The sequence below is a fragment of the Ochotona curzoniae genome, unplaced genomic scaffold (genome assembly GCF_017591425.1).
Source record: "Ochotona curzoniae isolate NIBS_2020 unplaced genomic scaffold, NIBS_Ocur_1.0 scaffold_1037, whole genome shotgun sequence".
Lineage (NCBI taxonomy): Eukaryota > Metazoa > Chordata > Mammalia > Lagomorpha > Ochotonidae > Ochotona > Ochotona curzoniae.
This window is the reverse complement of record NW_024467083.1, coordinates 29,411,014-29,532,909: the sequence shown is the minus strand read 5'-3', so window position 1 is coordinate 29,532,909 and position 121,896 is coordinate 29,411,014. Positions and strand designations below refer to the sequence as shown.

At 46.5% G+C, this 121,896-nt stretch overlaps 4 protein-coding genes, 1 long non-coding RNA gene and 3 pseudogenes across 23 annotated transcripts in view; 1 reads left to right on the top strand and 7 right to left on the bottom strand.

The window, feature by feature from the left end:
• Nucleotides 1–1,473: 1,473 nt before the first annotated feature.
• Nucleotides 1,474–8,377, bottom strand: ECM1 (extracellular matrix protein 1). 4 transcript variants are annotated; one of them, XM_040998973.1, is made up of 11 exons: nt 8,215–8,377; nt 6,313–6,378; nt 6,132–6,233; nt 5,901–5,981; nt 5,736–5,822; nt 5,400–5,456; nt 4,750–5,072; nt 4,088–4,462; nt 3,369–3,589; nt 3,171–3,258; nt 1,474–2,802 (listed from the first exon to the last, which is right to left on the bottom strand). In XM_040998973.1, exons 1-11 carry the CDS (start codon nt 8,282–8,284, stop codon nt 2,572–2,574), a joined length of 1,701 nt encoding a protein of 566 aa, XP_040854907.1. In that variant the 5' UTR covers nt 8,285–8,377; the 3' UTR covers nt 1,474–2,571. The 4 variants fall into 4 exon arrangements, with proteins under 4 accessions (XP_040854907.1, XP_040854909.1, XP_040854910.1 ...); XM_040998975.1 differs by having other exon boundaries at nt 4,750–5,069; XM_040998976.1 differs by lacking the exon at nt 5,400–5,456 and having other exon boundaries at nt 6,313–6,363; nt 8,200–8,377.
• A 404-nt stretch (nt 8,378–8,781) lies between these two features.
• TARS2 (threonyl-tRNA synthetase 2, mitochondrial) lies at nt 8,782–22,228 on the bottom strand. 3 transcript variants are annotated; one of them, XM_040999099.1, is made up of 18 exons: nt 22,159–22,228; nt 21,781–21,977; nt 21,406–21,529; nt 17,590–17,714; nt 17,072–17,189; nt 16,888–16,952; nt 16,257–16,335; nt 15,307–15,453; nt 15,037–15,135; nt 14,545–14,762; nt 13,927–14,089; nt 13,568–13,705; nt 13,316–13,393; nt 11,408–11,508; nt 11,102–11,203; nt 10,860–10,932; nt 9,875–9,989; nt 8,782–9,170 (listed from the first exon to the last, which is right to left on the bottom strand). In XM_040999099.1, exons 1-18 carry the CDS (start codon nt 22,225–22,227, stop codon nt 9,022–9,024), a joined length of 2,160 nt encoding a protein of 719 aa, XP_040855033.1. In that variant the 5' UTR covers nt 22,228; the 3' UTR covers nt 8,782–9,021. The 3 variants fall into 3 exon arrangements, with proteins under 3 accessions (XP_040855033.1, XP_040855034.1, XP_040855035.1); XM_040999100.1 differs by lacking the exons at nt 15,037–15,135; nt 15,307–15,453; XM_040999101.1 differs by lacking the exons at nt 15,037–15,135; nt 15,307–15,453; nt 16,257–16,335; nt 16,888–16,952.
• LOC121168681 lies at nt 19,227–20,017 on the top strand (annotated as a pseudogene).
• Nucleotides 22,229–27,186: 4,958 nt separating the features above from the next.
• RPRD2 (regulation of nuclear pre-mRNA domain containing 2) lies at nt 27,187–100,983 on the bottom strand. 11 transcript variants are annotated; one of them, XM_040999087.1, is made up of 12 exons: nt 99,852–100,981; nt 65,807–65,936; nt 53,783–53,883; nt 53,277–53,279; nt 52,855–52,983; nt 51,558–51,610; nt 50,877–51,003; nt 45,880–46,055; nt 41,114–41,396; nt 39,546–39,806; nt 37,456–37,656; nt 27,187–33,075 (listed from the first exon to the last, which is right to left on the bottom strand). In XM_040999087.1, the coding sequence occupies exons 1-12, from the start codon at nt 100,054–100,056 to the stop codon at nt 30,305–30,307; spliced, it is 4,440 nt and encodes a 1,479-aa protein (XP_040855021.1). In that variant the 5' UTR covers nt 100,057–100,981; the 3' UTR covers nt 27,187–30,304. The 11 variants fall into 11 exon arrangements, with proteins under 11 accessions (XP_040855021.1, XP_040855026.1, XP_040855030.1 ...); XM_040999092.1 differs by lacking the exon at nt 53,277–53,279 and having other exon boundaries at nt 27,187–31,753; nt 31,894–33,075; nt 52,855–52,932; nt 99,852–100,965; XM_040999096.1 differs by lacking the exon at nt 53,277–53,279 and having other exon boundaries at nt 27,187–31,753; nt 32,656–33,075; nt 52,855–52,932; nt 99,852–100,918.
• On the bottom strand, nt 43,883–44,479 carry LOC121168782 (annotated as a pseudogene).
• Nucleotides 94,835–95,686, bottom strand: LOC121168783. The gene is made up of 2 exons (XR_005885748.1): nt 95,466–95,686; nt 94,835–95,435 (listed from the first exon to the last, which is right to left on the bottom strand). It is a non-coding gene; the product is annotated as an uncharacterized LOC121168783 (long non-coding RNA).
• A 689-nt stretch (nt 100,984–101,672) lies between the features above and the next one.
• LOC121168946 lies at nt 101,673–101,839 on the bottom strand (annotated as a pseudogene).
• Nucleotides 101,840–120,300: 18,461 nt separating this feature from the next.
• Nucleotides 120,301–121,896, bottom strand: part of PRPF3 (pre-mRNA processing factor 3) — a 22,489-nt gene continuing 20,893 nt past the window's right edge. For all 4 annotated transcript variants that reach the window (XM_040998500.1, XM_040998502.1, XM_040998501.1 and 1 more), the window contains one exon: nt 120,301–120,653. In XM_040998500.1, the coding sequence (XP_040854434.1) occupies nt 120,507–120,653 (147 nt within the window). In that variant the 3' untranslated portion in view covers nt 120,301–120,506. The remainder of the gene's footprint in view (nt 120,654–121,896) is intronic.

Here is a 121,896-nt window from a genome sequence, read left to right as displayed (position 1 = left end):
CTGGGAGCTTCTTCTGGGTCTCTCAAGTGGGTGCAGAGTCCCAAGGCTTTGGGCCATTCCCTGCTGTTTTCCCAGGTCATTAACAGGGACCTGGATGGGAAGTGGAGCAGCCAGGACTTGAATCAGTGCCTATATGGGATCCTGGCACTTGAAAGAGGAGGGTTAGCTTATTGAACCATGACGCCAGCCCCAGGAGGAGCTTTTTTCTCACCGTGGTGGAGACTGGAAGGGTCAGCATGGCCACGCAGGGGAAGGACTGCTGAGCCCTCCCAGCAGCCTCACATGATGGTTACCAGCACATTAATCCGTCCTCGTGGCCTAATTATCTGCCTAATGCCACACCCCCAAAAAGCATCACACTGGAGGCCCGGATTTCCACAGAAATGTGTGGGAAGACTTGAGCATTCAGTCCTAAACACTGACTCAGTTGTCCTAACCTCAAAATGGGAAGTCAACCTACACATGCTGTGACTCCAACTTCCTGTATCCTCGTTCGTCAGCTCAGAATCTCCAACTCCTCAGCAACTCCTTCTCCAAGCCCTCCGCCCCTCCAACTCCTCTTTTTCTGTCCACCTCTCTGTGCATCTAACAGTTTCGTAGAAACTCAATGTTCACATTCGTCTTCTTTCACAACTCTTTTTACAAGCCCAAATACTGAGGTTGGCATGACTTCACCTGTTCAAAATTTCCCAGAAAACAAGACTTAAGTCCAAATTTCTGACCTTGTGCCCGGCTGCTCCCTGCACTTTTTTTTTTTTTGGCAGGTACGTCTCCTGGAAGACCTAGCTAGCTGGCTCTCAGAGTTCTTAGAACATTTCCTGCTCTGAGCTTGCCAAGGCTCCTCCTGGACGGGACTGGTTCCGGTCCGTTCCACAGCCGAACACTCAGCCTTCTGCCTCGACTGCACCTGTGCCTTGGAACAACCTGGGCTTGCTCAGATCCTCTCCTTCCCCTCCCTCAGCTGTAAATTCTTTCTTGAGGCTTTCCTCTTCAGAGGGCGGCTCTTAAGTCTTCCTCTGCCACCTCCGAGCTTCAATCATTATCTGATGGTTTATTTACACAACTAATTTCGTACATGTTAACTAGTTCCCATTTTCCTGCCAACAGCTTTCCTGTGCACGCTTCCTGGCCCTCCTCCATCTAACTGTTCAGGAGAATGTTCTCTCAGCCCCGAATGCCTTTATCTGACACTTGCACTGCACGTTTTCCTCTAGGCTGCTTCCTCTGGCGTTCCTTCTCTCCCTCACTGCCCCTACAGCCTGTCCAGGGCTTGCCCACGTCCCTCCCTCCAGCCACTGAGCTTTCTAAACTCGGTCTTGAAGCACCACCCCGAAGTTCCTGCAGTGACGGAGTCTCTGACACCCAAGGCCCGGTCAGGAGCAGGTGGCCCTCCTCAAGCCGTCCCAGCATCAGCAGAGCCACGGCCACCTGAGGAGCTGGACGCGAGCAAGCACCGAGTAGCCCTCCACCTGTGGGTGCTGCCGCAGGGGCGGGACCAAACGCTGCTCTCGCCCACTCATTGGCCTTCGTGCTGACGAGCAGATGGAGTGGACCCATCCTGAAGCTGCTTAGTTAGAAATGGACGTCACAGAAATGTATGAGGGGGTTTGGCTTGAGGGCTGAAGCCCTGCTTGCCTGTGGCTTAGCCTCTCCTCCAGAACAGAGAGGTCCTCCTTCCTGTTTTTCAGCGCCAGCCTGGAGGGCGCTGGAGGGCCCGGGGTTCCTTGGGGCAGCCTCGCAGGGCCTTAGAGTTTCCCGCCCTAGCCCTCCGGCCAGCGCAGCCCACGCATCACAGGCCCTTACGTTCAGAGCCGACTTGGGGGTCCCGCCATGCTGTGCAGATTTACACCCGCTCTCCTCTGCTGGAAAGCGCAGCCCCTGGCGGTGAGGCCACCCAAGAGCCAGGCGCTCCCACGCTGGACGCTCCTGTAGTTAAGTGGTACTTGTGCCAAGTGCTGCTTTTCCCCCCAAACAACTTGGGACAGATCCTGCCGCTGCGCAGGCCTGCCCTGGCGCACCTGTGCTGCCAGCCCTACTTCCTCCCTGACTGGATTCCTGTGGGACTCAAAGCACGCTGGGCACCCTGGCTAGGCTCTACCATAACACTGACCCACCTGCTGGGCCCAGGGGCTGTTTCTCAGACAGGTGTTGCACCCCACCCCCTCCCCCGGGTCTTAGCACACAGACAGGGTTTCAGTACATGAACACTGGTTGAATCAGAGTGTGAGTCCTAAGGGGTCAGGAGTGAAGAGTGTAAGGCTTCAGGCTGGGCTATTTTTGGACTGAAGGACGTGAACTATCTCTTTTCCACTGTGAAGCTCACAAGGCTGTGTCCCTTTGGAAATACATGAATAAATGCAAGATGGCAAGTAACGAACTCAAGCTGTTTAGTGATGGCCCCATCACCAACCCACTGGGCACCTGTTGCCTGACCAGTATGGGGGTCACGGGGTGGCCTCAGGGGCTGGTCACTGACAGGACTCCCAGGGGCTTAGGAGGGTGTGCCCGGGCATGCGGTGTCAGGGCAGGGTGGGGTTCCCTCCGACTGATCCTCCGAGTCTCTGGGGTGACTCACTCTGCCTTGGGCTCGAGGGTGGGGCTGGCAGTTGCTCCCCGAGTTGGGCCCTGCTCCTGCGGGCCCCGGGAGTCCCCCATGTCTCCGGACACGAGAGCCACATTTCTGAGGTAATTGATGTTGAAGCAGTTGGTCTGTTCGTCACCAGGCCTCAAGTCACAGCAGAAGGCAGGATCTCTCCAGGAGTTACGTCGGGGACCGCACAGATCTTCGACATAGGCCAATTTCTGATGGAGGATCGAGGTGGGTGGGGGAGGGAGAGGTCACAGGTTACATGTAGACACTTAGGTGCCTTAAGCCCCCTCTCCTGTCAGCTTCTGTCTGCCTCTTGGTTCCCTCCCTGGGAACTGCCTTGCACACAGCTGGATTCCTTGTGACTGACAGATGGACACATCTGGAGGTGCCAGAGCTGGCAGCTCAGCAAAAGCAAGAGGAACTGCGAGCTGGGGAGTGGGCCAGGTGGGTAATGGACGACTTCTGGACCCACCAACCCTTACTTGTGTGGGCCGGCTCAAGGTGATTAAGAGAAGGGGGTAAGCCTGCAGCCCGGGCCCCTCCCTCCCATGCAGCCTGTGACCGCCCCTCCCCCATGCACCTCCTCCTCGGCACAGCAGGCCTGTTCTGGAAATGGCAGCTCACAGCAGCGGGCAGTCATGTTGTGGATCAGCCCAGGAATCTGTTTGCTACGTCGGAGTGAAAGGGGCCGAGTCAGGGATACTAGGTATCCGTGCTCAGCACGGGGGACCCCTCAGAAGGGAAAGGGAAGAGAATCAGGGGGAAAAGACAGACTCACTGCTTGGTGAGAACACGCTGGTTTCCACAGAGATGGCCCATCAGGTTAGGCGTGACTCGGCTGAGGTCAAGGGTCAAGATGTCGTGGTCGTAGTTGGGGTAGGGAGCCTGACGGGCAAAACACTCATCCCGAGCCGGGCTGGGAGGGTACTGGCAGCAGGGGTGAGGGTGGGTCTTTATAGCCTGCTCCCGGTCACAGTATCCATCAAGGGCATCCTCCCACTGTGGGCCAGAGAGAGGAACATCAGAAGCCTGGACGCTTGGCACCTGCTCTCCTGACATCTGCTTCCCTGATTGCTCCTGGCTAGGAGCGGCAGAGCCAATACGGGGAGGGCAGAGGACCCGTGGGTGAGGGGGCAGCTGTAGATGTGTGGGGTTGGGAAGACAGGGGGGTGGGCAGAGACACAGATGAGGTGCTGAGTCGACCACAGGCGCTGAGCTGGAGCAGCAGGTGGAGAAGGTCGGGAGAAGCCAGAGCTGGACGGATGGAATGGTGAAGAGGTGCATGTGTGGGGTCATGGGTGGACGAAGCCAGAACTGCAGGGTGAAGGCTCAAGATGAACACATTCAGGTGACGGACACGGGGTGGACGCAGAGTCACAGCAGGCCAATGGGTAGACGCGCTCACAGCAGAGGGGTGCACGGATGGACGGGCTGGTAGGAGCAGAGCTTGCAGACGGGCAGGCGGGCTCTCAGGATGGGGCTGGGATGCCCACTTACGGCCTTCCAGGCGCAGCTGTAGTTGTTCCCCTGGCGGCAGCAGCGCTGGAACTCCACTTCCAGCCGGGTCAGAGTGTGCAGCTGCCTTTGGATGGGGTCAGTGCCTGGGAGGTTGCGTGGCACAGAGCGGAAGCGTTTCAAGTGGCAGATGTTCTTGACATTGTCCAGCGTGGGTACCCCGGGAGGGAAAGGAAGTTTGGGGCCCAAAGAGATAGCGGGCCGGTGGCTGGGGCAGGCCCGGAGGTGGTAGTGTGGCTGGGGAGCAGCCTCCTGGAAGCAGCGGAATCGAGCCTCCCGCTGCCGACCACAGCACTGATGGGGTCGGGTCTTGACCGAGAACTCGGCCTCACAGAACCGGGTCATTGCGTCCTCCCACTAGAGTGAGAAGGATGGGTTAACCCAGCAGCCCATGGCCCACATCCCTGCCCCTGTGCCAAACTCCAGGAAGGGACAGCGGTGGCCATCCTCTGCTCTCCTAGTACACAGAGGTGGGGCCAGGGCAAGGGCTGTGATGCTTCTTCCCAGGACTCCAAGCCCTGAAAACACACACACACATACACACACACACACACACACACACACACACACACACACACACACACAATCTGGGGGTGGGGTGAGGGTTAAAAGACACTCCTTTGCATCAAGAGCCCAGCTCTTACCACAAGCTGTGCACATTCTAGACGGTGTGTGTGGCTGCGGCAGCGGCAGCAGCGGGAATATCCGGTTTCCAGCAAATTGAGGGTCTGCCCCTGACGAGTGAGGTGTGAGAAGCCAGTCTGTGGCAGGTTCCAGGGGCCGTAGACCACGTGTTGACGGTTGGGAAGGCAGATCTGGTTCAGATTGTCAGGAGAGGGCCGCCCAGGGGGGAAGCCATCCAGCCGGGAGCCCCAGCTCCCACGGGCTCGGCCCGGTTGGCAGTGCTGGGGTGGCTTCTGGGACAGGGGCTCTGGAAAGCCCTCGCCCAAGAAGGGAGCTGGCTCTTCTAGAATGGGAGATACAGAGTGGGGAGGATTGGTAGGATGTGGGGGGAAAACCGAATTATGGGAGGCTGCAGGGAACTGTGGAAGAGATCATTGGTGACGCAACCCTCGGGATGAGTAATTGAAAGGAAAAGAAGACGGAGGCATGACAGGTATCGCCTTCTCCCCCTGTTTCCTATCTCCCATTCCTCGCTTCCCGCCCCACCCTCACCAGTCCCTAGTCACTGCTCCCTAAACTGCTTCCCAGGATCCAGGCTCACAGCTGCCCCTCCCAGGACTCCTGAGTGCCAAAGTGGAGGGTGAAGACCAACCAAGGTGCTGTTACTCACCCTCTCTCTGCCGGGCAGGGAAGGGTTTCTGCTCCTGTTGGGGAGGAAGTGGTTCCACTGCATAGACAGAGAGAGAGGGGGGCAAAAGTCACATTGGGGCAGACCTCAATGTTGGCCTTGGTAAGGCAGACTCAACAGAGAAGCACGTGGGAGCGCATGCCGCTGCCCTGCCATGGCGTCACGTGACAGTGGAGCAGGTGCTCATTCCTCAGGTGCACAGGCAAGCAGACAGGCTGGCAAGGCAGTGTCTGTGGTTATACAGCCTTCTGTCTGCCTGCAAAGCACCTGCTCCAGGTGGAGGCTGTGAGGCCACGGGGCTGGGTGGGCATGACTTACCTTCCTTCTGCTCAACAGGGAGTTGAGGATGAGGCAGCTCTTCTTGAAAGGGGAAGGATTTATAAACAAGAGGGCGGTCCACGGCACCTGCACAAAGGAGCAAAGCTCAGTCCGTGTCAGTGAGAGCTCCAGGACAGAGGTGGGGGTGGGGTGGGCACTACTCACTTTGCCTTTCAGCAGGGAGCTGGAGGCGAGGCAGTGCTTCCTGTTGGATTGGGGCACCTACCATAACGGAAGATGGCTGTACTGCAGACAGAAGGGGAGAGGTGTGAGCGGCCCAGCCCTGGTGCTGGGAGTGGTGGAGAGGGAGCACATTCTGTGCCCTTGCCTCCAGTGGGGAGGAGAGCGGATGAGGAGGCTGCAGGGAGGTGAACAGAGAACCCAGGCATGGCTCACCTTCACTCCGGCCCTCAAAGGGAAGCTCATGTTGAGAGGTGTCAGGGTGATCCAGGAGAAGACCTCGGGTCAGGGGTGGGGCCGGAGGCGCTGCATAGCCCACTAGAGGGGAGGGAGATGTGATCAGGGCGGGAAGCTCTTCTCTAGCTCCAGACCCCAGGAGGATCCCCCAAACTCTCACCCTCTTGAACATGGGGCTGTGGGCTGTACTGTGGCTTCAGCTCCTTCTGCTCTGACGTACTGGGGTCTAGAGAAACGGAGGGCAAATGAAAATCAGAGGTAGGAAGAGTTTTTGTTTCTTGTTTTGGTGTGTGATGGTTTTTAGACTGACTTCTTTATTTCAAAAGCAGAGAGAGTGACAAAAAAAGAGAGGGTCCATCTCTGGTGATTCATTTCCCAAATGGCCACAGCAGCCAGGTCTGGGCCAGGACAGAAGCCAGGAACTCCATTCTGTACTCCAACATGGGTGGCAGGGGCCCAAGGACTTGGGCCATTCTCTGTTGCTCTCCTAGGCTCATTATTAGGGAGGTAGATCAGAAGTACAGGCCCTTTTTTTAAAAAAAATATTTTATTATTTACTTGAAAGGAAGAATTAGAAACAGAGATCTTTTATGTGTTGATTTACTCCCTAAATGGCCACAATGGCCAGCACTAGACCAAGTCACAGTCAAGAGCCCAGAACCCCGTCTGGGGTTCCCACATGGGATGCCAGGGCCACATGTGGTGGCCCTAAGGTGTTACAATTTGGCACTGGCCCCACAGGAGCAATTTAGAGGGACCCCCTTGTGGCCCTATACAAGGGGTAGGAGGCAAGAAAGGAGGTAAGAAAGAAGAACAAGATACAAATCCCTTTGTACTGCACCTACCTGTGCAAGTACCCCAACAGCTAGACATGAAAGACTGGGGTCTGAGAAAGACTACGCTATGCTGATGGCACCACCTCTACATGGCTCAGTGGTTTGGCTTAGAGGGAATGTGATATTCAGGGTTGGGGCGGGAGGACCTTATTTCCTGTGTCTTTTCCTCAGGATCCTCCCACAGCCACCCTGCTCCCAGGCCTCACTGGCTTCCTGGATCACACCAACCTGGGTTTGGCTGCCCACCTGCTCCACCTCAGCTCCCTCTTTGAGTCCTTCAGCTGGGTGTTGGACAAAGTGGTTGAGATGCCACTTGGGATCCCTGCGTCCCACACCAGAGCCCTGGGCTCCGAGTCCTGGCTGCATTCCTGATTCTAGCTCCTTGCTAAGGGGGACCCAGAAGGCAGCAGGTACTGATGAGTCTCTGCTACCCAGTTGGGAAATCGAGATGGAGTTCCCAGCTCCTGATTTCTGCCTGGCCTAGCTTTGGCTGTTGTGGGTATTTGGGGGAGTGAACCAGCAGGTGGAAAATTCCTCTGTGGCTGTCCTTTCAAATAAGGAAAAATATAAAAAACCAAAACCAAAATACAGTTGTCCCCGATAAGGAGCCCACTCAGAAGTGTGAGTGCCTCCTTCTGGCAGGTCCTCCTGTTTAGGTCTCAATTTAGGACCTGGAGGACTGGAACAGGAATGGGGAAAGAAACCTCCTTTCTGGATCTGTAGTCACAAGACCAGGAACCCGGGAGGCATGACATGTTATGACGCGTTAGGCCCTCACAAAGTTATAGACTAGACCAGCTGCCATGCTCTCAGTAGCTGCCTGCAGAAGTGACTGATTTTGTTGGGTAGCGACTGAACCTGGGGCCTGTCTGTGGAAAGACACCCCTTCTTCTCCTAGGTAAATATGAATCAGGCAAACCAGTCTGGAATTGTCTGGGGCTCCCGGCCTTTCCCTGTCCAATAGGCCCCTACACGGGTAAGCTATTCAGGCAGAAGCCCCTGTCTGAACTCATGCACTCTCTGAGCTGCTCGCTTGCTTGGCCTTCCATGATCCCTTCTGTGCCCCCACTCCTGCTGGAAAGCTCCAGTGCCTCAGGCCATCTCCGGGCTGGCCCAGAAAAAGGAGGCTTAAGTGGGGGAGCTGCCAGTGATGAGCTGTCGGGACCAGGGCCCCTGCCCGCACCAGCTTGGACCGGCTGCCAAGTGCTGACCTCGCCCACACTCACCTCCTTCAGAGGTGGCAGAAGCAACAGCCAAGCAGGCCAAGACCAGGGCTGCTCCAGCCATGGTCCCCATCCTGGGGAGGCACTGGTCCCTGGCACCCAGCACCAGGGTCCTCTCGGGCAGATGTGGATGTGAAGGGCCGGGCTGCTGCGGGAAGCTGCTCCTCTCTGGCTGCTGCTGGGCTTACAGGGCTGGCTCCTTCTCCTCCTTATATGCTGACTGCTATCTCCCGCCCTCTGCAGCTTCCTGCTGTGACTCAGTCTCAGTGGCTCCTCCTCTGGTAGCTGCTCCTCCCCAACACATCCTGAGCCTTCTCAGAGGATTGAGAAGAATTGGGGTGATGGGAAGGGAACATTCTGATGACCCCAAGAGAAACTGATTCAGAGGATCACAGGGCAAGAGATGCTCAGGCCCTTAGCTGGCACCTCGGTTTCTCCATGCCCACACTGCCTGTCTGGAACGAGCATGTCTTTGCCATGGGGCACAGGAAAGCTGTCCCACCTGCCAGCACCCGGCCTGTCTCTTTGAGGCCCCTCTCAGGAGTCAGAGATGAAGACACACACCCAGTGGTTTCCAATTTATTTTTAAAATCTCATTCTCTTCACATTCAAATAATAGCTTTTCCTCTGCTGCGGGGTCCCCAAATCAAGTCTCTGTTTCTGAGAGCACCCATGTGCAGTTCCAAGGACCCCAGGGTGGGTGCACCCTCACGGCAAGACTGCTGGCCCTCACAGGTCTCCACCCAGGCACTCCTGGCTCGGCCAGGCTGCCAGCACTCATAGATCTCTGTCTCCTTGCTGTCCTCAGGCTCAGAAGAGCTCCTCAGCGTTGGGGACCCTGGCGTCCTGCAGCTCCAGCAGCCGCCGCGTGGCGTCCCTCAGATCTCGCTCACCAAGCTGCTGGTTATCTCGTGTCCGGACGCTCACTGTCCTGCTGCTCTGCTCTTTCCGGCCAACCACTGCAGGAAGGGGAAAGTTGGTTTGTGGAGCTCAGGGAAGATGCATACACAGGGGTTACTTCCTTTTACCCAAATCTTTAGGAAGGGTGGGAGTCCATGCCTGATACGGTTCAAAGAGAGGTTATATTTAGCCATGCCTGTGCTCTTGTCAGACCACTCATCCTGGGAAGATAAGGAAATGCTGCCTTTTACCCCTTATCACCTTCTGGGCAGGAGCCCATGGGCCAAAAATACTAGATTCAGTAGGAGAAAAACAAACAGATCAAAAAGCAGACTCAAAAACTCTGTACCCTGGCACATGAACATAGCGGGAGCAGGGCAGTGCCAGCATTTTCTTCTGAAGGTATTTCTCCGCATCCCTTAGGGCTGACTCCAGCCAAGTCTAGAAAAATGAGACTAACTAATGAATGCCTTACTAGTCCTTCCTCTCTGCTGCTCCCTTGGCTAACTAGCTGAGAAGACAGCAAGGGCTAGGGTAGAGTTCATCGAGGACAACTATCCTTGGGGTCAGAGGTGGGGCGGTGTGGTTAGGTGAGGGAACCAGGGTCCAATGAGACAGTTTTCTACAGAGCTAGGAAGCCCCAGATAACCCAACTATGCAGATAACCAAGCTTAGCAGCCTGAAGGGAAAGACTGGGGGGTGAGGGTGGGGGCGGGCAGGGGTGAGAACTCAGGGTTCTGAAGTCCTGGATAGGTTCACTCACCAAACTGGAAATTGTAGTGGGCCAGCTGGGCCCGCCGGACTCTCCGGCTCAGGGTGAGGCTGGGGTCCGCGTCCAGGTCACTAGCCAGTCCTGCAGCCTGCAGGGTCTGTTGTACCTGCAACAGGGGTTTGATGGTACAAAGTGAATTGAACAGAAAGTTAAAGAGCCAGGACCGCTGGACACAGCTTTTACCCTATCCCCATTTGCCCCTTATTCCCAGGTCCCCTCCTCCCCACTGCCAACCCACTTTCTGTCTGCCTTCCTTGGGAGATAAGCCCCGACTCTGTGGATTTTGCCAGCTTCTAGCTAGTCCTACCCAACCAGCTGCTCACTTCTGGGAAGGGCCCTATACTCAATTCCCTTTAGAAAGCAAACATGGGCTGGTGCCACCCCTTGGGATGCCAGCATCTCCTGTCAGAGCACTGGCTAGAGACCGAGCTGCTCTGCGTCCACTCCAGCTCCTTTCAGATGTATCTGGGCAGGCACAGATGATGGCTCAAGTGTCTGGGCCTCTGTCACTCATGAGGGAGAACACGATGGAGGTTTGGGGCTCTGGGCTTTGGCCTGGCTCAGCTCTGGCTGCTGTAGTCATTCAGGGAGTGAACCAGCACATGGGTGGAAGGTCTCTTTCTCTCTTCAATCTCCCTTTCTGTGTCACTTTGCCTTTCAGATAAATACATCTATCTTTTTGAAAAAGGATGGAAAAACAAATCAGCATTCACCCAATCTCACTTCTGTGCTAAGTATTCTGATGGCAGCATGCAACATCAGCTGATTTATTTAATTTTCATATTTTGCAACAAGGCAGACATTTAGTCTCATTTGTTACATGAGGCATGTCCAGCATACTAGACAGTTGCCACTACAGCCCAGTCCTGTGCCCCCATGGTCTGTGTGTCCTTCCCACCGCCCAGTACTGCCTCTTCCTCCCCAGTATCAAGCACCAGACTTCCCGCAGGTTCCCCTTTGTCCCCTGGCATCTCACCTCCCTGGCATATCCCTCCTGCTCAGGCCCCACAGGGATGACTACCACCTGGCATGGAGACAGCCACAGCGGCCTGGTTGGGAGAAAACGGACAAGGGCAAATCATTCATTCTTGCTCTCCCTGATGTGTGACTGCAGCAAGCAAACTGGAGAAGGACACTGAGGTTGGGCTCAGAAGGGAGACAGGATCTAGAAGATCAACTCTGAGGGCCAGGACAGAAACACAGGGCGGGTGTTCTCACCATTTCCCCCCACAGCTCTCTGCCAGCACTCCCAGCAACCTTTCCACAGAACCGAGCACTGCTCGGTGAATGAGGACCGGACGCTCCAGGGTGCCTGCCTGCCTTGGAGGGAGAAAGGGGGACACATGGAACGGCAGATGTCACAGTTATACCCCCAAAGTCATCTTCCAGTTCTCAAAAGGTATGTTCAGTCCTGGCTGGGGAGGAAGTGGCGGATCTGGCTTAGCTTTTCAGGTCACAGGTGAAGGGGCGCTGCTCACCTATTCCATGGGCTATCAGGGAAAGAGGTAGGGCAAGGTTCTGTACCCCTTATACTGGAGGTCAAATCTCAGGGGCAGCTGGAAGTCAAGCTGGATTGTCCCACACTGATGAGGTCGACGCAGGGCATCTTGGAGGTGTACATCGATCTGAAGGAGAAAGATGGGGGTGGGCAGGAGAGAAACCAGAACCATTATTTGTGCACTCCGCCTTTTATCTAGTATGTGTGTTCCAGGTACATGAACCGGCTCCATCACACTGTTCCCTCTGAGGGGTTCCCTTACCTAGTAATAGTGTGTTGCTAGTATGGCTGTCACATCCTGACCTATACTGCCAGCCACACTGCAGCCACCAGCCTCACCCTGTCACCTCCCTAAGTGCCTGCACCCTGGAAACACCCATTGTTCCAATAGCTGTCTCACAGTCTTCCAGCTCTGGCAACTGTTCTTGCTCTTGGCTCTTCAACTCATTAATTCCTCTTTATGTCCAACCCCCCTCACCCCACCCAATTCTCTGCTTCTTTCCTTAGGAGAGGCTGGGAGCACTCTCTGGCTCCCCTGTACCAGTCACTGTTCTTGGGTCACATTCTCATGGTCAGATCCTACCCTGGGAGGTACCTCAGCTTTCCAGCTCCTGGTCCCGCAGCAGAATCAGTGCTGCCCACCTCATCACAAGCCACACAGATGGGAAAACAGAGGTCAAGGGCACTCTGGAAGTGCTCGCTGTCCCTGGCTGCCGCCGGCCATCCTCAGGCTGCTTCCATCACTCACTGCCCACTCAGGGAGGAGCTTCACGCTTCCTCCTGTGCCTCTCAGCAAACAATGAAAATAATACACACCTCCCCCAGACTGCTTTCTCAGAACCTCTCGGAAACTTTTTTTCTCATTAACAATATTGTGCTTGCCTTATGGTATTGATAAAATCAATCAAATGTGTTTGCTCTCTTGGTCAGTATTTTCGTTTATTAATTACCAAGCAGTTAGAATACCCTGTGTTTGGACAGACATGTGCGAACTCGGATGAGCAGCACACATGGTACCTAAGTCCATGGCAGCATGTGCAGCCGCTGAGCACACAGATTTTAGCCACAGGGCTCACATCCCACAGATGGGTTTTGAGTAGTCTTGCTCTTCAGCCTCTTTGCTGACAATTCTCCCCTCCTCCACTCCTGTCTTGGCAACTGATTCTGCCTCCTACCTCAATGCAGGACTCAGAGACAGCTGATAGCATGGGAGGCGAAAACACTTCAACTTGCTGACCCCACACCTACAAAGCACCTTGTGTCTACCACCAGCTCTTCCTCCTTCACCGGTACAATGGCAAAGGTGGCTCCTTCCATCAAACGCTCTGGATCCCACCCCAAGCCTCCTTAACAGCCTTCCGCTGGAGCCAGCACTGTAACAGTAAGTCCACCACCTATGGTGCTGGCCTCCCATATGAGTGCCACTTTGAATCCCAGCTGCTCCCTTTCTGATCCAGCTCCCGGCTAACACATTTAGGAAAGCAGCAGAGGATGGCCCAGGCGCTTGAGCCCCTGTACTCACATGGAAACAAAACAAACAAACAAAAAAAGAACGAAAAAAGGGAGACCCAGAAGAAGCTTCTGGATCCTGGCTTCTAATCAGCCCAGCTCTGGCCATTGCAGCCATACAGGGAGTGAACCAGCAGACAATGACTGACTATTTAGATTGCAGGAAGCCTTTCCTGACCTTCCAAGTAATGTGAATGTCCTGAACTTGCTCCCTCAGTGCCTGTAACGTAGCACTGATCCAAGGCCTGACATGGCTGACCTATCTCCCAAAGCCTTCACTAGAACCCAAGTCCCACAGGAACAGGAAAGTATTGCTCTTCTCTATACCCTATACATTTAAAAACATTTCTTCATATCTATTAGATATTTAATAAGACAAAACAGAAAATGAGTAAACGAAACTGAATCCAGAGGCTCCAGCTCACCTTGGGCCCATAGAAGGCACCGTCTCCGGGGTTGAGCTCCCAGGGTTCCCCAAACTCCTCTAGGGCCTGCTGAAGGAGCTTTAGAGAGAACGGGGCAAGACAGCAGTCAGCTCGGGTGTCACGAGGGGTGCATCCCCCTATCCCCAACAAGGACCCCCTCATCACATGCCTCCCTCTGAGGACCACCATTGAGCCCTCTCCCCTCCATTGCAGCATGGCTTATGCACCTGTGCCTCCTCATTTCCTGCTCACCTGCTCAGCTTGGTCCCAAAGACGAGGCTCCCCCAGGAAGCCAGACGGTCGAGTGGACAGTGCCAGGCGGAAGGAGAAGCCCAGGATGGAATAGACAGAGCGGAGGAAATCTAGACAGCCGCGGATCTCTGCTTCCAGCTGGCAGCAAGAAGTAAGTATGAGTGAGCTGTGTGCCAGCTAGAGATGAGGGGTGATGGCAGTTTGGGGGAAAGAGGGCAAGGAAATAGAGAGGTGTCAGAAGACAGCTGACATGTCAGACATACAGTGGGCAAGTGGAGGTCAGGGATGCTGGGGGTTCACAGGGAGACTGTCAGGTGGTTCAGAGACAAAAGATGCTGTGGTAGGAGGAGGAGAGCCACCTGGTCCAGCGTACAGAAGATGTGAGCGTCATCCTGCTGGAAGCACCGTAGCCGGGTCAGTCCCCCCACAGCACCAGAGGCCTCAGCCCGGTGCAGGGCCCCAAAGTCCGCCAGGCGCAGGGGCAACTCCCTCCAGGATCTGGGCCGGTGGGCGAACATTAGGCTGAGGTTGGAGGGGGGGCAAGGTCAGGGTCAGAGGGAGAACTAGTCACTGCTGACTGCCCCCACCCCTCCTCCATGCCCTCCTTTCCAGCACGATGGGGTCCTCGCTGAATCCTGTCAGTCCCACCCACTGCAGTCTGTACCTTGCCTGGCTCAAAAATGGATTTCTTAATAATAAAAAAGCAGATATAATTTATTGTGCCCCTGTTCAGCGGGAAGTTCTAAGTTGAAGGAGGAATGCTGGGCGGCAGGGCCAAATTCTTGATGCAATGTGTTCAGGAGACAGGCCTATAGAAGTGCCACAACTTACAACTTCCCTGACTCCCATGGCTGAAGAGGGGGGCAGATTCAAGACTCGAAGCTAGCAGAGCAGTACTGCTTCCATGGCCTCACATTTAGAACCTGACTGTAACCCCTAGCCCTAGGAGTATCCAGGACTCCTGGCTCCCAGCTCACCAGTGTGCAGGGCAGTTCATGGGCTTGAGGGCAAGGGTGTCTGTGGGAAGCCTGGCAGGGTGCTCACTCTGGGAGCACGCGGACCCATCTGAATCTGATGGTTGCAAGGTAAACATGTCTTCCTTATAATGCTCCCAGTGCCCTGACTTTTCCCAGAGCTTAGTAGAAAACAGCATGGGCGTTTTCACCTCCGAGAATCCACGGCGTGTGTACTCAGCCTGCAGAGGAAGGTTCGACATGGAAAGTCACGGTTAGCAGGAAGGAGGGCAGGCAGGGTGGCAGCTGTGTGAGCCTCCTGGGCCACCAAGCCAAGCACAGCCACTGCATATTAAACATCACATTCTGTCTCCACACCTTCCTACTGCAGACTATGCAACTGCAGTACTTGGATAAAGGTCACCAGGCAGGGTGGCACACAGCATTTTATGTCTTTTAACTTGAATGCCCAGTTCCCACCTGGTCTTCTTTCCCCTGGATTCAGGTCCTCCTTACCCTGATCAAAGTCACCAGTGCATTATACACCCTTGTCCCTCGTGGCAGGAAGAAGCAGCTCCCAGGGCTGAGTTCGTGGAAGAAGAAGAGCTCCTGTTCCTGTGGTCAGGAATGGCAGTGATCACTTCAAGGGGACCTCGGAGCCCAGAAGGTGCAAACAGTGGAGCTGCCCGGTCTGCTCATTGCATTTGCAGCATCCCCGGCTGTCCCTGCGGGTGTTCCTTCAGGCCTCATGACCCCGTGCCCCCTTGCCTTCCCCTGTCTCCTGACCTTCCCGATGCGCCGGTGGTCCCGCAGCTCAGCTTGCTCCCTCCATGCTTCCCAGGCCCTCAGCAGCTCTGCTGTGGGGAAGGAGATACCCAAGACCCGCTGCAGCATCTCTGGCTTCCCGGAAGACCTCCACATGGAGGACGAATTCTGTGGGGGGACAGAGGGGACCAAGGGACAGATGAGAAAGAGAGAAGGCACCCAACTTCTCCCTCAAGCCTCATGTGATGCTCTCAGCATAAACACCCATAGACAGGCCCTTCACTACTTCTCCCAGCGTCACCACTAGTAGGATGTGTCGCACCCCTCTCTGTCACATTTATGGCCTTTGACTTCATTCCTGCATAAGCCAATCCTCACCTTGCCAACTCCTTTTCTTCCTGTCCTACCACTGCCCTATCAGTACTCCATACTTAGTTCCCTCCCCTTCCGATCAGTGACTGAGTAAGGGAATAAGATCTGGACAAATGTCAGTCTATCCATTCCCTTATCATACCCCCAGACAGCTGCCAGAACAACCAGAATCTACATCATACCCTATCCTTGCCACATAAAAATGCAAACGCCTTTGCTTGTTCCTTCCTGTAACAGTAGGACTAATAAGAAACAGCCTACATTTTATAGCAGTTTCCTTCAAACACTTTCTCCTGTGTCATTTGGTTTTACTGTCCCTTTGATGTAGATTTACTAGTAGGACAGGAAACAGCCTTGCTTTATAGACACCTGCTCATGCCCTCCTGTTCCATCTCCCTTAACAATGATGTCAGACTAGAGAATTTGAAACAGCTGGCAGAGAGTTCAGTACATGCCAGCAAGCTGGGGGTGTCCCAAATTGGGAACTAAGTCTTTTTTCTCCTTCTGGATTCCCTTCTTAGCCATCAGCATGGAGAGGGGGTGCTCACTGCAGTGGAACAGGAGCTCCCGCCCAGCAGGACCACCCTCCCCCCACTGACCGCGAACAGCCTGAGCGCTGAGATCTGCCCGGTGTGCCGGAGGTGCGGGCCCCGGCAGAGATCCACCAACGTGCCGCACCTGGGAAAAGAAGGGCTTGGTTAGTGGTTTCCAGATCCTTGAAGTTTTTTACTTCTCCCGCTCACAGCCTCAGCTGACAGAAGAGGTGAAGAGGAAAAACCTACAGAGGCAGCCAACTCAGAAAGAAGTCAGCTCCAGTTGTTGTGGAGAAGCAGCTGAGACTGCCTCTACTCCTTCCTCTTATCCTTGTCTCGGCTTACCCAGTGCCCTGCCCACGCCCCGCTGCACCATCCCTTAATCTCTGTCTCTCTTTTTTAAGGCTTTTTAATTCATTTCTTTGAAAGGTATAGTGATAAGAGAAGGAGATAGAGCAAAAGAAAACTTGCATCTATCTCCTGGTTCATTCCCTAAATGGTCCTACCAGCTTCCCTGGAATTCCAGTGAGGTCTCCCATGTGCATGCAGGATTCATAAACCCGAGCCATCCTCCACTGCTTTCCCAGGTGCATTAACAGGCAGCCGGATTGGAAGTGGAGCAACAGGGATTCAAACTGGCCAAACTGAAGTTGTCATGACATGGGCCCTTATTTCCTTTAACTACGACAACTCTCACCCATACACTGTTGCTGTTGGACCTGCTACTTTCTCCTCAATCAGCTGCAGCTTGAAGGGGTTATCCTGGAAGGTGACAGAGAGCCAAGCAAAGTCAAATGTTTACTCCCACAAAGATGTCTTGGGAGCAAGGCACCGTTTCCTTCTGCCTCTGAGTCGTCCTGCACGCGGCATCTCCACCTCACCTTGAAGAGCTGACGAAGCTGATCCCGAGAAGCCTCCAGCCTGCGAAAGGGCTGAGCAGTGGCTGCCAGCTTCTGGCAGACCCGCTCCAGACCAGGCAGCTCGGAGCCCTGGACTGTCCTGCAAAAAGCAGAGCTAGTGGGCTTGGTTCCTCTGAGGAAGCATCACCTGGGTGACACCTCCAGGAACAATCTTCAATTACTGGCAAAGCCACAGAAACCAGAGAAGACGCAGAAGGGAAATCCGGGACAGATTTCACGGCTGCAGAACAAGCTCCACATGGGAAGACACAGGTTGGTCTGAGAAGTCTGGGAAGACGCAATTAGGACAACAGTAATGCAGGCAGGTAATACAGACCAGGTAGAGGCTTGAGGTGATAACTCTGAAGCAGAGTTAGGACAGGAGAGGCAGGATGAGTACTGTCCTGGGGGGGGCGGTACCCACATCCCAGCAGGGTACCCCCAGCAGAGGGCATTCCCAGCACCCAAGACTTGTATTCCTCTTTCCTCGCAATACTCACCGCTCCTTCCCCAGGAAGAAATCATGGTAAAAGCCATGTTCGGTACTTGGGCCTCGGCACAGAACAGCACCTAGGAACTGTTCTGCAGCTGCTCCTAGGACATGGGCGCTAGAGTGCCAGAACACCTGGAGTCACAAAACAAAACAAAAGTCATACCCTTTTTATTTTTTTAAAAAGATTTAATTTTATTATTTTTTCATTGGAAAGGCGGATATACAGAGAGGAGAGACAGAGAGGAAGATCTTCCGTCCGATGATTCATTCCCCAAGTGAGCACAACGGCCGATACTATGCCGATCCGAAGCCAGGAGCCTCTTCCGGGTCTCCCACGCGGGTGCAGGTTCCCAAAGCTTTGGGCCGTCCTCGACTGCTTCCCCGGGCCACAGGCAGGGAGCTGGAAGGGAAGTGGGGCTGCCGGGATTAGAACCGGCACCCATGTGGGATCCCGGGCATGCAAGGCGAAGACCTTAACCACTGCGCCACCACGCCGGGCCCAGTCATACCCTTTTTAAAAAGTGTTATCATCATTTTATGATACAGTTCCATAAGCCCTGGGATTTCCCTTAACCCCCTCTCCAAAGCCCCTCCCCACCAAGTTCCCCTATATTATTACAATAGTATAGTTCATAAACAGCCATAAGTGCATTATGGCAGGCATGGACAATGGTTACAGAGTCCAGCATCCTACTGTCAACATATACTTAATCGCTACATTGGGAGTCCATCTTTGATCTGGAAGTAGAGATATATACTGCATTGTATTCTCACATCTGGATATGATAGTCTCCATTACACAGTTACTATACATCCCCTTAAGGGAAGCCAGAAAACAAACTCAACAACAGGAAGAAAAAAGGTAATTTACTATGCCATGAAGTTAAATAACAAGCCACTGAATGGCTAATGTGTCACTGAAGAAATGGAAATCAAGAACCTTCTTGGGGTCCAGTGGCGTGGCCTAGTGGCTAAAGTCCTCGCCTTAAACACACCGGGATCCCATATCGGCACTGGTTCTAATCCTGGCAGCCCCACTTCCCATCCAGCTCCCTGCTTGTGGCCTGGGAAGGCAGTCAAGGACGGCCCAAAGCCTTGAGACCTTGCACCCGCGTGGGAGACCTGGAGGAAGTTCCTGGCTCCTTGCTTTGGATCGGCGCAGCACCAGCCATTGCGCTCACTTGGGGAGTGAACCATCAGATGGAAGATCTTCCTCTCTGTCTCTCCTCCTCTCTGTATATCTGACTTTCCAATTAAAAATACAATACCAAACCAAACAGGATCCTGCAACTCCGCCCAGGTCTCCCAGGTAGGTGGCAGGGAACCAAGTACTTGAGCCATTTCCACTGTTTTCCATTAGTAGGGAGCTGGGTCAGAAGCAGAGCAGCTGGGACTCAAACTCTGGTGTTCTAAGTGGTGGCTTACTCTGCTGTGCCACAGAGCTAAACCTGTAAACTGTCTTCTTCAGAGAGGGGTTCTTTAGGGATCTGTTTAGCTTTTTGGCTTTATTTTTTTTTCTAACCTAGGGACCTACTATGATACAACCACTGCTCTAGGCTTTAGTCTCCTACACACAAATGAAGTCCATTTCCCTGGATCCTCAGGCAAAATCTTTGTTACCTGAACTGATGACAACAAGAGGGACTGGACGTGTGTGGTTGTGGAAGCTGTGTTAAGATTAAATGTGCAGCAAACATGAGAGACGCCATGGCCTGCCTGAGCACCTCCAGCCACCCAGGCTCCGGCACTCGCAGGTGCATTCTTCAGCACGGACCCCTCTGTCCACGTCCATTAGCACCGTCAGCTCAGGGTCACGGAGCAGCACCAGGAGGAGCACCAGCAGCAGCTCCTGGGAAAAAAGACTGTTGGGCTCCTCCTCCTCCTCGGGAGGAGGTTGCTGATGGGATAATCCGAGTGCAGCCCAAACCTGAACTCAAACTAGGTGCGCTTAAACCACTGAGCAAGGAAGATCTGGGCCAGTATGCCTACAAGTGTGAGGACTGTGGCAAGTGTAAGGAGTGCACCTCCCCGAGGCCCCTGCCATCGGACTGGTCTGCGACAAGCAGTGCCTTTGCTCGGCGTAGAACGTCATTGACTATGGGACCTGTGTGTGCTGCGTGAAAGGTCTTTTCTATCACTGTTCTAATGATGATGATGACAACTGTGCTGACAACCCTTGTTCTTGCAGCCAGTCTCACTGCTGTACCCGATGGTCAGCCATGGGTGTCATGTCTCTTTTTCTGCCCTGTTTATGGTGTTACCTTCCAGCCAAGGGTTCCCTTAAGTTGTGCCAGGGATGTTACGACCTGGTGAAAAGGCCTGGATGTCGTTGTAAAAACCCCAACACAGTTTGCTGCAAAGTTCCCACTGTCCCCCGCAAGGACTTTGAAAAGCCAACAGAGCATCATCACGAATCAGGAATATTACAACAGTAACGATTGTCCCTCCCCTCCTTCTCTTTTCAACATACACATGCAACCAACTAAGCAGTGCTAATCTCCGCACAGTTAATAGAGAGTTGGGATATTCTTTGCTGTTTGCAGTGAGAAGTGTGTTTGTCCATGTGCCAGTTTAACTGAATAGTTTGGCAGCACTCAACTCATGGAGTTCCAAGAATGAGATACAGAACTTGGTGACCTATACATTACATAAGCTAAAGCAACACACACTCCTTAGGTAGACTTTTGGGTTTGTGAATAATACTTGGAAAATTTGTAAATTAGAAAATGACCTTTTTCATTGTCTTCTCCAGAGATAATGTGCTGTATCTTTGTATATATAGTAATAGTTGCAACTGTGAAAAACAAGTTGTGCCATACGTGGCACAGTCACAAAATATTATACTAATATGTTGTACATTCGGAAGAATGTGAACCAATCAGTATGTCCTTAGATTGTATTTTGCCTTATAGAAAGCCTCTATTGTAAGACTCTGATTTCCCTTTGGACTTCTTGTATATTGTACAGTTACATTAAAATTCAACCTTTATTTTCTCATTTTTTTCAACATATTGTTTAGTGTAAAGAATATTTATTTGAAGTTTGATTATTTTATTAAAAAAAAGAATTTTAAGAGACATCTTACAAATTTTGCCCCTTTTACGAGGATGTGATTGTTGCTGCAAATGAGGGGTTACAGATGCATATGTTCAATATAAAACAGAATAGAAAATATATTAACGCTTGAAACAAACCAAAAGAAAAAAAAAAAAAACATTAAATGTGCAGGGCCTGGCGGTGTGGCCTAGCAGCTAAAGTCCTCGCCTTGAACCTGCCAGGATCCCATGTGGGCACCAGTTCTAATCCTGGCAGCTCCACTTCCCATCCAGCTCCCTGCCTGTGGCCTGGGAAAGCAGTTGAGGATGGCCCAATGCCTTGGGACCATGCAGCCACGTGGGAGACCCAGAAGAGCTCCAGGCTCCTGGCTCTGGATCAGCGCAGCACCGGCTGTTGCGGTCACTTGGAGAGTGAATCATCAGACGGAAGCTCTTCCTCTCTATATATCCGCCTTTCCAATAAAAAATAAATAAATCTTTTTAAAAAATTAAATGTGCAGTAAGAAGGACATTTGACAGCTGCACTCAAAACCTAAGTAGGCCGAACCAGTACATGACATTTTTGTTTCCAGCATACTCTCTCCCTTAGCATCATCAACTTCCAGCTTAGGAACAGAACCATTACATCATCCACATGGTGTATAGCAGGTCTCCCTCCCCACAGCCAGTGGAGAAATGGAGGCAAGAGAAACAAATTCCGGAACTTCTTGCGTTAAGCATCTCTTAACTCAGTAATCACTCTAGTCCCAATAAAGAAGCGAACTTACGGCTTTCCCCTCTGGGGAATCGAACGTTAGGAATGTGAGGTCAGAATCCGTCTCCAAGGGCCGCTCCAGATCATAAAGTTCTCCATTCACTTGGGCGGCCACTGCGGAGTCGGCCAGCGTGGGACTAGGGCAGTGCAAGGTGGGGATGGAGAAAGACGAGGCAGGGTTAGCATCCTCAGCCAGGGGATAAACGGGGACCAACCGCCCAGGAGGGAGGAGTTAGCGGGACAACAGAAGGCCAGCAGAAGCCAGACCAAGGTTCTGAAAGGGCGCTGCTAACAGGTCACCTTGACAGGGATGAAGCAGAAGCGCAGGCCAGAGACAGCAGGGGGGCGGGAGGACAATCCCCCTTGTAGGGATGGGTGGTACTGGTACCTGATCCGCCAGGCCAGCTGGTAAGGGGTCGTGCTCCAGGCCACAGCATCCACTCTCTGCCCTCCGGGAAGGGATATTTTTATTGTCCGGGATTCCTTCTGCGCCAGGCCTGCTAGCTTCTTCACCTGGGCAGTCCATAGCTCCTCAAACAGGCCGAGCCTCTCTATGAGCCAGGACGGAGGGGTGGGCACAGCTGCCTGGGGGGGAAAGACAACACAGACCGCCCTGAGCCCTGGGACCCCACCCCTGGTCTTTAGGGGGGCCCTAGGCTGAGGGCTCCGCGCTCCCCTGGAGCGCCTGGGGACAGTCAGGGAGCCCTGCCCGGGGGAAGAGCGGGGCGGAGGGAGAGGTGGTGTGACTCTTGAGGGGCTCACGCACTGTGTGTAGACTGCAGGCTCGGAACCCCGGGAGCCGCAGCAGCAGCAGCCACTTCCGACAATGCCCCATGTTTCCTTAGACCGGTCAGATTACCGCCTCTCCCTTGCCGAATTCCTCATTGGCTTCTGAGCCAATCCTCTCTCTTCCTATTGGCTATATCAGCCGCCACTCTAGTCGGACACCACCCCCAGGAACTCCCGCAGAAGTACACCCCCGCGCCGCACGACTAGTGGCCGACTGGTTCCGACGCACCGGAAGACCGAAGCTGTTACACACAATTGGTAATTCCCAAATCCGCGGCGTTTTAGCTAAAACCTCCCCTTAGAAGAGTAACAAACGGTCCCGCGGCTTTTAGAATCCGGGCAGGAAAATTAAAGAGTGGGAGAAAAAGCCTGGAGGTTGTAGTAATTTTTAAACCATTCTCGTACAAGATCTTAAGGCAGGTAGAAAACTGTTGGAAGCACAGATCATGAACCTGGAAAAGACTAAGTGTAAACCCTGGATCCCGCGTTAACTATGTGATTTAAGAGCAAATTAATTTCTCTAGGTCATGCTTCTCCTCTACACAATTACAAGAACAGAACCACTCCCGATTGTTGAGGTTGATTTCATTTGAATAGCATAGTGGGTGGTATATGAGCAAGTAGTTATTGTTAGCAATGGATAGAACATCTTTACAGCTGGAGCAAAGAAGCTACAGACAGTTCTCGTAGTCTTTTCGTAGTCATGGTGCCTAAGAGGGACCTTGGAGGTCCCTTGATCTTATGGGTGATGAATCTCATGTCCCAGGGAAATGATGAAAGGATGCTGGCTCTGGAACTCCGGGTCTCGTCCTCACCTGCCACACACCATGATCGACCACTCCCTCATCCCAGAAAGGACTGCCTAGTTTTTAGCTCTCTTCTAGCTTAATCGCACACAGTAAAAACAGAAACAGCCAAATTTGTCAACTAGCAAAGGAGGATTTTTTTTTTTTGGAGGGGGAGGGGGTAGGCTCTCCTTCAGGCTCTCAGTAATTCCCTTTAGTCCCCTCACCTGGGGGTGGGGATGCTTAAGAGTTGTTTTTCAAGTTTCGGTGGTGATGAGATCAAGAGTTGTGGAGGCAGAGCTGTCAGAGGAAACCTTAATCTAGGTTTCCAGCAAGGCTGAAGGTGCTGTCTGATCTGAGTCACGGGCACCGCTCTGCATTCTGGCTCCAGCGTCTGGCAATATTAACACCCTGAAATACAGAAAGAGACAAGGCTGTGGAAGAGGAAGATTACATGGGTGCGTGTAGCAATGAGAAGGCAGTAATTTTTTTGCCCAATAGCATTTGAAAAGGTGGTGACAGAACTCATGGCTTTGCACCCAAAGTGACAGGGATGTGCTTTACAGCAGGCGCCAAGGTAGCAGGTCAATTCAGTAAATGCTGAATTGTGTACGAATCACTGAACTGATTGAGCCTCCAAAAGATAGCTTCTTTAATGATTTTGCCTTGTCCTCTTTCGTTGGCATAGCACCCAGATGGTGGAATAAACAAGCTATCCCGAGACATCAGGTCCCTACACTCATCTCTCAGACATGGACTGTTTTGTACGTGCACTCCACTGAGCAGGGATGTCTGAGAGATGCCATTCACCAATGTCACCTGGAGCCTGTGTTACAGCTGGGGGAGGAAGGAATGTCAAGAGTGACTCCATCCCACCACTTGTAGCTAGCTAGCGAGCAGGCAAGGACAGACTAGCTAGGGCATATTTGGTAATTAACTGGTTCTTCTAATAGTGACCTGCCTATGCTTCTGCCTGAGGGAATTATTTTAGCCCGTTAATCTGCCTGGGAAACATCCTTAAAATCTTGCTGCTCTTCCTCACCCTTCTACATCTGCCAGAATACCAGTGTACCCCTACTATGTGTCAAGAGCCACGCCTTCACTGTCATTCCCAGATTCCTGTAAAGCAGTAGCTATTCCTGGACTGTCGACACAAACCCTAGAGAAGGCAAAGCCTGACCTGTTGGTATTACGTGGAGCTGGCCCAGGCACAAGGTACACTCCCCAGCGCTGCTCCCGCATCTTTTCCAGGGTGGTCAAGTGCTGCCTCCAGGAGAAAACCAAAAGGAGGTTTCTTGCAACTTCTACCAGCCTGAAGTTAGAGCAGCAGCACCAGGAAGGAAATGCTCTGCTGTCCACAGAGGCAGACGTAAACAGGAATCCTCAGTAAAGCATATTCTAGACCCTTGGTCAAATTTCAGGAAAGCCTAAACTTTACTCCACTTTCATTACAGAAGTCAAAAGCCTTGACTGAGAAGGTATTTTTAAAATAGCTTTAAATTATGTGTAATACTCCCCAATGAAAGGTCAAGTACATATCCCACTTGTCAATAGGATCAGCAACATACCTTGAAGCCTACCTTACTTCTTAGAAGTAGGATTTTCTATTTGTCTGTACCAACAGTAGGAGATACTTCAGGTAATAAGGAATTGAATAAGATAAACTTTAAGGATTTTGTAGCTAAGTGGTTAAAAAGGCATAGTAGCTACTCCTGAAAGAATTGTTTTATCTTAGCAATACAAGTGGGAGACCTAGGATGGAACTGAGCGTTTAACTTGCGTCACCGTGGTAAAAAAAAATCCAGCCAAACCAGCTGAGGGCTGGGGGCACAGGGGACTGTAAGAAGCCTTGGCCTGAGAACAAAGCCTGGGCTCACAAAAAAATCCACAGCGAGCTGCCTTTCCCAAGATGTCTTCTGAGCCTGCAGAAAAGCAAGACACTCCAACCCCTATTTTCAATCATGACTGTGTCAAGACCAGTGAGGAAATAAGAAAATCTCTTCAATACAGGAGCCAGTGCAAGGATTTTATCAATTTAGGTTGAATGCTAAGGTAAAAAAAAGAGCCAAGTACTCTCAAAACCAAAGGTGGTTACAACTATAGAAGGAAGTAGGCGGGTAAGGCTGACTTCTCGATAACCAAGATTTCAAATTAATCCTTTCAAGACATCTGCTGACTTCGGCTAGCCTAAATGTTGTGGGGTGGGTATAAAAGGCTCCTAAGCAGGGGAAGGCAGGGAGGGCAAGCAGATTGAAGCAGATCCTGTGCCTCCTTTTTTTTTTTCCTGTCTGGTCCAACCAAAACACCCCAATAGATAAGCGTTTCAGGCTTTGTTGCTTTTCCATAATGTGGCAAAGGACAGTAATAATCCTCAGAAATAAAAAGATACAACAGGCATAATGAAGTAAGTAAATTCACCGGAACATCTAGCTTGCTATGAACCCAAACAGGTCCAGGGTGGACCAGTTCAGCCAACACCCTCTTGAGTCAAACACAAAACTGTGGCCTCTCTTCATGCTTGTAGCTGCAGGACTCATCAGCCCTTCCATCCACATGGCTCAACTCTTGACCCTCGCCTAGGTGAGAACAAAGAACTCAAAACTGAGTAGGTGGACCCATAAGGTAACTGCAATGACCACTTCCTAAGATGGTATCAGCCTTCCTAACCCTTGTCCTCCAACTTGTAAAGAGGTTTCTCCTTCACGTCCCCCAGAGCCCGGGTATTGTTTGGCACTGTGTTTGCTCCTCTCCAAGTGTCTGTGCTTGACTCCCACTCAAGAGAAGGGGATAGCAGCATGTTAAGAGCTGTAATGGTGTCCCACTCCAAGCCTTGCCTGCGCGGCCATGGCCTTGATGAGTTACTACTCAGCAATTGTCAACAGCAACTGACCAGACTTGTCCAGTTACTCATAAACAAGTATGAGAAACGCCCTAATACCCCAAAACTCACGCTGATGGTGTTTGTGTTACTATGTCTACAGACATGAGGGGCCAACTCATCCCTGCTGTACACAATTGGCTCGGATAAAAGCAGCCAGCTGTGGAGTTATGCCTTCTCAGTATCATGCCCAGGGAGGGCCGCTGGAGGTGCCACAGAGTTATTGCCTCCTTGAATGTGGACAGGAGTCAGGCAGGCCAAGACCAAGAGGGCAACCAGGCTGGTGGTACTCCCAACCCACTGGCTGGGGGCCTGGGCTCCTATTTCTGAAGTATCTAATGACACACAGATTTAGCCTTTTGCAATTAAGGTTGCTATTCACAGCCTCTTCCCTGCCAGTAACCCAGGCCTGGTGCAGATAAGTCACTAGCGTGCTGCACCCCTTAGAGCCAACATTCCACTTACTAAACCTCATTGGGTTCTGACAAAGCATGGGATGGGAGACAAGGACTAAGTGTGGTTTCTGCATGACCGATTGCCAACCTATGCTAAGAAGGGTAGGCGCGGGAACAAGCAGGCCAGTAGGATTCCCTACCACACCTTCTCTCCAATTCTATGCTTTTTAAAATAAATGTTTCCTGGCTCACAATTGTGAAACTTTTTGAAGACACACACAAATGACTATCTATGCAGTACATCCCATTTCATCACCAACCACTCCCTGAATATTTTGATCTCACCCCACCCTGCATCTCTTTCCAAAATTGAATTACAAAGGCTCAAACAGAAACCCACAAGTCCATGAAGATCTCAGAAGCTTAGGTTGCCTTCAGCGACATTAAGTGCTGAAGTCAAAGGGCACAGGTGGACAAAGTCAACATGAGAGGGGAAAGTCAACCACACGACAAAGACAACCATACTTTATTTAAACCGGAAAACAACATATTGGGGATGAGATGAAAGAAGAGGAATGGCTGGAAGCAAGTAAAGTGCAAGTGGTCACGAAGGAGGGACGAGACAAAGGGCCTGTGTCCTGAGTGTGCCCCACATGTGTGCTGGGACACTCAGCATGCCCCCTCTTCCCACATACCCTTCAGACCGAAGGGGGACACCCTCTTCAGAGATGCAGCCGGGGTCTTCCTTCTGCAGGCGGAACGTAGCGGCCGTCACCTTGACAGTCGCACTGGGTCTTCGCTGGAGCAAACTCGGCTTCTTTGAGCCTGGTCCTGTTCCAGAGAGCAGCAGGGTCAGCTTCTGGACAGGTTCCCTCCTCTGTGCACTCACCGGCACAGCCGGGGGCCCTTGGTCAAAGCCCATCTCAAAGAAAAATGTCAAACCTTTACAACTCGGTTATTTTATTAAATGATGTTAATACACATTTCAAAAAGATTTGTTGTTGCCTCTCAAGCATGGCCTTGTCTTGCTTTTCACACTGAACACGTGAGAATATCAATCCAACAGAGCTGATTTAAATCTTAACAGGCACCCCCCTCATTAAAAAAAAAGAAAGAAAGAAATGGGAGGGGGGAGAGAAGCAGTAATTTACAGCAGCTTCAAAACAATGTATCAGCTTCACTTAACTCTGCAGGAAATGGTAACTTGAGGATAGTGAATGTCTTGCAATGAAGAAGTGTAGCATATTCACATTATCAAGACAGGTTTTCTGTACCATATATATCACACACTGTATTCCTGGTACCAGAAAGGACAAAGGTCCTACTTCTCACCTCACCCTCCCTGGGCTCAGACCAAATACTACTGACCCCGGAAGCTTGCGAAGGGAAGAGGGAGGCAGGCGGAAGCGCTCATCTCAGGCACCAGAAGGAGCTCTCAGAAAACCCCCAGGGCCCTTGGTCCTGCCCTGCCTCACTCAGCTGCCATGGTCCTGGCACCGTCGGGCACTGAGGCCCTCCGTGTTCTGCTTTCACATGAATCATGCCTTGCCAACACACACTATGCTATGCTTTCTTTAAAAAATAGCTTGTTTATTATTATTTTTTTTAACTCGGTTTGAAGTACAAAAGCATGGTCACGGGAGTTTTAAATCACAGACACAGAAAGAATAAAACCCCTTTCATATTATGAATACCAGAACTGTCTTTTTTTTGTTTCACTATAGCACATATATACATTGTTGTCTTGAATGCTGTGGAGAGATCTCCTTAAAATGGACAGCTTCACACAGACCCTCACTTCCACCCTGAAACACACTGAACACCTCAGAAAATAAAACCGACCCCCTAGGTCCACCTTTTGCCAAGTGTCCAACAGTCCTCCTTCCACATGCTAGCCATCATGTTGTGAGGGTAATCACCCTGCCCCCACATTCAGGAAGCCTCCTCCTTCACAGCCCCACGTGTTCTGATAAAACCAAGCAGTCAGAGAGCCTTTCTGAGTAAACACTATTTTTAGCTTAAACAGCAGCAGCAGAAATTCACATTCTTTTATCCAGGATGAAAAACAACACACTTCATTTTTGCAAAAATCATAACAAGAAAATTCTATTTCAATTCTGAAAGCCAAATGGAATCTCCAGCCCACCCCCACTCTCACCTTGTGTTTTTTTTCCCCCTAAACAAATGTCTCAGGATTCAACAGGACTATACTTCCTTTGCTCTGCTACACTATGTCCCCTGACCCCCACACAAGGTCATGGTACCAAGCACTTCTGCAGGGAGTTACGGGGCAGAGGCTTAAGAGCACCAAAGAAACACCATACACATGCACTGGGAGACCTGCAGTGTCCTAACCTTGGAACACGCAGTGAGCCCCAAGAGGCACCACGGACAAATCACACAACAGCTCGCAAGCTGTGCTGCACACCTGTTTTAAGCTGCTGTCTGTAAAAGGCAAGTTTGTAGAATCACCTGGCAATTACACTGTCCATCCTCTCCCAACTTTCATATTCTGAGGGATGAACACTGTGCCACTCTTACCCCTCTTCCAGTTAGCTCCACATTAACTTGGGAGGCAGATATGTGAAAACTCCTGTTGTTCCATCAGAAACCTACTGCTTTCCTCCCTTCAGCTGCAGATGCTCTGTGTGAACCATGAAGTAAAACACCAGTACCCACACAGGGGAGTAGAGCAGTGCTGGCTTTTTAACCTCCCTAGAAACAAGCAATGCAAGCACAGTGACTGCATTCTTCCCCAAAACTAGCTGGAGAAACACAAGCCTTGCAGGGAGAAGGCAAGTGTATATCCACTGGTGCAAATGACCAAGGGCAGAGAACTGCTTTCCAGGATGGGGCTGCAGCACCAGCAGAACGGCCTCCAGCTGCCCAACAGCCTCCAGGCCACATCTGATGGGGACAATCTCCTGGGAAACCCCAGCAAGAGGGGTGAACACAGGACCCAGGCAAGGGAAAACTGGAGGCACAGACCAATGCCTTCTTGTCCCTGTTAACTTTGGCGGAACACCTCTAATGATGAACATATCAGGGAGGCAGAATGGTAAAAAAAAAACTATGTCAACTTCTTACATGAAAATCTGTAGGGATGGCTCACAGTCGCACCTTTCAATCAACTGTCAACTGCAGTGACTTCCCATTTTGCTAAAGTAGGAGTGAAAATGCAGGAAGCTAGAGGGTGGGACAGCCCATGTCCAACTACCTCAGAATGTTTTCTATTCTCTCCTTTACAAAGGACAGGCAAGTCACATTACATGCTGTGATTAATGGTTCTTTCCATAACTTGATACGCTGTGGTCATTCCTTGTTTTAACCTTGAAAATGATACCTGGCCTCTCTCTTTTCAAGACTAAGAGAAAAACTTCTATTAGGACAAACAAAGCTGTGTATCAGTACTTTAAAAGTAAGTAGCTGATTCAACAGGAAAAATTAAGATTTTCAGAAGGGTAAATAATTTAACATGCCTTCAAAAACAAAAGAAGAAATGAACTTGACAGGCTTCAGGTCTCCCCTCTTCCTTACTTGCAACTTCTTGGCTGTCAGCAAGGCTTGGACCACCCAGGGCACAGAGCCAAGCTGGCCACAACAGTTACTGAGTGGGACAGAGAGAAGGGGCCAGGAATCCTTCGTAGGCTGCTTGGTGAGTCAAGCCCAAAATAATATCCCAACATTGCACGTGTTGTCATCTGTTCTGATGGAAGTTTTATTTCAAATGTAATAAACTCTTCAGTAGACGGGGTCAAAGAAAGGTCATTTGCCTCCCCACTCCCCAAGTCCCCAGCCAAATAAAGTGGCTTTGTGTTGTGATTTTTTTCCCCTTCTAAATACAAACAACTTGGGGAAGGAAGATATGTGTAGTGGGAAGGAGGACCGGATGGTATAGTGAAATGTAAGCATATATAACTTGTTAATTTAGAAGGGAGGCCCTTTGCCATAATAAAAAAATTAAAACAAAACAAATCAAGGGAGGAAAAACAAAACCAACATTAAACCAAATTCCTACACCCAATGCTCTCTAGACTGTTCAAAATGCCTTTCCCTTGGTTTCCATCAGTACCTGGGAGGGAAGAATGGGCGTTTTGGTGCAAAGAACGGAGGGCCCCTAGCAAAAGGTGGCCGGGGTCTTTTTAAACTGTGGAACGGGTCTCTGCTGAGAAAAGGTTCCCTAGGCCGAAAGTCCGGCCGGGGACTCCGTAAAATCATGCCACTCCGGCCGATGGTGTCTCTGTGTGAGGGACCCAGGGGGGGGCCACTGCTGCCGCTGCTGCTCCCCCCACCTCCTCCTCCATGGGCGGGGCCCAGGTGCTCCAGAGAGTGGGAGGGTAGGCTCAGGCTCTCGCGCACACGACTAAGGCCAGGGCCATTCAGGTCCCGCTGGGTGGGGCCCCCATGGTCCCTGGGTCCTGGGAGTACTCCGAAATGCTCAGCCAGAGCCCCTTGAAGGAGGGCACTATGGTCCTTGGGAAACACTGCCACAGCCCCTGCCACTCCGTGTTCTGCTAGCGGTGGGGCTGGAAAGGGCACAACCCCAGAGTGGTCGACGGGGGGTGGGGGAGGGGGTGGAGAAGAAAAGGGGACACCACTCCCCCCACTGCTAAGTTCCCCAGAAGGAGGAGGAGGGGGCGGGGCAGGAAAAGGAACTCCACTGTGCTCTCCAGGAGGAGGGGGCGGGGCAGCGTGGCCAAGGGCTGCCTCCTTGGCGAAGGGGTTCGAAAGATCCACAGAGGGTAGATGAGTGGGTGCATCTCGAGAGAAGATACCGCCATGATCCTTAGGAGGGGCGGATGGGGCAGATGTTGGCCCCACTGGATCTCTCTGGAAGGGCGTCCCGTGATCCAAGGGGGACGGGGGCAGATGATGCTCAAATGTTGAGTTGAAACTGTTGGAACGAAAGCTGCCGACACTCTCCTGAAATTGAGGTGCCCGTTCCTTGTATGGTACTGCTTTAAAGCCAGCAAGGCCGCCGCTGCCCCCACCCCCGAGGGATGCCAGCTCAGAGGCACTTGAGGGGCCATTGTCAAAAGCGCTGCCTGATGTGCTCAGATCAAACCAACCCACCCTTGAAGCCTCGCGCCCATGTCCTCGGTTTCCTTTCCCAGGAACGCGGATGGACTCTACAGTCTGGATTGGCTCCCCTGACATCCGCCTATTGGAAGCATTGTGGTACCCTAGGGTCTCTATAGGGGCCCCCTTTTCTTCCGTGCTATCAGGCAAGTCTAGGCAGGAGGAGGAGACGCGAGTCTCGATGCGGTAGTGCTCCTCTTGCTGCTGGGGGTCAGTGGCGCTCAAGCTGGGCTGTGCAAGGTTGGAGAGAGCAACACTATCGCTCGGAGTGCCCTTGCTGGGGGTCTGGCCAAAAGGCTTCTCATCTGAGGGCTTGCGCGAGGCATTTTTAAGCATATTCTTAAACTCAATCGTTGACGTGGTAGAAATGGTGGAGGCCAGAACTTTCTCCATGGCTGAGGTGGGGGCGTGGCCTGTGGGAGCAGCAAGGGTGCTCTGTGGAGAGAAAAGGGAGTGATGTGGGACTGCGTGTGGAGAGTCTGGGTACTGCTTCTGTGGCAAACTGAGATGCCCTGCGGTGGACTGAGACAAACTATTGTGGTTGGAGTCAGGGGTGAAAAATGGCTCGCTCTTACTCGGTGACGGTGACCGATCAGACCCGGGTTCATTCCCCCTTATGTTGAAGGCACCGAATAGCCCAGGGGAAGATGACAGTCGGTCACAGTTCTCACTGGAGTCCAGCAGGGCCCTTACAGCTGGAGGGAAGGTGGACTTCACTCCAAAATCTTGGGCCCTGTGGCTGTAGCTGGACAGGATTGGCTGGTACTCGGTGGCATCAGGAAGCTTGCTGGACTTGAGGATAGACTTGGCTGGCTTCTTCTCTAGGTTCATCATGGCAGAGGGGGGAGGCCCCGAATACTCAAAATCGCGGTAATCTTCATCTTCTTGGAAAGAAGTATCTGGATAGAACTTCTCTTGTGAAGAGTCCATGAGGGACGTTGGTCTCTCCATTCCATCAGAAGTCTGCTTATAGGGAGACTCACTGCCCAGGCCAAAGGGTCGGTATGTAGATACAGAATTGGCGAGCTCCCGGGGGTAGCTTTCATCTCTCCCAGCGGGTGGTGACCTGGTACTGCTGGGTGTTGAGGAGCCCGGGCTAATGATCTTAGAAAGCAGGGACATGGTGTCCACACTGCTGGATGTGGGCTTGTCCATCATCTCATCCTGGGTGGGCGTCCCACTCCGTTCATCCCGCACAGGGGTCCCATCGATGTTGTCGATCGATGTACTAGTAGGGCCACGCTGGAAGTCCGAGGGATGGCTCTCTGATGCAGCACTGGACCCCAAACTGCTCAGGATTGGGATGTTTAAGTTTAAGCCACTGAAACCAGGGTTACCTTTTAAGAAGTTGTGGATCTTCATTTCCAGGCTTGGGGAGGTGGATTCTGACTCCAGCTTGGGCTTGGAGACCTCTGAGGATTGGCACATGGCAACTTCAGTAGGTGGGGCGGCAGCGCTGGTACTGTGGGTACCTGTGAACCCCAGGGAGCTGGACGGTAATTTGAAAGTGGGGCTTGGGAGCCCCGGGCTTTGCCCAATTGAGGCCTTGCTGGCTGAAGTGGAGGAAACTTCAGAGGTGGATGAATTAGGAGAATAGCTGAAGCTTTTGGAGATAAACGGCTGAGTACTGGAGGGCAGATTTCTTCCCTTTACGGTTGAGACTGTGGTGCTGGCAGGGGAGGCTGAAGTGCTCTGGGCCATGGCTTCACTGGCTGGAGTTGGGTTCCCAGTAACACTCTGCAGCAGAGATGACAACCCTGGAGAAACAAAGATTAGTGGGGTTAAAGAGAACAATTGCCTGCCACATGGTAAAAACAACACAGGCTAACGGGATGTCCTCATTCATTCTGGTGGGAACCAGAGATTAAAATATCAGCCCAAAGGGAATACAGACCAAACAATCAAGGGCTAAATGTCACAGAAAACACTGGCTGTTTATCAATATAAAGAGAACAAGTTACTGGAATGCATCCAGTGTGGGCCACCAGGCAACCTGACAGAGCACAATAAAAGGCAACAGGAAGGAGGAGATTTCGATGTCAGAATCATTTATAGATTCAACAGGCAAAGCAGGAAAAGAAAGGCAGCAAAATTATTCTCAAAACAATGCTCCCAGCCAGTTTTTCTTAATGCTTGATTTAGGGAAATGTTTCCCTAAATGCAAGTAAGTATTCTGCCTTGCCTTTCCATCTCTACAATTCCTTCTATTCAGCTGTACACTGTTATTCTGAAAAGGCAGCGTGTGCAATCTTCAACAGGGAATAATATTTTACACACAACACACACACACACACACCCCCTTCATCCACTGGTTCCTCCCCAAATGGCCACAACAGCCATCCAGGCTGAAGCTAGGACCCAGTCATTCCATCTTGAGCTTCCATTTTGGAGGCAGAGGCCCCAATACTTGAGCCATCTTCCACTGTCTTGCCAGGACATTGGCAGGAAGCTGGACTGGAAGTGGAACAGCTGGGACTCTACCCAACACTGATATAGGATGCCCTCATTGCAAGTGGCAGCTTAACCCACTGTATCACAACACCAGCCCCATCACACAATTCTCATTTTACAGCTTGGAAAATGTAAGGATTACGAATTAGTCCAACTGACAGTAATGGGATTCAACCTTTTCACTGGTAGGCAGTCTTTTCAGACGCACTGAGGAAAAAAAAATTGTGGAGGCAAGAACTGAATTTCACTAAAATGCTCCTGTAGAAACTGTCTCAGAAGGATAGTTTACAAAGAGAAAACAGAACGCTCTATGAATTCAATCATCTTCTGGAAATATACCCATTTGTGGTCATCAACGAAAACCTTAAATATACACTTGCAGAGTGTTACTTAAATTTGTAGCTTTTAGTCATTGCAAAAACTCATACTATTCCACAATAATGACACAGTGAAGGAAAATAGCATATAGTTCAAGTAATGTGTCTTTACATTCTCAATTTTAACTATAATTGTTTAAAGATTTAACATTCAAAGAATTTCAAAGTCATTCTATCCTTGTAATATTTTAAAACCATCTAATCCTAAATAATCTCACATTCTTTTCCCTGTTACCCAATATCTCAGTTTCTAATTTCCCAACAATGGAAATACTAATTATTATTCTAAAATTTTAAAAAATCTACCTTGTAAAGTTCCCTGAAATTTCTTTTCTTCTAATAAGTTTGAGGTCACTGAAACAGCAAATTCCTCAAGCATCTAATGTGCCATAAACCTATCATTTGATCCCCCTCAATATTATAAGATATACCCTCCAAAAGATCATCTTGCTAAAGCAGATATAATTTGTTGGTAGGTAAAATTACCTTTCACCACTATACAGTACTTTTCTTCAATATCAACAAGTCCTTCTCTATGCTGTGAATGATACAATCAGAAAAATTCCCAATAACAGCACTCTGAGGAAGCATCTATTTAAGTTGCTGGACACATTCCTTTTAAGTGAAAGAGAATTCCACTTTCCATGAGGAAATTAACCTCCCTGTTGTATGTCTACACACATTGTTTTCTGGGGTTCACACTTCTCATTTTGCTGGAACACCTAATTTTGTTTAAATTTTGCACAATGATATAGTCCACATGAACCTGTTGCAGCAATGTGATGAAAAGTTTCTCTTTAAGATACAGCACTGTATATAAGAACTTATACAGGAACATCTAAAAATTGAGTTGGAGAATTTTTTTCTTCAAGATTTATTTGATAGGCGGGGTGATGGAGAGATCTTTTATTCATGTGGTCAGTCTCCAAATGTCCACAGGGGCCAGGGCTGGGCCAGGTAGAAGCCAGGAGACAGAAACTACATCTGGGTCTCCTACAGGGGTGGCAGGGGCCCATCTTCTACTGTTTTCCCATGCACATTATCAGAAAGCTGGACTGGAAATAGAACAAATATGACTTGAAACATTGCTCTGGTATGGGATGCCAGTGCCATATGCAGTAGCCTGCCTAACTGTGCCACAATGGTAGCTTCAAGTTTGAGATTTCTACTATAACTGTAAGTTGGTGACAGGAAGGGATTAAAAGGGAGAGATTATAAACAATTTCAATCTCTCAGATGAATTGTCCCTTTAGTCATTACATTTATCATGACAGCATTATCATCAGTTAAGACAAAATTTTTTTAATCTGAAAGGCAAAGAGAGAAGAGCAAGAGAATATTTCTTGTCTGTTGGTTTACTCCCTGAGTGCCCTCAACAGCTGAAGCTGGGCCAGGTCAAAGCCATAAGCCTGGAACTTGAAGTCTCTCACATGGGTATTATCTGCCACTTCCTCAAGTACGTGTTAGCATGGCACTGGAGTCAGAAGCGGAGCTGGGATTTGAACCCAGGCACTCAAAAATGGAATGCTGATGTCCTCAGTGGCATCTTCACTGTATCAAACATCTGGGACCATCTTTTTTTCTTTTTTAAAAGATTTTATATGAAAGGTGGGGTGACAGAGAGTGAAAGCAACCTTGCATTTGCTGATTCACTCCACAAGTGGCCATAATGGCTGGGGATGATGACAGGAGCCAACTGAAACTGGAGCTCGAACTCTGTCCACTTTTCCCATGTTGGGGGCAGGAGGCCAAGTACTTGGGCCATCTTCTGCTGCTTTCTCAGGCCATTAGCAGGGAGTTGGATTGGAAGTAGAGCAGCTGAGATTTGAACTGGTGCTTCAACATGAGATGCCAGTGTCATGAGCAGCAGCTTACACACTGTGCCACAATGCTCCCACCAGCGCCCATTTTTTATTGTTACTGACAACAGATAGAGCAATATGGACTTATTTACTTTACTATTAGTAGATAGTTTTCCATATACATATTGTAAAACTTATTAATTGGAAAGGAAAAGCATAGCAAGTGAGATTGATTGATTCGATTTGCTGGTTCACTGCTTAAATGCCCACTACAGCCAGGTTTGGGCCAGGCAGAACCCTGAAACTTCACCTAGATCTCTGGCATGGCTGGCAAGAACCCATGTATGTGAGCCACTGCCTGTAGCCTGCCAGGTACATTTTTTGGTAGTAAGTTGGATTGGAAGTAGATGTGGGATTCAGTCTCAGAAACTCCAATAATGGAACACAGGTGTCCCCAGTCACACCTTAATCTGCTTCACAATGTCCATCCCAAAACTTCTGTTTTAAGACAGAGTTTGCTATGTTTGTTTAAACAGGACAGTTTAGGCAGACAGAAAATTAAAAACTGTCTGTACTGCTCTATTTGCACAGAGCAGGGCTTCTTAGCCCCAGCACTAACAACATGGGGGAATGTGTCTTTCTTTGTTGTTGTTACAGGATATGTAGCCACATACTCCTGGCCTCCACCCACCAGATACAGGAGACCACACTTCAGCTGTGACAATCAAAAGCAAGTATCTTCAGTCACTGCCAATGTCTTGAGACCAGACTACTATTACAGAGCAAATCATTACAGGGAAGCTGCTCTTTTGGCATTGTAACTCATTGTGAAATTATACTGAGGAGCTTCAAAAACACTGTGGTGTTATCTCTAGGATACCAGCAGAGACCAGCTGATCTTCATAAAAAACAAAAGGAAGCAATCGCAGGCACAAAACAAAATCTAAGTGGGTGAACAGAGAGGTTCAAATGTGATTAAGATTACAGATGACATATTGAAAACAAAAAATGTGTAGCATGAAATAGAAGCCTCAACAACAACAACAAAAGCAGGACACAGAAAACAAGTGTTAAGAATTTTTTTCTTTCCTTTTTGGCAACAGATTAATCTTTCTTTCTGTGTTTAGATTCAGTTAACATTAAAGCACAGAAAACATATCAATCTGTTCTAAAAGCCTGGACCAATGCAGCCCCAGTGGATGAGCGTCCCTGTGGAGGTGAAACACTGGATTCAGTCTGGGCTCTTTATCAAGCAGGAAGATGTGCAACTTTAAGCAGGTCACTGAGCTTTAGTTTTCTTACCTGAAAAGGAAGAGATTAAACTAGATAATATTTAAAGTCTCTTTCAGCTTCGACATAATTCTATTCATTGCCAGCTCACAGATGATAAACAGAGATGATTAACTGCATCATGCATTGCACAGCTTTGAATTTCTCAGAAACGGAATCCAGGATTAAACCAGAAACATTCACATTATTCAGGTCCCTCTGGCACACGTCAGTTTACCTTGCAGTGTAGGGGCTGACTGTGTCTGGGTTTTGGAAAGAGCAGACAGTATGCTCTCTGGGGTGATCTCCACCTTGGAGAGGATGTTTGCCAGAGGGTTGTGAGGTGTTGTTGTGGCGGGAGCAGGTGTTTTCAGACCACTGGTGAGGTTGCTGGGACTGGTAGGAGTTGCTGGAGAAGGTCTTGATGCAGGACTGACCCCTGGTGGCAAAAAGATGAACTCAAGAAAATGCAATTCAAAATGACCTTCAATTCCTGACTTTGCACTCACTCCAAGAAATTTGATAGGTTTTAACAGGAATTGTTCTGTGGCTCACAAATGATCCATATCATATCATTTACAAAGGAAAAAAAAAATCTGAAAATTATGTTAATATTTGTTCCTACTTGGAAGACTCAGCCCGCAAGTACTAATCTATTTGTGCACATATTTCAGGCCCTGTGGTGCACAGTAAAAGCTGCTGGACGCCTGGAGGATCAGAAGACCCGCAGCCTCCGGGTAACTCACACGACTGGTGACTTCTGATTTTGCGTGGCCTCTAAACTGAGATTACATAAGTAACCTCCTTTTCATTACAAATGCTAGGAAGATTTTTAGCACAGAAAAAAGTATATAAAGAGAAACAAACATTTGATTCTATTGAAAGCTGATAAAAATAGAAGCCATTTTATGAAAAAATGTAAATGACAAGCAAGTGAAAAATTTTAAGCATCTCTTTAATCAAAGTAATGCAAATTAATACAAACATCATCTTAGGGTTGGATTTGACACTGGTTAAATAAGGCAAGGCAGCAGAGGCGGTGAAGAATGACAAAGCAAAGGCGAGCAGCATCTAACAGTGTACTTCCTGGACACCAATGTCCTGAAGATAATGAAAGATTTCAATATGTTGATATTCAAGTCTTTATTCTTTTAGAAATATATATTTTCCACTTGATAAAATGAAAAGATTGGGATTTTCTTCATAATAATTCACAGAAAGACAACGATGAAAATAGATCTGCTATGGATTCTGTTGGATGGGTGGTGACCAGACAAAAAAATTGTATTTCAATATATTTTCAGGTGAAGTACTTTTAAATGAACCTTCTATTACATAAGATTAAATGTTAATTAATCCTTGTAGGAAAGGTTGTAAATTTTTAGAATTCAGTTTATGATAATACTCCTTAACAGTTAAAAATAGAAATATAAACATTTAACAGTATAGGGTCAGGAAACTTATCAAATGCTGGAGAAATGCTGGGCAGCTATTAAAAACACAGGTGCGGGCCTAGCGTGATAGCATAATAGTTAAAGCCCTTGCCTTGCACGCACTGGGATCCCATATGGGCACCAGTTCTAATCCCTACTTCCCATCCAGCTCCCTGCTTGTGGCCTGGGAAAGTAGTCAAAGATGGCCCAAGGCCTTGGGACCCTGCACCCGCATGGGAGACCAGGAAGAGCTCCTGGCCCCCGGCTTGGGATCGGCGCAGTACCGGCCGTCGCGCTCACTTGGGGAGTGAACCCTTGGAGAGAAGATCTTCCTCTCTGTCCTCCTCTCTGTCTATCCACCTTTGCAACAAAAATAAATAAATCTTTTTTTTAAATTGTTATTAACATTGTATTATGTGATACAGTTTTACAGGCACTGGGGATTCCCCCCACCCCTCCCATAAATAAATCTTAAAAAAAAAAAAAAAAAGAACCTCCCCCCCCCCAAAAAAAACCATATAGATGAATACTTGATGATATAAAATGTAGTTGAAGTTTAAATAGCTGGTTTTGAGAAATAGTATATACCAACAATATGCCTCAATTTAAAAATATCTCATTCTATTTTCATTTTATGAAGAATTATTAAAGAAAAATTACTACAACAATCTAATCCTCTAAGCATACACATACGCTCAAAAGCAAATACTAGTTTCCTTTGGGGTAATAAGAGTATAGATGCTTATTCTTTTTGCCTACTTTCTAATTTTTTCATAATTACTATGCTGATTTTTAGAAATTTTTAACTAAAAAAATTAAACACAAAAATCCAGACCACTGGCTCAATTTACCAAGACAGAAATCTGCCACCATCCTTTGTCCTGGGTTTACTTACCCGTGTTTTTCATGACTGATGTCAGGCTGCTAAGGATGGAACTGATCTTCGCCAGATCTACATTGGCCAGGTTTGGCAAAGCCAACCCTGGGGAAGGGGACAGAAGAGAAGTATTCGTAGGCTTTGGAGGTGGTGGGGTTGCTGTCACGGTCACAGGCACTGGGGTACAAGAAGAGGGCTTTGAGAGACTCTCCGTTGTCTTTGTAGGTACACAAGTTGATACAGCTGACTTTTCCATGGGCTTTTCTTTTCTATCTTCCACTGTTTCCAGAAAGAAGAGAGATATTATAACACACCACTTTTCAGATTTTGCTTACAATATGGAACAATATGTACAATATGTACTAATATTTCCTGAGTTGGGGGTGCGGGGTAAGAAGTACTACATTTCAGAGAAACGACGACTCAAGTCACGCTTCTTGTTGTTAAAGTTATACTCCTCATAATTTACAATCACTTCCACACTCTATATCTCCTTTAAAAGAATGTTCTGAATTGTTATATGACTTTTAATGATTCCTTTGCACCTTCTTAGTAATTGTGTATTCAATGTGCACATTTCTGGAGTGGCAGGAAAGGAGAGATGGATGCCATAGAGGAGATGAAGGCATTCAGGAGGAGGGAAGAGGAAACGAGATGACAAAAGACACAAGGTTGTTACTGTGGTAGTGAGATCCCAAAAAATGAGATAAAAAAACATTATTTGGTATAGGTTAGGAATATTTATTGTGGATTAGCTCGTCTTTTCCATTAATTTGGTAACTTTCTGAGAAACCGTATACATTTCATTGTATTTTCTGTTACCTGCCTAAAATTACTCTACTAGGGGTGCAATCAGACACTAATTGGTTGAATTCTTGAAACTTTGTAATATATTCCTTTTTACTACTTTTAAAGAATAGATAGATGGTATATTTATCACATGCAACAACAGTGAGTTCACTTAATAAGAGTAATCATAAAAGGTGGAATAGCCAAGAAACAACTCTCCAATCCAGGCTATTTCTGAGAGTGGCTGTAAGTGTGGCACTCCAGGAGGGAATACGGGCACCTTGACCTCCATGACAAACGTCAACACACGTGCTGCACTTCAGATGCTTGGCATTCCTCTGCAGCTACCAGAGACTACTGTACATTGCAGTGCATATCTTGAGCAACTATTCATTTAAAACTAGGTTGTCTTTTTTCTTTATTTGGTAGGCAGAGAAACAAAGCCAACAACATCCTGGGCCCAGGAACTCAATCAGGAAGCTAGCACTGCTACCTCCCAGGGTCTGCCCTGACAGGAAGCTGTTAGAGTCAGAAGTGCAACAGGGGATTAAAACTCAGGAACTCAGGACTGAGACACAAGTGTCCTAACCATCACTTTAACCACCAGGTTAACACACACACTGATTAATAATTTCTAACCTAAGAGGCATATCAAATCCTGGACCACTATTCTAGAGAGAATAATGGTATTCTAATGTTTATAAGGACTGCACTATGCTTTAACAACTGCTTATGACAGATTTGGTGGTGGCAAAGCAGGCAATTTAGAATAGATTGTGAATCATATGAGGATGTACCAATGATTTTGGATCCATCGTCTTCCACATCTGAGAGTTCCATGTCTTCCACATCACGATTATCTGTCACAGGTTCGGGGGTGGCAGACTTCTCACTCTCCAAGACTGGTGAGCGAGTTTCCTCACCTCCCATCCCCTGGAAAGGAGACTCAGAACCAGTTGGGGAGGGAGCATCCATGCTTGGGGAAGGGACTGGGGATTCCTCAGGATCAGGGAGGGTTGACTTTAATTGATCCAACTTCTTCTTTAAATTGTTAACTCGGTTAGCGAAGGTTTTATATGCCTAAAAGAGAAAAAGAAGTTTACTCCTCTGGGAAGAGGACCAACAAGAAATCTAATCAGATGCTCTCATTATTAATAATAACACTACTAAAACAAAACAAGGAAATATCATGTGCATCTATACTATTTCAGTCCCCTGCAGAGCTACTTGAGTAAGGAAGCCAGAAGGTATACTTCATCCTTTTTCACCTCGTCTACTCGTCCACCCAACCAATACTTACTGGAAGCCCAAATGTGCTCTTCTAAGTATTGAAGACATTAAAGTGAAGAAGACAAATATTAAATCCAAATATAAAGGAGAGCCCGGAAAGCGAAATTCTCTTAAATTTTTAGTATATTTTAAAAGATTCATTTATCTTCATTGCAGGGTCCAATTTTTATAGAGAGAAGGAGAAACAGAGAGATTTTCTGTTCACTAGTTCATGTCCCAAGCAGCCACAATGGCCAGACCTGAGCCAATCTGAATCTAGAGCCAGGAGCTTCTTCCAGGTCTCCCACATGGGTGCAGGGTCTCATGGTTGTGGGTCAACCTTCACTGCTCCCCAGGCTACAAGCAGGGAGCAAGCTTGGGAAGTGTGGGAAGCGGAGCAGCCCAGACATGAACCGGCGCCCATATGGGATCCTGGCTCATGCATGGCAAGGACTTGAGCCATTAGGGTACCACACTAGGCCCAACTCCATTCATTTTAAAATAAGCTTTTTATTTTAGTACAGTTTTAGGTTCTTAAAATAAATGCAGACAGTTCAGAGGTTCATTTCCATATATTCCACACCCACTTTCCCTTATTACTACATGATATGAGTATGGTATCTCACACACTAATGAGTCAGTGTTGATAATTATTACTAACTGAAGTCTGTACTTAGCAGCCAATAGTTAAGCTGCTGTCTGAGATGTTGGCATCTCAAATGAGCAGTTAAGAGTCCCAGCTGCTGCACTTCCACCCAGCTCTCTTTTGTTCCTAGGAAAGCAATGGGCTCCTACAATATAGATGGAAAACCTGGATGGGGTTCCATGCTCCTGGCTTTGGACTAGTGTAGCCTTGGCCTTTGTGGCCACTGTAGCTATTTGAGAACTGAAGCAGTGGATGGAAAGAATCCTGTCTCTTTTGCATCCTCTCTCTGCCCTATATAATTCTGCCTTTAAATAAATAAATAAAATCGCAAATCAATTAATCTAATTATTCTTTTTCATTTTACTTTATTTTTTTGATAATCTTACTTAGTTACTTAGGGTACAAAAGGTCAAGGGCTACAGGAAAATTGGTAATACCATTGTTTTCACACTAATATCATCATTTTTCCCCCTGTAGTTGGGTTCAGGGGAGAAATAAGGGAAAAGCCCTACCCAGCCTCCTTCCCATCCCAGGTCCCTGATGTGAGGCATGCCCAGAGGGTCCTACTTAAGCAGTTTTGATAGTTCAACAGTTCTGAATTGCTGCCAATCTTGCCATTCCAATTGCAATGAAATCTATTCAGAATCCACTGGCTGACATAGTCCCTTCATGGTTGGGGTTCTGAGATCAGCAGTTCAGTTAGAGGGATCTCCAAAGAAACTTCGTCTGAGGTGATCCCAGACCTGATTCCCGTGTGTGCTTGCCAGTACAGGGTCTGGCACAGTCTGTCGCCAAAATCAGCTTATGCACATGCTGGCTGTTTCAATTGCTGGGTCAGTTCTGTTTCCAGATCTGTCTTCCACACGAACCAATGGGTGTTGTAGCCCATCCTGATCCTGTCCACCTCATACTCAGCTCTCACGCAAACCAGTGGGAGCTGCAGCCTATAACCCCCACCAGGCCTGCCCCACCCTGGTCCCCATGCTTGCCAGTATGTACCTTCTCCAGTACAGTTCAGTCTGTCCCACGTCCCCTCTAGCTCTCGTACATGTCAATGGGCATTGAAGCCTAGTTCAACCCAACCAATCCTATCATCCAGTCCACACACACACTGGCGGGTACCCCCTGTCCAGCCACCCCGTCCCTGCCCTGGTTCTTGTGCTCTCCAGTGGGAGTGGAAACCCAACAGGGAGGTGCCCACTATCTCCCTACTAAACCCTTTCAACTTTCGGATTATGCACTCTCCAGGTGGTTCTGAAGTTTGACTAAATTTTAAAAAATGAAAGTACATACTTTATTCAGATTTGCTCCTTTTTTGGGAAGACATGAAGCAAATTTTTAAATATGAAAACCTTTTATAACACCAAAAAATTAAGCATTAATTTACAATAGGTAAAATTATAGCTCATCATGTCACAAAATAAAGACAAGTAACTTTGCTTTTTCTTCCTGAAACATTAATCAATATGCCTTCATTACTGCTCTCTTTTTAAATTTTGATAAACTTTACATAGTTGATTAGGGAACAAAGGGTCAAAGGTTATAGAAAAATGGGTAAGACCACTGTTTCCATGTTTGTGTGTGTATGTGTATCTGGGGTAAGGAGGGAGACCAAGGGAGAAGACCCACCCAACCTCCCACCCCATCCCAGGGTCCCCGACATGGGGCATAGATTTGTTCCTTTTTCCAATTCAATACCCCATTCAAGATCATATTTAGTAGTTAGGTTTCCTCTTGTTTGAGGTTTTTCTTCCTTCTTTTTTTAGTGGTGGAAAACATATTTTTAGAATTAGGTAGCTGGATGCAGCTTAGGTGATCCCAATTTTGTTGATGTCATCCAGAGCATGGTAATCAGGAGCCAGCCATACGTATGCCTTCTTTCTCCAACAGGTCTGATCAGGGTATTGACTTTGGCCACATCAGTGTCACACAGCTTCTTCATGGCTTGGATGCCCTGGTGCTTGTTGGCCTTGACATTCACAATGAACATGAGTGTGCTGTTGTCTTCTATCTTCTTCAGAGCAGACTCCGGTCAGGGGGAACTTGATGATGGCATACTGGTCAAGTTTATTTCTCCTCCTCTGAGGGTATTTGCACTGCTGCCTCAGGCACAGTGTCTCGAGCTGCTGGAAGGTGGGTGACGTGTGGATCTTCTGGATGCCTTTCAGCATCACCTACTTGGCTTCCAGGCTTTCATTGGCTTTGGCTTCAGAGGGGCAGGAGCTTACTTCTTTGCCTTCAGCACCATCTTGGTGAAAAGGCGTATTAGACTGTTCTCCTTTTTCTGATTATTCTGAGAAGTGTCAAGCAGTTAATGCATACTACCAACTGAAATTTCTTTTTCTCTTAATTAGACTGGTGTAACTCTACACAGCATTTAAGAGGGATCTAAGTTTTGGAGGACTAGGGGCAGAGTGCTATGATTTAAATATTTCCTCCTGGAAAACACACAAGGTTTAGTCCCCAAAGTCTTATGCTGATACTAGCAAGAGAGGGGAAACATAACACAACCATGGTGTTCAGAGTTGGAACCTTCGGGAGGTCAGTAGATGGGACTGGGTCACTAGAGTGGATCCCCTGTGATTGAATCCTGGTGGCTTAGTATCTCCTTTGCCTTCAGTTAGCTCAGTCAGTTTATATGAAGTTTACTGAAAGAATGTTCCCATCCAATTTTCTGGTTAAATAGAAGTACATATACTTGTGGTTAATTTTATGTACTGTGACAGTACCTTAAGCACAGGCTCTTTCAAAACGTGCATGGACTTAGGTAAAGCACATTATTCAGAGACTGTGGGTCTGAGCTTTAGCACTAGAAAGTCCCAGGTCTTAATTTTTTTAAAAAAGATTTATTTATTTTTATTGGAAAGACAGATTTATAGAGAGAAGGAGGCAGAGAACGATCTTGAGCAAATCCAAAGCCAGGAGCAAGGAGCTTCCTCGGGGTCTCCCACGTGGGCATAGGGAACTAGATGAGAAGTGCAGCAGCCGGGACTTGAATCGGCACTCATCAGGAATCCGAGTGCTTCCAAGGCAATGTTTTAGCCACTGAGCCATCACGCAGGGCCTCCAGATCTGATTTTGATTCTACCACTTGCTGGCTGTTTCATTATGTCTAAGGTCACTAAGTCTCTTTATAAAATACGGAGATGGTAATGCTTCTTTTCTCTTTCTCCTTCCCTTTTTTTTTAAAAGACTTTTTTTTTTTTTAAAGTGGAAAGTCAGATTTATGGAGAAGGAGAGACGAGAAAGATCTTCCATTCACTGATTTACTCCCAAAGTGGCCAAAACAGCTGGAGCTGAGCTGATCCAGCACCAGGAGCCTCTTCCGGGTATCCCACATGGGTGCAGGGTCCCAAAACTTGGGTCCATCCTCGACTACTTTCCAAGGCCACAAGCAGGGAACTGGATAGGAAGTGGTGCAGCCAGGACATGAACTTGCACCCATATGGGATCCCAGCACATACGAGGTGAGGATTTTAGCTACTAGGCTACAATGGCAGGCGCTGGTAATGCTTATTTTCCATAGAGAGCCTAAATATGGTCTTCTAAGTTTTGGAGAGATTACAACAATATCTACAATATATGTAAATAGTCTGTAACACATGGTAACCACTCAGTAAAGAATAGCTCTAATATAGGATTACTTACATTAGCTACCACTTTTACTTCTTTGTACTGTGCTTCATAGAAAATTCCAGCATTTTCCAGTGCTTCTGTTAGAGAGGGACCATTTTTCACTTGTTTATCCAACCCATTCACAAACTCCTCCAGTTTGGAACTTGCCTCTTCAAATTCTTTGGAGAACTTTTTCCCTCCTGTTTTATCTAAAATAACAGAAAATATTCATCTCAGGATAAAAATTAAAAATATATATATAATCCTTTCAAAAATCTGCCGTTGTTCTGTGTTTCTATTCTTGATGCAGTTACTGTGTAATATTCTTAGACTCATAATTAACATAACGAGGCTTTTCCAATCACAGGCACACAAAAAGTTGTATAAAATCATTTGGGCTATGTATGAAAGGTGTATGTGAAGTATAAATGAATTTTTTATATAGATTTGGGTCCTATCCCTAGATATCTCAAGTGTGTAATATTCTAAATTTGGAAAAAATCCAAGATCTGAAATATTTCTGATTTGAATCATTCTGGATCAGGGACATTCAACCTGTGTTAAAACTGCTTATGGGGTGGACTCTGCTCTAGTGGTTAAGACACCCACATTTGCCATCAGAGCTCCTCAGCACGATACCAGCTACTGACTCCAGCTTCTTGTTAATGAAAAACCTGGGAGGCAGTTGAGATAGCTTGGGCAGAGTCTTACTATCCTCAGGTGGGAAACCTGCACTGTGTTCCTAATTTTGACTCCTCAATCATTGCAGGTAATTTGGAAGAGTAAATTACGAGGTGGGCGTTCTTATTCTTTCTCCCTCTCAAAAATAAATAAGCAAACAGAAACAAGTTTCTTGTTAGCAGAAACCTCACAATGCACATCCACATAAACCTGAAGGAGAGACACAAGGGTAAGGTATTTGTATTACAATTGAGGCAAAGGGGCCAGCCTTGTGGTGCAATGAATTCAGCTACTGCTAGCAATGCTGGCAGCTCTTACGGGCTACGACTCAAGTGCTAGTAGCTGCTTTACTTCTGATCCCAGCTCCCTGCTGATATGCCTGGGAAGGCAGTGGAAGACAGTTCAAGTGCTTGGGTCCCTGAAACTCATGTCTCAGCTGGAGTTCCAGGATTCTGGCTTCAGCCTAACCCAATGATGGCTATTGTGGTCATCTAGGGAATGAACCAGAGGATGGAAGATCTCTCTTGTTCTCCCTCTTTGAAATTCTGCCTTCCAAATAAATAGTCTATAAAAAAAAAAGTCAAATAAAATTTAACGAAAAAGTTTCCTAATTAGGTACTACATTGTTACTTAGGAACAAAAAAGAAGCTCATTTGTTCATTTATGCTGTAACTTGCACATTGTACCAGACAGTAAACTATATCTTTTTTGTTGTTTATTTACTTATTGTTTTAATCTGAGAAGCAGAGAGACAGGGAGAGAGAGTGTTTCTCTCTGGTGGTTAATTTGGCAAATAAATGCAATGGCTCACACTGGGCCACATCTGGAGGTGGGTCCATAGCTAGAGGTAGGTACTCAATACAAGTCTCCCAAGAGGGTTGCAGGGACCCAACAACTCGATCCACAACCAGGACTTCCCAGGATCTGTATTGGCAGAAAGCTGGATTCCTAACGTAGCTGAGATTTGAACCCGGACATGTTGATACAGGACATAGGCAGGCATCTTTATCCTTGTCTTAACCTTTAGGCTAAACTAACCTGCCCCTGGATACACCTTTTGGAACAGTGAAGATAATAGCTCTTTGTGTATTACACTAATTTTGTCTTCCTATCTGAAAAAGACCTTTAAATGATCAAATATATAGCTCAGTCATAGTGACTGCTAGAATATGACTTTGGATATTGGTATAAATTTTGGCCTTCCTCTTATCAGCCGTGTGCCCTTGATGAGCTATTAATCTTATTATGTCACCTCAGAATTCTCACTTACAGAGCACAGATTTTGAAGAGCATTGTCAGTCTCTAGCTGTCTGCTCATCTCGCCATTCCCCTATAGCAAGACGTTGTCCCTAGCTGGCCTGAATATCTGTTTCTCCCATGCAGCTCATTCACCAAATCTAACCCCACCCACTAAAAAAAACAAACCAAACAAACAAACAAAAACAAAACAAAACAAAAAAGCATGCGTCTGAATTATTTGTGAGAGTTAAATTAGATAAAATGTTAAACTAAGGTATTGTGCAGAAACAAAATAGTCACCCAAATGAATAGCTAGATGTCACTTACTCATTATTTCAAAATTTTGTTTCAAATACTTGTTATGTATTAAATATTACTCTAGGCATTGGGCACAGCAATAAACAAATAAAGATAAATCGTGCTTTTGTGAGGCTTACATTCTAATGAACTATGCGTAATTACAATGTAAAGAAAAGAGACCAACAAGATTTAATGAGGCATTAGTGTGATTTCATTAAAAAACATGCCCCAAATAATGAAAACCACAGATAACCTAATACACAAAGAAAACATTAGAAGTAAAGGGAAGGAGAGCCAGCTTTAGGCAACTGTCTAGATTGTTTTGTACCTAGGCAAGTGTTACACTGCTGGGAAAAAGCAGCCAAAGCTCGTGGCACTCTGGGCTTGGTTAGTGACAAATCTTTTTATTAGCACGTCCTGTCTGCATAATTGCTGACTGACTCTCTCTCTCAAAAAGATATGTGGGGAAGGTGAGCCATAATGTACCACTCCTTCCCCCAGGCACACTTGCCACCATCACGGGGTGGGTGGGGATGAGGGTTGGGGAACCTGAGACTAGGGAAGGAGTCTGGGGACATGTTGGAGCGTGGGCCACTGAGGGAATGTTTGACAGGGGTGGAATGACATCTGGGGGCATCCATGGACCAGGCCATTGTACTCACCAAAAGGTAAGGGAGCTGAGGTGGAGTGGGTTTAGAGGGAGGGAACCAGAGAGCATGTTTGGATCAGGTCAAAACAGCTGTCCACTTAAGCTAACTGCTGCCCTCCAGTACACACAAAAGCTGCAGCTGGGGTGTGGTGGGCAGGGGTGGAGAAGGGTGGTATGCCTGGTGGGTAAGGTCACAGTACTTGCCTGAGAGTGTCAGGGCAGGGGGTGGGTAACATCAGTCTGGGTCACAGCACCCAGAAGAATGCGAGAGAACTGGATATGGGAACAGATTCTATAGGGGATTTGTAGGTTTGCTTCTGTGGGACTGCAGTATATGCTGTTTTGCATGAATACTTAAGAGTAGGGAAGGGACAAGCCAGGCTGGATCACAGAACTCACCCTACAGAAACCTACCTGACATTTGCAGGAGCTGGGGCTGGGAAGAGGTCAGGCAAGGCAAGACTACAGCACCTTGTGGCACATGTAAAGATCAAGACCATGGGCAGAACACCACCAAGTGTGAGTGTGGTGCCCACTGGCATTATTGAGTTCCAGGTCTGGGAGTAGGCTTGGTAGGGGACCTTGGGGAACTCTCGTGCTAGGCCACAGCTCCTGCTGGGGAGTACAACAGCTGGGGCTGAGGCGGACCAGGACAGGTAAAGGTGGGCCAGTCAGTGCTGCTGCCCACGTGACAGCCAGGATGGGGTATAGGCTACGCCAGGATGGGTTAGGCTGCAACACTTGCTGACAAAAGCTGAATACTAGGGGTGGGCCATGTCAAGCTAAGTTAAATTACCCACCAGTAAGCCCAAGACTTTGGGCTAGGAATGGATCTGGCAAGGGATCTTGAGGGACTTTAGGGTCTCCCCTGCTAGGCTGTAGCTCATGCTGGTGAGCATGAGAGCTGGGGCTAGGGGTAGTCTGGGCTGAATATGGCTACAGTATCCACAGCACGCATATGGGATGGGTCTGGGGGCATGTCAGACTGGACTAGGCCACAGCACTTACTGGCACTGGTAAGAGAATGAGAGTGGAACAGACTGAACTAGATTGTGGTATCTTCCTGTTCACATGAGAGCTAGATTAAGGGGCAGGCCAGGCTAGGATATGCTGTACTGCCTGCTGGAAAGGCTGGAATGGGTGCAAGCCAGTTGGATTAGACTATACTACCCAATGGTGAGTGCCAAGACTTGGGGTGGGCCATGCCCCAAGGCAGGTTTCAACATCTGCCAGCACATGCGAGATCTGGGACTGAGAGCAGGCCTGATAAGGGAACTCTAGAGAACTTCCATGCTAGATTGCACATCCTGCTGGTGAGCACAAGAGCCCGGGCTGGTGGTAGGCTAGAGCACACTGGGCCAGTTCGCAGCACACATGGACATAAGTGAGAGACAGGAAAAGGAACAGGCCAGGTCATGTTGGACTGCAACACCTGCCAGTACACATGAGGGCCGGTGGTGGGGTTGCTGCACCTATGGGCAAGAGCTGGAAAATTCTTCCCCACACTGGAGTTTCTACGGCATTATCAAATGACTGTCCCCCATCATCAGGTACTAATGTAGTCTGACAGCAAGCAGTGGCTCCCCCTCCTTCCCCTATCAGTGGACTTAAAAGAGAAAAAGAAACATTTGTCCCACTCACCTTCCTCCATGCCTGGAAGACTCTCCCCACCCTAACTGGAGGCCTACACTGGTGTGTATCCCTCTCAATTACATAAATAATATTAAAAATAAAATAAAAATTATAAAAGAGGAGAGAATTACTAATGAAATTTGTATGTATAAAATAATTACCTGGTAAGTCAGAGGTATTACAAGTGCTTTCTACACCCTAATGTTTTCCTTAGAAGGTAAGTCAGGTCTGTTTACATGAAAACAACAGATCTGGAAAGAAAAATCTCAATTATTCTATTTATAAGGATGTATGTGGGCTAGGTGTTTGGTACAGTGGGTTTCAGTTCCAGCTCTGCTCTTCATTCTAGCTTCCTGCTGATGCGTGCCTTGGGAGGTAGCAGGGATGGATTTAGTGCTTGTGTTCCTACCACTCACATGCAGACTGAGTTCCCAGCTGCTGGCTTTGGCCTGCCCCAACTCTGGGTGTTGTGAATACACTTCCTTCCATTTTTCAAATAAGTAAATTTTTAAAAATACATAATTATTACCTTTCAAGCATTTGAGAGTTTCTGTGCTGCACACATCCACCCGCATGGTTGACAGCTGTTTTTCCTTCAATTCTATCTGATCCTCTGAGCGCTTGTACAGTAACAGCTCTTCAATGAGGGCCTGAGACTGAACACAGATCAGAAACATTTTACTTAATTATTTATATTTTATCTCCTATTTAAAAAAAGAAACTAAACCCTAACAAAATCTTGAGGGAGGGAACCTCTACTTTTTCTCATAGTCAATGATCAATTCTGATGCCAAAACTACATATATCCATTTACACACGAGGAAAGATCCTTTTCCTTAATTATTGCAGATTAATTTACAGCTACAGGGTTAAAACTGAAATAAAGTTCTACTTAAAGTTCTCTCTATATTTAATTAAGTAAGCATAATCTTTTGTCTTACGAAATTAGCTTTTTATTAAGAAATAGTCATTTATCAGAGTTCAACAGAAAGATGAACCCTTTTTTGGGAAAAAAAATTAATATAGAACTCAGCTGCTAATAGATATTCTGGAAGAAAGTTATTTCTCTTAGTGGGAGAAAATATAAAACTTCAAGAAATTTAATCCCAATCTGGAATTCTTTAAGACTTAAGTGACATACAACTAAAGAAAAAGAAATCTTACTAGACCATATAGGAAAACACAAAAGTTAGCATATTCTGTAACTTACTCGAAATTCAGCAACTATCTTAGACTTGAGAGCAGCTTTTGGATTTGTGGATGCTGTTGGAATTAAACAGAAGGCTGTTGAGTACAAAAGAGTTCACTAAAATTCAAGAAAAATGTTCGCTTTTTAGTTAAGGGTATACTCCAAATATATGTCAAACATGCACATTTAAGTTATAAATCCTAGAATACATGACCATGAACTCTAAACACGCTCAAGCAGGATTAATATAAAAATGTACTATTTAGTTGGGCTAACCTACTTACCTCAACAGGACCTTGAAGCATAAAGTACTAGAGTTATTGGCTTGCTGAGATACATGAAGTACTTTCTTTTCCTAGTCTGATTGAGTGAAACAGGATCTCAGTATCTCAAATTAAGAGTGTTCAGGGACAGGACATCCAATTAATCCTGAGCACTGGCAGAAAAAAATTATTTACAAATATCAACTCCACTTCCTGTGTATTGAGCTTTGGATTCCTTTTTCTGCTGACTCAGTCCATAATAAATATCAGCAAGAAAGGTCTAAGGATATCACCACCTGTGGTTGAACTTTGGCTGACATGGCGATTCTTGGTGATCCTAAGCATGCAACTTATGACCAAAAGGACATCACAGGACTCCCTCACTCAAGATGGATATCACATGCTTGCTGGAGCAAAACCATCCCAACAGTTTTTCTTCACCTCCCACTGCTCCCTGTCTTTTTCATTGCTCTCTCCATACCTACATGTTTCTTGCAATAGTCCTCGGTTTGCCCACAGCAGCCTAGCACATGCAGTATTCCACTCCCTTGATCTCATGCTGGGTGAACTGATAAAACATTACAGGAGCTCCAGTTAAGACAACAAGCTTCTGGCCAGGATTTGAGGCCCATGCCTAATTTGGTAGAGCATATTCCCAGATCTGAAGGATTTCATGGCTCCCACAGAAATGCTTCTGAACGCCTATTCTCTTCTTCAGCTCTTGTTTAATTTCAGCTGCCTCTCTAACTTCATATATCTTTGAAAATTAGCCTGGGCACTACCAAGTTTTTTTTTTTTTTTCTTCTTTCAATTCCCCCAACTACTCTTGAATCTTCACTCTATTAAACCCTTTTCCTGTAATTGCTTTGTTTAAAAGTGGCTTTTTAAGAAGTAACTTCATGATGGCTTCTTTAGTATAAGTCAGTGGGAGCCTCCCAGGCCTGGAAAACACAGGCTTGCCCATGGCTTACGCCAGGTACGATGTCAAATGGTCTACATTTTCTTCTGCTCCAAAAAGGAGGTAATTTTATATTAGTTGAGATTTTGTTCCTTACTTTGTGATTTCTTCCACTGCTTATTCGGTTGTTTGTTCAGATTTTCTTTCAGGTGCTTCTGAGTTTTGAAAGTGGTACCTGGAAAACATTTCAGTTTTTGCAATCTGGCATTATGGGAAGCTGTTCTGTCTGTCCACTTCAGTGCCAAAGTTGTAGCATGAAAAAAAGGCAATCCAAGACTGTGTGTGGTTTCTTTCTTCCCTTTCTTTTCATTTTTATGAAAAAAAAAAAAAAAAAAGATATACCCACCAGATCTAAGAAGCTGTCAAATAAACATAATTTCTATAATCAGTGAAATTACCATTTCTAAAAGTAACAGTTGATTTAAATATGCCAGTCATCAAATTCTAATGAACAATTTAACAGCTTCTTAGAAGATGCTATTTTTAAAACGAATCATGGTCACAGTAGCAAATTATCACCAACTTCCATTCAAAGACTGACTTACTTACATATCTGCTACAAAAGAAGTACCTTTTAAAAACTAGGTGGATTTCTTACTATAAATCTAAGTTAAAAGACAATCTAAAAACCAGTAATATATGCCTAATATCGAATATCTTGGAAACATAGCTGTTGGAAACCCTATCCAATAATTCTTCAACACTAAGAGGACAGGGCAGTACTGGTTAAACACCAACAATAAGCAGTGTGAAATATTCAATTAAAGCAAACACAGGGAATGAGGAGATGGCTGGTGTCACTTAATATACTTCACTTTTCCAGTCAATTAAAAGAAAATCCAACCATCCACTCCCAAATTAAAATCTACTTAAATTTTAATGCAACTGAATTTACATTTCTATAAGCATTTACTTTTAGATGAACAGGACCAGATCCAAAACTTCATTTTTCAATTATTATGCAATATCACAAGATAATTATAAAGACTAACTCAGATCTTCTTTTGAAGAGAAAAGACACTTACTCAAAGCTTCTCTCAGAGCCACAATCATTTCCTCTGGGTATACATTTCTATCTTCCCAGATTTTAAAGATTCGTTCTACAGACTTGGAAACAGATGGATCCCTACAGAGAAAAAGACCATAAAAATATTGATTTTTCTTTCAAAATAAATACGAAAATAAAGTGAATGAATATATCACACAGTAAATTTCTTGTGATGTTTATTTCAGAACATATTTGTTCAATGGTGTCTGAGACTAAATAAATCTTAAAACATTGACTTAACATTTTTATCAATGATCAAGTAAGGCCACAGAGTTGATATACTGAATGCTTTCTATTCTTATCAATTTGAAAGGAAAAGATGGGAAGATTGAAAGGAAGAGAAGGTGAGCACTCCCCCAAGCCTGCAATGGCCAGTGGTGGGCCTGGACAAAGCTGGGAGTGAATCCCAAGCTTTTCGAATGAGTGGCAGGAATTCAATCATTTGAGCCACTACCACTGTCTTCCAGGTGCTGCATGAGAAGGAAACTGGAAGTGGGGGCAAGAGCTAGGAGTCAAACCCTACACTCTGACATGTGTTCCTACTAATGCTTTAACTAAGGCCAAACACCCAGCATCATAATTTAACTTTGGGATAGATATGAAATTCAGAGGACTAGTCAGTGTGCTAATTGACACAACTCGCAATCCATAAGACAGGGTGATTCTTTTTTTTTTTTTTTAAGATTTATTTATTTATTTGGAAAGTCAAATATACAGAGGAGGAGGAAAGGAAGATCTTCCATCCAATGATTTATTTAGACTGCAATGGCCGGTGCTGCGCTGATCCAAAGCCAGGAGCCGGGAGCTTCTTCCAGGTCTCCCTCGTGGGTACAGGGTCCCAGGGCTTTGGGCCATCCTCAGCTGCTTTCCCAGGGCACAAACAGGGAACTGGATGAGAAGTGAAGCTGCTGGGATTAGAACCAGTGACCATATGGGATCCCAGCACGTTCAAGGCAAGGACTTTAGCTGCTAAGCCACCGTGCCGGGCCCAAGAAAGGGTGATTCTAACAAGATAAAATCTAACAAGGCAAAATCTGGTCTTCCGCTCTTCCCTCCAAAATTACACTAGCAGAGAGTGAGAAGGGCTAGCAATGCTATGCAGTTTTTTCTTTTTCTTCAACGCTTGGTCAAAAATGCTCAGGATTAAATCACATATATGGCATACCTTCTAAAAAGTTTTAATATCATACAATAAGAACACTAATCCAGGTTGAGGGAGGCGAAGGCTATTACTTTATTCAGTTTGATTCATAGATGAGTTCTAGAATTTAGGTTGGCCAACTCTTTTTAAAAGGGAGTAGAAGTGATGCAGAAATAATCACTTGAAAGGAAAGATTTGAATTATATGTTATTTGGAACTACAGAAGACACGATAAAACAGGGGATCAGTGTTACGGAGTAACTAGTGAAGCTGCTGCTTGCAACATCTGTGTCATCGGGGTGCCACTTCAAATCCCAAATGCTTTGCTTCTGATCCCGCTTCCTACTAATATGTTTGGAAAGGCAGTGGAAAATGAGCCAGTGGAAATGATGCCTGGGCCCCTGTTATCCATGTTGGAGACCATGATGGAGCTTCTGACTGCAGCCTGGCCCAGACCTAGCTGCTGTGGCCATTTGGGGAGAAAGCAGGTAGACAGAAGACCTCTCCATTGCTCTACCTTTCAAACAATAAATACACAAACCTTTAAAACAAAAGAGGGTAAACACAATTATTGGAAAGGGGAAGAATCAGGAGGCAATGCAATGGTACAGGGAGTTAAACTGCCATCTGCAGCCATGATGTCCCAGCAATATAATTTTGGCTGGAGCTGTGCACGGTCTTTAATGTTTTGAGGGTCGGATTTGTTAGAGGAGAAACGTCCATGAGCCGTTCCAGTACATATAACGTTAAATGTTTATTAAACATCAAACACAAAGGAATGGCAAAAAGTAAATGTAGAGAAGCAAGAGCAAAGATTCTCAAGCATACCACACATCACTGGAGTGAAGGGGAGAACTCAGCACATCATCCCCCTCAACTCATGGAAAGTTATAGAGAAGCAAGAGCAGATTCCCAGGCATTCTATACATCACTGGGGTGAAGGGGAGAGCTCAGCACGTCATCCCTTAGATACCAAGGGGTTGTTTCAGGGGTTCTCTGCAACTGCGACAGCCTCCCGGGAGAGAGGAGAGAGAACTCTCTCACTGCACTGCTGAGGGGTTTTTAGGCTAATTTGGACAAAGGTGGCCTAATGCCCAAAGTTTACATATCTCAGCTGGCAGCGTGACCTGGGCGAGGATGTGTGCCGGTGTCTTATCTTTTTCTCAAAACATACAGACTTTGTTCTCCTCCCAGCACTGGCCAGGTGCCCGAAGGAGAAGAGGCCTGCCAGCACATACAGGGTGAAATTAGGGTCATGTCCGGAGCCTACCCCAAGCCTTCTAAGAAAAACTCTCCCTTACACACATGATATCTCATATGGGTGTCAGTATGAGTCCTGGCTGTACCTCTTTCAATCTTGCTCCTTGTTATTGCACCTGGCAAAGCACTAGAAGATGGTCTAAGTCCCTGGGATACTGCCACCCATGTGGGAGACCTGGAAGAAGCCCATGCCTCCAGGCTTTCATTTGGTTCAGCCACAGTTGTTGTGGCCATTTGAAGAGTGAACCCAGGGCCCAGCGCAATGGCTCAATGGTTAAATCCTCGCCCTGCATGGGATCTCTCATGGGTGCAGGTACATGTCCTGGCAGCTCCACTTCCCATCCAGCTCCCTGTTTGTGGCCTGGGAAAGCAGTCAAGGACAACCCAAAGCCTTGGGACCCTGCACCCACGTGGGAGACCCAAAAGAAGCTCCTGGCTCCTGGGTTTGGCTCAGCTCAGCTCCAGTCACTGAGGCCATGTGGAGGAGAGAATCAGCGAACGAACAGAAGATGTTTCTGTCTCTCCTTCTCTCTGTAAATCTGCCTTTCCAATTAAAAAAGAATTGAAACCAGCGGATCGAAGATTTTTCTGGAATTCTGCCTTTCAAATAAACTAATCTCTGCCCCCCCCTTTTAAAAAGGCTTTCCACCAAGAAAAGTCATTTTAAAAAAAATAAAAAGAGGAATTACATAGGTATAATCATATGTGGCAAAATAAAGAAAAAAGAGACTCAAACTGTAAGGAAAAAAAATCTCATTCCAATATACTAACATTTTAACAGATATTCTCAAAAGACAAAAAGAGAATTTAACCCCTCCTTAAACAAATCTGCCAAACCAAAAGGAAAATGAAGTATATGGCATTTTAAAAACAGGTTATATCAGTTATATTGTCTTTTAAACATCAGAGTCTGTGAATATAAAACATCCCATGTTTATAAAGTTTGTAATTCCCTTCCAATAAGAACAAGATTAGAAAAACTGTTTACAGAAGCTTTAAACACAAGTTTCTGAAGACTAAACTACAACAGATTTCACTTTTATGCTGAAATCGTCTCTTCCACTACAAACATACACATACATGCATCTTGCACAACACTGAAAAACCATGGAAAAGCACAAAAAACTCTACTCACTTTTACCAAAATGAGATTTATAAAACAACATCAGCATTACTAGCTCTTATATTTTATACTTGATCTCAGGCAAAAGCTGAGAAGAGATATCTCCTTTTTTTCTCCTAGGAATGTCAGTATTGTATTTGAAACCATTTATAAATACACATAATTGTATTTTAATGTTTTCACTTAACAAAACAAGTATTTCTCAACATTTCAAAAGAACTATTTGTGAACATTTCTTAATTTAAAAAATTCCATTTACTTGGGCCTTGTGGCAGAGCCTAGTGGCTAAAGTCCTTGCCTTGAACGTGCCAGGATTCCATACGGGCGCCGGTTCTAATCCCAGCAGCCCTGCTTCCCATTCAGCTCCCTGCTTGTGGCCTGGGAAAGCAGCTGAGGATGGCCCAAAGCCTTGGGATCCTGCACCTGTGTGCGAGACCTGGAGGAGGTTCCTGGCTCCTGGCTTCAGTTCGGTGCAGCACCAGCCATTGTGCTCACTTGGGATGTGAACCATTGGATGGAAGATCTTCCTCTCTTTCTCTCCTCCTCCTCTATGTATATCTGACTTTCCAATAAAACTAAATAAATCTTTTTTTAAAATCCATTTACTTCTGGTAGACCGAGGGGGGAGGTCTCCGGGACTGGGCAGGTCCAGGACCCCACCCGCCGCCTTCACTGGGCGGTGAATGGGATTTGGGAGGGGCGCGACCTTGGGCCTGGGAATTTAAACCTCCAGCAGCCTCCCGGCAGCTGGTGGGTCTCAGCACGGGGCGTCTCATGCCTGGATCCTGGACAGCCGCCATGTGCACATGGTGAGCTGTTTTCCGGGTGGCCAGTGTGCCATTTGGTGTCAGGCACAGCCTGCTGGCCACCCGGCTGGGGAGCTCTGGGGATTTGGTTCTTTGAGTCGCTGCTTAATTAGCTCCAGGTTGAACCCATTGTGCTTCTTGGACCTGAAACAGGCAGTAACTCTTCCTTTGTAAAACTTGTAATCACCAATAATGCTGAGCACCAAATACCAGTCCATGCAGAAGCTATGGCTTGGGGCTTGTCCTGCAAAAGCAGCTCCAACAGCTGGCTAATGTGTCAACTGGTAATGGAACAGAGCAGATCAGGCAAGACTGAGCAAACCTTAGCCCACAAGTAAAACTAGAAACCAGGAGGGAGCAAAGGTCATGCCGAGCTAGGCTCTTGTACCTACTGGTCTGCAGGAGCCAGGGACGCTAAGCCACAGTGTCTAAGGCAGAGATCGGGACAGGGGAGGGGCTGTGCCAAGCTGAGTCAGAGCATCCACTGGCAGGCAAGTGATCTATGGCTGGGAACAGACCTGGTTGGGGAGAAAAGGAGACAACCCTAGCTGGGCTGAGGTTCCCACCAAGAGGCACGTGGCCTGGAAGGGGGGCTGCGTTCTGATCTGGATACAGTTGCAGTCTCCCTTGGCACAAGTGTGGACTGGGATTGGATGCACCGAACCGGGTCGGACCCCGACTCCCCCTGGTGTTCTGGAGGACCAGGGCAGATGTGGGATGGACTAGGCGAGGTCTCAAACCCCTACTGAGCTATGTGTGAGGCATATGTGGGTATGGACAAACCATGGCTGGGCTGGAACATCCAACAGCAAGAACCAGATTGGGTGGAAGGCCAGTCAGGAAAAGCCACAGTTCCTGCTATGGCAGGAAGTGGACTGAGTAGGGTTGGCTCACGGACCCACTGGTAAGCGTGAAACCTGGCATTGGGAGAGGTTCTGATAGGAGGAGCCTGGGCAACTCCTCTGGCAGGACACAGACCCGGCAGGTCAGCGCAAGAAACATGATAGGAAACAGCCCAGAAAAGGCCATGGAAACCTATACACTGGTATACAATTGGCAGACGTTGGGGCAAGACCAGGCTGAATCTGTCCACGTCATCCACTGGCAAATCCAGGCACCAGTGTGGGTCAAACCAGGTTCGGTCGCAACAAAGACTAGTGCACAATATGGAATGCCGAGGTGAGGTTGCCTGTACCGGAAGGGACCACAGCGCCCAACCAGCCTGAGAACAAGAAAGGAAGTGGGCAGAGCCGGCGGGGGAATAAGGGGTGGTTCCTTTGCTGGACAGCTACTTTTGTAAGAGAGCATAGGCTGGGATGGGGGCAGACCAGACTAGGCAGAGCTACCACACCTGTGCGCCTCATGTGGACTAGATCAGGGAAAAGCTAGGCTGGGCGGATTATTCCTACTGGTGCAAACAAAATTAAAGTGGGCGAGGGTTGTTTGGGCTTAGACACAGCATCAGCTGGAATCCGGGAGTGGGAGAGGCCTGGGAGGGAAATAGTGGGCTCATCCCTCTTGGGTTACCACTTCCACAGGAGGACATAAAACTAAGATAGTGGCTGGGGTGAAATGGGGTGTGGGACAGACTGGATTACTGCTACACATACTGGCAAACCAGGGTAGGGCCTGGTGAGGGTAATTGTGGGTCGCTCCAACTAGGCTGCAGCTCCTACTGGTTTATGTGAGGGCCAAGTATGTGCTGGGCAGAACCAGGCTGGACTGCAACACACATTGGTTCCAGTGGAAGTCGGGAGTGAAAACAGAACCAACCCAGCAATTGCAACCACCAGCTGATTGGAGCGATGGACCATGCCAGGCCCTGTACTTGTTAGCACATACAAGAAATTTCTTTGGAGATCTTCCTAATCTAAATGCTGGACTCAGAACCCTAACCAAGAAAAGAGAGAAGACAGAACAGGTCAACCAACCATCTCAGCTATGATGGACTATGTCAATCAGTGGATTTTTCAAAGACCTCATAGTGCTTGGAGTGGCAAGATTGACAGTAATTCATAACTGTTGCAATATCAAAACCACTGGAGCAAGAACTTCAGAGCATACCCTACATCCGGGACCTGGGGAGGGTGGGAAATCGGGTGGGCCTTCTCCCTTAATACCCCCCTTTAAGCCTGAAGGAAACAATATGGAAAAAATAATAGTCTTACCCACTTTCCTGTAGCCCTTGAACCTTCTTACCCTATTTAACTATGTAAAGAATGTCAAAATAAAAATTTATAAATAAAAAAACATACTATATAAAAAATCCATTTACTTCTAAGATAGTCAGGTGTTCTCATTTGCTGGTTTGCATCCCAGGTGCCTGGGGCCAGGAACGCAATCTCCCACACTGAGTCAGGAACTAGTTGCTTAAACTTGCCCCACAGCCTCCCAGATTTTGCATTAGCAGGAAACTGGAACCAGGAGCCAGAGCTGGGCCATGCACTCAGACACTTCAATGTGGGAACCACCTGTATTAACCAGTATCTTCATTGCAAAGCCAAATGCCTCCCCTATAAACATAATTTTAATGATTATATAATACCAAATAAACATTTAAACTTCTATATTCAGTATTTCCAAGTACAATTTTATTCACAAAAGTTTAAAAATCTCCTGTTAACACTATTCTTACATATTTTAGATATTTTACTGCTAAGTATAAATCACCATTCTTCTTATTGCTAACTTCCCAGAGTAAAACTGATTCAGAAGCTTGTTGCCAGTAAATAATTTCAGTTTTGGTTTCCTTGGCGATTCCTTCATACGTCTGTTTAGTTCTTGAAAATAGTTTTGGTTTATATGTGAATTTACAATGCAAAGTACTTTCTGTCAATGCTATAAAAGTTCCTTAACTGCCAATGGCTTCCACGGCTCCTGCTGAAGTCTGTTGTCAGACTAACCATAGTCCATTTAGATGTGATCTCTTTGCTTTATTTTTTTGTTTACTATTTTTCAACTGTTAAATATATGTAACACTTGCTACTTTGACCCTCTAAAAATTTCACTTAATGTATCTTATACTATAGTTTTAAGCGCATATTGATATTTTCCTCTCTCCCTCCTTTTCTTATTTTTTCTTTAAATTTTCATAATGACAAACTCCATTTGCTTTACGGTCACAAGCTCCTAAAGCTTGTCACTCTCCATTAAAGACAGAATTCAACAAGCATTAAGTAGAAAAGTCACTTTTTCTTAAGACCACAGATAAGAACTATTAAAAAAATAAAACCTTGTCATTTTAATTATTCTAAAGCATAGTAAATGGGATTATGTTCAAAATGTTGTACTGTCATCACCATCACCCATTTAAAAAAACGAACATCATGAACTCCGTCAGAGCTCTTTTACAAGGGGACTGCTCCTATCAGGAGAATGGAGCCTTACAACCCAAGAGTCCTACCAAGTCCTACCTCTTTAACACTACTGTATTAGGGTGAGGGCCCACCATGTGAGTCAGGGGCTCACAAACATTCCGACACTCCTCTCCATTTAACACTTCCACCTTACCTCTTCCTCCAGCTCCTGTCTACCTTCTTAACCCATTCTATGTATTCCACCTAAGTGTAAAATCAAATTTGTTATTTCAGCACAAGGTTTTCAAGGTTCACTCATGAATTAGAAATTAATTCTGATGTTTCATGAAAATTGTGGTATAACAGATACAGAATTCACCATCTTCACCATTTCAAAATGTACAATTCAGAAGAGTTTGCTACATTCACATTAAGTAACCAAAATCTTTTTATCCCATAAAACTCAAATTCTATACCCATTATTTGACTCACTATTCTCCCCATTTCCTAGCAACCACCATTCCACTGTGTCACTAATTTGATGACTGAAAGCATTTCAAACACTTGTAGGCACATCACATTTGCCCTCTTGCGCATGGCTTATTTCATCTAGTATGTTATCATGCATCATTCACACTGAAGCACATATCAGAATTTCCATCCTTTTTTAGGCTGAATAATATTCCACTGTATGTAACACCACATTTTACTGAGAAATTCACCTGAAAGACATCGGGGTTCCTTTTTTGTCTGTAATTTTGTGAATAACGCTGCTAGGAATGTGAGTATATGAGTTCCCTACTTTCAACTCATAGAAACATGTTTAGAAGTGAAACTTTTGGATTACATGATAATTTGCCCCCTCCCTTTTTTGTTTTTTGGTTTTTTTTCTAATGACTTCTTAGTTTGATTGGAAAGGCACCTTTACAGAGAGAAGGAAGAGACAGAATGAAAAGTCTTTCATCCAGTGGTTCACTCCCTAAATAATCACAAACAATGGCTGAGCTAATCCAATCCAAAACCAGCAGCCAGGAGCTTCTTCTGGGTCTCCCACATGGCTTTGGGCCCCAAGGCTTTGCACCATCCTCCACTGTGTTCCCAGGCCACAAGCAGCTGCCTAAAGTCCTACTCCTAGATGTTGCAAATTAATTTTATTCTAAAGATTTATATATACTTGAAAAGCATAATTACACAGAGGGGAATTTTCCATACATTGGCTCACATCTCCAAATGCCTGCACCCTGCACTCACATGGAAAATCCGGAGGAGGCCTCTTGGTCTTGGCTTCAAATCGACTCAGATCTGGCTGTTGTGGCTACTTGGGGAGTGAACAAGTGGACGGAGAATCTTTGTCTCTGCCTCTCCTTCTCTCTGTATATTTAACTTTCCAATAAAAATGAATAAATCTTAAAAATTTTTTTCAATGAACATATCCTTGTTTAAATGAAAATATAATTGGTCAATTATGAGTACTCAAAATTGATTTTATTTAGAGTTACAGAAAGAGAAGGAAGAAGAGAGAAAGAGAGAAAGGGGGAAATCCATCTGCTGGTTCACTCCCCAAATGGCTGCAATGGCAGGGAATGGGCCAGTCTGAAGCCACAAGGTTCACCAGGATTTCCCACGTAGTTACAGGACCCAAGCACTCGGGCAATCTTCCTCTCCTTTCCCCAGGCATACTAGCAGGGAGCTAGATTGGGAAGTGGAGCAGATATGCCTTGAACTGGATGCAGGCAGTAGCTTAATCTGTGTATCACAAAGTATTCTAGTGTGTACCACAAATATAATTACATGTGTGTGTATTTTACTAATTACTTGTTTATTGATTTTCATTTAGTTTTAAAGACAGACAGACAGCTTTTTTATCTACTGGTTTACCCTCCCAAAGCCTGCAACAGCCAAGACTGAACAAGACTCAAACTGGGAATTCTGCATTCAACCTGTGTTTTCCATGTGAGTGGCAGAGGTCATTCATTACTTGTTGCCTCCCAGCCTGCTCATTAGCACGAAGATGGTCCAAAAGTACAGTGTTAAAATTTCCGTGGTAATTCTTTGGCTGCTAAATGTTTGTCACTCATTTAAAGAGTTCACAAAATGAACTAATATTCAAATTATTAAAAATCTAAACTAACCAGATATTTTTACACTTTTAATTTAAAAAATAGAATAAATATACTAGTTGATTTAAAAAAAAAAAAAACCTAAGTATTGGGCTCTGCTGTGGTTCAGTGGCTGATCCTTATCTTGCATATGCGCCCGGATCCCATATGCATACCAGTTAGCATCCCAGCGGCCTGGTTTCCCTTCCAGCTCCCTGCCTGTGGCCTGGGAAAACAGTCAAGGATGGCTCAAGGCCTTGGGACCCTGCACCCACGTGGGAGGCCCAGAAGAAGCTCCTGGCTCCTGGCAGCTCAGCTCTGGCACTGCAGCTACTAGGGGAGTGAAATCAGCAGTCAAAAGATCTTTCTCTGTTTTGCCTTCTCTCTGTGTATCTGACTTTGCAATTAAAATAAATAGATCTTTTAAAAAATTATTAGAAGGTTCAGATCTTGAAATAGGCATTTCAATGTGGAATGCAGGCATGCCAAGGGGCAACTTAACTACTGAGACAAAAGCCCACCTGTGTGTAAATCTTTTTTACTTATTACATTCAAGTGGGATCTATACTTTTTTTTTTAAGATTTATTTATTTTATTGGAAATACAGAAAGGAGGAGAGACAGAAAGGAAGATCTTCCGTCCAATGATTCACCCCCCAAGTGACCACAATGGCCAGTGCTATGCTGATCCAAAACCAGGAACTTCCTCCAGGTCTCCCATGTGGGTGCAGGGTCTCAAGGCATTGGACTGCTCTCAACTGCTTTCCCAGACGACAAGCAGGGAACTGGATGGGAAGTGGAGCCGACAGGATCAGAACTGGCACCCATATGGGATCCTAGCGTGTTCAAGACAAGGATCTCAGCCTCTAGGCCACAGCGCTGGGCTCCGGAATCTACATTTCTAATCCTTTGTAATAGTGAAGTTAACAATGTTAAGAATCCAAAGGAAGGAATAAGGATCATTCACTTCCAAACAGTGTTATTCTAACAGAGACCAATGCTTTTATATAAAGTTCAAGGAAGCATTTAGATATTGTTTTATATAATTATTCATTTTATAATTGGATTTATTCAGCAAAACATATATATGATGCAACACAGACAAAATATAATATGGCAAAAATAAAAAAAAATGGAAATCTGCATTGATATACTATAATTCCCTCAAATGTGAGGATATTTAATAGGTATTCAAAAACACCAGCCTTTGGTCAGAGTTTAGGAAATGCTATTTTGAAATTAGCATCATAAACTACCTGAGATAAGTAAAATATTTCATGTAATTTAAAAAAATCTATGTATTTAAAATCTATGTATTTAAAAAAATCTATGTATTTAAAAAAATCTCTAAGGTCATTCTCCAAATACGCAAACAGCTGGGGCTAGGCCAGGTTAAAGCCAGGATCTAGGAACTCAATCCAGGCATCCTCCGTGGAGATCTGCACCCATCACCTGCTACCTCTTAGGGTGCACATTAGCAGCAGGCTGGAAGCAGAAACAGAGTCAGAACTTGAAGCCAGGTACTCTGTTAGGAGATGTGGGCACCTCAACGGTGTCTTTAACACGGTGTCAACGGCCCACACTGTTACTGACAAAGTAATGTTCACTCAGAATCTTCAAGAGCAAAGGTCAAAGTTATTTCAGCATGGAACCATTCTTTTCATTGACATTTCTCAAGAACACACTGAGAAATGATAGAAATAAATTCTTCCAAGAATGGAGTAAATCAATATGAATAAATATCTACAATTCTGTTTAAAATACACAGATTTCATGGAGGGTAAGATTTCAACAAAGATTGAATAAATCAAATATACTCAAAGCAAAGCAAAAGTTGTAGGGCCTGGCCAAATAGCTTAGTGGCTAAATCCTCCCCTTGCATGCACTGGGATTCCATATGGGCACCTATTCGTGCTCCACTTCCTATCCATCCCTGCTTGTCATCTGGGAAAACAGCAGAGGATGGCCCAAAGTCTTGGGACCCTGTACCAAACATGGGAGACCCTGAAGAAGCTCCTGGCTTCTGAGCTCCTGGCTCAGCTCTGGCTGTTGTAGCCACTTGGGGAGTGAAGCAGCAGATGGACAACCTCTCTGTCTCTCCTTTCTCTGTAAATCTCTTTCCAATAAAAATGCAAATAAATCTTTAAAAAAAATAAGCCATAAGTAGAGAGATATATGTGGCCAAGATAGGAGGAAGAAACCAACTATTGAAAAGGAAAGGATTTAAAATTCTACATTTTCTAAGCTTAATACTCGAACATTAAGGAGTTTACTTACTTCACTAGAGCAGCTGCTTCAGGAAGTACATCAGCAAACGACTCACGGAATATGATTGCATTTTTCCTCTTACAGTTCTGTATGACATCGTTGGCAAGGTAAAAGAGATTCAAACGGTGGGGATATGCAGCTAGAGATGACAAAGGACAATAAAGAAAACCAATGAGTCAATTTATACATAGTTCAACTTATCCCCAAAACAGTATTCTCCAACTGTAACTGTCATGTCTACATACATGTAAAAGGATGGAGAAACCACTGAACAAATGGAAGGTACCTCCAACTTTGACCACCATTTCCGGTTATGTTTCTATTCAAAGCACTCCTCAAGCAGATCTCTCTCACTGCACAGGAATTGTGGAGAGGCTAACATAAAGCAAGACTGCCCTCACAACATGTAGAAACAAATTTTCAAATTCAGTTGAAACAAACAAACAAAGCTTCAGAAACTCCAAAATTAGTGGAAAGCGGCACAGGTTTGGCATCTAATCAGAATATAATCTTAAGACAAATTGTTTAATATCAGTATTACAGGTAAGCCCTTTTTCTCAATCAATTGAGATATATTTAGACACACTTAAGCCCACAACTACTAGAAAGGAGATTGTGCTGTTTTCTCTTTAGGTAAATATCCTAAGAAGCAATCTGATACAGAGGAAACATATCTAGGTTAGGTTGGTTTGTTTATTTTCTGATTGCAGACAGTTTTATTTGCAAAATGACCAGGTGAACGGGAAAAGAAGAAAGGTGAATGCACCTCCTGGGAGAGCCAGAAGGTGTGTCTCCTGAAAACAGAGGGAGAGGGGCCTCGCACTAGTGGCTAGAGTCCTCGCCTTACACGTGCCAGGATCCCATATGGCAGCTGGTTCAAATATCCCAGCAACCCCACTTCCCATTTAGCTCCCTGCTTGTGGCCAGGGAAAGCAGTTGAAGACGGCACAAAGCCTTGAGACCCTGCAGCCGCGTGGGAGACCCAAAGGAAGCTCCTGGCTCCTGGCTTCAGATTGGCTCAGCTCCGGTCATTGTGGCCACTTGGGGAGTTAATCATCGGATGGAAAATCTTCCTCTGTACATCTGACTTCCCAATGAAAATAAATCTTAAAAAAAAAAGAAAAAAAAAAGAGGGAGAGACACCCTAGATTAGATTTAGATTTTTCAAAACAAGTACCAACCAATTTTCTCGAAACTTGAGCAAAGCCACCTCCACATTTAACTCTAATACTGAGAAAACGTAATATTCATGTGGATTAGCCAACATGTTTTCCAACCTCTCATATCCTGATCTCGAATGCACTCTTGCACATTTTAAAATTTCCTTCTCAAGGCAGATATTTGGTGCAGTGGTCAAGCTGCTACTTGGGATGCTGGCATTCTCTGAGTGCCCGAGTTGGTGTCTCAGCTCTAACTTTACATTCCAATTTCCTGCTACTGCACCTCGGGGAGGCAGCAGAGAATGGTGGACACACTTAGGCCCCTGCCATCTACGTGGAAAAGCTGGACAGACATTTGGACTCCTGGCTTTGACCTGCCAGAGTCTCAGCGGTTGTGGGCATTTGGGTGTGAACCAGAAGACCAATGATCTCTATCACTCTGCCTTTCAAATAAAATCAAAATAAAAAAATATTTAAAATTCCCTTCTTGGACTATAGCTTCCAATTTTATTAATTTGTTCTATTTCACTGACTGTAGTTTCTACTAATACTCAATTTTTTGGTATGGATTCTACCCTTTGACCCATTACTTAGACCACTCTTGCATCAAAACCCTGCTTGTTTTCTTCTACTCCTAACTTCGCCATCCATCATATGTGTCCAACACAGTAATACATCTGGATTCAGCTAACAAATGTATTTACTGCTCCTTCATTTCTGCTACTGGCGTCTGAAGAAAAATCATACTAATAAAAGTACTGAAGTGAAATTCGCAGGCTCCTTCCTTGGCTAATGACCCTTCAAAACCACAATCTTTCTATGTGACCTTAATCCATACTCTTTTCTCACATGTCACAGAGGTAGCTCAAATTTTTACCACTCTAGTTGAGCTATTTTACCGCAATGTTTTTTTTTAAAAGATTTATTCATTTTTATTACAAAGTCAGATATACAGAGAGGAGGAGAGACAGAGAGGAAGATCTTCCGTCCAATGGTTCATTCCCCAAGTGAGCCGCAACGGCCTGTGCTGTGCCGATCCGAAACCAGGAACCAGGAACTTCTGGGTCTCCCACGCGGGTGCAGGATCCCAAGGCTTTGGGCCGTCCTCGACTGCTTTCCCAGGCCACAGGCAGGGAGCTGGATGGGAAGCGGGGCTGCCGGGATTAGAACCGGTGCCCATATGGGATCCCGGGGCATTCAAGGCGACGACTTTAGCCGCTAGGCCATGCCGCCTGGCCCTGCCACAATATTTTTTTTTCCACAATATTTTTCTAATTCAGTAGATAAAGCACAGAGAAAGCAGAAATCAATCATAATTTTTATTCTCTTCCCTTAAACACTGAACACTAGGTTTCCATGATCCACAGAGGTTCCAAGATTGCCAATGCACACCTGAAACTACAGATAAACTATAAATAAAGAATTACAAGGGAACTGTGTTTCAATAAATTCACCATCACAAATTAAAAAGTTAATTCACTGAACCTTCTGCTATATCCTAGCTTAGCTATAGCACACCTGCAGCTGGTTATTCATCCTCGTGCTCGTATGGCTGACTGGGAGCTGGGGCTTGCTGCCACCGACCATATCACTGAGCATATCTTACCATGCAGGAATACAGCTAGATAGAGAAAAATCAAAACTGAAAAATTCAAACTATCGTTTCTGCTTATGTAGATAATCAAAGACATAGGAAGTGAAGCTGGGGCCTGGCGCCATAGCGTAGTGGTTAAAGCCTTTATTTTGGAATCAAACTAATTTATCCCTTCTTTTTTTTTGGGGGGGGAGGGGGCGTTGCAAGGAAAGCAGGCCACTTGGAAGTGACTCTACAAGCTATGTCTGACAGGTACAAAGATACTACTTGGTATAAGTGTGGCCTTAACCTTTCCATCAGCCATCCAGCTCCAAGCTGCTGCTTGAGGTGCTCTCCCCAGCTGCTCTCTCCAAAGGGGTACACAAATATCAGCCAGCAGCACAGTAGGCTGACACCAAACACTTTCAGGTGTTTTCAAAGCCCCAGAGAAGGGGTGGGTCAGACGGTTCTGGGAAAGACTGCGGCTTTTCCTTAGCACAGATTATCCCTGGGCAGTCAGTCCAGCATGAGGCCAGCGGGCAGCAGCTTCTAAACCAGGACCATCAGCCCAAGAAACTGCTACACTGCGGTCCAGGGTCCATCGTGAATGCATTTCAAAACCCACCGAAATGCTGTCTGTTTACCTGCTAAACATGAACTACAGTCTCTACTTTTCAAGGAAGAATTACTCTTTCCCCTAAAGCTTCATTTCCAAGAACTAAATCTGGTTCTCTAAGTTCCACCCTGCCCTCTTTGTCTGGTTGCCGGTTTCAACAGCCTAATTCCCTTTTCTCTCCAGGTCTCAGTCTACACACAACATCTTTATTTCTCCACAAGATTGCAATTTCAGTGCACCTTGTATTTACAAGTACAGCATTTGTCTACTTGTAGTGTACTTCTCTGTATTCCCACTGGATTATAAACTCCCTCAACGCTGGGATTCTGTTTATTGCAAAGTCCTTAATGAGTAACACAGCGTCAGGCAGGCACCCAATGGATAAATATGTGATGAAGGAGTTATAATTTTCATAGGCAGCAAGGAAAGGAAAGGGCATTTCAGAGAGAAAAGTCCATGAACAGTCCAAAGTAGGACTGGACAATAACAGCTTGTTTTGGAAAAGGGAGAAGCAGGCTAGAATTTGAAGTTACTTAACAAATATTTTTTCATGGCATTTTCTGTGTTGTCAGGCACAATTCTAAAGATGAGACAAATATTAACTGACAGCTTCACAGTAACCCTGGGAAGTTGGTAGTTACCGTCCTCTTAAAACATGGAATGAAGAAAAATGATCACAGTCAGAGCTACGAAGTGACAGAGCTCAGATGTGAATTCAAACAAACCGGCGGAGTGTGCTCTCGGTCATCGTCCACTCCTACTTCTGTTGGACCACAAAGGTTGGTAGGGAAGAACAGCAAAGACCAGGTGAGACTGAAAAACTGAGTTGCAATGTTTCTGTCTTTATTCTGCAGCCAAAAACATGAAAAGCTTCTACACAGAACAGAGACTTTAAAAAACACGGGCAAGAATTTTAGTGTTGGAAGTAATACAAAAGAGCTAATACCACAAAGAAGCAACAAGTCAAACCCAGAAGGCGAGCCATGTGGCAGTCACACGGGCTCCTGTGCTGACCCTCCAGGGCTCACTCCAGCGCCATCCCCTGCCTCAGAGCTCTTTTGGCTGGCTGCTCCCTCTGCTAGCATTCTTTCTCCTTACTTCTCATAGTTATCACTGTGACTGCCTTTTAAATCTCTGCCCAAATGTTATGACTTTATCAATGAGTATATTTCCATGACTGCCTTATTTTAACTGCAACATCAGGTTCAGTGTTTAACTGACTTGTATCCCATACTGGACTGCTGTCTCTAGCTCTTGACTCCAGCTTCCTGATAATGCTGACATAGGGCAAAGGTAGGGGCGACAGAGCCAGAGCTTGCTACCTCACCCACGGAAAGACATGAAAGATGGCCACCATAAGCTAGAAGAGAGCCTTGAGCCCTCCCCAGAGACTGAACTGGGCCATGATCTTGGACTCTCTAGTCTTCAGAGTTGTGAAGAAACAAATTTCTGTTATTCTGTGAATCTGTTAAAGCAGCCTGAAATGGACACCAAAATATGGAACACATTATGTCTGTAACATATTCTCAGAAAACAGAAAGCATGTACAGACATAACAATAAGAGAAAGCAAATATGGCACAATGCTAACTGGGGGAATCTGAGTGAAGGGTATACGGCAGGTCTTCACAATCTTAGACTTTTGTAAAATTTTAATTTAAAAATTACAAGTTAGGCCTGGCATGACAGCGTAGCAGTTAAAGTCCTTGCCACAAACACGCCAGGATCCCATATGGGCACCGGTTCTAATCCCAGCAGCCCCGCTTCCCATCCAGCTCCCTGCCTGTGGCCTGGGAAAGCAGTCGAGGACGGCCCAAAGCCTTGGGATCCTGCACCCCTGTGGGAGACCCGGAATTGGCTGCTCCTGGCTCCTGGCTTTGGACTGGCTCAGCTCCAGTCATTGTGGCTGCTTGGGGAGTGAACTATCAGACGAAAGCTCTTCCTCCCTGTCTCTCCTCCTCTTTGTATATCTGACTTTCCAATAAAAATAAATAAATCTTTTTTAAAAAATTACAAGTTGGAAGCCTGACACAATAGCCTAGCAGCTAAAGTCCTCACTTTACATATGCCAGCATCACATATGGGTGCCAGTTGTAATCCTGGCGACTCCACTTCCCATCCAGCTCCCTGCTTGTGGCCTGGGAAAGCAGTCAAGGATGGCCCAAGGCATTGGGATCCTGGATCCGCATGGGAGACCCAGAAGAAGCTCAGGGCTCCTGGCTTTGAATTGGCTCAGCTTTGGCTATTGCAGCCACTTGAGGAGTGAATCAGCAAATGGAAGATCTTCCTCTCTGTCTCTCCTCATCTCTGTATATCTGACATTCCAATAAAAATAAATAAATATTTAAGAAGAATTACAAGTTAATGTTACTGTTAAAAGTGTAGACAGGTGCCTGGGCACGAGCTCCTGCCTTCCATCAGTGTGGGTGGGCTCGTGATGGCTTGGGGGTATGGGCTGGCAGGAGGCATTGGGGATGGCATCAGTGGGGATATGCAGGGATTGGGGGATTGTACCCAGACAGGCAGAGAAAGCCTGGGGATTTCTGCCCATGCTTGATTCCAGGTAAGGCGGGAGATGGAGGGAAGGGAGAGCCAGCCCTATTTAGCATGCTGGCATGGTGTGCTGGTGAACTTGGCTTGGGGAACTGTGAACATGCCTGGCTTTTGGGTAGGTAGAAGGTCCTAGGCCAGCACATGTGCCAGAGGACTGGAGTCTAGGGACCCATCTATGGACTTGGGTTCCTGGTGGGTGGCAGAGCTCCAGGCCAGCACACCACCCTACTGGAACACTGGTGTACATGAGGGCCAAACATGTGGTGGGCAGGGTTAGGCTGGGCTGCAACATCCATTGGTTTGCTTAAGAGATGGGGCTAGAGATAAAACTGACACAGCAACTGCAACTAGCAGTGTGTGCATAGTCTTATGTGGGTGAGGGACTGAGCTAAACTCTGTACTGGTTAGCACAAACAAGAGTCAGGTCTGGGGCCTGGCACAGCAGCCTAATGGCTAAAGTCCTCGCCTTGCATGCACTGGGATCCCATATGGGTGCCGGTTTAGTGTTTCAGCTGCTCCACTTCCCCCCCAGTTCCCTGCTTATGTCCTGGGAGAGCAATGGGGAATAAGTCCTTGAGAATCCCACCCACATGCGAGACCCAGAAGAAATTTCTGGCCCCTGGCTTTGCTATAGCCTCTACAGCCACTTGAGGAGTGAAACAGCGGATGGGAGATCTTTCTGTCTCTCCTCTCTGTAAATATGACCACCTAATAAAAATAAATAAACCTTTAAAAGAATAGTCAGGTTTGGGGTCACCCCAGAAAAGATTTTTTTGAGAGTCCCCCCAAATGAACTGCTGGACTCAAAACTCCAATCACAGGGAGAATCACAGGATCTGTGGTGTGATTGAGGAGTACATGTGTCAGAACTGGGCCTAATCAGTTGCTGAGATGGAGCAGTGGACGGCATGCCCAGATGCACATGGAATATGACAGTCCATTAGGGCCTGCAGAGGACATCTAGTACCTTAGCAGAGAATGGAGGGCAGAACAAATTAGACAACTCTCCCAGCCAAGCACTGACAGGAAGTATCTGGGCAAATGGAGATTCTAAGGCAGACTACGTCAACCAGTGGACCTTGGAAGGATTTCCTCATCTTTGGAGCAACAAAATCAAAAGCATTTCAGAACTGTCAAAATCACTTGAGTAGTATCCTCGCAGCGCGCTCCACATCGGGGACCCTGGAATGACACTAGGTGACCATCCCCCACTCCCGGGTACTGATATGATTGGGATGCTGGGTGTGGCTTCCCCTCTCCACCTTCCCCCAAATATAAAAAAAGGAAAAAGAAAACTGGAAACAGTGGTCTTACCTACTTTCCCCTAATCTGTGACTCTTCTCACCCTACTCAGTGGTCCACATGGGCACACATCCTTCTAAACTGTGTAAATATCATCAAAATAAAATTTAAAAAGACAGAGACATGCTACAAAGAGACAAGGAAGGAAGAACCTACAAGAAATCAACATATCAATCAGGATGATATTTGATCTTTTTTTTTTTTAAAGATTTATTTATTTTTATTGCAAAGGTGGATATACAGAGAGGAGAAGAGACAGAGAGGAAGATCTTCCGTCCGATGATTCACTCCCCAAGTGAGCCAGAAACTTCCTTCAGGTCTCCCACATGGGTGCAGGATCCCAAAGCACTGGGCCGTCCTAGACTGTTTTCCCAGGCCACAAGCAGGGAGCTGGATGGGAAGTGGAGCCGCCGGGACTAGAAATGGCGCCCATATGGGATCCTGGCGTGTTCAAGGCGAGGACTTTAGCTGCTAGGCCATGCCGCCAGGCCCCATATTTGATCTTTCAGTATTAGCAATTTAGTGTCACCACTGATAGTATATAAAAAGAGACCAAGAATTATAAAATATACTGTGATAAAATTGAGAATCATTCATAAAACTCTTGTAATATGCCAGCTAACCAGTTAATTTACAGCAATCACTTAAAAATTTTTTCTTTCATTTGAGTGGCAGAAAGAGACAGCTTCCATCCACTCGTCCCCAGACATCCACAACAGCCAGACTGGGCTAGGCTGAATCAGAGAGCTAGGAACTCAATCCAGGAACCCCAACCACTTGAGACATATCTGTTGCCTTTCAGGGCCTGCACCAGCAGGAAATCAGAATCAGAAACAGAGAGCAGGTATAGTGCAGTCGGATAAGCCATTATTGCAATGCTGGAATCCCACACCAAGCACGAGTTCGACTCTCAGCAGTTCTGACTGTGACCCAGCTCCACATCACACTGCTGGGAAGGTGGCGGGCGAGGGTCAGCTACTTGGGTCTCTGCCACCTACATGGGAGATCTGACTGAAGCTCCAGGCTCTTCCCTTTGGCCTGGACTAGCTGTACATCAGTGTATGGAAGACCTTGTGTTCTCTCTCCATTCTCCCGCTCCATCTCCCCGACCCCATCACTTCACCCTAGCTTTTCAAATAAATCAATCTTTTTTTTTTTTTAAGATTTATTTATTTTATTGGAAAGACAGATATACAGAGAGGAGGAGAGACAGAGAGGAAGATCTTCCTTCCGATGATTCACTCCCCAAGTGAGTGCAATGGCCGATGCTATGCCGATCCGAAGCAAGGATCCAGGAACTTCTTCCGGTCTTCCACACGGGTGCAGGGTCCCAAAGCTTTGGGCCATCCTCGACTGCTTTCCCAGGCCACAAGCAGGGAGCTGGATGGGAAGTGGAGCTGCTGGGATTAGAACCGACGCCCATATGGGATCCCGGCACGTTCAAGGCAAGGACTTTAGCCACTAGGCCACGCCACTGGGCCCCAAATAAATCAATCTTAAAAAGGGAGACGGACTGGACTCAGACTCAAACTTGAGCACTCCAGTGTGCAATACGGGCATCCCAAGTGACATTTCAGTGCCCTTTTGGTCCAGTTATCAAGAAGCAAAACAAAACAAAACAACATCAACAACAACAAATGTCCAGAAAGAAATATGGCCTTGGGCCCAGCACAATGGCTCAGTGGCTAACTGCATGCACCAGGATCCCATATGGGTACCAGTTTGTATCCCAGCTGTTTCACTTCCATCCCACTCCCTGCCTGTGCCCTGAAAAAGCAGTGCGGAATGTCCCAAATCCTTGGGACCCTGCACCTGCATGGGAGACCCAGAAGAAGCTTCTGGTTCCAAGCCTCGCATCAGCTCAGTTCTCGCTGTTGCAATCACTTGGGGAAGAGAACCAACTAATGGAAGGTCTTCCTGTCCCTTCTCTCTATAAATCTGTCTTTCCAATACCAATACATAAATCTTTAAAAAGAAATATGGCCTACACAGTATCTGTCCATAAGTGTCAAAGTAGGGGTTGGGCCATATCAAACTGGGCTACAGAATGTGAGAATTGGATCTTCAGGCAAATTCTGTAGAGGAAATGTGGGCACACCTCTGTAGGACCACACAGAGTTGGAGTGGTGACAGACCAAACCAGGCTGTACCATGGAATTCCTCTGACAGGAGCCCACCTAACATCCTGTGGGAGCTGGGGATGGGAGGCGGTGGGGTGCTCACCAGCACATTCAGGGACTAGGACTGAGGGCAGACCATGCCAAGCAAGGCTGTTGCCCCAGCAGGCACGTGTGAGATCCAGGGCTGGGAGCAGGTCTGACGGGGAACTTGGGAATTGGCTTAACATCAGTCATTACGGCTATTTGGGGAGTGAACCAGCAGATGGAGGATCTCTCTGCATCGTCTTCTCTCTGTATATTTGCCTTTCCAATAAAAATAAACAAACCTCTAACAAAAAAGAAAAAATATATACAGGCTCATACAACATACAATGGTTCACAGAAGAAGAAAAAGAACATTGCTTAGTCATCCTCATGCATAGGCTATCCACATTACAGGATTATTCTGCACTATTTTCATTTTTTTTTAAAAGATTTATTTTATTTTTATTGGAAAGACAGATATACAGAGAGGAGGAGAGACAGAGAGGAAGATCTTCAGTTTGTTGACTCACTCCCCAAGCAGCCACAACAGCCAGAGCTGAGATGAACCAAAGCCAGGAACCTGGAGACTCCAGGCCTCCCATGTGGGTGCAGGGTCCCAAAGCTTTGGGCCGTCCTCAACTGCCATCCCAGGCCACAAGCAGGGAGCTGGATGGGAAGTAGGGCTGCTGGGATTAGAACAGGCACCCACATGGCATCCTGGCATGTGCAAGGCAAGGACTTTTAGCTGCTAGGCTACCGCACCGGGCCCTATTCTGCACTATTTTCTTTCTTTCTCCCTAACAAATCCTTATAAATCGATGGCAACAACTTTAATATAATTAATTGGCAACATAAACAATCATATTTCAGCATCCTTAGTCTTTTTTTTTTTCTTTTAAGTTTATCAGACCACGTCTACAAATACTAGTCAAGTGGATCCTCTCTGATTTGGACTCAATGTCGATTACAAAATAAATAAATAAATAAATAAATGCATACTTAAATCAACAGATCTTCTTTCTTGAGATTTTAAGAACAATGATTGCCAGATCAAAAATACACAAAAGCAGTTAAAAATGCTTTACCTAGTAAAATATTCTACAGCATAAAAATACTAAGACATTTAAAACTCAGTATGCTTTACCAAAGTTACACTGGTTCTTAGACAAACATTTTATTTAGTGTAAACAAGCTTCCCACTGTCCTCTCAGCATGATACTTACAGAGCTTTAACTCTTCTAATCATAGGTAGAAGGCAAATAAAGGCAGGTAGGTGCCTGCACCATGGTGCAGCATGGCAATTCACCTGTGATGCCAGCAAGGAACTGAGTCAGAAGTGACACAGCAAGCACTCCTGCTGGTGCTCTGACATAACCATGGCAACATTTTAGCAACATGTTTTGTGGCTAAATATTAGTTTGAAATCATTTTAAAGTTCATTTTATTTACTTCTTAGGACATCCTTTATTTATCTACTTATTGTATTGTTTTATGATAAAGTTCCAAAAGTTCTGGGATTTCCTGTTCCGTTCCCCAAGTTCCTGCCTGACATCCTTTAATTTTATTTGAAAGGCAGAGTTAGAAAGAGGTAGAAGCAGAGAGAATTTTCCGTCTGCTAGCTCACTCCCCCCGTGGTCAAAATGGCCGTGGCTGGCCCAGGTCAGAGCTAGGAGCCACGGGCTTCATCCAGATCTCCCATGTGAGTGCAGGGGCTCAAGCACAAGGAACAACTTAGCCTTTTCCCAGGTCATTAGCCAGGAGCTGCATGCACATGGGTGGTAACCACATATGGTATGCCAGTGTAACTTGAGTTGCTGTGCCACAGCAAAATTTTAAAGAAGGCTATTTTTTACATCTAAGGTACGTGTTTTTACTAAACAGTGTCAGATTTAATCAGATATTATTTTCAAAATCTATAAACTTTACATTCAAGAGGTTTTTCCTATTCAGGATTCAGTTTGTGTCATATGTAATTATTTTAATATTTACTCTAGCTTTATGCATTTCTTTGCAGTTTATTTTCAATTGAGGCTATTATCTATCACTTTTATATCATGTGTTTTCTATGAAGGGATGGCTTATGAGAGTTAAATTCATACCAACATTTTATAAATTTTCCAAAATATTGCTGAATCTATTTTGCTGAGCAGAAGACAAACTGGTGCTTGGGGATTTTCCTTAAAGGGAAAATTTGTTATGCTTTGTTACACATCTGTATAGGTTCCAGTTTCTTTCTTTCTTTTTTTTTTTTTTAAAGATTCATTTTATTTTTATTACAAAGTCAAATATACAGAGAGGAGGAGAGACAGAAAGGAAGTGGAGCTGCCGGGATTAGAACCGGCACCCATGTGGGATCCTGGAGTATTCAAGGCAAGGACCTTAGCCATTAGGCCACGCCACCGGGCCCAGGTCCCAGTTTCTGGGTGAAGATAAACTAACACAGAATTGCCAGAGATTGAGTGACAGATATTTAAAAGCCTATACCAGGTTTTCTGTTCTCAGCCCAGAACTTAATTTATTTAACATCATTTTATCCTTCTTTTTTTTTATTATTACTTTGTAAAGACTTGTTTGTTTTACTTAAATCAGAATTACAGAGAGAGAGATCTTCTATTCACTGGTTTGATCTCCCTCAAATGGTTCCAAGGGTAGCTGCTGAGCTGATCTGAAGGCAGGGAATCCCACATGAGCACAGAGTCCCAAGGCTTTTGAGTCATTCTCTACTGCTTTCCCAGGACACAAACACGGAGGTGGATTTAAGTGGAACAGCTGGGAAAGCTGTAGATAACGGCCCAAGTACTTGGGTCCTACACCTACGTGGACCTAGACGGAGTTCCAGGTAGCTTTGGCCTGGCCCAGGCCGCCAGGGTGAAGCCATTTGTGGGGGGTAGTGAACCAGAGGCTCTATCCAGCCCACCCCAATCAGATCCAATCACACTGCATGTCCAATAAACTAACAAAAAGAGTTTGAAGTTTTTTTCCAGTTTTCTTCTACTTCTTGAGCCAACAAAGTTATTAATACTTTTGTTGAGTACTCTCCACTTCTTACAGGCTTTCAAATTATTAATGCAAAATTGAAATTATTACTGTGAAGTATGGATATACCATGACTTTTGTATATTATCTAGAACGTGCAGTTTATAATTTTAAAAACTCATATATAGTCTTTCAGTCTACCAGCAGCCATCGGATGAGTAAGAAGGGGTGTACATAAATGTGACCAGGAGCTATGGAGATAAAAGCAGATACGATGGGCCCGGCACAATAGTGCAGCGGTTAAAGCCCTCGCCTTGAATGTGCCACGATCCCATATGAGTGTCGGTTCTAATCCCGGCATCCCCGCTTCCCATCCAGCTCCCTGCTTGTGGCCTGGGAAAGCAGTCGAGGATGGCCCGAAGCTTTGGGACCCTGCACCCGCATGGGAGACCAAGAAAGAAGTTCCTGGATCCTTGCTTTGGATCGGCATAGCATCAGCCATTGCACTCACTTGGGGAGTGAATCATCGGATGGAAGATCTTCCTCTCTGTCTCTCCTCCTCTCTGTATATCTGCCTTTCCAATGAAATAAATAAATCTTTTTTAAAAAAAAGATTCATTTATTCTTTGAAAGGCAGAGTCACAGCAAGATGAGACACAGAGATATGTACCACTCACTGGTTCACTCCCCAAAGAATGCAATGGCCAGCGCTGAGGAAGGTCAAAGCCAGGAGCTTCAGCAACATCTCCCACAAGGCTGAAGGAGCCCAAATACTTGAGTCATCTTCTGTTGCTTTCCCAAACGTATTAAATTAGAAAGGTATATTAGATTTATGGAGAGGAGAGACAGAGAAAGATCTTTCATCTCCTCGTTCATTCCCCAAATGGCCAATAGCTGGAGCTGAGCTGATCCAAAGCCAAGAGCTGGGAGTCTCTTCCAGGTCCCGGGCATGTACAAGGCAAGGACTTTAGCTACTAGGCTACTGTACCAGGCCCCAAAATAAAACAAAACAAAAAACAATGGAGTTGAAACAGCATCACATATTGCAATGTAATTAATATAAAATAAGTAAATTTTTAAAAATGGTGCTCTTATGGAAGGCTGCTATTGCAGATAGTGACTTAACTGTTGTGCCACAACACCAGCCCCGGTAAATTCTTTTAGTACACCGAAATTTGATTTATACATTGATATTTTTTTTAGGAACACATAAATTTGTATTTTGTATCGTCCTGACGTCTTAAAGGTTTGTCATTTCAAGGATTCTCTTCATCAGTAACATTATCTGTCTTAACTTTACAACTACCACAGTGGTACATTTTTCACTGACTGTTTTAAATTAGTAATTAAGGGCCCAGCATGATAGCCTAATGGCTAAATCCTCACCTTGCAAGCACCAGGATCCCCATATGGATGCTGATTCATGTCCTGACTACTCCACTTCCCATCCAACTCCCTGCCTGTGTCCTGGGAAAGCAGTCGAGGATGGCCCAAAGCCTTGGGACACTACACTCACTAAGACCCAGAAGCAGCTTCTGGCTCTTGGCTTCAGGCTGGTTCAACTCTGGCTGTTGCAACCACTTGATGAGAGAATCAATACATAGAAGATCTTTCTGTCTCTCCTTTCCTCTGTAAATCTACCTTTCAGAAAAATGAATTTTTTAATATAAATAAAAATTAGTAATTGATCCTTACCTTTAATTTTTCGTTTAGATATGTCTATCTGTAGACTTAGCTTTCTCTTAAGGTCTAAATCAACTTGTAACTGGTAAAATTTTTGTTTTTATTTAATTTTGCTCAGTTTGAACTTGTTTTTAACTTTCCTCATTATGCTTTTTATTTACCTTGTTTCTCTCTCTTTTATATTTATTACTCATTTTAGTTAAAAGTCAAAAAGAGAGACAGGGAGAAAGATAGAGAAACAGATTTTCCATTCGCTGGCTCACTCATCAAATGGCTGTTAACAACCTTAGCCGAGCAAGTCCAAAGCCAGGAGCCAGGAGTCTCTTCCAGGTCTCCCATGTGGGTACAAGGTGCTAAGGCCTTGGGCCATCCTTTGCTGCCTTCCCAGGCCATCAGCAGCGAGCTGTATTGGAAGTGGAGCAACTGGATCTTGAACTGGCACCTCTACGGAATATAACAGCACAGAGAATGAGCTGGCAGCACCACAGTGCTTGCCCCGCCCTGGTTTCCTACATATCATACTTTCCTAGTCTCCTTTTATATTCTTGGAAGTTTTTGTTCTTAATGCTGTTTTCCTCATTTCAACGGCTGGAAGTTGTTGGACCACCGTGGTCTTTCTGAAAGTTCTTTAAAATAGGTTTTATAAGTAGACAATTCTACACTAATTGTTTTTCTCTCTACACTGTGAACATTTTACGTCAATGTCCTCTGACTTTCACTGCTGTTTGAAGTCTAACTGGCATTCCTTTGAAAACAACCTATCTTTTCTGTGTGACAAGCTAATCCTTGTCTGATACTCTTTATCTCACTTAACTGCAAAATATAGAAATAAATTCTTTTTAACTTTTTTCATATATATTATGCCTTATGTATTTGCATATTATATTTCATAAATCTTTTCAAATTTGTCTGCCATTTTTCTGTCAAACATTGTCGGTTCTCCACTTCACTCACACATGTGTTAGACTCACCTTATCCTTCCTTTCAAGTCTCAGCATTTTGTTCTGGGAAATTATGTCAGATCCTTTAGTTCATAAATTTTTGCTAATCTACTGTCCAACTCATCCACTAAGTTTTTAATTTAAAGTTGTATTTTTCACTTCTAACATTACTCTTCAGTTCTCTTTCAAATCTGCAAAAAGCATATCTGACAGTCCTGCAGTCCTTTCTGTATTTTAGATTCCATCTTTTTTTTTTTAAGATTTATTTATTTTTATTGGAAAGTCAGATATATAGAGAGGAGGAGAGACAGAGAGGAAGATCTTCCGTCTAATGATTCACTCCCCAAGCTGCCTAAATAGTCTGATCCAATCCAAAGCCAGGAGCCCAGAGCCTCTTCCAGGTCTCCCAAGCGGGTGCAGGAGCCCAAGGCTTTGGGCCGTCCTCTACTGCTTTCCCAGCCCACAAGCCAGGAGCTGGATGGGAAGTGAACCACCCAGGACATGAACTAGCACCCACATGGGATCCCAGAGCATGCAAGGCAAGGACTTTAGTCACTAGGCTACTGTGCTGGGCTCCTAGATTCCATCTTTTATTCATGTAAATATTTTCACACTTTAAAAAAAACACACACACACATACTTATGGGGTTGGTGCTAAGGTGCAGAGGGTTGGGCTGCCACCTGCAATTCTAGCATCCTGCATGAGTACTAGTTTCACTCCCAGCTTGTTCACTTCTGAGCCAGCGTCTTGCTGATGTGCCTGGGAAGGCAGCAGGGAATGGTGCAGGTGCCTGAGCCCCTACCCCCGCGGCAGAGGCCTGGAGAAGCCTGCAGGCTCCTAGCTTTAGTCTGGCCCAGCCCTAGACTATAATGCCATTTGGAGAGTAACCAAAGGATGAAAGATATTCCCATTCTCATTCTCTCTCTCTCTCTCTCTCTCTCCTTTTCTTCCTCCCGCTGTGTGACTCTGCCTCCCACTATCCCCCACAAAACAACAAACAAACAAACAAAAACTTATTTATTTATCTGAAAGGTAGAATTACAGATTGAGAGAGAGAGCCAGGCAGAGAGAATCCTCCATGCATACATTCATTCACCAAATGGTCCCAAAGGCCAGGCCAAAATCAGGAACCTGGCACTCCGTCCAGGTCTCCCACACGGGTGGCAGAGACCGGAGCACTCGGGCCGTCTGCTGCCGCTTCCCAGGATCATCAGCAGGGAGCTGGACTGGAAGTGGCAGCACTTCCAAGCAGCAGTGCCCACATAGGATGCTGGCATCATAGGCTTAACTCACTGCACTATAACATTAACCTCTGCATGGTTACTTTACACTTTGTATCATATCATTCCAGTAATTGACTTTTTTTTGAAAAAAAAAATATTTTATTTGAAAGAGTTACAGAGAGAGAGAAAAATCTTCCATCTGCTAGTTCATTCTCCAAATGGTCACTTAGCCTGAGCTGCAATGGTTTGAAAACGGGAGCCAGAAGGCTTTTCTGGGCCCCCAACACAGGTGCAGGGGCCAAGGACTTGGACTATCTCCACCACTTTCCCAGGCACACTAGCAGGCAGCTGGATAAAAAGTAAAGCAGCACCCATAAGGGATGCTGGTGCTTCAGGAAAGGGATTCGCTTGCTATGCTTCTATGCTGGCAGGCCCAATAATTTAAGTTTTATAGGTTTGTTTCTTTGTTTCTATCAAATCTCACTCAGAGTGGCTTATTTGCTTCCATTCACTGCATTTATATGTGGGGATTCTGAAAGCCCTAATCAGAGAAAACTTCCTCGCTAAACGTTTTGTACTTGCTTCCAACCAAGTCAGGAGTGGATACTGAGCGTGGTCCTATTTAGCATCCTTCTCAGAGGCTCTTCAACTGCTGAGGTTCTAACACTTAGTCTCTCATTTTCTCGTCTGACCTGAGAGCCATGCTGCCTTTCCTTTCCCTTCACGTTTGCTCCCAGCCCTGCTCCAGCTCACTCTGCACGCTCCTGAGGGAACAGACCCCTGGGAGCTGCCTCCCTCTCTAGCATTTCACCAATGTTTTACCTGCGTGCCTGACAACTTGTACCCACACCCAGCAACTTCCAACGCTGCAAGCACACAGTGTGCTCAGAGACCTCTTTCCAGAGAGGACAGAGAGAGAGTGTGTGTGTGTGTGTGTGTGTGTGTGCGCGCGCGCACGAGTGGTGTCCACCCACACATGCGCTGATATCACAGTGAAGAAATCTGACAAGAACTATCTCTGCCAGATGATCAAGGCCAGCAACATTAGTAGTAAGTCATGTAGAATTATACCCTAGCACTGGATTGTTTCCTTTTTACCATGCTTCCTCTGGCTGCTCTCCAAACTCAAGACTCCTGCTGAGGCCAGCACTGTAATGTCAGTCCCCCGTAACACTTAATTGTGCAGTCATAGAGGGACTGCACAACCAAAAATGCAAATCATGCCACACAAGCCTGAGCAAAAGCAAAGCCCAACCTATGGAACAAGGAGACGAGCACAGGACTGAGACCTGAACTCCAGAGCCTCTTTCTTTTCCCCCATTTTATCTGAAAGGGGTGCGGGCCGCACACACACACCTTCCATCTGCTGGTTCACTCCCCAAGGGCATGCAACAGCCACAGGCAAATCCAGGAGCCAGGAACTCTAACCAGGTCTCCCACATGGAGGCCAGGGACCTAGGGACTGAGTTACATCAGCTGCTCTCCACAGTACACAATAGCAGGATGCCATTTCAGAAGCCGAGGGGGCCAGCACTCAAACCCTGCACTCCAATATGTAGTGTGGATGAACTAGGCAAAGACTTAACAACTACATCAAATACCTTCTCCCAGAAAGCCCTTTCTGAAACGAGATCCAACCAACAAAAAGATCTAGTGCTGGAGAGTATCTTACTAAACTTTACTGTAAACAGCCTCATTTGAGGCTCCTCCAATCACAACTTTCCTTGTCAGCACTTACACATATCAGTTTTTCTGCCTAACCCATAGAACTTTCCCCGACTCTGGAGCAACAAGGAAGGAGGATGTGAACTACAACTTCTGTCTCCTTTGCTGGCAGGCCAAATACAGTAAAGCCTTTCTTCTCCCAAGCACTGCTCTTTGTGCACACCAGGCACTGAATCCACCTTATTTGGTAACATCCTGAATAGGACATAGTAAGAAAGGGTTTTACCTCTGCAGTCTTCTTCGCAAGAAAAGATAATCCCAGCAAATCATTACAAATAAAACTACAGGGCCTGGCGTGATAGCATAGGGGTTAAGGTCCTCGCCTTGCATGTGCTGGGATCCCATATGGTCACCGGTTCTAATCCCGGCGGCCCCGCATCCCATCCAGCTCCCTGCTTGTAGCCTGGGAAAGCAGCTGAGGATGGACCAAAGCCTTTGGACCCTGTACCCACAAGGGAGACCCAGAAAAGCTCCTGGCTCCTGGCTTCGGATTGGCTCAGCCCCAGCCATTGCGGTCACTTGGGGAGTGAATCATCGGGTGGAAGATCTTCCTCTCTGTCTCTCCTCCTCTCTGTATATCTGCCTTTCCAATAAAAATAAATAAATATAAATAAATAAATAAATAAAACTACGGGAGGCCAACTAGAAAAAACCTCTGCTTATGGCGTCAGCATCCCATCATGGGCAGTGGTCCAAGTCCTGGTGATTCCACTGCTGACCTTGCTCTCTGCTACTGTGTCCGGAAAGCAGTCGAGGGAGGCCCAAAGCCTTGGCTCCCTGAACCCTTGCTGAAGACCCAGAAGACTCCTGGCTTCTGGCTTCAGATCAGCCCAGCTCTGGCTGTTGTGGCCACCTGGGGAGCTAGCTGACAGATGGAGGATCTATCTCTCCCTTTCTCTGTAACTCCGACTTTAAAGTACATAAAAAAATATTTTTAAAAAACTAAAATCCAGTGCTGAAGGATATTCTATAGAAAACTTAATTTAAATGTTGCCTGGAATTATGGGTGAGATCCTGGGACAGAAAAAAGACCAAGCACTAACTCATGAAGTAGCAACTCTCAATAATTTTGTATTAATATCAGTTGCTAGATGGTACAGACACACCATTCTGATCCGAGATAGCAACAACAGGAAACTGGGTGCTGGAGTACAGGAACTCTCTGTGCTGTCTTGGCAACTCTTGTGAGAGAAAACTATTTGAAAGTTGTGAATTAATTTTTATAACTATGTTGCCAGTTCTGTAGGAATTAGTTGCATTTTTAGTAGGAACAGCCTTCAAATTATCTAGCCTGTCCTATCACCAGAAACAGTTTTCCCATTCCAGCTTTAGCTGGTGTGCACACACCACCTCCCCCACAATATTTCATGGCTCTCAGTCTTTCAGAAACCACTGGGCTCTGATCCTCTCCTTACCCTAGGATGCCATTTCCTGCTCCGCCCCCTAAAACTGGTGCTCCTGAGCCCTTTCATTAGCTCTGGTCTCTTAAATAAAACACCAAAATGTGAAGCACTCATCTAATTAACAACTACTATAGCACATGTTTACAATTCTTGTCCACATCCAGACTGAAACACTCAACCACAATAGAATGTTTCTGAATAATCTTTACAATCAATCACACGTCAATTCAAAGCCAACCCTAAGGTCGAAGTGCATAACTCTGAAAATACTGCCTTCCTCAGGGACGGTACACTGGTTCAAATAGCGACTCCTCTACCTGCAGGTGCCTGCATTTCCTATGTGTGCCAGTTCATGTCCTAGCTGTTCTACTCTCATCCACTCCCTGTTCATGGCCTCAGAAAGCAACAGAGGACGGCCCAAAGCCTTGGGACGTTGCACCTGCATGGGAGACCCTAAGGAGGCTCCTGGCTCCTGGCTTCAGATGAGCTCAGCTCCAGTCACTGAGCCGCTTTGGGAGTGAAGCAGCAGATGGAAGAACATTTCTCTATATATCTCCTTTTCACTGTGCATCTGCCATTCAAACGAAAAGAAACAAATCCTCAAAGAGAAAAAGAAAATGACATTAAGAATGGAAGGATATAGGGCTCAGCGTGATAGCGTAATGGTTAAGGTCTTTGCCTTGAATGCTCCGGGATCCCACATGGGCGCCGAATCTAATCCCACCAGCTCCACTTCCCAACCAGCTCCCTGCCTGTGGCCTGGGAAAGCAGTCAAGGACAGCCTTGGGACCCTGCACCTGTGTGGGAGACCTGGAAGAAGCTCCTGGCTTCAGACTGGCTCAGCTCTGGTCATTGTGGCCACTTGGGGAGTGAATCACTGGACGGAAGATCTTCCTCTCTGTCTCTCCTCCTCTCTGTATATCTGCCTTTCCAATGAAATAAATAAATCTTTAAAAAAATAAAGAATGGAAGGATATAGGTTCAGTTTAAGTTAGAAGGAGATGTAGCTCCAGGTCTGGACCAGCTTCAGTCTGGTCCAGCTCCAACTATTTAACCATTTAGAGTGAAGCAGTGCACGGAAGACTCTCCACTTCTCCTTCTCTCATCTGTAATTCTGACAATCAAGTAAATGCAATAAATACCATAAATATTTAAAAAAAAAAAGGGGGGGGGGACAGTGCAGTAGCTTAGTGGCTAAAGTCCTCACCTTGGGCCCAGCAGCATGGCCTAGCAGCTCAAGTCCTCGCCTGGAACGCACCAGGATCCCATATGGGTGCCAGTTCTAATCTTGGCTGCTCCACTTCCCATCCAGCTCCCTGCTTGTGGCCTGGGAAAGCAGTCAAGGACGGCCCAAAGCCTTGGGATCCTGCACCCGTGTGGGATACCCAGAAGTTCCTGGATCCTTGCTTCGGATTGGCATAGCATCAGCTGTTGCAGTCACTTGGGGAGTGAATCATCGGACAGAAGATCTTCCTCTCTGTCTCTCCTCCTCTCTGTATATCTGACTTTCCAATAAAATAAAAATAAATCTTTAAAATCTTGAATGCAACAGGATCCCACATGGGCACTGGTTATAACCCCAGCGGCCCTGCTTCCCATCCAGCTCCCTGCTCGGTACCTGGGAAAACAGTCAAGTACGCTGAACCAAAGTGGGAGACGTGGAAGAAGCTCCTGGCTCCTGGCTTCAGACTGGCTCAGGTCTGCCCACTGTGACCACCTGGGGAATGATTCAGCACACCGAGAATCTTCCTCTCTGTCTCTCCTCCTCTCTTTCTGACTTTCCAATTAATTTTTTAAAAATTTTTAACATGAGGTAAAGGAACATAAAAGCAGCTCAGAATTTTGTCTGATCCTTCTATAACAGAAAATGTCAATCTATAATTTCTAATATTATAAACCTTTCTTTTTCCATTCACAGTGGAACTTTTTTTCCTAAGGATTTATTTTTTATCACAAAGTCATATATACAGAGAGGAGGAGAGACAGAGAGGAAGATCTTCCATCTGATGATTCACTGCCCAAGTGAGCACAACAGCCAGTGCTGAGCCAATCTGAAGCCGTTAGCCAGGAGCTCTTCTGGGTCCCTACGCAGGAACAGGGTCCCAAGGCTTTGGGCCATCCTTGACTGCTTTCCCAGGCCACAAGCAGGGAGCTGGATAGGAAATGGGGTCACTGGGAGTAGAACCGGTAACCATGTGGGATCCCAAACGTTCAAGGCAAGGACTTTAGCTGCTAGGCCATAGTACCGGACCCTCACCGTGGAACTTTCATCTAAAGTATATTAAAAGAACACTATATGTCTGTGCTAGATACCAAAGAATCAGAGTAGAAAGCAGATGAAACTTATCACAGGAATGAAGTGCAAGAGAGACGGGAGGGGATGAAGGCTATAACTAAGTAGTAGTAAATTAAACCTAGCATACTAAACATTTTTCTTTCATCAAAGAACCTTTATCTCAACATCTCTCTAAAAAAAAAAGAGTAAGAAGACATTTTTAAAGCCTATCTTTATTTTAGCCAGAAAAGCCTAATGTTTCCAAGCACAGATGGAATTGTGTTGCCTCTTCCCAGAAGGAGAAAGGAGCCTCTACTACTTTCCCTGCTGGCTGTGCATTTCTCCAGTGTTCTATAATTAAAATCCGTGGGAGCTGTACGATCTGAAAGCTTACTAAAACTTTAACAACTTTTGCTTCCTTGACGAACAGATAAGACAGACTAGCTGCTTTGTACAACTGTCACATTCTGGAGCAGGCTCGATGGCTCAGTGGCTAAATTCTTGCCAAGCACAGGCCAGAATTCCATACGGGTACCAGCTTGTGTCCTGGCTTCTCCTCTTCTCATCCAGCTCCCCGCTTGTGGCCTGGAAAACAGTAAAGGGTGGGCCAAAGCCTTGGGCTCTGTACCCGCATGGGAAACCTGGAGGAGGTTCCTGGCTCGTGACTTCAAATTGGATCTGCCCTGGCCATTGCAGGCATGTCAGGAATGAACCAGCAAATGGAAGATCTTTCTGTCTTCCCTTCTCTGTGTAAATCCGCCTTATCAAAAAAAAAAAAAAAGTTAGGGCCCAGCACGGCGGCCTAGTGGCTAAAGTCCTTGCCTTGAACACACAGGATCCTCTAAGGGTGCTGGTTCCAATCCCAGCAGCCCCGCTTCCCATCCAGCTCCCTGTTTGTGGCCTGGGAAAGCAGTCGAGAACAGCCCAAAGCCTTGGGACCCTGCACCTGAGTGGGAGACCTGGAGGTAGTTCCTGGCTCCTGGCTTTGCATCAGCTCAGCTTCAGGCATTGTGGCCACCTGTGGAGTGAATCATTGCATGGAGGATCTTCCTCTCTGTATATTTGACTTTGCAATAAAAATAAGCAAATCTTAAAAAATAATAGTAAATCTTAAAACAAAACAACAACAAAAGAGATATATGCCTATGCTACAGAATCATGTGAAGCTTGTCAAAACTGTATCACACTTTGAGTTATAGGAATGGTGACTTACTACAAAACGTAACAATTAACTTACTAAAGTATCTAGTAGAGCAAATTATGTTATACATATGCTTTGAATGTAGTTAACACCCTACTGCTATGATAGACAAAGCAATAAAATGAAGAACACAGCAATTGATTGTAAAATCAGATTTCAGATTCCAAAGCCTAAGAGATACTAGTCCAGTAAAGCCCCTCCTAACCTAGCTGTTGAAGACACCGCTTGGGATGCCTGTATGCTGTATCATAGTACCTGCTTTCCGTTCTGGCAGTGCTCCTATTTCCAGCTACCTGCCAACGTACACCCTGGGAAGCACTCAGGGATGGCTCAAGGACTGGGTCACTGCATTTCACATAGGAAATGCAGACTGAATTTCTAGTTTGCAGCTTCAATCTGACTCAGCCCTGAACACTGCAGGCATCTAGAGAGTAAGCCAGCACAGGACAGCTCTAGACGTCTCCCATATTGATTGATGTTGTGTTACAGAAGCTGTGATGAAAGCATTCCATATAAGCACCAGCTTGTATCTTGGCTGCTCCACTTTTGGGATCTAATTCCCTGCTAATACAACTGGGAAGACAGCAAATGACGGCCCCAGTCCATGAGTCCCTGCTATCCACACGGGAGACCCAGAAATTCCTGGCTCCTGGCTTCCAACCAGCTCAGCCTTGGCTTTTATGGCCATTTGGGGAGTGAAACAATGGATGGATGAAGATCTTTATCTCTACTTAACCCTGTAAAACCACCTCTCAAATAAAGATAAATAAATCTTAAAACAACAACAACAACAACAACAAAACTCTTGTTACAGGGCCCTGCACAATAGCTCAACAGCTAAATTCTCACAGACACCAGGATCCTCTACGGGTGCTGGTTCATATCCGAGCTATTCCACTTCCCATCCAGCTCCCTGCTTATGGACTGGGAAAGCAGCAGAGATGGCCCAAAGCCTTGGGACCCTGCATCTGCATGCAAGACCCAGAAGAAACTCCTGGCTCCTGTCTTTGGATTGGCTCAGCTCCAGACATTTGGGGAACAAACCCATAGATGGAAAATCTTTCTGTCTCTTCACTCTGTAATTCTAACTGCCTTTCTAATAAAAATAAAATATGATCTGCCTAATGAAAATAAATAAATCTTTTTTGCTTTTATTATTATTATTATATTTTTTTTAATTCTTGAAATTTATCATACAATTCTGTATAGTCTGGGATTCTCCCTTCTCCTCATTTCCCCTGACTGATTTTTCCCATAAGGTCACACTCTTCATAAGGAGTTACAATTCTAACAGTCTGCTATTTCAGTGTGCCCCGACAATACTGGTACAAAGTGAGACAGTCGAGCATCCCATTGTCTAGATATGTCCAACTCTTTCATTTGGGAGTCCAAAAAATAAATAAATCTTACCAAAAAAAAAAAAAAACTTTGGAGCCCAGCACAGTAGCATAGTGGCTAAAGCCCTCGTCTTGCACACTCTGGGATCCTATATGGGCGGCCCCACTTCCCATCCAGCTCCCTGCTTGTGGCCTGGGAAAGCAGTAGAGGACGGCCCAAGGCATTGGAATCCTGCACCTGTGTGGGAGACCTGGAAAAATCTTCTGGCTCCTGGCTTCAGATAAGCTCAGTTTTGGCCGTTGCAGCCACTTGGAGAGTGAATCATTGGATGGAAGATCTTCCTCTTTATGTTTTCTCCTCTCTGTATATCTGACTTTCCAATAAAAATAAATCTTAAAAAAACACTTTGATACAATACTTGAGACCTTAAAGGTAGTTTCATGTTTTAAAACATAATGTGAGATGAAAAAAACTATTTTGCATCTCTACCAATGGAATTAATGAAGAAAAGATGATGCAGACATTCACAGAGGAGGGAAGGAGCAGACAGTGCAGTATTAATTTCATAATTGGGCTGGGGCAGGTACATAGGCTAAGCTTCCACCTGCAGCACCAACACATGTAGGTGCCAGTTTGAGTCCTGGCTGCTCCAATTGTCATGCAACTCCCTGATACTGGCCTGAGAAAACAGCAGCGCCTGGCCCAAGTCCCTGGCCCCTGGAGCCACATGGGAGAATCAGAAAGCTCCTGGCTCCTGGCTTTGGATCAACTCGGCTCTTGCTGTTGCGGCCACTTGGGAAGCAAACCAGAGGATGAAAGATCTTTCTCTCTATATCTCCTTCTCTCTAAATCTGCCTTTAAATAAAAAAACAATCAATCTTAAAAATAATAACAATAATAATCTAAACTGAGAGCATACCAGATCTAATAAGTAGCAGCAAGACCCTTCCCTTCGGACCTCTTTATACTCACTACTGTGTCTTAGCAGAATGACTTCTCTAGCTCTACTTACCCTCCAGGTCATCTCTTCCAACCTCCTGGCTAAAAATAATCTACAGACTAAACAAACACCCTGACGTGGTTGTTGCACAAATCTGCATATACTAAAACTATTGAGCTGTGCACTTGAAATAAATCATATTTACAAATGATATCTCAATAATATATCTAGAAAGACGATCAAAACCTAATATAAAAAACCCACAAAAACAAAAAACCTAACATAACCATGCCAAATTTATGATCTTTCTCCCAAACCTGCTCCACTTACAGCTTTCCTGAATAATGCCAACTCTTTCTAGTCAACTCCTTCTAGACACTAACACACCAACCCGGTCATCTGGATTACTCCTTTCACTCCACATTTAACACACCTAGAAATCCAGCTGGCCAAGCCACAACCTTTACACCAGAGTACATAGCCATCTCAATGGTATTCCCGTTTCTGTAGCAACCAGAGTGACCTTTACAAACACCAATCAAGTGGCATTTTCCATCCACTTAAGCTGCTCCCATGTCATTCACAATGAGTCCAATGCTTTGGGACCCTTCACCCATGTGGAAGACCTGGAGGAAGTTCCTGGCTCCTGGCTTTGGATCGGCACAGCACCGGCCAGTCACTTGGGGAGTCACTTGCAGTCACCTGGGGAGTGAATCATCGGACAGAAGCTCTTCCTCAAGCTTAGAAACAGGAAACGGGCAGTGAGGATGCACTTATAACTCACTGGGTGGGACACAAAGACTAGTTACTCCTCACTAGGGTATTGAAGATTTCTCTGCACACCCCTCCTAAAACTGTTCACCTAAACTGTTGACATGTCTTGTTAGAGTTATAGAGGTAGACTACCCGAAAAACAGCTAGGTTCTGCAAAATCACGCTTCAACGCTATAAACTACTTAATACTAAAATTATAATAGATATGAGACAGCTGAATAGTAATCTATAGCCATTTTAAGGTGTATAGAACCCAGTTGTATATAAACTAGTAATTGTAATGTCAATGTAGAAGTCATAGGATGTGGTTCAGAACTTGCACTCTTTCTCTCTCTCTCTCTTAACATGTTGGTTACTCAATACCATGTCAACTAATTCCATTACGTTATAAACTGTTACTGATGTAATGTCGGGGCTTTTAATTGATTGGGATGATACTCTGTCGGCTCTAGCTTCAGACCAGAGACGGTCTCCCCAAGAAACTGTTGAATTTATCTGGACAATAAGATACTTGTCTCTATGCTTTGTAGATGCTTGCAAGGAAAGAATCTCAACTGAATTTGAACTGTGGTAATGCAACAAGAATCCACCATGGGGGGGGGGCGGGTTTTGGGGAGGGGAGGGGAGGGGAGAATCCCAGTGCCTATAAAACTGTGTCACATAATGTAATGTGATCAATTAAAAAAAAAGAAGTTCTTCCTCTTTGTCTCTTCTCCTCTTTGTATATCTTACCTTATAATAAAAATGAATAAATCTTAAATAACTAAATAAATCTTTAAAAAATAAAGTAAAATAAATGAAAATGCTACTTAAGGAATTAACCTAGGAACTTATACGCAAAATTCATCTTGGAACTCCAAATTATAATCTGTATCTAGTTAAAAAACTATTTATATACATGAAATATGATATGTTAGAAAAAATAAACAGTACAAAGTTAACAGTTATGGCTGGTTGAGTGGCACAGGGAGCTAGGCTGCTGCTTACAAAGCTAGCACCCAGGCTGAAGTGCTGGTCTGAGTTCTGGTCACTCTGCTCCTGATCCGCCTTTCTGCTCATGCGCCTGGGTATGCAGCAGGTCAGGTCCCAAGCAGCTGGGCTCCTGCCAGCCAAGTGGGAGACAAGGATGGAGTTCTTGGATCCGGAGCTTGACATGGCCTAGATCCAGCTGTTAGTCACTTGCACAAATGACAGAAGATCTCTCTCTCTCTCTTTGCTCTTTTTCTTCTCTCCTCTGACATTCTTCCCATTCTCTGTCACATTGGTTTTCAAATAAATAAGTAAACATTTCAAAAAGCTAAATTTCCCATGGTCTCAGGCCCTGAAATTACTGAAATTTCAAATATAAGATAGAAAGACTGAACTGTCCCCTGACCCAGAATGTTTTGCAATCAAAACTCTTTTATTGTTTAATCAAATGAACCTTACTTTTTTTTTTATAAGATTTGTTTATTTTTACTGAAAACTCAGATATACAGAGAGGAGCAGAGACAAAGAGGAAGATCTTCCGTCTGATGATTCTCTCCCCAAGTGAGCCCGACGGCCAGAGCTGTGCCGATCTGAAGCCAGGAGCCAGGAACTTGCTCCAGGTCTCCCACACGGGTGAAGGGTCCCAAGGCTTTGGGCTGTCCTCGACTGCTTTCCCAGGCTACAAGCAAGGAGCTGGATGGGAAGCAGGGCCGCTGGGATTAGACCTGGTGACTATATGGGATCCTGGTGCATGCAAGGTGAGGACTTTAACCACTACACTATGGCACTGGGCCCGAACCTTGCTTTTAAGCAGATTCTTATAAACTGTACATGCTTAAATAGTATGCTCAATTTACTTCTCATTTAGTAATCAGAACTACAAACTAGTACAAGATGATCAGTTTTGTTATGACAGGAAAAAACTCCAGTTTCGGAATTCCAACATTTTAGTTAATCTATATGGTCTCATCTTGGATAACTAAGTTATCAGCTACTAACCAAAGACAAGTCAATCTCTCAGGGACTCCACTTCTCATTGGTAAAACAGGAATCACCGGCCCCAGTGAGATAGCCTAGTGACTAAAGTCCTCGCCTTGCATGTACTTAGATCCTGTATAAGCAACAGTTTGGGTTCTAGCTGCTCCACTTCCCTTCCAGTTCCTTGCTTCTGCCCTGGGAAAGCAAAACAAGATGGCCCAAGGCCTTGAAACCCTGCTCCCACGGGGGAGACATAGAAGAAGCTTCTGACTCCTGGCTTCAGATTGGCTCAGTTCTAGCTTTTGCAGCTATTTTGGGAATGAACCTGCAGATGGGAGATCTTTCTGTCTGTCCCTCCTTTTTTTCTGTAAATCTGACTTCCCCATAAAAATAAATAAATCTGGGCCCGGTGCCATGGCCTAGCAGCTAAAGTCCTTGCCTTGAACTCACCAGGATCCCATATGGGCACCGGTTCTAATCCTGGTAGCTCCACTTCCCATCCAGCTCCCTGCTTGTGGCCTGGGAAGTAGTGGAGGACAGCCCAAAGCCTTGGGACCCTGCACCCGCATGGGAGACCCAGAAGAAGCTCCTGCCTCCTGGTTTTGGATTGGCTCAGCTCAGCACAGCTCTGGCCATTGCTGCCAATTAGGGAATGAATCAGCGGATGGACAGTTTTCCTGTCTCTGCTCTCTGTATATCTGACTGTAAATCTTTTTTTTTATTACAAAAAGATAGGAATCATCACGATACTTCAGAGCATCTCTGCGAGAAGCATATGATACACTCAAGCAAAGTCAGCTACATCATCATTACCAGTTTCATGCTGTACCTCAGGACCCTGGGATACCAAGTGAGAAGTCACCATCATTGATGGCACTGCTAACAGGGACTAACAGGGTGGCACAGGAGGCTAATCCTCCCCCTGCAGCACTGGCATTCCAAATGGGCATCTGTTCGAGTCTGGGCTATTCCACTTGCAACCCAGTTCTCTACTAATGGCCTGGGAAAGCAGAGGAGGATGGACTAAGGCTTTGGGCCCCTACCCCAAGTGGGAGACCTGGAAAAAGCCCCTGGCTCCCAGATTCAGCCCCCCTCTGGTCCAGCACTCAGTTGGAGAGTGAGCCAGTGAATGATTCTCTTTCTCTCTCTCTGTCTCTCCCACTCTATAACTCTTTCAAGTTAAATAAATCAATCTTAAAGACAAATAATAGCATTCTGCAAGTTCTCTGCCCACAAATAAATTCTGTGAAAAGATTTTTTTTCTAATCCAAGTTTATATCATCTGCTTTGTGAAAAACATACAAGATTGTAATGAGATTTGCTTCAAAATAACGAAGGGGAAGGGACAGAGAAGAAAGATGAAAAATGACTCACCAATCATTTGATAAGGGGGTGAGTAGCAGGAAGGACGAGGGAGTAGGTGTTATTAAAGTCTGTATCAAAAATAGCTGAAGGGAAATCTTAACAGCTGCTCTACAACTGATTGATAATTACCCTTCTACTTTTCTTGCGAAAACTTAAATTGTCATAATGACTTCTAGAATAAACCAAACCATTCAATCATTAGAAATCAGACCAAATAAATGAATCACAAACAGTATTTTCCATTTCATCCATGAGTTTTGCAGAAGCCTTGTGAATTCACTGCAGAGCAGCTGGCCCAGCTATCCGCCACTGACGGGAATGTAACCCCTAACACTGTAACCAAACTTATGCTGCAGTTATTTTGAACATTCAAGATCAGAAAACTATTTGCATCATCACTGTAATAAACAATCTGAACGTTTTCTGTGTGCCAGGCCTTATGCTTAAGTACACACATTATCCTTCTAAACCCAGACACAATACCATGAGATATCCTTATCTCCACTTAGAGACGTTCACGTAAGTTCACGTTATAGTGTGTCTTTGCACAGTATCACCAGTACTAAATGCTACAGTGAACCCTGAACCTACGTCTAATGTTAGTTCTTCTACTATACATTAATACCCATTTTACATTAAAAACAGGAGCTCATGAGGAGGGGAGTGGTGCCTGCATCCTGCACTGTAGTGACTGTTCTTGAGTCCTGGCTCTGCTTCTGATTCCAGCTTCCTGCTAAGAACTCAAAGACGTGGTTCAGGTTCTAGGCTCCTGGTCTAGACATCTGGACAGTGAATCAGCAGATAGATCTCTGTCTCTATGCCTTCCAAATGAACAAACAAAAACTTAAAAATTAATAAAAACACACTTTCACCCTGTAGCCCTTGACCCTTTGTACCCTAATCAACTAAGATTATTAAAATTTAAATAAATAAATAAAAATTGAAAAAAAAACAAATTAAGGGATTTTACAGACATCAAGAAAAAACTTTAAAAAATTAATAAAAATAGGTAAAAATGTAGAACTAATAATCCAGTCAAATGACACATCAAGTCCAAAAAAAGAGTCCTATCCTGAACCTGCTGACAACCATGCCTATCATTTCTGTCACCAAATCATAAACATTTCCTTCTGACAAACAGAACTTAAAACTGCGTTACTTCTCAAGCTTTTATTTAACTATTTCACAACATTATGTTGGCAAATATTTACCAACATACCAAGCACAAACCTAGCTGCCACAGGACATGACAGCAAACACGAAGCTCTGTTATCTGGTGGGGGAAGACAACAGCATGAATAAGCAAATCCGGGAATCCCAGGGCACAGAGGGTAAGGTACCATTGGTCCAAGTCCCGACTGCACCACTTGTGATCCAGCTCCCTACTAATGTTCCTAGGAAAGCAGCAGAAGACGGCCCGAGATTTCAGCTACTACACTCACGTGGGACATCTGGAAGAAAATTCAGCTCCTGGCTTCTGCCCTGGAAGCTCCAGCCATTGTGACCATTCGGCGAGTCAACCAGCAGATGGAAGCCTTCTCTCTGTCTCATCATTTCTAATAAATAAGTCTTAAAAAAAATAATAATAAGGTAGGGCCCAGCGCAGTAAACTAGCAGCTAAAGTCCTCACTTTACATATGCCAGGATCACATATGGATGCCGGTCGTATCCCGGCTGCCTCACTTCCCATCCAGCTCCCTGCTTGTGGCCTGGGAAAGCAGTCGAGGATGGCCCAAAGCCTTGGGACCCTGCACCCACGTGGGAGACCTGGAAGAAGCTCTGGGCTCCTGGCTTCGGACTGGCTCAGCTCCAGCCATTGTACTCACTTGGGGAATGAACCATCGGACAGAAGATTTTCCTCTCTGTCTCTCCTCCTCTCTATATATCTGCCTTTCCAATAAAAATAAATCTTGTAATAATAAGGTAATTTCACTGAAAATCATAACAGCAACTTCAAGGACTATATGAAATAGGCTGATCAGGGAAGGCCTTTCTAAGGAAGTAATACATTTTACCTTAGAACTAAATGAGACAAAAAAGGCAAGGACTAACTCTGCCTAACAAGCAACACAGAGCTAATGATGTAAGCTCTTGAAGAAAACAGTAGTTTAGATCTGAATCCTGCCACAAAGGGATCTCAGTGGAACATTTCAAGCAGAGGAATAACCGCTTCTACCTAAGAACTCTTCAGAAAATGGTGAGAATGAATGCCACAGTCAAGCAAGTTAAAAGGAGCCTGAATAAAAATCAGCAGACCCCACCTTTGGAGTATACCTATAGGCAGACCTATCTGCTTTCTCTCAACTTTGATTCACAGTGGACAAGCCTCTATTACAGCCAATGAAATTAAAGATACAGTGCAAGGATCTCAAGGACAGGTAACACAATCACTTAACTATACAGGAAGGTCTAAACATAAACCACTAAAAAATTTTTTTTAAATAAGTAGCACAAATGACATCAGGAAAATGGGCAGAAAGACTGCAAACGACCAAAAACCTTGGCTTCACAGTTCTGCGTAAAGCAACTTCAAACCACAACAAGCCCACCTGTGAATGTGAAGTTAAATGAAGATAGATGGGGCCCAAAGCCTTGGCCTAGCAGCTGAATCCTCGCCTTGCATGTGCTGGGGTCCCATATGAGTGCCGGTTTGGGTCCCAGCTGCTCCACTTCCCATCCAGCTCCCTGCTCGTGGCCTGAGAGAACACTAGAGGAAGGCGCAGAGCCTTTGGACCCTGCACCTGTGTGGGAGACCCAGAGCAGGTTCCTGGCCCCTGGCTTCAGATCAGCTCAGCTCCTGCTGTCGCGGCCAACTTGGGGAGTGAACCATTGGATATAGGATCTCTCCGTCTCTCCTTCTTTCTGTAGACCTGACTTTTAATTAAAATAAATAATTTTTTTTAAATGAAAATTGGTGGGCCTAAGTCCTCCATCACTGGGCTAGCTCTCTCAAAGGGTTTGTTTTACATTAGACAAATGAACAACATACAAAATTGCAACACACTACCCTTGACCATCTTAGAAGTTAAATTTCATCAGTCAGGGTTTTCACAAAGCCAGAAGCATTGAACTTCCTGAACCAAGGTGAACACACTTGCCATGATGCACAGCCATCCTGCAGCAGACACTTTGTCAGTCTGAAGACGGCAACCAGAAAAGTTCAGCTCAGGCACTGTATCAGCAAGGGCAAAGGCACACGGAGTTTATTTGCAGCATTATCTCATTACCGCCGACAAGGGAGAAATTACAACTGTCACTTGTAGAGTCCCCCAAGGCAGGGAGAGGGACCAACTCATTCTCACAAGCAATAAAGGCATGAAGTCAAAGTGGGAAATGCAGCATGCTGGCACGGGTTAGTGAACACATGTCTCAAACCAGAGTGAAGAATATGTTCTCATGCTGACAACAGCATGGCTACTGCTGCTGGACCAAGTACCTCCAACACTACCCCACAGGGTTAGTGGCAGAGTTAAATCCTAACTCCACCACTCTGCCAAGTGACATGAGGCAACTTAGCAATCTGAGCTTTGGTTTCCTCAGTTGTAAATGAGTGATTAAAACACCTCCTTCTCAAGGACTTCCTGGCATATCTTAAGACCCGGGAGGGGGGTGAGCACAGAGCTAAGGGAGTCTCTGGTGATGAGTGTTAATGTAACCGTTGGTCTATATTCTGATCTCACCTTTCAGCAGGAAAACAACTATTGGAAATGCTGCTGGTAACTACGGGAAATCTAGTCTAGTCTTTAAGCTCAGCATTAATGTTTGAAGAACCCCCACCAAATCTCTCTACCAACAATAACTTTTAACACAACTGGTTTGTGGCTTGGGGCCTGTAAATCAGCATGCTGCTCCATCTGTCCCCTAAAAGGTAAACACAAATAAAAAAAGAACACTACAGGGGCAGTGGCAGAAGTGGAACAAGTAAACGTTAGCTGGATGAAGGATGTTACTAGAGACACAGCCCAGCAGCAAACAAATCCAAAGAGATACACAGGGAGTTGGGGTTAACCCTCCCTGCTCAGCAAGAAGCAACAGTGACTTCACACTTCCTCTTGCAGGTTGGGAAATTTAATTCTTCTTTCCTAAAACTTCTTTCAGTAATATAGCAAAAAAAGGGGCAAAGAAACCACAGGTGAAGACCGAAAAGCACAGGAAAAGTAGGAACGGGGCAGGGGGACAGGGACATCATATAATCAAAAAAGCATGTTTCCTGTTTTGATTAGCCATGGGATCATACCCTCAGGTGAGTCGAGAGTAGCTCCCGTCGACACTACAAGGCAAAATGATGACACGCACTAGAGCACAGAGATGCTGCTGGGCCCCACCAAGCCAACAGGTGACAGAAACCCCGGGGACTGTCGGCGCCCGTGCAGAAACCCACCGCACTCAGCCAAGGCAGACTCTCCCTATCACGTATCCTCAAGTTTTTCTTCCCTGGACTCCACAGAATGGCCCGACACCTTCCAGGGCAGTAGGTCGATCTATTAATGCTGGAAATCACAGCCTCCCTAACCAGCAGGAAACCCAGACATCAAACACGTCAAGGCCTGTAGGAAAATCAACGGGCGACGCGACAATCCCCGCGAAGGTTCGTTCGGTAAAACCCCACGCTACGCTTTAACAAACAAGGCACCAAAAAAAAAAAAAAGGCATCTTCATCTCTACTGATTTGGGCCCAACGGCCCAAGGTCACACCAAGTCAGTGGCTTTGAAAAAAAAGAAAAGAAAGAAATTTCTCAAAATGAGCTTCCTGCAATTGAGGACAACCGTGGCTGGCAAGGGACTCTGGGCTTGGGACCACTCAGACCACAGTTTTCGACGGGAACGGCATAACGAAAGCGGGGAGCTCGGCAGGGGAAACGCCAAGCCCCCCAAGTCTCAGCCTTGCCCTCCCTGGCCGAGCCCCGACACTCACATCTCCGGAGCCACTTCATCCAATGGTAGACGATCGTGCTGTGGTGTTTCTTGTTCTCGATACACCAGGACGACAAGCCTTGAATGGATTCCATCGTGTTGGTGACCGACTGCAGTTTCCGATCCAGCGAGGACTCCAGAGCCCCCGCCGACGAGGCCGACGAGGAGGAGGCCTTGCTGCTGCCTCCGCCGCCGCCGGCCGCCATCTTCCCGGTCTGCACAAGCGCCGCTGGCTCCTCTGGCGGCGGCCGCGGCGGCGACGGCGGCGGGAGCGGCCGAACGATCGGTGCGTGTGCGTGAAGAGCCGCCGGAGACGGGAGGGCGGCCAGGGGGTGGGGACGGCGGACGCGCGAGGCTCCTCGGCCGCGGCCCGACACGCTGCCGGGAGCGGCTTGCGCGTTGCCAAGGTTTTATCAATGTTGTTCAAGGGCTTGTGTTTGGACCAAAGGGATGACGCAGAAAATCGACCTGCAAAGCCGTTCGAAACGTCCGGCCCGGAAAACGAATGAATGTGACGATACTTGGGGCTCTCGACGCCACGGCCCTTTCCCCACCCCTCTCCCCGCACTCCTGGGAGCGAGGGTGGGCGTTAATATCTTCAACGGAATACTACCCGACTGCCCTCCAATTGCAGAAATCTTTCTCCATTAGATTCTCTAGCACAGAAAAGGCCCCACAGCTACCCGGGCACGACTTTCTTTTTTTTTCTCTCTTTTTTTTTTGTGTGCAACGCAATAGCAAGCCAAGGGGTAGCAACAAAATCGCGCACGCGCCGCTAAGCCCCGCCCCTCTGCTTCCTTCTCCTCCTAGAAAGCCCAGAGAGGCGTGATGGCGGGGGAATCCGACCAATCAGAGGAGGAGGCCGAGAAGCGCGCGCAGCGCAGCGCAAAGCTCCGGAAGCCGGGGAGGCGGGTCGGCTGGCCGTGCGCCTGCGCAGTATGGTCAGCGCGTAGCGGGCTGTGAGCAAAAGCGGGGCGGGGCGAGAGTGACGGTGCCGGTCCAACTGCGGAAGGCTTAGCGTGCGGATGGCGCCGCTGTCCCCCGCGCTGTGCCTCCCAGCGGAGTCGCTTCCCCCTGGGTCTCAGCTCTCACGGCACTGGGCGCTCGGAGGACGGTGTGAGTCTCCGACGACTACAGGCGCCGCCGCCGGTAACTCCTCGGAACTCGACCGCGCGACATGGCCAGCAGCCATGTTGCAGGAGGGGCGCATGCGCCAGCTCCCGCGAGCCTTTGCGCAGACTCCAGATTCCTAAACCTGCACGCTCCCCTTGGACGGAACCATTCTACACTTGACCGTTTGAATGATAGGAAGAGGAAATAAGGGAGGAAGTGGAGCATTAAAAAAAAAATTTCCTAGTAAATTTTTCCAGGAAAGGAAAGAATAAATGGCAAGATGTCCTGGTACAAATCCACTAATTGGATAAAACATCATGTACAGGCCCGTTAGGTATCTATTATGATTAACTGTGCCCTCCTAGGATCCTAGATACCAATTGTGGGCCGATTAGGAAACGTAGGTGTTAGTATTAAACATAAAAATTACATTTTATTTTTTTCACAACCCTTGAGAAAGGGAGTCTGTTTGGTCCAGTTCATGCATAACATTCCTGAATCCAACAAATAAATTTTGAAGGTCATATCGGATACTGTGTTAGATTCTGAAGAGTAAACAGCAAAATGGATACAAATCCCTCCCCTTGGGAGTTAGTGGCAGCAGACTACAAGCGTATTTCATAGAATATAAACAGGGTATTTAAGAAAGTCCTGGAACGATGGAATCACAATATGTATTGGTGCAAGTGAGATCCACTTTGGGGGCATAGCACAATAGCATTCAAGGCGAGAAATGTAGCCGCTAGGCACGCCAGGCCCAAAAACAGCTTTCAGTTCCGTTTTTTAATGAACATCTATGCATCCAAGTAGGTGATTTTTTTTAACTAATAAGAACAGATACTGCCCTTGGTCTTAGCCAAAAGGCCGAAAAGCGATCATAGGTGATTTTTTAAATCTTTCATTAAGATTTATTTTATTTTTATTGAAAAGTCAGATTACAGAGAGGAGAGACAGAGAGAGATCCTCCGTCCAATGACTCACTACCCAAGTGACCACAAAGGCCGAAGCTGAGCCAATCCAAAGCCACGAGCTTCTTCTGGGTCTCCCATGTGGGTGCAGAGTCCCAAGACTTCGGGTGGTACTCGACTGCTCACGTGCGTTGGTGAGGCTGGGGATTGGAGAGGAGTATCACAGGGCAAGCCAGGAGGCTGAGACACAAGAAGCACGCTCTGCTTAAGAAGCCAAGCCTCTCACAGCCACACCCTTCTGGGGCACACACCAAGGGACCTGAAAATTTCCCCCCAGGGATCACCTTTTGGATATCACAGTTAGATCCTCTCTCCCATTCACCCATTAATGAAAACATCAAACTGTTGACATAAAAGTGTAGCACAGTAGCCTAGTGGCTATAGTCCTCGCCTTGTAACCGCCAGAACTCCTTGTGCTATAGTCCTTGCAACCTCCAGGATCCCATATGGCTGCCAGTTTGTAACCTGGATGTTCCACTTCCTATCTAACTCCTTGCTTGTAGATTGGGAGAGCAGTGGAGGATGGCAAAAAGCCTTGGAACCCTGACCTTGCCCAGGAGACCTGGAAGAAGTTCTGGCTTCAGATTTACTCAGTTCAAGCCACTGTGGCCTTCCGGTGAGTGAACCAGCCAATGGAAGATCTATCTGTGGGCTGGCATGCTAGCATAGTGGTTAAAGTCCTCGCCTTGCACACACCAGGATCCCATGTGGGTGCTGGTTCTAATCTAAGCGGCCCTGCTTCCCATCTAGCTCCCTGCTTGTGGCCTGGGACAGCAACGGAGGACAGCCCAAAGCCTTGGGACCCTGCACCTGAGTGGGAGACCCGGAGGAGCTCCTGGCTTCGGATTGGTGCAGCTCCCACCTTTGCGCTCACTTGGGGAGTGAATCATCGGACGGAGAATCTTCTTTTCTGTCTCTCCTCTCTTTATATCCACCTTTCTAATAAAAATAAATAAATCTTTTTTTAAAAAAAATCTCTGTCTCTGCTTCTTTCTGTATAGCTTTCCAATAAAAATAAATAAATCTAAAAAAGTGGGGGGGGGGGTAGGAGACGGCACGATAGCCTGGTGGTTAACTCCTCTTTGTGTATCCACCAGAATACATTCCAGCTGCTCTATTTGCCATCCAGCTCCCTGCCTGTGGCCCTGAAAGCAGTAGAAGATGGCCCAAAGTATTGGGATTCTGCACCCAAGCCAGAGAACTGAAAGATGTTCTTGCCTCCTGGCTGCAATTTGGTTCAGGTCCAGATGTTGCAGCCACCTAGGAAATGAACCAGTGGATGGAAGATTTTTCTCTCTCTCTCCTTCTCTCTGTAAATCTGCCTTTCCAGTGAAAATAATAACAACAACAATAATAATAAAGCTACTAGAAAATAATACAGGAGGAAATTTGTCCATTTGGGGAATGAAGCAGCAAATAGATCTCTTTCTGCCTGTAGGGAGAAGTCTACATAAAGACTCTGCTAATTGAACCTTTGAGAGTAAAAGCAGAAAGATAATGGAGTTAAAAATAGAACTTTGCAAGCATACAAGAGTGAGGAAACTAGCAGTTGTCTGAGAAAAGAAAAACCCTGATAGGGTCTAATAATGACGGCATAATTAACAGAAACAAAGGAAACGTTTTAAGGAAGCCTTAAGCATAATGAGTTGTCTTTTTTATCCTTCCTTTGCTAAGCAGGAGTTATGCTAAGCAGCCGCTACCTGCATTAACTCAGAGCACTATGGAGACTATGAAACTTATCCAATTAGCAACCTAATCCTGGAAAAGTGAAAGGTTGAAATGTTGAAATGAAACAGGGTAATGGAATTGGCTCTTTTTTTTAAATTAATATTATTTATTGGAAAGTCAGATATGCAGAGAGGAGGAGAGACAGAGAGGAAGATCTTCCGTCCAATGATTCTCTCCCCAAGTGAGCACGACGGCCGATGCTATGCCGATCTGAAGCCAGGAGCCAGGAACTTGCTTCAGGTCTCCCACACGGGTGAAGGGTCCCAAGGCTTTGGGCTGTCCTCGACTGCTTTCCCAGGTCACAAGCAGGGAGCTGGATGGGAAGTGGAGCTGCTGGGATTAGAACCGGCGCCCATATGGGATTCCGTTGCGTTCAAGGCCAGGACTTTAGCTGCTAGGCCACGCCACTGGGCTCTGGAGTTGGCTCTTAACAGATAACTTGTACTACTGAAAAGTTTCTTCAGCACTAACTACAACGTCTACCTATTTCACTGAAAAATTAAGGAGTTGAAGCAAATTTCTGCACATTTTGATAACCCAGTCTACCACCCTAACTCCATCTGATCCTTGATCTCTAGTCTTCTGCTACAGGAAAGAACTATCTGTGGAACCTGGCAGTGTGTGCAGTGGAAGAAGTTGCTGTCTGCTAACATGAGTAGCCTCTCTATTAGAGCACTGATTTGTGTCCGGGCTGTTCTGCCTGCAATCCCACGTCCCAGCTAATGTGCTGAGAAAGCAGTGGAAGATGATGGCTCAAGTGCTTGGGCTCCTGCACTCCCAATGGGAGACACAGATGGAGCTCAAGCTGTTGACCTCAGCTTTGCCTCGCCCCCTGTTGCTGCAACCATTTGGGGACTGAAACAGCAGGTTTAAGGAGTGTGTGTGTGTGTGTGTGTGTGTGTGTGTCTGTGTGTGTTTGCACACACAAGCACTAATACATGTGCACACACATCTCCCTCTCTAATTGCCACTTTTAAAAAGATTTATTTATTTTTGATTGGAAAGGCAGATCTTACAGAGAGAAGGAGCGACACAGAGAAAGGTCTTCCATCCATTGCTTCTCTAATCAAGTGACTGCAAGGGCTAGAGCTGAGCCAATCCAAAGTCAGGAGCTAGGAGCTTCCTTGAGGTACCCCATGTGATTGCAGGGTTCCGAAGCTTTGGGCCATCCTCTGCTGCTTTGCCAGGCCACAAGGAGGGCACTGGAAGGGAAGTGGAGCAGCCAGGACACGAATTGGTGCCCAAATGGGATCCTGCCGCTTGCAAGGCAAGGATTTAGTCATTGAGCCATGTGCCCCTTTAATTGCCTTTTAAACAAATATATAAAATCTTTCTTAAAAAGAATCAACTATTGGACCCAGCATGATAGCCTAGTGGCTAAAGTTTTCACCTTGCTACTGCAATTTTTTAAAAGATTTTTTAAAGATTTATTTATTTTTATTTGAAGGCAGAGTTAAAAAAAGAAAGATGTAAAGATATCTTTTATTCACTGATTCTCTTCACAAATGGCCACTACAGCCAGAGCTGGGCTAGAGCCATGGACCAGGAGTTTCCTGAGTCTGCCGCATGTGTGCAAGGGCTCAAGCATTTGAGCCATCTCCTGCTGCCTTCCAAGGCACATAAGCAGAGAAGTGGACAGCTATTGGTACTCTGACTGGCACCCACATGAGATATGCCTTCTGAAGGCTTAGCTCACTTCATTATGGCAACAACTCCAGACTTAGTTTTATTAGCTTGAAAGACAGAGACAGGACAGATCTTGCAGAGAAAGAAACAGATCTTAAATCCACTGGTTCACTACGAAAATGGCAGCAACTGTTGGGGTCCATGCAGTGGATGTGGGGGACACGGAAGGTGTGAAGAGTATTGTTCCATTGCAGGCAGGGCTTCAGGAACTTCCCACTGTATGACGTCTCTACAACCACCTGAATGCAGCTCCGTCTTCTTTTGCATGGACACCGGACCACCCTGCAGAGGAATTATAACCCATCCAGGCATTGTTTGCCACTGTGGAGTTGACTTTTTTACTCAATGTGAGCTTGGACGTTAATGTCAATAATAATGTCTTGCAAAAGGGCCTTCTATTATTCCTCCTGTCTTGGCTGTCCCCATTGACTTTATGCTAATAAAGGGACCTATATTTAGGCTTTTATTCTTTCCTTGATCTTTAAGTTCTCCTTTTCTTTGTGATACAAAATTAAGTTGTAGAATAAGAGTTGTAATAGGAAATTCTATTGTTTTTAGGTAAAACAAATGGCAGAATTATCCTTAGAAACACCCACTTGGGCCCGGCAGCGTGACCTAGTGGCTAAAGTCCTCGCCTTGAACATGCCGGGATCCCAAATGGGCACCAGTTCTAATCCCGGCATGGGATACCCGGAAGAAGTTCCTGGATCCTGGTTTCAGATCAGCATAGCATCGGCCGTTGCAGTCACTTGGAAAGTGAGTCATTGGACGGAAGATCTTCCTCTCTGTTTCTCCTTCTCTCTGTATATCTGACTTTCCAATAAATAAATAAATCTTAAAAAAAAAAAAAAACCACTTGACCATGACATAAAAAGTCTGAGCCAGAGTTTGACTGTTTCTGTATAAATAAAGTGGACAGCTTTCCCGCATTGTCTATTAAGATCATGAAATCCTAGTGGTCTGTCTTTCCTCTTTGTGCCTCATCCACGCACCCTTCTCGAGTTCCGAACTCAGCTGGAGCTGGACTCTGGCAATCAACAGTCAGGCTGATGCTAGGAGCCAGGCATTTCTTCCACATTTCCCACATGGGTGGCAGGAGTCCAAGTACTTGAGCCATGTTACCTTGCTTTCCCAGGTCAACTATCAGGCAGCTGGATTAGAAGGGAAGCAGCTGGGCCTGGCGCAGAAGAGTATCGCCTATAGTCCTCGCCTTGAACACACTGGCTCTAATCCTGGCAGTCCTGCTTCCCATCCAGCTCCCTGCTGGTGGTCTGGGAATGCAGTCGAGGACCCGGCACCCACATGGGAGACCTGGAAGAAGTCCCTGGCTCCTGGTTTAGGATCAGCACAGCACCGGCCGTTGCAGTCACTTGGGGAATATCTGCCTTTTCAATAAAAATAAATAAATCTTAAAAAAAAAAAAAAGGAAGCAACCATTATCGAACTAACCATCCAATAGGAAATATCAGCTTCACAAGCAATGGTTAAAACCACTGCATAACCCTGAGCCCTGCTCTTCCTTCATTTTGTTGCTTGGCCTTTAGGATAATTTCTATTATGGTTCTCCTTTCACCAATCATATCTTTGTTTTTTTTTTTTTAAAGATTTATTTTTATTATTTTTTTATTGGAAAGGCGGATATACAGAGAGGAGAGACAGAGAGGAAGATCTTCCGTCCGATGATTCACTCCCCAAGTGAGCGCAATGGGCCGATACTATGCCAGTCCGAAGCCAGGAGCCTCTTCCGGGTCTCCCACGCGGGTGCAGGTTCCCAAAGCTTTGGGCTGTCCTCAACTGCTTTCCCAGGCCACAGGCAGGGAGCTGGAAGGGAAGTGGGGCTGCCGGGATTAGAACCGGCGCCCATATGGGATCCCGGGCGTGCAAGGCGAGGACCTTTAACCACTTGCGCCACCGTGCCGGGCCCGTCACCAATCATATTTTTGAATCATTTTTGCAAGTTATCTTTATCCTTGGGACTCTTTTCTTTTTCTTTTTTCTTTCTTTTTTTTTTTTTTTTTTTTTTTTTTTTTTGCTAATTTTGTTGTTGCTAATGTTATCTGAAAGGCAGAGAAATAGGACAGAAGCAGACCCAGAGAAGTATCCCATTCACTGCTGCACTCCTCAAATGTTTGCAAGAACCTCGTCTGAACTAGAATGAAGCAAAGAGCTCAGATTCACTCTGGGGCTCTCCTGCGGGTGGCAGGGACCGTCTAGTGCCTGAACTAGTACCTGCTGGCTGCCGAGGTGAGTATCAGTGAGCAACTGGAGGGCCTGGAGTGATGGCTCAATGGCTAAATCCTCACGTGGCATGTACCAGGATCCCATATGAATACCTGTTCATGTCCTGGACATTCCACCTCCCTTCCAGCTCCCTGTTTGTGGTCTAAAAAAGAAGTGGAATATGGTCCAGGTCGTTGGGCCCCTACATCCACTTCTGGCTTCGAATCGGCTCGGTTCTGACCATTGTGGCCATTTGGGGGATGAATCAAAGGATGGAAAATCTGTCTCTCTGTAAATCTGCCTTTCCAATAAAAATAACTAAATCTTAAATAAATAAATAAATTTAAAAAATAAGTAAAATAGAGAAGCTGCAGTCCTAAGCGGAGCCCAACGGTGCAATCCAGGCATTTTAGGGTACCACGGTGTCTAAACCACTAATGCAAATGTCTGCCATTTGGGGACCTATTTTTGTTTTTTTTCTTCCTTTCTCCCTGTCTCTCTCTTAATTCCATGCATAATTCAACAAATTAAATTTTTAAAAATTTTGCTTTAAAGATTTATTTGAAAGATCACATGTGCCTGCCCCCCCCCCCATTTTGTCTGCAGTGGCCAGAGCCAGGAGCTTCTTCTAGATCTCCCATGTGGGCGCAGGTGGCACAGGTGCTGCTTTCCCAGGTGCATGAGCAGGGGGCGGGATGGGAAGTGGAGCTGCCAGGACAGCACAGTGTGGGCCTTTCCCAGACAACTTTTGGTGTCTCAAGCCCCGTGGCCCAGGCAAAGCACCCCATTTCCAAGTGTGCACTGTGAGTACCTTTAGTGTGCAGACTAATGAGCTGTATGTGGGGATCCCAGATTTTGCTAATCTCCCAAATGAGAGTACTGGTTCGAGTTCTGCTGAGACCCCTGTCTAGCCACAGGGGAGGATCCAGGTGAGCTTCCTAGCTCCTGCATGATTCTGCAGCCATTTGAGGGGTCTGAACCAGGGGAAGGCAGATCTCAATCTCTCTTTCCTCCTCATGGACATCTACCTTTCATATAGATAAACAAATTTTTTTTCTTTTAGATTATTTTATTTTTATTGCAAAGGCAGATATACAGAGAGGAGGAGAGACAGAGAGGAAGATCTTCTGTCCGATGATTCACTCCCCAAAGTGACCATAACGGCTGGAGCTGAGCCAATCCGAAGCTAGGAACCTCTTCTGGGTCTCCCATGAGGGTGCAGAGTCCCAAGGCTTTGGGCCATCCTCCACTGCTTTCCCAGGCCACCAGCAGGGAGCTGGATGGGAAGTAAAGCAGCCGGGGCTAGAACCGGGACCCATATGGAATCCTGGCGCTTTCAAGACGAGGACTTTAGCCACTACACTATCACACCGGGCCCTGGATAAACAGATCTTAAAACAAGGGTGTGTGTGCCTGGGCCTAGGAAATGAATCCGGTCCGCATGGAATGCCGGCGCTGCAAAACAGAGGATTAGCTTGTTGAGCCATTAGGCATCCCCTTCCCACACTGTTTTTAGTAATTCTTCACTCTGCATTGAATATTTCTTAACTTTGCCTTCATACTTTTTGTTATGTTTTGTGTAAAAGTGTATTTATTTGGGCCCGGCGGTGTGGCCTAGTGGCTAATGTCCTCGCCTTGGACGCACCAGGATCCCATATGGGCGCCGGTTCTAATCCCGGCAGCCCTGCTTCCCATCCAGCTCCCTGCTTGTGGCCTGGGAAAGCAGTCGAGGACAGCCCAAAGGCTTGGGACCCTGCACCTGTGTGGGAGACCCGGAAGAAGTTCCTGGCTCCTGGCTTTGGATCGGCATAGCATCGGCCGTCAGGCTCACTTGGGAAGTGAATCATTGGACGGAAGATCTTCCTCTCTGTCTCTCCTCCTCTCTGTATATCTGCCTTTCCAATAAATAAATAAGTCTTTTTTTAAAAAGTGTATTTATTTGAAAGGGAGAGGAGGAGAGGGAGGGAGACAAAGATAGAGGAGGAGAGAGAAACCATCTAAGAATGTCTGTCCTCTGGCTCACTCCCCTGTTATCTGCAAAGCTGAAGCCAGGAAGGAGGAACGTCCTCCTCTCTGTGGGTGGCAGAGAAATGATGACTTGAGGCATCACCTGGTACTTCTAGGCTATGTGTTAGCGGGAGGCTGGATTGCAAACCAAGCTGGAATTGAACCCGAGCACTCTGGAATGAAATGTGTGTTTCCCAAGTAGCCTTTTTAAAAATTATTTATTTCATTATTTTTATTGCAAAGCAAATTTACAGAGTGAAGGAGAAACAGAGAGAAAGTCTTCCATCTTGTAGTTCACTCCCCAAGTAGCAGCAACAGCCAGAGCTGAGTCAATCCAAAGCCAGGAGCCAGGAGCTTCTTCTAAGTCTCCAACATGGGTTCAGGGTCCCAAGGTTGGGCTGTCCTCTACTGCTTTCCCATACCACAAGCAGGAAGCTGGAAGGGAAGCAGAGAAGCTGGGATGTGAATTGGTGCCCATATGGGATCCCAGGTATGCAAGGCAAGGACTTTAGCCACTAGGCTACTGTACCAGGCCCCCAAGTTGCCTCTTCTTCTTTTTCTTCTTTTTTTAAGATGTATTTATTTGTATTGGAAAGTCAGATATATAGAGAGAGGAGAAGAGACAGAGAGGAAGATCTTCCATTTGATGGTTCACTCTCCAAGTGATTGCAATGGCTGGAGCTAAGCCTATCTGGAGCCAGGAGCCATGCACATCTCCAGGTCTCCCACGCGGGTGCAGGGTCCCAAGGCTTTGGACCATTGTCAACTACTTTCCCAGGCCACAGGCAGGGAGCTGGATGGGAAGCAGGGCTTACAGGATTAGAACTGGTGCCCATATGGAATCCTGGCATGTTCAAGGTGAGGACTTTAGCTGTTAGGCTATATTATCATGCTGGGCCTGTCACATTTTTTTTACATTCTCTTTTTTTCCTTCCTGTATCTTGGGGGAGGGAAGAGATAAGGAGAGAAGCCACATCCAGTCTTCCAACCATCCCAGGGTCTCCAATGCGGGACATGCCCGGAAGATCCTGCTCTAGTGGTTTTAATAGTTCAACAAGTCTGCATCACTGCCAGTCTTGCCACTCCAAACATGATGTAATCTCTCCAGACTCCACTGGCCTACATAGTCCACCTTAGAGACTCTGTTTGCCCAGGTATTCACTGCCAACACTTGGCTGGGGTAGCTGAGCAATTTGTTTTGTCCTCCATCCTCTGTTATGGTAGCAGGTGTCCTCTACAGGCTCCAGTATACTGCCATATCCTCCTTCTGCATCTGGATATGCTGTCTTCTGCTCCATCTAATCCACTGAGGAGGCCCAGCTCTTTCTGACACACGTATTCCATGGTCAGACCATGGAACTACAATTTTCTCCATGGTTGGAATTCTGAGTCCAGCAGTTCAGTTGGGGGGATTCCCGAAGGAATTTAGTCCGAGGTGATCCCAGACCTGATTCTTGTGTGTGCTTGCCAATACAGGGTCCAGTACAGTTCGTTGCCCAAATCAGCCTATGTGCACACTATTAGTTGCAATTGCTGGGTCAGTGCTGTCTCCAACCCTGTTTTCTACGCCAACTATTGAGTGTTTCAGTCCAGCCCGATCCTGCCCACTGCACACTCAGCTACCTCGCAAACCAGTGGGAGTTGTAGCCTGGTTGGTTAGGGTGACTCTCAATAACCCTAACCAGGCCCGCCCCCTGCCCTGGTCTCCATGTACAGCAGACTGGTCCAGTCTGTCCCACATCCCATTCAGCTCACATATATGTCAATGGGCATTGAAGCCTAGTTGAACCGAACCAGCCACACTATGCAGCTCACACATGTGCCGGTGCTCACACATGTGTCGGTGTGTGCCTCTCTCTGTCTAACCATTCATGTTCCAATCCTGGTTCTCATGGACACCAGTCAGAGTGGCAGCCCAAGAGGAAGGTGCTTCTTGTTTTGCTGATGGGCTCACTCCCACTCCTGGATCTTGCACTCTTCAGGTGGTTCTGCAGTTTAGCTCGACAGAGTTTGCCCCCTGTGCCAGCATCTGCTAGCTGATGCTGTGGCAAAGCCCAACCAACCCACACCCACTCTTACTTATGCATGCACCAGTAGGTACAGTCTGCTCAGCCTGGCTTGTCTCTGATCAAGCTTATATGCAGGTCAACGGGTGTTGTATCCCTGGCTGGCCTAGTCTGCCCCCAATCCCAGCTCTCACATTTACCAGTGGAAATAGTGGCCCAGAAGGGGGCTCCCTGCAGCCCCCCCTACTGGGTTTGCCTTCTCTCACCTGGGTCTCACATGTGTTGATTGGGTGCTGTGGCCCAGTCTGACACGATCCTTCTCACCTCGGCATTTCCCAGCCTGGCCCACCCCCAGTTCCAGCTCACACTAGTGGGGACTACAGCCTAGCCAGCCCAGCCAGCTCCCAGTCCCAACCCTAATCTGAGCTGGCTGGTATTGTGGCCCCCGACCTGGCATGACTCAGACACCATTCTGGCTCTTGGATTTGGCAGCGGGTTTTATGAAAGGGCCCAGCCTGGCTCCACCCTGTTGTGGACTAAGGAGTTCATTAACACTGGTTAAGCTGAGCACTACAGGAAATGGGCTTGGGAGTAAAAGCACCTGGTCTAATTAGACTCATTGGCATCCTATTGTTTGGTTAAAGATCTTGGGGGAAAGAGTATATATGGAGTAATAAAAGGAGGTTTCAGAGAGATTTCCACCATTACTAGTCACCTGTTGGTGCCTCATCCCCAGACTTTTGCCCTGACCAGGTTACTGGCTCTGCTGGCCGGAGCACCACCCAGACCTGAGCCTATGGGTATTGTAACCTGGCCTGGTCTGGGCTGCTTCCTTTCTTAGTTCTTGCACTCACCTACAGGAACTATGTCCCAACAGAGAAGTTCCCTAAGCTCCTCCATCCAAACTTCTCCCAACACCAGATCTCATGCACACTGGTGGGTCCATGGGCCAGCCCTACTTAGTCTACTTCCTGTCCTTCCAGGAATAGTGGCCTTTCCTGACTTGCCCTCACCCATTCCAGTTCTTATTATTGGATGTTACAACCCATCCAAGTCTAGTTCACACCCAGATATAGCTCACACATGGCTCAGCAGGGGCAGAGACCTAGCCTAACCCACCCTGGTTGTCACAATCACCAGTGGATGTTAAGGTTTAGCCTAGTCTGGCACACCCCAAACCCAGTCCACATCCATGCTGAGAGAGGCTGTAGCCATGTCCAGATCAGACCGCAGCTCCAATTCCAGACCCTGCACTCATCAGTGAGATCCACAACCCAGCCCATCCCTTTAGCTCCCCAGCCAGGCCTGATCCCAGCCACAGATATCATACATGGTTCACAGATTTCAGTGGTTGTTCTGACCTAGTTTGGCATAGTCCCTCCCCTGTCTTGATCTTTGCTTTCAGACGCTGCAGCTTGGCCTGGCCCAGCTGGCCCCTAGTCCTAACTCTCTCTGGTGGGTGCTGGAACCTGGCCCTGCCCAGTCTACTCTCATTCCTGGCTCATGCAAACCATGGCAACATAGTCTGAAGTGACCTGCACTTCATCCTGTTTTCTGCACTTTCCAGTGGGCTTGGTTTGCTCAGCCCTGCCCAGTCTGCTCCCTTCCAAAACCGATTCACACACTTGTCAATAGATGGACTTACCCTGCCCAGCCTGCCTAACACCCAGCCCTGGACCATGTGCTCACTAGAGGAGTTTTCCAGATTGCCTGGCTCGGGCCACTCCCAGACCCTGATCTCATGCATGCCAGCAGGTGCTTGGCCCTTACCTGGCATGGCCTGCCCTATCTATCCTAGCTTTTGTATGAGCCAGTGCATCCTGGCCCCTCCCACAGCCTGTTTTAGGGTGCTCATGCAGGTGCTGCAGCCTGGACCTGCCCCACTTGTGCCCAGTCCCAGCGCCAGTGAGCATAAGTGAGTTCTATGGTCATGCCTAGCTTAGCCCATCACCATCCCAATTCTCAAGTTAACCAGCGGAACTTGTAATTCCATAGGGTTGGGCCCACATATCCCTGGCAGAATCCACCCTTGGACATGACCCATCACCTGATTCAACACTCACTGTCATGTACTGGGATCTAGCCCTGCCAGACAGGCCCCCAGCCATAGCTTGCATGTGCACTTGTGTGTAGTGGTCAGCTATGTTCCATTCTAACAAGCCCAACTCAGGACCCCATGTGGGCTGGTGCATCAGTCTGACCCATAAAAATCTTCAGGTCTCTCTCCTCCAAATCACCAGGTCTCAGTCCCCTTGCTTACCTGCAAGTACAGTGGCCCTGTCATTGAGTGTCCCTCAGGATTCATTTCTCACCTACACATACAATGGCCTTATCCATGGATATCCCTAGGCACTAATTCCATACTCCCAATACGCCAGAGCTTGCCACCCACAAGCCCAGGATCCTCCCCCTGCCTAACAGCAGTGGATGGGGAGCTATGATCCCCAGTAGGAAGCCTGACCCAGCATGGGTTCTGTGGGGAGCCATGCAGTTGGGTCAGATGGCATGGGTGTGTGATGAGCACCGCTCCTCGGTCAGCAAGGCCACGAGGAGATTCTGGTTGCGTGGCAAGGCCCGGCAGAATGTCTCTGGTCACCTCATTGCTGCCTCACCCCATTGTATGGACCTCAGTCACCTCTCTGATGTTTCATAGAATTCTCCTGAGGATGTTGTTGCTGTTTTTCTGCTAAGGTGAAATGATTCCTGTAACTGGTATGACACCTCAAATTGATCAACCATGTTATGATAAAAACATCTTTAACGATGTAAGGCTGTGACACACAGCTAAAAGTATACAATAGTACAATTGTGCCCACAATGTCCAAACATCCTGTTACGTGCCCATCTTTGTCCTGAAGTTTGCCTTAATGTAAGTAATGTTTCCTTAAGAAGTGATTTGATAATATCTTGGAACACATGGCAATCATGGAGGTACAAAGAGTTTGTTTACCATGCACCTCGAACTGTTACAACACATGATATGATGCATTTTGATTTCTCACTACAGAAAGCAGAAAGTATATGGGGCATCTTTTATAAGGAAATAGATGTGAACCCCTTCAAAATGGTTTAAAATCTCAACTTTATATTGGCACTCATATTTAGGGAAAGAAAACAGTTTATAAAGATAAAAGGAAGTTTCTTGTAAAGGCCCTCTGTTTATAGATTGGCTGAGTTGCCTTGATCCCTTTCACTGTCCTTTAACAAAAGAGCAAAAAACATTTAAATCAACACTGAGGACAAAAAACAATTGAATCAGCACTAGGTGCAGGTGACAGTAATTTATGCTTGATTTGAGTATAAGATTTATCAAACAATCTATGTTACATGCTTTTATAATTCCTTTCATTTATGAACTTTTAATTCTGTACTCTTAACTTTTATTATTATTATTATTATTTTTATTGGAAAGGCGGATATACAGAGAGGAGAGACAGAGAGGAAGATCTTCCGTCCGATGATTCACTCCCCAAGTGAGCGTGACGGCCGATACTATGCCGATCCGAAGCCAGGACCCTCTTCCGGGACTCCCACGCGGGTGCAGGGTCCCAAAGCTTTGGGCTGTCCTCGACTGCTTTCCCAGGCCACAGGCAGGGAGCTGGAAGGGAAGCGGGGCTGCCGGGCTTAGAACCAGCGCCCATATGGGATCCCGGGCGTGCAAGGCGAGGACTTTAACCACTGCGCCACCGTGCCGGGCCCTCTTAACTTTTTTTTTTTTTTTAAAGATTTATTTATTTATTGGAAAGTCAGATATACAGAGAGGAGGAGAGACAGGAAGATCTTCCTTCTGATGATTGACTCCCCAAGTGAGCCACAACGGCCGATGCTATGCTGATCTGAAGCCAGGATCCAGGAACTTCTTCCTGGTCTCCCACACGGGTGCAGGGTCCCAAGCCTTTGGGCTGTCCTCGACTGCTTTCCCAGGCTACAAGCAGGGAGCTGGATGGCAAGTGGAGCTGCCGGGATTAGAACTGGTGCCCGTATGGGATCCTGGTAAGTTCAAGGGAAGGACTTTAGCCACTAGACCACTCCGCCGGTCCCCTTTTTACTATATTTTTGACAATCTTTACATAGGTAATTACGGTAAAAAGGTTCAAGGGCTACAGGAAAGTGGGTAAGACTATTATTTTTTTCCATATTGTTTCCTTCATGTGTAAAGGGCAGTATTTAGAGAGAAAGCCCACCCAATTTCCCATTCTCCCTAGGTCCCACATGTAGGGTATGCTCTGAGGTTCTTGCTCAAGTGGTTTTCATAGTTCACCAGTTATAAATTGCTGCCAATCTTGCCACTCCAAGCACGATAAGGTATTTGATTGACTTAGTCCATCATAGAGTCTCCGTTTGCCCCGTATTTCGCTGCCAACATATAGCTGAGATTTTTGCTTGACCTGTCCTGTCTTCTCTCTTTTCATGGTTAGGGTTCTGAGTCCAACATTTTGTTTGGGGAGATCTCCAAAGAAACTTTGTCTGAGGTGTTCTTAAACCAGATTCTTGTATGTGCTAGCAAGTACAGGGCCCGGCACAGTCCATCGCCCTGATCAGCTGGTGGTTGCAATCGCTGGGTTGGTTCTGTTTTCAGCCCTGACTTCCACTGGAGCCAATGGGTGTTGCAGTCCAGCCTGGTACTGCCCAGCACAAACTAGGCCCTCACATAAACCAGTGGGAGCTGCAGCCTAGTTGGAGTGACCCACAATAACCCCCACCAGGCCCACCCCCTACCCTGGTTTGCCAGTATGTGCAGCAGCAGTCCTGTCTGTCCCACACCCCATTCCACCCCAGCCCCTGTCCTGGTTTTCGTGTCCTCCCGTGGAAGTGGTAACCCAAGAGGGAGGAGCCCACTATTTCCCTCCCAGGCCTCTCCCACTCCCAGATTATGCACTTTCCAGGCAGTTCTGTGGTTTGACTTGACAGAACTAGCCCCCAGTGCCAGCTTCTGCCAGCTGATGCTGTGGCTAAGCCCAAACAACCCTCACCCACTTTAATTTTGTTGGCACCAGTAGGAACAATCAGCCCAACCTGGCTTTTCCCTGATCTAGTCCACATGAGGCCCACAGGTGTTGTAGCCCTGCCTAGTCTGGTCTGCCCCTTCTCAGCTCATGCTCTCCAGTGGGAGTAGCAGTCCAGCAGAGGAACCACCTCTTATTCCCCTGCCGGCTCCACCCCCTCCTTTCCTGGTTCTCACGCATGCTGGTCAATACATTTTTTTAGGATTGATTTATTTTTATTGGAAAGTCAGATATACAGAGAGGAGTGACAGAGTGGAAGATCCTCTGTCAACTGATTCACTGCCCGAGTGGCCACAATGGCCAGAGCTGAACTGATCTGAAGCCAGGAACCAAGGGTTTCCTTAAAATCTCCCATGTGAATGCAGGTTCCCAATTCTATGGGCCATCCCCTCTGCTTTCCTTGGCAATTAGCAGGGAGCTGGATGGGAAGAGAAGCAGCTGGGACTCTAATCAGCATCCATATGGCATTCTAACACTAGCAAGGTGAGGCTTGGCCAATTGGAGTCATAGTGCGAGGCCCACAGCTTTGGTTTTGTTTTCGCTTTCAGAGAAGATGAACTTATTTGAAAGTCTGAGTTACAGAGGGAGACTTTGTCCATGTGCTGGATCACTCCCCAAATGACCAGGGCTGGCTGGGCTGAAGTGAGGAGCACACAACTTCCCTCTGGGTCCTCCCTGGGTGTGGGAGCCCAAGCACCTGGGTCATCCTCTGCTACTCTAGGCAAATAGCTAGAGAGAAATTGGAGTCACCAGGAAAAGAACCACTGTCCACATAGGATGCTGTTGTTGCAGGTGGTGGCTTCAATGCCAACCCATGCACATCTATCTACTTGTGATAAACCCTTTAAATAAAACACTTGCTTAAACCAGGAAGTGCTGGGCAGACCTGTTTAACTCGTGAAGCCAGTTAGGATTTTCACATCCCATATTGGAATACCTGATTTCTTTTCAATGCAGACATAGTTTAGTTTTAAAGCAAGACTTACTAGAAATGCTGAGAAAAGGAGCTCCCACTCCAGTGACAAAAGGGGGTTTTGAGATAGAAAACATCTGCCTTTCTTTTTTTTTTTTTAAGATTTATTCATTTTTATTACAAAGTCAGATATACAGAGAGGAGGAGAGATAGAGAGGAAGATCTTCCGTCCGATGATTCGCTCACCAAGTGAGCTCAACGGCCAATGCTATGCCGATCCGAAGCCAGGAGCCAGGAACTTCTTCCAGGTCTCCCATGTGGGTGCAGGGTCCCAAAGCTTTGGGCCGTCCTGGACTGCTTTCCCAGGCCACAAGCAGGGAGCTGGATGGCAAGTGGAGCTACCAGGATTAGAACTGGCGCCCGTATGGGATCCTGGTGCGATCAAGGTGAGGACTTTAGCCGCTAGACCACGCCTCTGGGCCCACATCTGCCTTTCAATAAAATAAATAAATCTTAAACAGAAAAAAAGAAAAGAAAAGAAAAGCAATCGAGGACAGCCCAAAGCCTTGGGACCTTTTACCCACATAAGAGACCTGGAAGAAGTTTCTGGCTCCTGGCTTTGGATCGGTACAGCAGCGGCCCGTTGCGGCCAGTGAAGCACTGGATTGAAGATCTCTGCTGTCTCTTCCCCCCTCTTTATATCTGACTTTGCAATAAAAATATATATTTTTTTAATTATTTGTTTTGAAGAATTATAGATTATTTCATCTGCTGTTTCATTCCCAAGATGTCCACAATGACTGGGCTAGATCAGCCTAAAGCCAGGAGTCAGGAGCCTTATCTATGCCACCCAAGTCAGTGTAGGTGCCCAGGGACTTGATGGGCCCAGGGTCCATCTTCCACTGTTTTCCTGGATACATTAGCAAGGACCTAGGTCAGAGCTGGAGCAGGTGGGACATGTCTCTTGCTGTTGAAATATAAATGCCTTAACCTGGCATTGCAGGTGGTGTGGCAGGACTTGTTATACCACAATGTCACACTGGACTGCAGTGTTCTGCTGGTGCAGACCCGGGAAGGCAGCTGATGGTGCAAGACGCTGGGTCCCTGCCACCCATTAGGGAGACCTATATTGAGTTCATGTGTCCAGCTTGGCCATTGCAGGTCCCTGTGAGCATTTGGGAATAGATTTCTCTCTCTCTCTCTCTCTCTCACACACACACACACACACGTTAAAAAACAAACAAACAAAAACCTTCAACTCCAATATTAGTTCGCTTTTCTGGCTACAAGTCTCAAAAATTCCTAGCAGGGCTCAGCGCGGTAGCCTAGCGGCTAAATTCTTCCTGTGCATCTGCTGGGATCCCAAACGGGTGCTCCACTGTCTGCTGTTCTGCAGTGATGGACTTGGTTCACGGAGTCGATAATCACGCACAAGTGGACTACAGATGGTCAGCAGCTGACTTTTAATGGCAGACTTTTAATGGCAGAGGATCAGGGAGGGGTGTTAAGGCATTTATATTTCAACAGCAAGAGACACGTCCCCTCACACACCATTTGTTCCTCTAGCAGGTTCCTTCTCTGCTAACCCTGCTAATCCATGGATTAGGGAATTTCCTGTCTATTTATTCCCACATCAACTGCTCCTGGGGCCCTCCAGGAGGAGTTTCAACTAGCTCTGGCTTCACACTGGCGAAGATGTACAATGTCCTTCTCCACTCCATTTCCCTTTCAGCTGCTTGCTTGAAGCCTAGGAAAGCAACAGAGGATGGACCAAAGCCTTGGGACCCTGCAACCATGTGGGAGACCTGGAAGCTGCTGGACCCTGGCTTCAGATTGGCTCAGCTTCAGCTGTTGTGGCCACTTGGGGAGTGAACCAGTGGATGGAAGATCTCTTGTCTTTCCTATCTGTAAATCTGACTTTCTAATTAAAAACAAAATTACTAGCAGGCAAAGTCTTCATTGCTGTCTCCCAGTAAGTTAGTTTTTTCCCCAAAGATTTCATCCTGTTCCCAGAATTAGCACCATTACATCACTGGGTTAGTTTGCTTATCTCTAAAAAGGGGAAGGGGACAGGTATTTTGATGTAGTGGGACAAGCTGCCACTTGGGATGTGACTGCACCTCCACTTCTGATCCAGTGTCCTGCTAACACATCTAGGGAACACGCTATGGCTCAAGAGCTTGTGTCCCTGACACTCACCTGAAAGAACCAGATGGAGTTTCAGGCTCCTGGTTTCAGCTCAGCTCAGCCCTTGCCTCTTGAGGGTTTTGGGGGAGTGGATGAAGGTCTCTGTCACTTTCAAACAGATGTAAATAACCAGTAAAAATTCACCCTTCATCCTGTACTACACGCAGGGCTACGTCCGGTAAAAATTTGAACTTCAGGGCACAGCATGATAGCCTAGTGGTTAAATCCTTGCCTTGCATGCACTGGAATCCCGTATTAGTGCCAGTTCGTATCCCGGCTGCTCCACTTCCCTTCCAGCTCCCTGCTTGTGGCCTGAGGAAAGCAGTCAAGAATGGCTCAAAGCCTTGGGATCCTGCACACGCTTGGGAAACCTGTAGGAAGTTCCTGATTTCGGATCAGCTCAGCTCTGGCCTTTGTGGCCACTCAGGGAGTGAATCAGCAGAGAGAAGATCTTCCTTTCTGTCTCTCGTTTTCCCTGTAAATCTGCCTTTCCAATTAAAAAAATCTTAACAAAAAAATTGCTCCCCCAGTGAAATTGCAGGAAGTCTGAAAAAAAGTCATCTAAAAATCTAAGGTGTAATGCCCATGAGTATGTAAAAAAAATAATCACACCAAGTTTAAAAATAACTCTTTAATTGTATGCACATAAGGGGAATAAAGGGCAGCACCAGGCTGACTGGGAAAGGAGCAAGGGATCGTGCCTCTTTCCCAAGGTCTGCTTGGCACAGTTCTGAGATCACACACACAGTGGGGCGGGCTGGGAAACAGAGTGAGGATGGAGAGACGGAGGCGAGGAGGAAGAGGCCGGGGATCGCAGGAGTCTCAGTCGGCACCCTCCAACACCGATTCACTCAGCGCGAGGTCCCAGTAGTGTTCAGCCCCATGCTTTTTGAAATGCTCACGGGCCATATTTTCTGTAGGGCACTGTTTGAACTTCATCTCTCCAAAGCTCCGGTCTTTGGCAGTACCCTGGAAAAGAAACAAGATCAATGATGAAAGCACTGTCACTGTGGGGGGCAGTGTTGTGGTAGAGGGTAAAGCTGCCACCTTTGATGCCAGCATTCCATACTACAGCCAGTGTGAGGCTCGGCTGCTCCGCTTCTCATCCAGCTCCCTGTTAATGCATTTAGGAAAGCAGCAGGGCATGACCCAAGTGTAGGGCCCCACAAATGTGGGAAGCCTGGAAGAAGCTCCCAGGCCCCTGGCTCTGTAGTGGCTCAGCTCCAGCTGTTGTGACAATTTGGAGAATGAAATAGCAAATGAAAGATCTATCTCTCCTCCCTAACTCAGCCTTTAAATATATGTATATTTAAAGATTTATTTTTTATTGGAAAGGCAGATATAAAAGAGAGAGAGAGAGATCTTCCATCTACTGGTTCACTCCCCAAGTGGCCCCAACAACTGGAGCTGAGCCAGTCTGAAGCCAGGAGTTTCTTCTGGGTCTCCCATGTGGGTGCAGGGTCCCAAGGCTTTGGATAGTCCCCAACTGCTTTCACAGGTCACAAGTAGGGAGCTGGATGCGAACCAGGGCCACCGGATTAGAACTGGTACCCATATGGGATCTGGCACATTCAAGGTGAGAACTTTAGCCGCTAAGCTATTGTGCCAGGTCCTTTCAAACACACATACATATATATATAATAATTATTATTATTTATTATTATTTTTTTAAGTGGGGCCAGTGCTTTGGCTCAACTGGCTAATCCTCTACTCCAAGCACCAGCATTCCATATGAGTACTGGTTTGTATCCTGGCTGTTTCTACTTCCTCTTCAGCTATGTGCTTATGGCCTGGGAAAGCAGTGGAGGATGGTTCAAGTCCTTGGGGTCCTGTACATGTATTGAAGGTCCAGAAGCTCCTGGCTCCTGCTCTGGCCATTGCGGCAATGTGGGGAGTGAACGAGCAGTTAAAACCTTGCTCTCCATATTTTCTACTCTCTGTACATCTGCCTTTCCAATTAAAAAAAAAAATCTTAAAAAATAACACTCTGATTTCATCCTTAAAAAAGAATTATTTACTTTTATTGGAAAGTCAGATGTACAGAGAGAAAGATCTTCCGTCAACTGGTTCACTGCCCAAATGGCTGCAATGGCCGGAGCTGACTGATCTGAAGCTAGGAGCCAGCATCTTTTTCCAGATCTCCCACGCAGGTGCAGTGCCCATATGAGATTTCAACATTTGCAAGGAGAGGACTCTAGACACTAGGTTACCA

What these genes read in the sequence shown, in the direction of transcription:
- RPRD2 (XM_040999087.1), bottom strand. Translation starts at nt 100,056, where the DNA reads ATGGCGGCCGGCGGCGGCGGAGGCAGCAGCAAGGCCTCCTCCTCGTCG. An exon ending in AACTCTCAAATGCTTGAAAG is followed by an intron (nt 46,056 to 50,876) that starts GTAATAATTATG and finishes CTGTTATTTTAG; the next exon opens with ATAAAACAGGAGGGAAAAAG. An exon ending in ATCAGTCATGAAAAACACGG is followed by an intron (nt 37,657 to 39,545) that starts GTAAGTAAACCC and finishes TTTTGCCACCAG; the next exon opens with GGGTCAGTCCTGCATCAAGA.
- ECM1 (XM_040998973.1), bottom strand. Translation starts at nt 8,284, where the DNA reads ATGGGGACCATGGCTGGAGCAGCCCTGGTCTTGGCCTGCTTGGCTGTT. An exon ending in GCTCCCTGCTGAAAGGCAAA is followed by an intron (nt 5,823 to 5,900) that starts GTGAGTAGTGCC and finishes TCCTTTGTGCAG; the next exon opens with GTGCCGTGGACCGCCCTCTT. An exon ending in TAGAATGTGCACAGCTTGTG is followed by an intron (nt 4,463 to 4,749) that starts GTAAGAGCTGGG and finishes TTCTCACTCTAG; the next exon opens with TGGGAGGACGCAATGACCCG.
- TARS2 (XM_040999099.1), bottom strand. Translation starts at nt 22,227, where the DNA reads ATGGGGCATTGTCGGAAGTGGCTGCTGCTGCTGCGGCTCCCGGGGTTC. An exon ending in CAGCTGGCCTGGCGGATCAG is followed by an intron (nt 21,530 to 21,780) that starts GTACCAGTACCA and finishes GCACTGCCCTAG; the next exon opens with TCCCACGCTGGCCGACTCCG. An exon ending in GAGAGCTGTGGGGGGAAATG is followed by an intron (nt 10,933 to 11,101) that starts GTGAGAACACCC and finishes TCTCCCAACCAG; the next exon opens with GCCGCTGTGGCTGTCTCCAT.